This window comes from Chelonia mydas, chromosome 26 (genome assembly GCF_015237465.2).
Source record: "Chelonia mydas isolate rCheMyd1 chromosome 26, rCheMyd1.pri.v2, whole genome shotgun sequence".
Classification (NCBI taxonomy): Eukaryota; Metazoa; Chordata; order Testudines; family Cheloniidae; genus Chelonia; species Chelonia mydas.
Window position 1 is genome coordinate 5333360 of NC_057859.1, and position 106690 is coordinate 5440049.

The 106690-nt window shown below is 55.3% G+C and overlaps 4 protein-coding genes across 19 annotated transcripts; 2 read left to right on the forward strand and 2 right to left on the reverse strand.

The window, feature by feature from the left end:
• Window positions 1–1265: 1265 nt before the first annotated feature.
• On the forward strand, window positions 1266–26045 carry LOC102936229 (actin filament-associated protein 1-like 2). 4 transcript variants are annotated; one of them, XM_037886479.2, is made up of 17 exons: window positions 1266–1499; window positions 12040–12168; window positions 12868–12960; window positions 13821–13897; window positions 16217–16316; window positions 16811–17028; window positions 17638–17817; window positions 19161–19256; window positions 19895–19994; window positions 20350–20561; window positions 20966–21087; window positions 21563–21683; window positions 21850–21955; window positions 22371–22520; window positions 22741–22901; window positions 23471–23581; window positions 23716–26045. In XM_037886479.2, the coding sequence occupies exons 1-17, from the start codon at window positions 1361–1363 to the stop codon at window positions 23740–23742; spliced, it is 2142 nt and encodes a 713-aa protein (XP_037742407.1). In that variant the 5' UTR covers window positions 1266–1360; the 3' UTR covers window positions 23743–26045. The 4 variants fall into 4 exon arrangements, with proteins under 4 accessions (XP_037742407.1, XP_043392141.1, XP_043392142.1 ...); XM_043536206.1 differs by having other exon boundaries at window positions 1268–1499; window positions 21853–21955; XM_043536207.1 differs by lacking the exon at window positions 1266–1499 and adding an exon at window positions 4047–4287.
• A 3330-nt stretch (window positions 26046–29375) lies between these two features.
• On the forward strand, window positions 29376–48249 carry FHIP2B (FHF complex subunit HOOK interacting protein 2B). 10 transcript variants are annotated; one of them, XM_043536209.1, is made up of 18 exons: window positions 29377–29463; window positions 29498–29553; window positions 30582–30660; window positions 32856–33025; window positions 35335–35439; window positions 35976–36098; window positions 37122–37355; window positions 37557–37753; window positions 38413–38521; window positions 39715–39791; window positions 41190–41385; window positions 42155–42324; window positions 42407–42544; window positions 43434–43524; window positions 43867–44010; window positions 44709–44849; window positions 45107–45207; window positions 45557–48249. In XM_043536209.1, exons 2-18 carry the CDS (start codon window positions 29509–29511, stop codon window positions 45660–45662), a joined length of 2226 nt encoding a protein of 741 aa, XP_043392144.1. In that variant the 5' UTR covers window positions 29377–29463; window positions 29498–29508; the 3' UTR covers window positions 45663–48249. The 10 variants fall into 10 exon arrangements, with proteins under 10 accessions (XP_037742076.1, XP_043392144.1, XP_043392148.1 ...); XM_037886148.2 differs by having other exon boundaries at window positions 29376–29553; XM_043536210.1 differs by having other exon boundaries at window positions 29397–29553; window positions 43873–44010.
• Window positions 34225–57801, reverse strand: NUDT18 (nudix hydrolase 18). Of its 4 annotated transcripts, none has more exons than XR_006287509.1 (6): window positions 57683–57801; window positions 56055–56215; window positions 52880–53093; window positions 51506–52118; window positions 51009–51189; window positions 34225–35014 (listed from the first exon to the last, which is right to left on the reverse strand). XR_006287509.1 is itself a non-coding variant. In XM_037886152.2 (5 exons), the coding sequence occupies exons 2-4, from the start codon at window positions 56211–56213 to the stop codon at window positions 51511–51513; spliced, it is 981 nt and encodes a 326-aa protein (XP_037742080.1). In that variant the 5' UTR covers window positions 56214–56215; window positions 57683–57801; the 3' UTR covers window positions 50714–51189; window positions 51506–51510. The 4 variants fall into 4 exon arrangements, 2 of the variants coding, with proteins under 2 accessions (XP_037742080.1, XP_037742081.1); XR_005223415.2 differs by lacking the exon at window positions 57683–57801 and adding an exon at window positions 48426–48484 and having other exon boundaries at window positions 56055–56704; XM_037886152.2 differs by lacking the exon at window positions 34225–35014 and having other exon boundaries at window positions 50714–51189.
• A 780-nt stretch (window positions 57802–58581) lies between these two features.
• Window positions 58582–105893, reverse strand: HR (HR lysine demethylase and nuclear receptor corepressor). The gene is given in 21 exon segments (XM_043536461.1): window positions 58582–63835; window positions 64812–64940; window positions 65454–65630; window positions 65881–66020; window positions 66099–66218; window positions 66779–66909; window positions 69659–69734; window positions 70452–70634; window positions 70637–70673; window positions 71059–71274; window positions 71640–71800; window positions 72345–72426; window positions 72964–73085; window positions 73521–73616; window positions 74750–74899; window positions 76563–76792; window positions 79032–79227; window positions 81391–82474; window positions 85366–86397; window positions 104012–104188; window positions 105581–105893. Coding segments are annotated over 20 exon segments (4491 nt in total). The 5' UTR covers window positions 104078–104188; window positions 105581–105893; the 3' UTR covers window positions 58582–63772.
• Between the last annotated feature and the right edge of the window lie 797 nt (window positions 105894–106690).

The window sequence follows — 106690 nt, forward strand, 5'->3', positions numbered from 1 at the left end:
AAACTTTATTTAGCTCCATGAGCTAGGAATAAAAACCCAGGAGTCCCTGATTCCTAGTCTACTGCTCTAAGCATTAGGAAACATTCCCTCTTAGGCCGCTGACCCCCTAGGCTTGAGAGCCAGAACTGCAGTCCAAGCCATAACATCCACACTGCTATTTTTAGCATGCTAGCTCAAGCCCCATTAGTGCAAGTTTGTCTAACCCGGCTGGAAGGCTGGCTCCCAGCTGCAGTGCAGACACACCAGAAGTGTCCGGTTTTTAATAGGTTTCAGAGTAACAGCCGTGTTAGTCTGTATTCACAAAAAGAAAAGGAGTATTTGTGGCACCTTAGAGACTAACCAATTTATTTGAGCATAAACTTTCGTGAGCTACAGCTCACTTCATCGGATGCATACTGTGGAAAATACAGAAGATGTTTTTATACACACAAACACCCATTTTTTCATGCTTTGTGTGTATATAAAAAGATCTTCTACACTTTCCGTAGTATGCATCCGATGAAGTGAGCTGTAGCTCACGAAAGCTTATGCGCAAATAAATTGGTTAGTTTCTAAGGTGCCACAAGTACTCCTTTTCAGTTTTTAATACTGATCCCTTGCCATTTTCAGTGTTTCCCATCTGGATGCACTTCCCAGCCGTTAGCGAGTAAAGTCTCACAACTTGTTCCCCCTCCTCTCTCTCACACACATGCAGGGGACGTCTGCACTGCACAAAACCCATGGCAGACACCCTCAGAGCCCGGGGTCAACTGACTCAAGCTGGTGGGGCTTGCACAATGTGACTAGGGGGTTAAAAGTAGCCGGGCAGGTGGTCCTGCACAAGCTGTGAAACCCGGCAGGGAACCCTGTGAGTACCACCATTTCTGGGGCACAGGGCACAGGCCGGGGAAGTTGACTTGCCCAGGATCACAGAGCAAGTCAACGGCAGAGCCAGAAAAAGGACCCCGGACCCATTCCCACTGCCCCTACATTTTGACACCACTCCTTTTGGACTGGGTTTTCCCAGGCCCGGGCTAAACCCCGTCCGCATTCCACAGCCCTCTTCTGACTCGGGACGCCGCGTCCACACTGCAAAACAACAGGGCTGGCCCACGCGTCCCAGTGGGACCCTGGCTCAGAGACCCGCCCCGCCAAGCGCCTCCTAGGACCCGGGTCCCCAGGGCTTAGGTGCGTGGGCCGCCGCGGGGGGGGCTCGGACCCCAACCGGAGCCCGCGCCTGCAGCCGGCCGCCGCGCCCTGCAGGTGGCAGCGCTGCTCCGGGCAGTCTGCACAGGCGGCGGCGGCTGCTGGCGCCGGCGCCGGCCCTTCCTCCTGGAATCCCGGGCCCCGGGACGTGAGCTCAGCCCCCTCCCCTCCCGGCATGGGCTGCGCTGGGGCCGGGGCTCCGCCGCTCCTGTGCGCCCGGCTTCCCCCGGCTCCGGCGCGATGTGAGCGGCCAGCGTCGGAGCCTGCCCCAGCCGCCCCCCCCCCTGCAGCCAGCGCCATGGAGAGGCAGAAAGGTACCGCTCCCCTGGACAGCCCCCCGGGGGCTGGGGGCCCGGGGCTGACGGTGGAGGGGGGCGGGGGGCGGCGTGCAGGGCGCCAGTGGGTGCGATTTGAACTCAGCACCGCGCCCTGCGCTCGCTGGGCGCCCATCGGTGCCGGAGCGAGGGGTGCTGGGGGTGGGGGCTGCCACACCCCCCCCCACCCCGGCTTGAAGTGGTTCCCCTCCTATCCAGGGTTTGGTTCAGTGGCTGTCAGCACCCCTGGAGCTTGCCCCAGCCCCACGGCTGGCACGTGCCCGCTGCCGGGGTGGTTAGAGGGCGGGCGGCGGGTCCCTTCCCCATGCGCCGGGGTGCGCGTTGCCCGAAGGGGCCAGGCGTTGACAGCCATGGGGCCGTGCGAACGTGCCGCCGATGCCTTGCAGCGGGGGCTCATCGGGGAGCCCTCCTGGGCGGGTCTCTGCTCTGGGGTATTTGGTTGGGAAGCCGGGGCGCTCCAGGGGTGAGGGCTGTGACCCATGCCCGGAAGAGCCCTTCTCTCTGCTGCTGGGGAACACCGAGAGGGAATTCCAGGAACTGCCATGTCTTCTCTGCAGTCGTCCTCCCTTATCCCTTCGTGGTATGAGTCATCTCGCAGTTGGCCAGCACAGCTCAGAAATCTGGAGTCCAGGCCCTGAGCCGCTGAGATGGCTCAGGAAGCAGAGATCAAATTAGGAGAACCTGGGATTGGAGGGAAGCGATTTCCCTGGGAATGGGGGGATACAGAGGGCCTCAGGGTCTCACATGCAGGTGCCGAGCTCCCCACAGCAGCGCTGGGTGTCAGAGTGGGATGCTGGGGGTGAGATGAGATCCCTGCAGAAGTGGTCGTTTCCCCCTCCCTTGCCTCTGCTGCATAGGGGGTGATAGTGCAGGAGGAGACTTTATCCGGGGTGGGGGGGTGGGAGTCACATCCCGATCCCGGCGGATCTCCCTTTAAAGGACTGACAGAGGCCCCTGCTGCGGGTGGTTCTGTCTGCTTTGTGCACCCAGCTCTGAGCCTTGCATCTGAATTTCTGGCAGCTTTCCCAGTCCCTAAAGTGACCTGGGGAAAAGGTATCGAGATCAAGCACTAGCCGCTGAATGGCCTTAAAACATTGGCATCTCAGACACATCCCAGTCTTCCTTCACCTTTTCTCCACCACCCTGCTATTGCTGGGAATGCACTGCAAATGAGGGATCGCTGCATCCCGACATCTCTGGGCTGTCCAAGGGTTGCCTTGACTGTGCTGGCTCGGTCCCAAGAGGCTCTGATATACCCATGTGCCCATGATGGGATCTGGCTAAGAGAGAGCCCTGCATACGGAGCTGGGATGCTGAGATGTGTCGCATGCAGGGTGTTTGTGTGTTTCCTTGCAATAGTGCACACTTTTAGCAAGTGTTTAGCATGCTGATTTTACACTTGTTAAAGCCAGCCCCTTGGGGCTCACCTGGAAGCCAGCCCCAACCCTGTTGTTATTTGGCCGTGCAGTCGAGCAGATGGGGCATCAGACTGGGAGCCAGGACTCCAGGATTCTATCTCTGACTCCGCCAGTAATCTGCTGGATGATCTTGGGCAAGTCACTTCCTCTCTCTGTGCCTCTGTTTCCCCTCCCACCCATTGTCCATCGTAGATTGTGAGCTCTTTAGAGCGGGGCTGTCTCTTACTTATGTGCTTAGCAGGGTGGGGCCTTGATTTCACTTGAGGCCTCTGGGTGGTACTGTCAGGTAAATAATAATAGAGGTCTCAGTCAAGGATCAGGCCCCAGTGTGCTGGGTGCTGCACAAACATGCAATATAAAACCAGTGTCTGCTCTGGGGAATTCCCAGTCTGAGATGGTGACACACAGATGAACAGATCCGTGTGTGTGTGTGTGTGTGTGGTGGGGGGATGAGGACAAGATGACAGTAAAGCCTTTGCATAAATGAGTGGGCTTCGTTCCTTCTCCTGCTAGCATTGCAGGAAGACTCTGTCCCTCAGCCAACACCTGGCTGAATCCGGTGACTCTGGCTTTTGCACTACTTTAAAAAGGAGGAGCGTGGGGCTGGTCCCATGGGGACTCTGGGGCTGGGTGATGGAAGCCACAGGAGCACACTGGGGTCTATGGCCTGACCCCTTTCCCTGGGGTGCTCAGCACCCACCTCCCCTGAACACGGGCGCACGCCTTCAGGGCACATCACCTGGAGCGTCTGACTGGACAGCAGCCCAGCCCTCGCTGACAGCAGCAGGGGAACGAGGTGTCAGGAATGGGCTGGTGGAGGAGCTGGATTTTCCATGTGCCTTTCCCTGCACTGTCTAGACTTCCCCAGCTCCACAGCAGTTCCTGTTCTTTGGGCGGGGGTGGCCACTCCTGCGGTCCCAGTAAGGGGCCTACTAGACAAGGGATTGGGGCATGGGGACCTGGACAGGGCACGTTGCTGCAGGCGGCAGCTATCGTGGGAGGAGACGGGAATGGGGGCAGATGCGTTTACCTTCAACGGCTCTTTCTCGCCATGGAAACCGCGGCACCTGTTTTCAATCTCTGTAGCATTTACTTGGCCGGGATGTTTGTGGATGGCGCGTTGTCAGGGGCGAGTCGGAGACCCCTTGGATTGCAGCAGCCAGGCTTGCAGCGCCAGGGAACGACGCGCACAGCAGTGCAGGCACGCTGACACACAGGCGTGAGCACACGTCTGCAGGCACACACGCTTGGAGGCATGCAGACACAGCCACGTGCCTACGCGTGCAAACCCTGTCATTTAGACAGCCACCTGTGCACACGCAAGCCTGCATGCGCGTGTGACAAAGCAGGTGAGTTCCATACACATGGGTGCGCACACACCTTTGTGCACGCAGACCTGTGCGACAAAGCATGGGGTACACCTGCTCTCGTGCACACACAGACAAGTCCATCATACTAAACCCATGTGAAATGCACTGCACGCGTGCACAGAGCTCTCCCGTTGCTGACATTACAGAGCAGGAGCTCTGCTTCCCACAGGCCTGTGGGCGCTAAATGCTCTGACTCATCCCTTACACGTTGGGTGGCTTCCTCCCCCAGTCCCCTGTCATATGTTCCTGCAGTGCGTTGCCTGCTGGGTGCCCGGCGGCCGGTGAGCCCCTGAATGAGCTTGTGACAGACCATCATTGACATTGGGGGAGCTGGAGGGGAGAGAGTTCAAGGCAGGGCAGGTCCTGTCGGAGCTGGGCCTCTTGCTCAGTGCTGTGGGTGCCAGCGGGCGAGGTGTGGGGTTCTGGGGAGCTGGGGTTGTGGGGGACAAGGCACTAGCAGGCCCGAGGCGAGAGTTGAGGGGAGATGTGGCCCCAGGGCTGGGGTGTGGGGGAGGAGGAGCGGTGCTGGGAGTGGAAAGCTCGGCAAAGGGGATGTCATCACAGAGGAATTCAGACTCTGCTGGGGGTTGGGGGAGGAAAGAGGGAAGTGAGGAGAGGGGGAGAGAGGAGGTGGGGAGACCAGAGGGGAGCACGAGGGAGTGCACAGGGCCCCCTGCCTGGCCTGGCAGATCTGGGCTGGATTCCCTTCCCTTCCCGGGGGCTCCCTGGATCTGCGCTGGAGGAGCATGCTGGCTCTGCTTGTGCTGTGCACTGGGATGTTTCCCTCGTCTGAGTTCTGCCTCCTTGATTTCCAGAACCCCCCCGCCCCTTCCCAGCGCCCTGCTGCCCCTGGACAAGGTGCAGGGAATTAGTCATTATCCCCTTCCTCCCTACCACCCCCTTGCCTTGTTTCTAGGGAAGTCCAGATGTTTGGATCTCCTCCTGCTTTGCTAAACCCATCTCCCTCCCAGATGTTTTCTCTCCTCCAGGCAGTGACAGTTTGCACAAGCTCCCTGCCTGCCCTTGCGCCCATGTCCCAAGTCCCTCCCTCTCCTCTGAGCATCTCTCTCTTTGTCCCAGGGCCCTGCCCTGCTCTGCAGCACCCCCTGTGGCAGGTGCATGCATTGACCACTGATAGTGCAGGGGCCGAAGCATGGGCTCTTCAGCATGTCTGGGGAGGATCCAGGGGTCAGGCAGGCTGGGAGGAAGGCACGGGAGCAGCAGCTGGGAACGGGATGGATGTGGCCAAGCTCCTGTTAAACCCCAGACTGACCCAGGCTGCAGGATTGCTGAGCAGTGTCAGAGTGTTTCGCTCCTTTAAGCTGCAGATGGGGCCCAGGTAGGACCCTGGGGCTCTGGGAATGCGAGGGGGTGATGCCAAATGAGAGGATGATATACAAAGAGAAGTGAGCCCAAGCTGCATAGAGAGTGGGCCGGATGAGGGGAATCATGCATCACTCAGCGCCCCATGGGGGAGCCCAGCAGACCCTGCACTGGCTGACTGCCCACCTCTCTCTCTTCCTCTGTTCCATTTCCCACATCCGCCCACCCACCCTCCCTTGCCATGTCACCGCTGCTTCGCTCTCCTCTTCCCTTTCTCCCAGTCTCTGAGCCGCTCACTGGTCGTTCTCCTCCCACCCTGCCAGTGAGTTTGTGCAAAGGACAGGCAGGGAGCTGGAATCCCCACCTCTGCCTGCACAGGATTCCTTGCAGTGCTGAGAACCAGGTTCCCCTCAGCCAGGTGCTTGCTCCCCCTAAAACCGCCCTGATGCCTCTCCAAGGACCTGGTCCGTCTACCACTCTGCTGTATCCCCAGCCGTTTACAAGGCAGATCAACATTTGCTCTCTCTCCTGGATGCAGCCTGGAGGAGTCACACCGCATGCTTGGTCCGTATGGCGTGAGGTGCGGGAAGGATTTCACTTTCTTCTGAAACATCAGCTATTGGCCTCTGCAAGAGGTGGGTCGTGGGTCTAGATGGGCCCACTGGACTGATCTGCAGAGACCAGGGCTTGGTGGGCCTCTTGGTCTGACCCGGCACAGCAGAGAGCTGTGAGGACCAGGCTGGACCCACTGGTCTGATCAGGAGGAGCAGAGAGGTGGGGATACTGAGCTAGATGGGCCGGGCAGGGAGGTGAGACTATCAAGCTAGATGGAGGGGCTGGTTCAGCAGCGAGGAAGGATTCTAGCTCAGACGGATTTGTGGTCCAATCTGTGGATTAGGGAGCGGGTGGTGGGAAGGGGCAATGGGGGAGGGACAGATACACAGTTCTATGTTCTTGACTGGCGTGGCCAAATCTGAAACTGGAATCCCATGATGAAATATGACCTCGGCTTTTCTTGCCCCGGGGGAACATGGGACAGCAGGTCTGCAGCCTTCAGAACGACAGGGTGGGGGTGGGAAAAAAGCACAGTAAACCCTTCTGTTTTATGAGCCAGGACTGGGGAGGTGGGAGGGGAGCGGGGGCTGTCTTGCTTCTGCACACTTGGCAGCTCCGTATCAGTCTTTCCAACATCCTTGCAACACACGGAGTTTGGGCGCCTTTCCCAACCCTCTCCTCTGCTTGACCATCCTGTGAAGAAGCCAGGACATTTCCTCATGCCACTTATTGACCACACGACTTACCATGGGTCTGATGGTGCACACTGTGTTCACTGATCATGGCCCCTGTGTCAAACCACCGGGTTTGGAGTTCCCACTGGCTGGATTATGCATTACATCCTAACCAATATAGCTCCAGCTGCTAGCTGATGTGTGAGTGCATCAGGGCAGGGCTGGGCACATTCATGTTTGTTTAGCTGCCCCCATGGAAATGTTTGGGGGCAGTGGCAGCTCCCCACCCAACACTGCAACCCGATCTGCTGCTGGAGAACGTTAAAGCCGCTGAAACTGGAAAAGGGCAAAGGAAAGAGCAGGAGACATTGCCTAAGAGCAAGATCTCTGGGTACATCCACACTGTAGCCGGAGGTGTCCTTTTCCAGCTTGCGTACCCGGGCGTGTGCCAGCGTTGATTGAGCCCACGCACTAAAAGAAGCAGTGTAGCTGCAGTGGCAAGAGCTAGCCACCAAAGTCCAGTCCCATGTGAGATTGTAGGTAGCTATTAGGGCGTCTAGCCGATCCCACTGCCCGGGCTGCCGTGGCCACACGGCTGTTTGTAGTGCACTAGCTCACAGCTACTGCCCTGCATGTCTACCCAAGCTGGGAACCACACCTCCAGCTGCAATGCAGCCGCACCCTGCAAGGCTGTAGAATAGCCCCCAAGGGAAGTGGTGGGAGCCCCATTTGGACTGGCCAAAGACCGTCCCATGGGGAACAATCCTTCCCTGTTTCCTGCTGGGATGAACTGTGTGCCCCGGTAGAGTCCGTCCACTGTTGTGAAAGGAGGCGCTGAGTGTGTGTTGGCGCTGTCCCGCCAGGGTGGGTGGCCAGACTGGGGGCTAAGAGAGGTGAGTTATTCCCTAGCCAAGTAGGTGAGGAGGACGGAGGAGAGAGTGACGTGTCTGTGGATGGAAAGGTGCTGGTGTGCTAGAACAGAGGTGGAACGGGAGTGTCATCGGGAAACAACATGGGTCTGTCAATATGACTCGAAAAGCCGCCGACCTGACCGTCCCCAGCTGGAGGGTAAGGATGGTGCTTCATCCGTAGCCTTGTCCCAGGCAGCGGGGCAGGCCGCTTACATCGGATAGACTTGCAGCTGATGAGAACCTTCCCCCCACTGTGCCAGGCCAGGGCAAAGGAGGAATATGATGCAATCTCTCCTCTCACTAACCCTTGTGACTGGCTCCCGTGCGTGACCTCCCAGGACCGAGCCCATAGACCCATGAGGAACCTGTCCGTGTTCAAACGTGTAGAGGAGCAAGGGGCAAACAGAGGGACTGAGCATGTGCCCCAGGGTGGGTGAGCGCCCTGAGCATCCACCTGGGTTCCAGGCCTTCCCTCACAGCCCCTGCCAGCTGCACTCTGATCGGGAGAGGGGGATGCAGGCCCGTTGGGCTGGCAGTTCGGTGCTGCTGGGGGAAGGCTGGGCTGTGTGCTTTGCAGAGGGAGTGTGGTGGAGGTGCTGAGGGGTAGGAGTGAGATGTGTTTGAGCTGGGTGTGTGTGTGCTGGGAGGAGGGCTCGGTTGTGTGTTTTGGGAGATGCCCTGAGAGAACAGGTGTGTGTGCGTTTGGGAACTTGTGTGTGCAGAAAGAGGTACATTGGGCTGTGTGCCCGGGGGGGGGGCATGGTGTGTCTGGGGGCGCTGTGTACCTGGGGGTGCAATGTACCGGGGAGGGGTGCCCTGGGGGAGTGTTGTGGGGGTCCTGTGCTGTTTGCCTGCGACATATGTTTCCTCATTAATCAGATAAATGACTATCTGCGTAAGGACCTGGGGAAGACAGATGGAGCTGCCCCTGCATACTTACATACCAGGAACCTTGTGGGGCCCCTCTGCCTTACCCCCCAGGGTCCTGGCAGGGTCTCGTTGCCCCCCCCCCCCGGGGTGGGGTCCCACTCATGGTTGTGGGAATGCCAGCCAGGGGGTGGAAAATCTGGGGGAGTTGTTGACCGTGATGTGTTCAGAGACTCATCAGGGAAATGCCATGGGGAGCCATCTTAAACCCTGCCCCCGCTCCCGCTGGGCCTGGAGACACCAAGCTGGGGTTAGAACAGCTCTGCCTGCACTGCCCTCCCCACAGGCCCCACGATGCGGCAGTTCCCTACGGAGGGGAGGTGCCCAGAGAGCAGTGGGCACTGTCACCGCCATGGGGAGCAGGGCCCATGGGCTTTCTTGTGGCTTCTCACCTCCATGAGGGGGGTTCCAAGGAATCGAGTCAAAATGGGCTTGATCTCAGCCCTGTCCCACCCCCCCCGGGGGGGCAGGGAGGTTCCCGGGGGGTGTGTGGAGGATGCCCTCTTTGGGTAGGGTCAGGGTGGGAGGTTGAGGAGGCCTGGGGTGGGTCCTTTAGGGCAGGCTTGCCATGGCTGGGCAGAATGGGCTCGCCGGAGCATTCCCAACATTGCAACTGTTCCAGGCAGCAAATTGCAGCTTTGCGTTCGGGGGAACCAATGAGGGAACATCGGTGCTGGGGGGACGAGGAAAAGGCCGCCCGGGCCCTGGGCCAAGAATCAGTGGGTTTCATCAGCGGGGCCTGCAACATTTTATCACAGCTGGGAGCGGGGAGTGGAGCCGAGAAGGGAGACGCAAAACATTTCCAGATGCATGGCGGAGAGGGGGGAAGAGCAGCCTGGCAGGGCGGGTGAGGAGCAGCCTGGCAATGGGGAAGCAGAACGGGGGGAGTCTGTGTTGCCCCCTCTCTGTGGGGACGGGGGAGCTGCTAGGGGTAGGAAGGGAACATGGGGAAAGCTGGCAGCACCACCCAGGTCTCCACCCTGGGAGGAAATTTGGCTGGGCGAGAAGTGGAGCAGGGGCAGCGCGGTGGGAAAGGGCCAGCTCTGGGGATCTGCTGGCGATGTCAGGCCTCTGCAGCAGAGTTCAGGCGGTGGGCAAGCTGTGACCTGGGTGTCTCCTGCGTGTCTCCCCATGCTGTGCCCTGTGCTCTGTGTCATTCCTGGGAATGCTGATGGGGATGGTGGGGTTGTAAACTGACTGGGGAAGGGGGAAGAAGCCCCTCCTCCACCATATGTTCCTTGAGTGCAGGAATTTGCTACTGGGACATAGAGCAGACACAGCTGTTTGGGGCTAGAATCTGGAGGGCCCCTTCCACCATCCCACCATTTATGGCCCAGGTAATGCTTTGCATCTCTTAAATGGCTGTGGTGAGAGTGCCGAACCCCTGCTGGGGACCAGGCTCACCCAACTCGCTGTGCTTGTGACCCGAGCCGGGATTCGAACATGGCTTTGCCGAGGTGTAGGAATCCATTGAGCCATCACCGGGCGAGGGACAGATTCCAAGGCTTTGGGTCAAACCCATAGCTCCTTTCTGGGTTTGCCATCCCAGTGCCAGGCTGTCTGGAACAAGGGATTGCTTCTGGACACAGGGCAAAGCCAGGCAGGGATTAGCAAACCCAACGCAAGGGGTGGTTTGCATCTAGGTTCTGTGTGATTGGAACCCCCGAAGTTCTAGATTTTTCAGGAGTGCTGAGTGCCCACAAATTCTGCGCGTGTCAGTGGCAGCTGCAGGTGCTCAGTCCCTCTGCAAACCAGGCTGCTTCTTTCGGTGTCAATCTGTAGGCCCCCAAATGTGAATGTCTTGGGCTAAGCCTGTAGAGGGAGGAAGGAGGGTCTCTGGGGAGGAAAGATAGTCTGGAGGTCATGGGCCTGGGAGGCAGGACTCCTGGGTTCATTCTGTGCTCAGTGTGGGGAGTGTTGTCAAGTGGCTAGGACAGGGAGCATAGGCTCCATTCCCAGCTCTGTCACTTACTTGCTGTCCAGCAATGAGCGAGTCACTACCATGCTTTGTGCCTCAGTTCCCCCTCATAGCATGGGGGGCAATGATCCATTCAGAATCCCTCTTGTGGTGCCAGGTGCCTTGGAAAAGCCAATGTTCATTATCCCCAGAGGCTGACGGGGAGGGAGCCGGGGATGGGAAGTGAGTGCAGGCCTGTAACCCAGGACGCTGCTGGCTGGCCCCACAGCACTTAGCCCTGGCGCAGGACAGGCAGGCTCTCCCTGGGCTTTGCCTTTGTTCTGGGCTGATTGGGGGCTTTTATTCCTCTTTCCAAGCCATGCGAGGGGGCGGCGGGCAAATGCTCTGCATTGCACTGGGAACACACCAGCCTTCATCAGCTGTGCTGTTTGGTGCAACATTAACACCCCCTCCTTCCCCTTCTCCCCTCCCTCCCTTTCGGTGCGTGGGATGTCAGTGAAGGAACGGAGGCTTCTGAGCTCTTGTTGGTGGCAGGGCACAATTGCCCTGCTGTCTGACAGAGGGGGTCACGGGCGAGGGAGGGGTAAAGAGGCCTCATTCAGGCAGCAGCCCAGGAGACAATGCTGAGACATTCCCCAGCATCGCTAGCCCGGCGAGGGAGGACTGGGAAGTGGAATGAAAGGAGAGATGTCACTGGAGAACTTTCCAGCCGCCTCTGCATCGTTGACATGCCCTGGCCAGCCTTCCCCAAGGGGGCGCTCCGGTTCCATCCCGTGCGCTGCCACCACCCTCCCCAAGGCACTGGGGAGCCTATGGTTCAATCGCTCTCTGGCAGGAAACACCGAGTTAAACTCACCCTTCTGCCAGTCAAACCCCATATTCATCTCTCCTCTCAAAGAACCTGGAAGCCCAGTCCCCCAAACAAGCCTGCTCTTTTAGTGCGGACATAAAGGGCCTTCAGTCTCCCACTGCTGCTTATTCTCTCCTTGTCGCCCCCTTCGGTCACCCTCCCCCCTTCCCTAGCAGCTCTGGGTACCTCTTGTGTCCTCCTCTGAATGGCAGGATTGTGCTGCAAGCTGGGGTCAGGTGCAGGAGATGGGAGCAATGAGTCTGTTCGTCCCCAGATGGCCCGTGGGCGCAAGGAGCCAGTTCTGGGCCAGCCAGGATATAGAGAGCAGGGGACGGCAAAGGGATATTTTTTCTGCTCCTTGTTGAGGTTGAAAGACGCTTGCCCCAATCTTGGAAACTCTGGCCTTGGGCCTCGCCCACCGTGCGTTGATCTGTCCTGGACACCCAGTGCTCCATGCGCTTGGCTGGGTGGCTCTAAGACAGGGGGCTGCTCTATTGGGATCCCCCAGTGGGGGCGATTTGATGGAATGGTGTTCCCCTAGTAACTGCCCTGTTCCTTCTGTGTTGCCTGCAGATCTAGACAAGCTCCTTTTGGACCTAGAGTCCTTCCTGCTGATCCTGGACCGGGAGAACCTCAGCTACATTGCTCAGGCCAAGAAGAAATCCATCGCTGAGCTACTTTCCAGGTTCCAGAGCCCTCCATGTATGTATCCTGCTGCTGGGGCATAGGTATCCAGAGACAGGTGATGTTGTGCTAATAACCCATGGGGGCGGCTGTATCCTAATAACTCCACAAGAGGGAACCTTTCTGTAGCAGATCCGATTTGTTCTTGCAGCCCTGTCCATTCCCACAGGCTCTGCATGCTCCCTGGAAACTGGGCCAGCCAGTCAAATGACTTCTTTGGCGCTCAGCATAGTCCAGCTCTCTGGATCTTTGCTTATCTAGTTTGTCACTCTCTGTAACTTTGCTTACCAATGAGATTGTCCCCTTGGGCCTGCCCAGAGCTGGTTCAATTTAGCCCTTTTTCTTATGTATGCCTGACCCCGACCTTCTTCCAGCATCCCTGTTATTCCTATGGGTTTGCCCAGCAGGTTTACATGAGCCGCTGTTGGGGTGTCCGCAAACTGTTCGCTCCAGCTCCCGGACTGGAGCTGCTTTCGGCAAAGGAGAATGATGCATCGTGAACAAGCCATTGCTGGACTCAGTCTCCAGACCAACCCCCGTTCGAGTCCCTAGAATTTGAGGTTCATTCGGGATTGTCTGGGATCCCCCAGCACCTGCCCGCCCAGTCATCCGACCCCATCCGGAGCAGCAGCCTGATCTCAGAGCTTTTATCCCCCACTTGTTTGTGGTCTTAGTCCCGTCACCTCCTGTGATCCTGACCCACCTCTTTCCCCACAGCAGAGGACGCAGAGTACATGATCATGCGTTGCATCTCGCCCTCCTCTGGGAGCAGCGCCTTCCAAACGCCAGCTGACCTGAGCCCGCGCCAAGGTGAGCCGTGGAGTCGCACGAAGAGGGGGGTTTCCTAATCATATATGTCGGGCCAGCCCCTGCTCTCAGTGACACAGCTGTGGAGCCAGAGGGACTGCAGTGCAGGCATGAGCACCCTCTGCGTGAGATCAGAATCAGGCCGTGTGGCTCGAGGCCAGTAACGGGTTTTCTGCCAAATATGCAAAAGTGGCCAGTGATTTCAGTTGCCCTCGTTTGAGACACATGCAGGCACCCAAAGCTGGGCACCCAGAGGCACAGGGCATGTTTGAAACATCAGCCTATGGGATGGTGGCCGGGACTCCCCGGTTTGGCTTAGAAGGTGCTAACACTGTAGCCCGGTGGCTCAGCCGGCTGCAAAGTGCTGAAGCCAGCCTGCGGGGACGTCCACCCCCTCTGAGGGGAGTCTCAGTGCTACCCATTGCTATAGAGAGCCTGGAGCTCTGTGCTGCCCGACGGCAACTGCACTGAGCGTGGGCCCAAGCTGCCGTTGTGGGCACTCAGCTAGTGGCCAGGCCCGCTCAGCTGCCACGCTGCAGGATTTGGGTGCCCAGCTTAGGGGTCCACATTTGCAAACTGGGCTCTATTAGTGATGCAGACTGAACGATCTCAAGAGCTTTGGGGCCGGATCCAGCTTGCATCGGCTCCCACGAAGCTGGATCAGGCTTCTCTAGCTCCAGACACCGGGTCTGGCACTCTCTCGAGGATCTTCGGCCCACTCTTGGGCCTGGAAGGTTTGGAGCAGGGCTGAGCAGAGCAGCTGCAGCACACTCAGCATCCCGCGGCATCCGAGCGGGGGCTCCCGGCTGCAGCTGGCGCCAGTGGCTGGTTGAAATGATTTTAATCGTTACCTTTCTCGGCAGCAACCTCGTCTCCAGACCCGATGGGAAGGGGAGAGTGTGACTCACCCGCTGCCAATGGCCAGTGCTCCCCAGGCGGGGTAAGTCTGGATCACTCCAGGTCAGGAAGCAACGAGAGGGAGACAGAGATCTCTGTTACCCCTGAGGCCCAGAGTGGAGTCAGTGGGTGAGCGCTTTGCTAACTTCATGGGGCAGCGGCAGAGCCTGTCACACTGTGGATGCCTTGCTGTGCCCGCTCCTAGGCCAGCCCCAGGCATGGGAGCATCCCAGCCCCTGGCCGTTGCTGTGACAGGGCGTGGGAGAGGGAGACCCGACACAGTTTCCAGGCAACACTGCATGTCCCTGGGCTATGGCCCTGCTGCCTGCTCAGTGCAGAAAGAGGGAGCCGGGAGCGTGGGGAGGAATGTTCCCATGCAGCCTGCCAGCTCTGCATGTCCAGCAGGGCCTGGGATGCTTGCGTGTCTGGTGGGGAATCCAAACGGGCAGAAACAGGGGCTGTGGGGAGGCACATGTGACCCCCCCGTTTGCCCCTATGACCGCTGGCTGCAAGCAGGGGCGTGGTTTGTGATTGCACCCTCTTGATACAGATGAGAATGGCTGGATTCTGCTCCTGCTGCTCTTGGATTCCAGGCTGATGGTGTAGCCGAGCTCAGAATCCAGCCCAGAGTCTCTAGGGGCTGAATGTGGGGCAGTGGCTGGGGATTGGGGCGACTGGCTGAGTGTGGGGGAAATGGGCTGAGGGAGGGTAATTAGAGGCAGCATCAGGGCCGCGGGTCAGGGGCTGGGGTTGGAAAGGACTCAGGGGGCTGTGTCAGAGGGTAGGGGAAGGTCCCTGCATGAAGGAGGTGGGGCAGGGGTCTGTCTTTTTTTTCTCTCTTGCCCCTTTCCTCCCAGCTGCCCCTTGGGCCCCTTGCCATCCCTTGTGCAGCTCAGGATACAGGGGTCATAGTGAGGCCTCCGTACCCCACAGCCCCGGCCTGAGGCCTAGGGAAGGGCCTGCTTTGGCTCCCAGCCTGTGGCAGCGGGAGCTGGGCTTCCCGGCTGCTGGGCTGTCAGGCCCCTTCGCAAACAAGAGCAGATGGTTTGGCCATGAGATCACTGGGGAACCGGAAAGGAACAGGAGCGTCTGCAGCACAAACTGGGAGTTTCCAGAGAGAGATGTGCAGAGGGCTCCACTCCCACCCACTCAGGTGTCCAGTGCCTAAGGAACAGCCACACGCGGCACTGGCCATGGCAGGTCCTCATGGGCACAGTTTCTTGCATACGGGGATGTGTTGCAGTGCCTGCAGCATTGGGTCCGTTGTACGGCCGAGAGCAAGAGACACATGGGATGAAGTAGCAGAAGTGAGTGCGCTGTACTGCAGGGGAGGGACACATATTACATGAAGCGCAGCACTGTCTGTTGCATGCGCAAGAGAACGCGTTGCATTACATCCAACAGCAGGTGTTGCATTGCATGCCACAGAGCCAAAGTGTAATTCTTGTGGAGAATGGGACGTTGCACGGCATGCAGCAGGGGCGTCTTCCATCACATGCTGCACGGGACGCACTGCATTGCGTGAAGAGAGGCACATTTCATTTGATGCAGCAGGGGAAGCTGGCTGCTGTGTGCGGCCGAGGGTGCGTTGCGTGCAGCAGAGACTGGGTGCATTCCCATACAGTGCTGCGCCCTCCGTTGCAAGCAGCAGGACGTTGACTTGCTTGCGTGGTCAGGGGACTGGTTGACAAGCTGGCATTTCCCCGGGCTCTGAGCAGACATGCAGCTCCAGCGGAATTCTGCTGCTCTTCTGGATATGGATGGAAGCAGGCAAATATGGGCTCCAGATGAGGCAACAGGAGCCGTGGCAGGGGGGGAGAGGACGACCCCCCAGGATGCGATTGGCAGGAACAAGAGCGGTGTCCCGTGCCAGAGCGCGAGATGCCGCTGACAGATTTCAGAAGCAGTTAATTTGGTAGCTAAACAGCATGAAGGCAGCGGAGGCTGATTAACCATAGAGGCCACTTTAGGGGCAGTTAAGTTGTGAAGGAAGCAGAAATCCGAGCCACGGGCATCAAAGGCTCTTTCATCTCAGTCCTGTCCAGATGCAGGGCTCCGAGTCGGCAGACGTGCTGGCATGGAGCAGGGCGATTGAATGCTGGGGGGGGGGGGGAATCCGTGCTTGCTCCAAGCCCACATCAGCCTGGAACAGGGAGAGAGGGAGCTCCCAAGGTGGAGATTGAGCAACTGCCCAGGGAAGGGGGTATCTTGAGCCCGCCCTTCAGTATGCAAAGGGAGGGCACAGCTCCTGAAACCTCTCCTGAACCCCCAGGGGGCTGGCAGGCAGAGTCCCACTGACACCCCGTGCCCTGATACTGCCTCCCTTGGCTCTGTCAGGCTGAGTTCTCCCTGCTCTTTCTAGACAAACCCGTTGGGCGTCCTGCCCCACCTCCCTAGCCTGCCAGCTGAGGACTCCTACGAGGAGGCAGAGCCCATCAGCCCCGAGGGACATATGAGCCCAGGTAACCAGCCCCTTCCTCTCCGAAACCCGCGGGAGGTGGGAGCAGCTGGCAGGACATATCCTCTGCAGCGTGTGTACACCAGCTGCCCCTCACGCCTCTCGCACATGGCACACTTGTCGCACAAGGCCCATCAGCTGCACTGTATGCACTGGGGGGGCCTTCAAGTGGCCCCCCCTTCCAACAACTGTGCCATGCCTGCTGCACCTCTCTTGCACGGGGCACCCCTGCCGCACTTCGCATGCCTCTGGCCTCTTCCCTTTTGAGGCACCCTCCATGCTTGTGGCACGCAGTGCCGCCTCTTCCGTCTAGGCCACGTGGGCATTGACTGTGACGTTCCCCCAGCCCCGCTCGGCTCCCTGCCTGGCTCCCTGCAGCGTGGCGCGCGTCCCAGGTCAAGCCCTGAAGCCCCTGGCGCTGGTGGGGCAGCCCCTTGCCGACAGGCAGCTCCACTCTTGCCAGGCGCTTGCTCAGCGCCACCCTTCCACTCTGGGCAGCGGGCGGCGGGGACACGGACAGCAGCCACTACGAGTCATACGGCGAGGACGAGGACTGCGTGAAGGACCGCGCGCACTACATCCAGTGGCCGCCCGCCACTGGCACCGCCGAGACTCCCGCTCGCCCCGAGGCCCAGCTCTGTGGCTTCCTCTGGAGGAAACGCTGGCTCGGGCAGTGGGCCAAGCAGCTCTTCATCGTCCGGGAACATGCCCTGCTGGTGAGCGTTGGGTGGGTGGAGAGGGGCGGGAGCACTCGCAGGTGGAGATGGCTTCCCCGGGCACGGCCTTGCTCCTACTGTGGAGACCGCATGGGCTGGGGTGTGTGCAGGATAGTGTGGGGGGTGAGGGGGCTTGGCAACAGGCGCCCGACGGGCGAAGAGTGCAGGGATGTGGAGGTGGGACCAGGGAAGAGCTGCAGGGTAAAAGGGTAGGTGAACTGAAGTGCATTCGGTGCCCTGAACCTGCCAGCCCCCTAACCTGCACACCCTGCACCCTGACCCCCCAAACCCCAATCCTGAACCCCCATCCCCCCAACCCTGAACCCCTAAACCCACAGACCTGCAGACCCTAAACCCCCATCCTCCCACATCCCGAACCCCTAACCCCCATCCTGCCAAGCCTGGGCCCTAAACCCACAACCGTGCAGTCCCTGACCCCCCATCCCTAACCCTGAAGACCCCCACTCCTATATCCCGAACTCCAGCCCCACAACGGGGAGGGTCAGGGTTGCGAGTTCCAATTCCAAGCCCTGCTCTCCCCGGTCTCGGACCCTTGTGCTCCCCCCAGCCCCCTCGCTGAGCCATGCCCTTTGCCCTGTGCTGCCACAGTGCTACAAATGCGCCAAGGACCTGCAGCCAGTGCTGGAGCTGGACCTGCATGGCTGCCGCGTTGCCTACAAGGCCAAGCGCAGCAAGAAGATGCAGCACGTGCTGAAGATCACGGGGGCGGCGGCAGAGACGCTGGTGATGGGCTTCCAGAGCCGCCAGCAGGCTGAGGACTGGAGGAAGGTTTGGAGGTGTTACACCCTGGCAGAGCTGTGCATGGAGGGGGGCCATGGGAGTGGGGAGGGCGAAGAGTGGCCTCTGCCACCGCCTGGGAGCCCCTGTGGGGGACTGTGGGGCGGGGGAACAGCTCCTGTATGGGTGAGACTAAATGTTGGGTGAGTCTGCGCTGCCCACTCCCCTCTGCGAGCGGGGACGGGCACCGTCCCGTCAGGGCCCCGTGCTGCCCACTCCCCTCTGCGGGCGGGGACGGGCACCGTCCCGTCAGGGCCCCGTGCTGCCCACTCCCCTCTGCGGGCGGGGACGGGCACCATCCACTCAGGGCCCCGCGCTGCCCACTCCCCTCTGCGGGCGGGGACGGGCACCGTCCCGTCAGGGCCCCGGGCTGCCCACGCCCCTCTGCGGGCGGGGACGGGCACCGTCCCGTCAGGGCCCCGCGCTGCCCACGCCCCTCTGCGAGCGGGGACGGGCACCGTCCCGTCAGGGCCCCATGCTGCCCACTCCGCTCTGCGGGCGGGGACGGGCACCGTCCCGTCAGGGCCCCGCGCTGCCCACGCCCCTCTGCGGGTGGGGATGGGCACCGTCCACTCAGGGCCCCGGGCTGCCCACTCCCCTCTGCGGGCGGGGACGGGCACCATCCCGTCAGGGCCCCGGGCTGCCCACGCCCCTCTGCGGGCGGGGACGGGCACCGTCCCGTCAGGGCCCCGGGCTGCCCACTCCGTTCTGCGGGCGGGGACGGGCACCATCCCGTCAGAGCCCCGCGCTGCCCACTCCCCTCTGCGGGCGGGGACGGGCACCGTCCACTCAGGGCCCCGGGCTGCCCACGCCCCTCTGCGGGCGGGGACGGGCACCGTCCACTCAGGGCCCCGGGCTGCCCACTCCCCTCTGCGGGCGGGGACGGGCACCGTCCCGTCAGGGCCCCGGGCTGCCCACTCCCCTCTGCGGGCGGGGACGGGCACCGTCCCGTCAGGGCCCCGGGCTGCCCACTCCGTTCTGCGGGCGGGGACGGGCACCATCCCGTCAGCTGGGGCTTGGCAGATAAGTTATGGCCTGGCTCCCCCTGCAGGCCAAGCTGGGTGCTGACAATTGTTCCCGCAAACCTCTCAGAGCTGTGGGGCGAGCCAGTTCCCCTTCTTGCCAAGCCGCAGTACGTCCCCACACAAGGTTCCACAAGGAGTTTGCATGAGAGAGCGGTTTGCAAGCGCCGTGGGGGCTCTGACCCTCCCAGCAGCATATGCCCTGCCTTGGAAATGACTCTGCTCTCGAGGGGGCTGGGCTCCCACTGTGCCTGGGGGACCGGGACCCTCAGCTGCCCTGTCCATGGCTGTAACGCTGTCGCTTTCTTGTAGGTGATTGAGGAAGTGAGCAACTCTCCTCTCAGCAGGCCTTCTGCCCACAGCTCCCCCGCACTGCCCAGCTCAGAGCAGGGCGGGAACTCACGCCAGGTGAGTAGGTTCCTTAGCCATCTCTAGCCCCTGCTACCTGGGATCTTGGGTGCTCTCACACCCCTCTCCCTACCCAAGTTAGCATCGTTGTCCCTGTGTTCCGGCAGGGAAACTGAGGCACAGGGGAGTGACTTAACCAAGGTCACACGGTGAGTCAGTGGCAGAGAAGGGAATAGAACCCAGGAATCCTGACAGTCTCCAGTGCAATAACTGGGAGGCGAGACTAGAACAAGGAGCCCTGACTCCTAATCCCTGCTATCCCATCCTGTCCTGAGCAGCTCCTTCTACAACAGGCCCGGCTTGCTGCTACCCACAGGAATGTTGTGAACCCTGAGGAGGGACTCTGCCCTGGGACGTGCCCACAGCTTGTGGGGCATGCCCGAGGGCACAGCCTTACCCATGAAATTCGAGGGAGGGAGATGCCCTTGTGAGACCAGACAGCACAGGGTTGTTCCTTGTGGCATGTTGTGCCTTTTGAATGGTCCCATGTGATGGGGCTTTCTCCTCCCTTGGGAGCTGCCCCCCATCTCCTGGGTCTGCCCATGGGGAAATCTCTGATGTTCAGCCTGAAATTCCCTCTGCTTATCCACTCCCCCCGCCTCAGTGCTTATTGTCTGCGGCACCTGTGTCTCTCTTAGGTGAGAGGTTCCCAGTTTGGCTCTGATTCAGATGAGGAGAACTCCCTGGTCAGCCCTGCTGCAGCTGGCTGCATCCCAGCTGGAGAGCCAAGGAAAGGAGGTACGATATGGCCCAGCCTGACCACTCTGTGCAGCATCAGTTACCCCAGCCATCCTGTCTGTGGGACCCAGGGCTGGAACAGCCGGGGTGCTGGGTGCGTTGGCAGAGCGGTGGTGGTGGGGAGGTGACCCAGGCGTGGAAGAGCCAGGGTGCTGGGTGCATTGGCGGAGCAGTGGGGTAACCGCACGCAGAGCCTGTGCTCTCACCCCAGACTTCCCTGAACTCCTTTCCCACAGTCCCCGGAGGCATCAGCTGCAGTTTGTGCTGGGTGGGTGAGTGCCGAGCCCTCTCCCCAGTGGCGGAGCAGGCAGCGGGGGCGCGTCTCATAACGAGAGGCCTTGGGGGCACTCTGCAGGTTTCCTGGACGTGCTGCTGAAAAGCCAGTGGCAGAAGCTGTGGTGCAGGGTGGAGCAGGGCGCCCTGCGGATGTTCAGAGACCCCAGCTGTACTGAGAGCCCTGAGTACGCTGTGCCGCTGGCGGGCAGCAATGTGACCCCGGGGGCTGACGCCGGCCGACGCCATCGCATCCACATCAGCCAGCAAGGCAGAGAGGTCGCCGTCCTGCAGGTGCGTGGTGCATCTGTGCTAACCCGTATGGTGCTGGCGTGGCCTGCAGCCAAGCTGTAGCAGAGAGACCATTAGTCTGGTGGTAGGGGGGCAGCCCTCACTGGCAGCATCCCGCGGATGGTAGGAACAGGATCTGCCCTCCCTTCCTGGAGCTCCAGATGGTGCTGTGGTCACACAGACGTAGGAGCCGCACTCCGCGCCGATAGTGCTGTGCATGGAGAGACGCAGCAAGGAACCAGCCTGTTTCCCCCACCCTCTGCTCTGCTTGGTCGTGCCTGGTCCCTTTCCTGCCCTTCTGGCTGCCGAGCCAATGCCATTCCCCAGAGGAGGGCATCTCCCTGGCCCCTCCCTAATGGTTCTGGCCCAGAGCCGATGTCTGAGCCCTGTCCCCTTCTCTGGTGCAGACCCACTCGGACGAAGAGAGGGACGTCTGGCTGAAGATCCTGCAGGTGGAGAAGGGAGCGGAACCAGCCTCTGTGTATGAAACCTCAGTCCTTGGAGATGCCCCCAGCTCCGCGCCTGTGGGGTAAGGAGAACCTGGCCCCTCGTCCCGCAGCACCCCCGAGACACAGTGCCTCTTCAGAGCAGCTCCCCCTATTCTCTGTCTTTAAGTTGTCCCAGCTTTGTCCCTCCCTCAGCCTTCTTTCCATTCTCCTTCCCCCTCTGCTAAGGCAGGGGACCTGGCTGCCCATGGGTGCCTTTCCTGGGACAGAGCCCCAGGGCACAGGATCCTGGCGGCTTCTGCATCTGGCACTGCCATGGGGACCCAGTTTCAGAACTAGTGCACGACTGAAGCATGTGCTAGCCATGTTGGGGACAACCCGTGTTGTGTCTGGACCCCTGGTGTTACTGCTCAGACGCATAGGGCAGCCAGGCAGCACTCATCAGGCCCTGCTGCGTCTGGTTCAAAGCGCTCACGGGCCCCAGGTGCTAAGCATGGAAAATCGCCACCACTGATGGGTGCCCAGAGTCACAGGGCTTCCTCTCTGCTCTGCCTGCAGGGGCCTGCTGCTGCGGAGATTCCCGACCCCCAACACCTACATGGACGACCCCTTCGGGCAGCTCCCGCCGGCGACGCACTCCAGCCCAGTCTACTCCAACGTGGATATACTGCATCAGCTGGTAACCTCCACGTAGTCTGGCATCTGTAGGCATTTCTAGCAAGCGGGCCAGCCCCTTGACGGGCGGAGCTTGGCGAAACTCCATGGGCTGAGCTGCCCCCATGGGGATCTGGGCCGGCGCGTCTAGCCAGTTCGTCCACAGGCTCCTCACTGGCTTCTCTTTGCAGCAGCAGACCTTGGACAGAGCTGCCCAAGACCAGACGCAGAGACTCCCATGTGCCCTTCCCGACAGTGCCTTCAGCAACCCCCGGAGCAGAGCTCCGGAGGAGACAGGTGATTGAGGCTCCCTCTCCCAGACGGCAGGGACCTGGCTGTACCAGGGGGCAGACTCTATGTCCGACAGCAGCTGAGCGCGGCCCCATCGCGATAAGAGACACCGTCCCAGCACTAGTCAGCTCCCACGTCTGCCACAGCACGTGCTGAGAGGGTATCGCTGCCTCCCTGGAACAGGCTGGCTCCAGTGGGTCTCAGGGTGGCGCATGCGTAGAGGAGTGCCCCTCTGCTTCTCATTGCCTGCTACAGAACAGCTCCCCTGTCCTTGGCCCTGGGCATGTCCAGGATTCCCCTGGGCCCCAGGCACAGAGCGGCTCCGGCTGTAGGCTGGTTCAGCATGCCCGGAGGGGGAATCCCTTTCTGAGTGCTCACGGTCACGCAGCCATTGACCCCTTTCTCTCCCATGCTCTTCCAGCTGCTCCTCCAACCGGCCCGGGCAAGTCTCCGAATGAGCAGTGGGTAGAGGTGGCCCCGGAGCTGAGAAGCCGGGATTTTTTCCAGTCCCAGCGGATGCTGACGCAGCCTGAGAGGAAGGGTGCCCCAGACAGCTTGGATTTCTTAATTGGTATGATCGCTGCACAGCCTCAGGCAGGTTGCTGACCCCCTGCCCCTGTGCCAGGGGTTGGCAAGACTTACCCAGTGCAGGAGAGGGCTGGGAGTGTTGAGCCATGGGTGTCCTGCGACTCTCGGGGCATAGCTGTAACCCAGAGTGAGTCAGGGTGCTGGGATTGGGCCTTCAGCTTCCCGTGTGGGTTCACATGGCTCCACGATCTGCCTTCTTGCAGGTAAGAGGGCCTTCCCCAAGCTGGAGGAGAAGGTAGGGCAGCTGGAAAGAGCATGCCGGATGAAAACCAGGCTGAAGGCCGGCTCGGAGATGAACCTGCTAGCCATCGGCAAGTCTCTGAAGGGCCACATAGCCACCGCCACCAGCTCAGCAGGCTCCGAGGTAAGGAGGATGGAGCAGGATGGGTGAGAGCCAGACACTGGGCAGCCATGAGACACAACAGTTGGGGGCTAGAAACAATCAGGGGCTCTCCTAGGGCTTCCTGCCTTTCTCTTCTCCCATCCCTTTCCCAGCATCATCTCTTCTCCCTCTTTCCCTCTCCTCATTCTGCTGCTTCTCTCCTGTTCCTTGAGAAAGTCAGGTCTACCTTAGGTCCTTCTTTCTTGCCTTTAGACAAAGTGGGAAAGTGACTCCATATGGAGGGGAGCTGCTATGGCATGTGTGGGGCCCCTAGACGGGGGAGAGGTCTGACCACAGACTGAGCTGGAATGGCCCCAGAGCAGTGGTTCTCAACCTATTTACCATTGTGGGCCACATATGTGGGCCGCATCCAATATTACCTATATGGCCCTGAGGATGTCACATGGGCCGCAGCTCTGTGCTGATTGGGCCACAGATTGAGAACCACTGCCCTAGAGTCCCTGTTCACAGCTAACCCCCCGGACAGGTTGGAAAGAAGGGCAAAAGGGGGCTCCCACACCCACCCCTCTTCTCTCCACCCTTGTGTGCAGGGTTCCTTCCTAACACCTCTGCTGAAACGCACCACCTCCACCAAGAGCGCCCTGAGGCGAGCGCCTTCCGTGGTCATCATTGAAAAGGGGAAGGTTCTGCAAAAGAGAAAGGTACTGAGGAGCATCCCCTCTGCTAGGGAGCGTCGTGCTGGGGGTGGGGGAAAGGCCTGGCTCCCCTAGCACGCTCTTCCCAGCCCCCCTCAGGAAATGGGAATAATTGTCCTTTCTCCATCCATCTCTTTCAGGAATGGGAGATGAAGTCTGCCATGTAATTGGCCCCTTCTACCCGCTGAGCGTTCCCAAAGGCAGGAGACATTGCACTGTACATATACATATCAGACCATGCGTCTATATATGCACGCTGCATGTGGATCATGCAGAATAAACTCTGAATCTCTCCTTTTTTTTTACCGTAGTTATCAGTGTTACAATAACTCTTTTTTTTATTTTTTAAACTGACTGGATTTTTATAGGTTGTCTGCAGTGGCACTGAAATGGGGGAAAGGAGACCGGGCTGGGTGAGGGTGGGCTCGCCCCAGCGTTACTGGGTCGAGACTCGTCACAGCAGCATATCCATCTGGTACCATTTTCCAGGGAGCAATTCCGCAGTGGCTTGCGACCTTAGTCACCAGCACTCTCCTCCTTGCAGTTGATGTGACAGAGTGGAGCCAAGATGGCTTCTTTGTCTGCATTTACAGAACCTTCCTGCAGCTTCAAATTGCATAGGCTGGTGCTTCAGAAGACAGTTCTCTTGAATGGCTCCTGACACATGGGATGAAAGGATGAGAGCAAACGTGAACAACACCTTCAACGCTGGAGTCACCCATGCTGTTAGACCCTAAAGAAAGTGGAGATGCAAACAGAATACTCTGGGCTACCTAGCCAGGTTTCTTGAGTCCTTTGAAGTCTTTCATGGATCTCCTCCACTCCTCTTTCTAGCAAACACCTTTCTCCATAGAGATAACAGCCCTACTTTTGGTTTCCAGATAGACACAGACATTTTACCGTGCAGGGATGGAATGATGCAGCTCTTCGATAATATTACACGCATTGTGCAGCTGGGCATGTCTGAAATCAGAAGAAGAGTGTTTCTAACTGGGTACACTGGCCATACACCCAGGAGTCTAAAGGGGAGGAGGAGGCTGCCAGGAGGTATGCATGCTACCCTGAAGTGCCTCCTCTGGCCAGCTGTTCTTGGAAGCCCGCATGTTGGGACTGAAGGGGAACATGAGTGGGGACCGAGAGGTGTGGCAGCTGCTTTTAAAGTGGTCTGGGGTGATCACAGGTTTTACTAAGAGGAGAGACAATCATACAGCCATTTAGAGACAGGCAATTCACTTCTTTTTGAAACATCAGTGTCCATTGAGCTAACACCCTGTGGAACAACAGTAGGTGCCAACTGTGGTTTAGTGGATCGAGCACAGGGCAGGGAGTCAAGACGGCTGGGTTTTGTCCTCCGCTCTGCCACCCCACAAGATTGGGAAAGTCTCTTCCCCTCTGTGTCCCTCAGCTTCTCCCTCCGTCAAACAGGCCTAATGACACTGACCCACCTTCATAAAGCAGTCCGAGATCTGCTGCAGTCAGCCACAGAGCAAGGGCAAAGTCTGGTTAGTAACTCTCTCCCAAGCCTGAAATCTCAGATGCCGAGTGAATATTTAAGACTGAGGCCTGGACACAACTTTCATTACAGCAAGTGGCATGAGAGTAACTGCATTGAGAATAGTGGAAACACAGGAGCATTGATTGTATTTATCTTTATAGGGACTCAGTCAGCTTCAAGGTAATCTGTTGTGAATAAACGAGTGCCTTGTGTTACAAATAACACCTTAGGTGATGAAAAGAATTTTTCAAAATATAGAGAACATATCATTATTTATGTTCTTTGGCTAAGACTTGGACAACGGAAATCAATTTCACGTCACTTTCATTGTCTGGTTCTGATCCGCAATCAGAGTTGCCTTCCCCTGGGTCTGCCCAGAGCCATGTTGAAGTCAACAAGGCTGCAGCTGGCCCAGTGTGACAGCCACCCCAACACACCTGGGATGGAAACAGACACCTCCAGAGCTAAAAGCCTGAGTCACTCCTGCTGGGCTATAAGAGATTCCCATCCTCAGTGGAGCACAAAGAAGTGCCCAGTGGGTTTCACAAGGACTTGCTCATGCAGAATCAGTAACTTACAGGATCAGGTTATAAGAACCTGACTGTAATCTAAAGCAAAATAGACTTTGTTGATTTCCATTTGTTGATTTCCAACGTTTGGTCTGCAAACCCTGCAGGAGAACTGTTATTTGTTTAAAAGGAACTGTTTGCATTGGATTTTGTTTTGTAATTGTAGAAATATTTTTTCTGATGTTCTTGAGTTTTTTAAAAACATGCTTTTATCAAATGGAAACCGGGGGGACCAGGGGAGAGGAAATGTTAAATTGACAGCGTGCCTTTGTGTAACTTGTTAATTCAGAAAGATGTGAGGGTTAGATTGGGGAGGTGGGGTGTCTTTTTTGTTTGTTTTTTGCTGGGGTTTTGGGTTGTTTTTAACAAATTATCATGTCAAATAAATGTTTCAAACCCCACCTTTTATCTTGTAAAATGGACGATACTTGGAGGGGTTTCCTTTAGTCTGGTTTGTGCAGTGCTTTTGTGATAGGGAAATGTTGATTAGGAACATGGCTGAGGTTCAGTAGACATTTTGGTTCTGACCCAGGGTGAGATTAAAACCCAAGTGAGGTGAAAAAAGCTGGTGCATGAAATGGCTGGATCCCCAGTTCTCCTACCCCACCCCACCATCTCTTCAAGTTTAAAAATAAGACATCCACTGCTGGATGGAAATAAGGGGAAACCACATGGAAAACGAGAGAGCGCTTTACTTTAAAGGACGTTTTAGGGAAACACCACTTCCCATAGCATAGCAGTGGATTTTTCCCTCAAGGGCACAGTTCTGCTGCCCTCCAGCATACAATGCAATTGGCACAAGCAGCCACTGAATGTTTAAAAAACAGGAGGACTTGCGGCTCCTTAGAGACTAACAAATTTATTTGTTATTTATTATTACGAACGCTTATGCTCTAATAAAATTTATTAGTCTCTAAGGTGCCGCAAGTACTCCTGTTCTTTTTGCAGATACAGATTAACACGGCTGTTACTCTGAAACCTGAATATTTAAAATGGTATTTATCAGTTTTAATGCATTTTCAATACATCTGAAAATAAGGGGGTCACCCTATGTCCTCCTGACTCCATCCCCCAGCTCCCCCATACCCTCCTGCCCTGTGACTCCCTCACCCAGTTCGCCTATACTTGCCTAATCCCCAGCTCCCCCATACCCCAGGACCCCTCCCCCATAGCCCCCTGCTCCCCCATACCCTGCGACCCCTCCCCCAGCTCCCCCATAGTCCCTGCTCCCCCATACCTTCCTGATCCCCACCCCCAGCTCCCCCATACCCCCCTGGCCCTACCCCCAGATCCTCCATGCCCTCCTGACCCCTTCCCCAAGCTCCCCCATAGCCCCCTGCTCCCCCATACCCCGTGACCCCTCCCCCAGCTCCCCCATACCCTCCTGATTCCCACCCCCAGATCCTCCATGCCCTCCTGACCCCTTCCCAAGCTCCCCCATACCCCACTGACCCCTGCTCCCCCATACCCAGGACCCCTCCCCCAGCTCCCCCATACCCCCCTGACCCTACCCCCAGATCCTCCATGCCCTCCTGACCCCTTCCCCAAGCTCCCCCATAGCCCCCTGCTCCCCCATACCCCGCGACCCTACCCCCAGATGCCCCCCGACCCCTGCTCCCCCATACCCTCCTGATCCCCACCCCCAGATTCTCCGTACCCTCCTGATCCCCTCCCCCAGCTCCCTCATACCCCCCTGACCCTACCCCCAGATCCTCCATGCCCTCCTGACCCCTTCCCCAAGCTCCCCCATAGCTCCCTGCTCCCCCATACCCTGTGACCCTACCCCCAGATCCCCCCCCGACCGCTGCTCCCCCATACCCTCCTGATCCCCACCCCCAGATCCTCCATGCCCTCCTGATCCCCTCCCCCATACCCCCCTGGCCCTACCCCCAGATCCTCCATGCCCTCCTGACCCCTTCCCCAAGCTCCCCCATAGCTCCCTGCTCCCCCATACCCTGTGACCCTACCCCCAGATCCCCCCCCGACCCCTGCTCCCCCATACCCTCCTGATCCCCACCCCCAGATCCTCCATGCCCTCCTGATCCCCTCCCCCATACCCCCCTGGCCCTACCCCCAGATCCTCCATGCCCTCCTGACCCCTTCCCCAAGCTCCCCCATAGCCCCCTGCTCCCCCATACCCCGCGACCCTACCCCAGATCCCCCCCGACCCCTGCTCCCCCATACCCTCCTGATCCCCACCCCCAGATCCTCCGTACCCTCCTGATCCCCTCCCCCTGCTCCCCCATACCCCCCTGACCCTACCCCCAGATCCCCCCCCGACCCCTGCTCCCCCATACCCTCCTGATCCCCACCCCCAGATCCTCCGTGCCCTCCTGATCCCCTCCTCCAGCTCCCCCTGCTCCCCCAGGACCCCTCCCCCATAGCTCCCTGTTCCCCCATACCCCGTGACCCCTCCCCCAGCTCCCCCATAGTCCCTGCTCCCCCATACCTTCCTGATCCCCACCCCCAGCTCCCCCATACCCCCCTGGCCCTAGCCCCAGATCCTCCATGCCCTCCTGACCCCTTCCCCAAGCTCCCCCATAGCCCCCTGCTCCCCCATACCCCGCGACCCTACCCCCAGATGCCCCCCGACCCCTGCTCCCCCATACCCTCCTGATCCCCACCCCCAGATCCTCCGTACCCTCCTGATCCCCTCCCCCAGCTCCCTCATACCCCCCTGACCCTACCCCCAGATCCTCCATGCCCTCCTGACCCCTTCCTCAAGCTCCCCCATAGCTCCCTGCTCCCCCATACCCTGTGACCCTACCCCCAGATCCCCCCCCGACCCCTGCTCCCCCATACCCTCCTGATCCCCACCCCCAGATCCTCCATGCCCTCCTGATCCCCTCCCCCATACCCCCCTGGCCCTACCCCCAGATCCTCCATGCCCTCCTGACCCCTTCCCCAAGCTCCCCCATAGCCCCCTGCTCCCCCATACCCCACGACCCTACCCCAGATCCCCCCCGACCCCTGCTCCCCCATACCCTCCTGATCCCCACCCCCAGATCCTCCGTACCCTCCTGATCCCCTCCCCCTGCTCCCCCATACCCCCCTGACCCTACCCCCAGATCCCCCCCCGACCCCTGCTCCCCAATACCCTCCTGATCCCCACCCCCAGATCCTCCGTGCCCTCCTGATCCCCTCCCCCAGCTCCCCCTGCTCCCCCAGGACCCCTCCCCCATAGCTCCCTGCTCTCCCATACCCCGTGACCCCTCCCCCAGCTCCCCCATAGTCCCTGCTCCCCCATACCTTCCTGATCCCCACCCCCAGCTCCCCCATACCCCCCTGGCCCTACCCCCAGATCCTCCATGCCCTCCTGACCCCTTCTCCAAGCTCCCCCATAGCCCCCTGCTCCCCCATACCCCGTGACCCCTCCCCCAGCTCCCCCATACCCTCCTGATTCCCACCCCCAGCTCCCCCAGACCCCCCTGACCCTACCCCCAGATCCTCCATGCCCTCCTGGCCCCTTCCCAAGCTCCCCCATACCCCACTGACCCCTGCTCCCCCATACCCAGGACCCCTCCCCCAGCTCCCCCATAGTCCCTGCTCCCCCATACCTTCCTGATCCCCACCCCCAGCTCCCCCAGACCCCCCTGACCCTACCCCCAGATACTCCATGCCCTCCTGGCCCCTTCCCCAAGCTCCCCCATAGCCCCCAGCTCCCCCATACCCTCCTGACCCCTCCCCCAGCTCCGACCGTTTTGCGCCTGCCCCGCCCCCCGCGCCGCCCCGTCTCCCCGCTCGCAGGCCCGGGAGGCCTCTCGCCCCGCCCCGCCCCGCACAGGCCGCCGGGTCCGCGCTTCCGCCTGCTCGGGCCGGGTCCCCCCGTCGGTGGCCGGGATCCCCCGGCGGGCCGGGCCGGCGCCGCCATGTTCAGCCGCCTGGGCGCCTTCCTGCAGCGGGCGGTGGAGACGGTGGGGGCCGGGCCGGGCCGGGCGCGCTGCGGCTAGAGTGGGGGGGGCGCGGGGGTGGCGGGGAGTGGGGTTCGGTTGGGGTCAGGAGATGGGGGGCTCCCAGGCGGCTGGGGGGGCCGCCTTCTGGGGTCAGGGTTGGGGGGCCCCCGGGATTGACCCCCCCAGGTGTCAGGGTCAGAAGATGGGGGGGTTCCCAGGGGGTTGGGGGGGCTGCCTCCTGGGGTCAGGGTTGGGGGGCCCCGGGATTGACCCCCCCCCAGGTGTCAGGGTCAGAAGATGGGGGGGTTCCCAGGGGGTTGGGGGGGCCACCTCCTGAGGTCAGGGTTGGTGGGCACCCAGGACTGCCCCCCCCCCCCCCCAGGTGTCAGGGTCAGGAGATGGGGGGGTTCCCAGGGGGCTGGGGGGGGCCGCCTCCTGGGGTCAGGGTTGGGGGGTGCCCGGGATTGATCCCCCAGGTGTCGTTGAGGGTCAGGGGATGGGGGGAGCCTACAGAAATGGGGCTGGAGGGCAACTCCCGGGGCCAAGGTACTTGGGGGGGGCACCTAGGATGGATCCCCCCAGGTATCAATGGGGTCCTGAGATGGGGCAGCCAAGGGGACTCGGGGGTCAACCAAGAACCTAGAAATAGGATCTGAGTTGGGCCCCCAAGGGTGTCATTGGGTGTCAGGAGATGAGGCCACAGGGGACTAGGGCTGGGGGCATCCTACAGGGTACCCTGGTTGGGCCCCAAGGTGCTATTGGGTTCAGGAGATTGGTGCTCTGGGGAGGGGGAGAACTGGGGGCTTGGGGCAAGGATGTCCCAGGGGATATGGGGTTCAGGGTCGGGAGAGGGGCCCCATGGCACACTGCTTTGGGGTCTCCTCTCCTGACCCCCATGTCTTTTGGGACGCGGGTTCCCAGGGAGCAAGATGCTAAGAGGATGGGGGGAGGGTCTGAAGTGGGGAGATTCTCCTGTGACCCGGGCCCGTGGGTAGATATGAACAAAGGGCTCTCCCGATCTGCTAACGCCCGCACCCTCCTCTCTGCAGCAGGAGCCCAGCATTGACCTGCTGGAGGCATTCACCGAGCACTGGAAAGGGCTCACTCACTACTACCTAGAGACCACAGGTAGGTGGTGGGCGAGGCTGGGAGTCCGGGCTCCTGGGTTCTATTCCCAGCTCTGGGAAGGAGCGTTGCCTCACTTTTAGGGCGGGGAGTTTGCAAGTTAGGACTTGGGGGTTGTCTTCTCAGCTCTGCAAGTTGATGCACTGTGAGCGTTTGGAGAAATCCTTTAACTCTGTGGTGCCTCAGTTTCCCTCGCTGTAAAGGGGAGACAATGAGATATACATGGGCAAGGAGCTGGCGTTTGTTGGGGTTAATTCATTAACATGTACAAAATGCTTTGAGATCCTTGGCCCAAGAGTAGAGCAAAGTGTTAATGTCTCCATCATCCTCTTCCTGGGGTCAGTGCAGGACGTTCCAGTGAGTGATAATGAAAGGCCTGCTGAATAGCCCATAAAAACCCTATCAGGAGAAATGTTGCCTGCAACCTTAAAATGTCTACCCGCTGTTCTATATATGGCACACAGGTATTGCTTCTTCCCACCATGAGGGCTGGGAGGTCGCATCCCTGGCCATTTGTAGATATCTGATACTCTGGGCCAGAGCCTTATAATAATCAGTCTCTGTTGCTCAGAGATGCTCTCCCAACATTTTGAGAATGGTTGGACTGCTCCTGCACTAAATGCTGTGGCCAACGTTTCTTATACTTGATATTAAATTGGGTCTGATCTACACAGAGATTTTGTACGAGGTGTTTTTTGTAACTGATATTCTACACTGCTGCAGCCCTAACAGCGCATACAGGTACATTGGCATAAAGTGCTTATCCCAGTATAGCTTAGTCCATACTAGTGTAACTGCATCCACACTAGAGGGAGTTGTATTGCTGTACGCTTAAAGGCACAGTTATACTGGTACAGTTGTGGTGTGTTGAGAAGGCCTTAGGCCCCTAACTTTATTTAAATACCTAAATATGGATTTATGAGCTTAACCTTAGACTCCCAAGTCTGAGAAACGTTGACCTTTGTTCTTGGCTAGGCCACTGGTGTTTTTCTATTATAACATTGCTGCTTAGTGTCACTATAGTTAATTGTCCATCAAGGGCTCTATTCTAGGGATAATAATTTTTAAACCAGCGTCCTAGTTGCTTGGGGTGCTGCAGAGATCAATATCAAAGTGAAAATTACAGCTTGGAAGCCAAAGGGGAGGGGTTGGGAGGATATGTTTTAAAGTCACCTCTGCAAAATAGAATTTTCAGATTTTTTTTTTTTTTAAATACATAGGTCTGGGATGAAATTAATTGTTTTGGTTTTTTTGGTGTGTGTGTGGATTTATACCTATTAACATTTCCCCAAAGTTCAAACTTAGTTTACAAAAGATCTCCAATTGAGAGGCATGATGATTTTTTAAAAAATTGCTTTTGTTACCTTCCTCTGGGTTCTACCAGTCCCCGGAAAGAAAACACCCACTTGTTCTTCTGTTACAGGGAGGGGAAGGTTTTAAATTCACTATTTTGGAGTCTTCCACTGTGTCTTAGAATGTAGAGAAAATCTTTCTAAAAAGGGCACTCCTGTGTGGTGTGGAACAGTGCCCCGGGTCCTGATGCCTGCAGTAGGAATTATGAGTAAAGCATTAGCTTTACCGGATTTTTTTCTTAGTGATTATGTTTCATTTGGGTCTTGGTTAGTGTAAGGCCTGTGACTGTGCTGCCCCAGGCTCTGATCTCATCAGCTCTTTTGAGCTATGGCCCTAGTCCTGCAAACTGATCTGTTTGGGCATATCCCTGAGCTCACAACTTCACACTGACACAGTAACAAACCAGTTCCCCAGCACAGAGATGCTGGTTTATAGCTGAGACATAAAACTGAAGTCCTGGCCACTTGTGGATTTAACAATCCCATGATGCTTTTACAAGTGTAAGGGTGTTGGCTCCAGGGTCTTGACTAAATTGATTCGTAGGTAATTCCATTCTGACCAGCTTCTGTTGGATATGCTTGCTATTCACTTCCTGTCCCAAACTATTATAGCATTGCTGTGTTGTTTTAGCCATGTCGGTTTCAGGGTATGCTGTGCACTATTAAAAGAGCTGCCACATTCCATCTCAGAGTTACGGGGTGGGGGGGGGGTGTGTGTATGTGAAGATGCTTTGGGTTGGAAGGGCCTGTGTAAGTTTGATAGTCAAATGGAGCTAAAGGCTTAATGCCTGTTTTACCAAGCATGTAGCCTGTTTTGATTGGGATTTGTATATGCCTTCTCTTTAGATGAAAACACACCAGTCAAGGAGACCGATATCCCCTGGCGCCTGAAACAGATGCTGGACATCCTGGTGTATGAGGAGAAGCAGCACCCAGCCGGGGAGACAGGGCCTTGTTTGGAATACCTGCTGCAGCACAAAATCTTGGAGACCCTCAGCACTCTGGGGAAAGCAGAGGTGTGTACACCGTGTTCCTCCCCCGGTCAGCCATGCACAAGCCCAAGACAAAGACCACTCATTACCCTAGTGGTGGAACTGTGTTTTTAGTTGATTTCAGTGACTATAAAGTCTGACTTGTTCACAGCAAAGAAGTATAATTTTAAGGAACTGAGACCTGGATAAAATTTTTCAAAGCATATCTGTGATTTAGGAGTCTGAAGTCCCAGTGTCAGAAGCCACTTAGGCTAGACTAGGATTTGGAAGGTGTAAGCAGCCTGTTAGGCACGTGGCCTTGTCTGCACTACACAGTTAATATACGTTAGATAACGCCTTTCAAATTCTAGGCTAGACAGCACCTTAGGAGCCTAAATCCCATTGACTTTCAGCGAGACTAAGGCCAGGTCTTCACTAAAAAGTTAGGTTGACCTAGCAACGCTGCTCAGGGGTGTGAAAAATCCATACCCTTGAGTGATGTAGTTAACCCCCAGAGTGGACAGCACTAGGCTGATGGAAGAATTTTTCCATTGACCTAGCCACTGCTTTTTGGGGAGGTGAATTAACTACAGGGATGGGAGAATCACTCTCATTGCTGTAGTCAGTGTCCACACTGAAGTGTTACTGCGGCTAAGCTGCAGTGATTCTAGTGAAGATCTAACCTAAGGCTTGGTCTACATCTAAAACTTAAGTCAACCTTGCGACATCGCTCAGTGGTGTGAAAAATTCACAACCCTCAAAGACTTCGGTAAGACACCATTAGGCTGAAGAATTTTTCTGATCACCTAGCTACTGCCTCTTGAGGGGTTGGATTTACTTCTGTGCTTCTGGCATTGTAGCAAGTGTCTGCACTAAGCGTGACAGTGACATAGCTGCAGCACTCGTAGTGTAGACATACCCGTAGGCTCCCTAAGCACCTGAATCACTTTTGGAAATGGGACTTGGGCTCCTAAACCACTTAGGCACTTTTTGAAAATTTTCTCCGTATGCTACAACCTTTGCTGATGTGAGCAGTGTTTACTCAGGGGAGTAGTCTCGTGCTCCATGACTGAGGGTTGCAGGATCAATCCTTTGATTTGCAGGAAAGAAGTGTTTTTAAAAGGACTTTATCAGAGTAAATATCAAAAACTAAAAATTATAACCATACTAGCCTGTGTTACTCATAATAACTTGGCTTATTGTGCTATAAATGATCTTTTTTTTTTTTTTTTTTCCAAACACGAAAACAAGGAAACAGTAACTGGAAATATTAGTCTTTATTGTCAGGTTTCAGAGTAGCAGCCGTGTTAGTCTGTATTCGCAGAAAGAAAAGGAGGACTTGTGGCACCTTAGAGACTAACCAATTTATTTGAGCATAAGCTTTCGTGAGCTACAGCTTTGTTTATAAAAATCAGTTGCACTCAGTACTGTCTACTCTTTATCTCTACGATGATTCATTCTTGCTTGTTTTTTCCATTTCATCATGTTGTAGGACTGATGAATAAAAACAAACCTTTTGAAAATGAAAAAATAATCTAATTGATTTTTTTCACCATAGGGCAGCTGAGAAGCTTAATTTATTCAAGTGAAGTTCATTAAGCAATATAAATTAATTAATGTTTGTGAAACACTGTGAGAGCCTTAAAATGTACATTAGAAGGGCAAAGCATTATTTACTTCTGCTGTTAGGGTATTTTTATGTATTGTGCTGAGCTGGGATAGTGATTTAAGTCTGGTCATTTTCACTGCCGTTTCTAGTCTGTTTTTCAATGCTCAAATGGTTTTTACCAGTGCTGAAGGGAAATATTTACTTCCTAAACCAAACCAGTTTTTGCTTACATTTGGGTTGTGAAAACGTGTATTCACACTGCCTTTGGGAAAACCTATTTGTAAATAAAACCTAAGTGTTTGTCTTAACGTTATCCCAGAGCATTCCCTTTAATTTTCTCACAGTTCAGCTGGACTCCAGTTTGTTTCTCTCACACTTTCTTCATGGTTGCCTGAAGCAGGGACAGTGTAGCCGTACCAGATTATCTGATGATAGAAAAGAGATAAAATCAATAATAAACTAAATCTTGTTCTCCACGAGCTTCAAAACCCTCTGTTCTTGGAATTTCCCTGCCCATGTAAACTTGAATACCCTTGTGGCGTTTTAGTCTTCTGCATTAGCTGCAGTATATAGGGTGCGTATGGCTAGATGTTTGCAGCTCTTACCTCTGTCATGTTCCATACATTCGCTATCTATCTGTGGCATAAGGATTGGCTCAGACACTTTGTATCATGTTTCCTGTGGCACTGAAGGGGAATGTTACTTAACTGACAATTTACTTCTCTCTCTCTCTCCTTGCTCTCAGTATCCTCCAGGCATGAGGCAGCAGGTGTTCCTCTTCTTCAGCAGAGTCCTGGGACAGGTGCAGCATCCACTGTTGCACTATCTGAATGTGCACAGGCCTGTTCAGGTGAGCGCGGCTTCTGCTTTCTCTTTGGCTTGTCACAGCTGCTTTCTGAGCTGTCTTACTGCAGGCAATGTAAAGTGTGCTCCTTGCAGCGCTCGTCCTACCTTTCCTCACTTAGTGGTCTGATGGCCTACGTTTCTGATGAGCAATGATGTTAACATAGACCCCATGGAGGGCTCAGTTCCCCAGTGCATGCACCTGGTGCAATGTACACCAGTGCAGAGTGGGTATAAAATATGACCATTCTGATACCCAATTGATAGTGGTGTAAATCACTATACAGGGTTCAGGGCAATGATGAATACTTTGCTTTAATATTACTTTGCCACAATGTGGGCTATTGCCTGCTCTTTTGTATATCAGTGTCTGTATGACTGATATGGGGACATATTCCTGGGGAGTGTGCCCAACAGCCTCTAGTGAGGAGGGAAGAATGCCCATCCCCAATGCCAGCAAACCCCTTTCAGCACTGTTTAAGCTCAGTTCTACCCCCTCTTTTATTACTGTGAAGGCTGACCCCGCCCTGTGTCCTTCCACAGAAGCTCCTTCAGTTCGGCAGTGATGCGCTAGGCTCTGCTAGTGAGAAGGAAGAAGTACAGTTTGCTGCTGTTCTGTGTGCAAAGATCAAGCAGGATCCTGCTCTGCTCACGTACATTCTGGAGGTAAGGAGCCCTCATTGGCACCTGCATGCCATCTCTTCCTTACAGCAAGGTATTGGCCACTGCTGGAGGCAGGCTTCAGGGACCAATGGGCTGATCTGCTAGGGTATGATTGCACGATTGTCTGAATAATGGGATTTCCACAGGGTAGCAAGCAGACAAATCTCACCTCCATATATCACGGACATTGCCCCAGTGCTGCATGCCCAGTGATGATGCTGAGCTCCTCCACAGCTGAAATCTTGCTGGCTTCTTTAAAATTAGGAAAAATGTCTAATCCAGTGCTGGTGGTGACCTGGATTGTTTCCATTTGACAGCTGTTTGGGGGGCCCTGGGTGAAGCAAGTCAATCTCAGTCCAGTTCCCAGTGAGCTGATGTTCCTGCCACGAAAATAGCCATTGTGGTTGCCACTAATTGGCCCCTTGATTGGTAGTCTTAACAAAGAGACCAGGGGACATGGAGGCTTGGCACCCCTTTCCCTGGTGCAGGGGGCGGAGAAGGGGGATGCATCTCTCCCAGATGGCTTGATGGGATGTGTGAAGCTTGCTTTGTCACTGCTGTACCTGTTCTGTGACAAAAGGCTTCATTCTCCAGAATCATTGATCAGGCAGTTTAGAGCGGAGGACTAGGATCTGGGATTCCTGGACTCTCTCCTTAGCACCACCCCTGACCTGCTGTGTGACCTTAAACATATCTCTTCACCTCTCTGAGCTCCCCCATCTGTGGAGTGGGGATAATATTTACTTCCCTACAGCACATCGGGGAGTTGTGAAGATTAATGTTTGCAAAGGGTTTTGAGATCCTCCATTAAAACGTGTTGTGTTGTTTTATCATCTGCTTAGCTGAGCATTTCTAGGTGTTTTTGCAGTATATACATATCTAGGTATGTTCGGGTACATATTGCACCTATCTAGCTTTCTTAGTATTCGCTGTCTGTACCTGGGATCAGTCCCATTTGTGTCAATGCTGGAAGCACTATTGCAATGATGCTAACTGCTCTCTCTCTCCTGTTTCTTTATTCTCAAGGGCAAGAATCTTCTAACTGGGAGCCCACAGGGAGATGCCGGCAGCAGCCAGGAAGAGAGCTTGGCTACCAATGGGGCCGTGACTGCATCTCCTGAGCCAGACAGAGAGAGCTCTGTGGGTGATGCACCCTGCGCTAGCCTGGCAGGAAAACCAAAGAATTCTGTCTCCAGCTCCTCCCCTCTGAGAAAGGAAAACAATCTGATCACTTCCTTAATCAACCTGTGCAAGAGCCAGGTACCGACATGGGGCAGGGGACAGCAGAGGGGTGCCAGGCAGTGAGTAGGGAATGATCCTGCCTGTCAGTGGGATAGAGCAGGTTAGCGTCAACCTTGGTGTTCCATTCACCCGTGAGCTGGGGAGGGGAATAGACAGGGTTGGTGCTGTAGTAAGACCTCTCTCTCTCTCTCTCTCTCTCTCTCTCTCTCCCTCTCGCAGAAGAGCAGGGTTGCACTAAAAGCTCAGGAAAACCTGCTGCTTCTCATGAGTGTCGCTCAGCAGGCAGCTGCCACGTACCTGGTACAGAACAGCGCCCTGTGCTGTCTGGTGACTGATCACCTATGTGAGCTGTACAATGCCGTCCCTACTTCAGCCGATCCTGCAGATATCCTCTCCCTAGAGAGAGGCAGCTGGAGGTAGGACGTTGATGGGTCTGTAGGAAGATAATGAGAGCCTGGGGTAAATCCATTCCCAGCCTCACCACAAGGGAATGACCCTACCAGCTTTCACTCCTGGGCTTCTCCCTGGAAGTATTGGGCCCGGAGAAGACTAGTGAGATCTGTTCTGCAGGGGCTGCACCCAGGCTCCCCTGGACCTTGGCAGGATTGAGCACCTCGCAGGCATGGGTACATAGTGAGGCCTGCTAGGCTGTGGTATCATCTCCAAGGGGGACTATGGGATGGCTCAAGCTGGGTAAGTCCCTGGAGAATAGCGACAGTGTGGTGTCTGCCCTGGCTCAGGGGGTACAGTCTAGCAGAGGTCCTCCACTTCTTCCCTACAGGGACCCCCTTCCCACTTAGCAATATGGGAAGAGCAGGGTGGTCACCACCACCACCCCGGGTGAGTCATGATCCCAGATGAGAGCTGCTGGCCTTGTTGCTCTCTCGGGTGTTTTCCATCTCTGGTGTTCTATGCTGTATGGACCAAGTGAGGATGTTGAGAGAACCAGCAGCTTCCTTCACTGCTGTCACTCCAGAGAGGAGGCCTTCCTTCCCCCCAAACATACTGTAGCCCTTGGATGATGCTTTGGAGTTGATTCCTACAATGTCCTTCACCCCCTTTGATCTCTTTGCAGGTTGCAGAATAACTCTGCCGATGAGGCCTCCTTCCCAGGAAAGGGGAGCCTTGATGCTTTCTTTAGCTGGTTAGATTACTGTGATCACCTCATGAGAGAGGCCCACCCGGTAAGAAATAAGTGACTCCTCCCCATTGCTTATTGTCTTAGATGAGCATTCCCATCTCCTCTGCTCCAGAGGGTGCAAGTCTCTCTCTCTCGAGAGAGAGACAAATACACATTTACATATGTGGGAAGCCTGATATTTAAGGCTTCCTAACTGGAAGTCTTAGCCCAATCTTAGATACAGTTTTAGGCACCTCCAAAGAGCCACTGATTTACAAGAGTGGATTGGAAACTGGCTGAGTTACACTTGTCCCACCTACAGCTAAACATTTTGTGCCCTTTACCAGATGAGCTGCTGGCAGTGGAGTTAGACTGCTGCAGCGTAAGGCAGCCTCACTCATATCTCTGCTAGAACTCAGGCCAGGCCACCTGTTTTCTTCCTGTATTTGGTAGACAGCCTCATTAGGCCACTACTAATGGACTTATGAGCCATAGATGTGATGGTAGATGGGCCTTTGGGAACCAAACTGTGTCTTGTCTTGACTTATGGCTAAAATTCTCCTTGGAGAAGACAACCTATGGTGCCTTTTTGAGATCCACCAACTTCAGTGGCTCCTGGACTATTACATCCTGGCTTTGGGGCTTGGATTTTGGGTTTGCCACGTGTCCTTAAATGTTAGGACACCCTCAATTTCATCAGGCCTGTCTGAGAGTCCAGCTTGCCACACAGCTGAAGATCTCTGTGAAACTGCATCAGAGTATGATGATATTGCAATCCTTGTGTGATATTGTGAAAATCACCGTGATGCATCATTGCCACACATAGCTGCAAGATAACAACATGCACTTGCTAAGGTCACAACAGGATTATTTTGTCTACAGGGGGACATGTTAAAAAGTGGGAGCCTTCCTGCATGACCCCAGTCTAGTGGTTTGTGGTTGAACCCATTTAAGAAGACCCCAGCATGTTCTGTCTCCATCTTCTAGCTACCAGGAAATGCTTTCCTTTAATAGGAGTGCCTGGGTCACTTGGCTCCAGAGTCTCTGTTTGTGCAAGAACCACACAGCATGTGTCGGCCCTGGCCAAGGAGTGACGTGGCAGTCGCTCCCCATGTATGTCAGTGACCCCACCACGCTGAGAGAAACTTTAAGGAGCAGCAGAGTCTCTGCTCTTGTCATGCAGGAAGGAACTAGGGGAGTCGTGGGAATATCAGGCAACTGGTAGCTCGTTACTGACTCTTCATTTGTGACCATCAGGTAGTTGCAGATGCTGTAACAGAGGCCATTGGTGAAAAGCTCTTCCAGGGGATTCTGCAGCCACAGCTCTTGCAGATGTGAGTACATGTGTCACACAGGCTGAGGGGCCAACTGGCTGTTCACCAGCTTCCTGTGTAAACTGGGTTTGGGGGGATGTCCATGGTGTGAGGCTGAGCTGGTCTGGCACCCACACTAGGCATGAGAGGGAGGGAAGTGGGTTAGTCTTGTGGTGAAAGTAGGGATTGGGGAGTCTGGACCTCTGGGTTCGGTTTCTGGCTATGGCAGCAGCTGGTGTTAAACGAGTCACTGCTTTGGTGCCTCAGTTTCCCCATCTGTAGAATGGAGTTCATCCTGCATTCGGGCTTGTGAAGCTTAAATAATTCCCATTGGAAAAGTTCTTTGCGATCCTGGGATGGCAGGTGTGGTAGATCAGAGGGGTGCATAGCACTCCCGCGAGGAGGCAGCTCCCCAGCCACGTGCATCCCTTTCAAACTTTTGTGGAAGTTAGTCTGTCTTTTAAAAAAAAAAAAAAAAAATCCTCTTCCTACACTTTAGTGTAAAAGCCAAACGCCTGCCGGCATAATGGAACATTCCACTGGCGGGATTCTAACCTTGTCTGCAAACTGGGGAATTTGAGTCTGGGAAACAGAGGAAGTTCAATAGAGGGAAAGGCAGGAACATCTGAGTGTGCGGGCGTAAAATAAAATGGATTTAGGGAAGAATCAGATCTCCTCTGTCGCAGGAGTGTTTTTGGCACAGTTTTCTAATGCCTTTAGCTGTCATTTGAAGTGATGTGCCTTATTTTGTCCACGCTAAGAGAGGGAAGTGCTGAGGCCAGTTGTTGGTTCTAAGCCTTCTCCTGCAGCTCATAGAGCTGGTGCGCTGCTCAGGGCCCTCCACAGGCAGGAGCAGAGCTGGCCCCTGACAAGATGGAGTTTCACACTTGGCTCTGCATTTCCAGGCCTTCGGTATTATTTTGGACTCTTTTCTGTCCCTGCATAGTAAACTCCCACACTCATTACACCTGAACTGCCCAGTCTAGCCTCTGGCTTTGGTATTTCCTTGACCCACTTCATACTGCTGCAGTTGCCCATGCGTATTTCTAAAGAGAGACTTTCTCCTTGTGAGCTGGAGTAGGTGGCTTTCCAGATATCACTCTGCATTATTTTCACATTGCTCTTAGTGTCCCAGAGGCAGTGACATCTTAGGGTCTGAGCAAAGTGCGGAGTCCTGGGTTCTGTTCCCAGCTCTGTCATTTCCTGTCTCCCCGCCTCGGTCTCCCCATCCATCAATGGGGACAGTGCTACTGGCCCACCACGGGGCAGGGTATAGAGCTTTATTTGTAAAGTCCCTAGAGGTTCTTGGGTGGAGATGTTATCTTTAGAGCACACAGTTCACTGTGCTGCATGTGTGCTCCGAGCAGCTGCATGGAGATGAGCAGCAGTAATTACTTTCCCTCTGCCATTATTTGACAGGTCTGAACTTGGCATCCTCACCTCTACTGCAATGCTGACAGCCATGGTGAGGCAGATCAGTGCCCCTGCCCTGCTCCGGGAACTGGTGACATTCCTGCTGGGCACAGAGAGGCAGCCAGAAGCCATCACTGACTCTGCACAGCAGCACCTCCTACGCTCTCAGCTGATAGAGCACTGCAACCACCTGTCTGATGAGGTGAGGCTGTGTCTGCATGCAGAGCTGCCACCCGCAGCCTCCCATGGTTCTGCCCTCTCCCCTCCTTTTCCCTTTCCTGTGGGACCCCAGACTCGGCTCTCGTTAGCTAAACTCCCTCTTGGAATTTCAAGGGGGGACCATGTCCAGACCTAAGGCCCTGCTCCCTTGAGATCATTAGTGATGCTGTGGCACCTTGGTAGGAGTTGAGGTGTCCTGCCTTAGTTCCAGGCCAGGTTATTGTATTCGGTCTCCTTAAATTCCCCAGGCAGTTTGTCAGATACAGGATTTTTCACTCTCGGCCCTGAGCAGTCAGGCAGTGTTGCTGTGTGATGGCTTTGGGATATTAATAACTGATATTAATATCAGTATCTCTCATCTAGAAAGATCCCAAACCACTTCAAACACTCTGGATTTACTGCACCTGTGGAATGCAGCCACCTCTGGGGTGCAGCGCCCCTGCACATTGCATGCTGTACAACAGTAGAATGCTGGGGCAAACTCCTGCTCCTGTCAGCCATGCTATGAAATCTTTAATGTCCTCACCCAGCAGACAGGATCCCTTGTATTTAAGGTCTCCTCTGAAAGACCCTCCCCCAGCTAACTGCATGGGAACTCCATGTATCAACCCTGGAAGGGATTATGATCTGAGATGGCCCTGCAGGGAGTGCTGGGATAAAATGGTAGTGGTGGCTACGTTTTAGTGGTGAATGCTTTTCAGGGGAGTTTTAAAGACCGGTCCCACAACTGACCCCTGGTTCTGTCCCTGTAGATCAGCCTCACTACCCTGAGGCTGTTTGAGGAGCTGCTCCGGAAACCCGATGAGCACATTGTGTACAGCCTTGTGCTGAGAAACCTGGAGGAGCGGAGCTACATCCTGCGCAGCCAGCCAGGGCAGGAGGAGCGGAGCACCCATGAGCAGGACCATTGCGAGGACACGCTGTAAGTGGACAGAAGTGGGAAGCGCAGAACCTGGTGGGCACAAGCTGGGGCTGCAATATAATGCCTGTTCCTGGCCTTGCAGGGAGCTGGAGGAAGATCCCTATTTCACTGATGAATTTCCAGGTATAGGCTTCCGGACATGTAAAAAGCCAATGCCATCCTCCCCCAAGGGGCCTGTGAGGCCTAATGAGAAGACAGATGTGAATGAGATTGTTCTCAGGTAGGGCTGCGTGAGCTAAGAATCACGAATGATAGACCATGCACTGAATGTCCAGCACATATTTGCCTCTTTGCCTCCCCTCCACAGGCTAGCTCACGGCTTCGGTCCAGCCAGAAGGGTGGGGTGGCTTTGGGGAACCCAGATGCATGAAGGGCAAGGTAGAGAAGAACTCAGTGTAATTCCACAGCCGCTCTGGGAGCCCCTGCTCCAGCAAGGGCTCTGTGGACTGGTAGGCTCCCTGCTCCAGGGAACATGCCTGGGCTGGGCGGTCTGGTAGTTAATTTCAGGAACACCTTATTTTGCTGTTTGGAATGAAAGCAAGTTCAAAAATACCCAAACTTCAGAAAAACCCAACTCCCTGAGTTTTGGTCAGCTTGCATCCTGCCCTACCCAGAAGCCTTCCATAACAGGCTAGACTCTTTCCCATATTGGTAGCCATGACTGGCCCCATCCAACCCTCTGGCTCACATAAATAGGGCTATTACTTTGAACTGCAAAGGAAGACCCCACACATGCTCGTTGTTGGGCATCCCATCTACAGGCAGTGTTTTTCTGGTACATTGTTACCAGGAGACCAGCCCTAGAGCTTTCACTAGCCTAAAGCTAATGGGCATTGGCTATCCAGCCCCTCTAGAAAGCTCGGAACATCTTACCTAGCCTGCGGCTGGGTAGCTTCAGGACCAGCAGTAACACGGGGTATGCTGGTGCCTGCTGTAAGGCACAGGCTAAGTGCCTTATTGGGGAGACCACATTAGGAGCTGGGATATCAGTCCCAGTAGGCCGGGCACATTCTGCATCTGCTGCACTTGCCCCGCCCCAGGCCTGGGCAACATCAGCCTAGGAAGAGATTTGCGTTGAGTACCAGCTCCCGTTGGCTTCTCTCTTTCAGCTTCCTGGGCCTTGTTCCTGATGAAGCAAAGACCTCCTCCTACCTGGAGGAGGCAGGATATGATACCTATGTGCACGATGCCTTAAGGCTGGTAGGTCATTGATGGGGGCCCCATGCCCCCTAAATTCTCTGCTGCTCCCACCCCCCATCAGGACTATTCTACCTGCCACACACAGCACTCACTTTGCCCTCCTGTTTGTGCCAGACCTGGCTGAGATTGGGCATACCCACTGCTCAGACAGGGTGGCCAGTAGGGTTTCAAAGTCTCCTTTCCCTCTCAGCCTGGGATTCCCTGTCCCATTCCAAGTGGAGATATAATGCCTTTGATCTTTAACAGTGCCAGCTCTATTGCCAGAGCACCTGTCTGCCTCCCACACCCAGCCTAGTTTTAGAGTTAAGAGCACTTTGTCCTCCCTCATGCTGCTTGTGTCAGTTTCAGGAATGCTCCGCTAACATATCCTCATGGCACTGGCCTCAGGCACCAAAACCTCTGGAGCCCTGTGACCCACAAGCAGCATTTTATGAGGGCCACTTCCTGAAGGTGCTGTTTGACCGTATGACACGGATCCTGGATCAGGTAAGGTGAAAACTGCAGCCTTGTTTTGAGCCCAGGAAATCTTAGTCCTAGCCTGTCCTCGCTAGGAGCTGGAGTGCCAGCACTCTCTGCTGGAGGCAGGGCTTCCTCTGTGGGGTAACCAGTGAGCATCTAGCCATTCTGTAGGATACAAAGGTATCAGCTAGTGACCACAACACAGGACTGCGATCCTTGATCCTCCCCGCTTCGGCCAAGTCGATGGGGAAATATAACTATTGAATTGAAGCTGAGCCTCAGCAGTGTTCAGCTTTGTAGACCTTGGTTACTGTGACTTCTCTGACCCTGCCGGTGACCTGCAAAAGCAGATAGCTGCCCCCAGGAGCACCGGTCACCATCAAATTAGACTGTAAGCTCTTTGGAGTAGGCCCTGATTAGGGTTTGTGGGTGCTCCGCCTCACTGGAAGGTAGTTTCAGGCTCTTATTTTCCTATTTCTAAATGAATGAGAGGGACATGAGGTTGCAAGCTGGCAGCCTCCACCCCAAACCCTGCTTCACCTCCAGCATTTATAATAGTGTTAAATATATAAAAAAAAGGTTTTAATTTACAAGCGGGGGGGGGAGGAAGGTCACACTCAGAGGCTTGCTGTGGGAAAGGGGTCACCGATACAAAAGTTTGAGAACCACTGCCTCTGGGAAGGCCCTTCAAGGGAGCGATCTCATATTTTGTCTATGTTCTGCAGCCCTACGGACTGAACCTACAAATGACATCAGTGCTGTCCCGCCTGGCCCTCTTCCCGCACCCACACCTCCATGAATACCTCCTGGACCCCTACCTGAACCTCGCTCCTGGCTGCAGGACACTCTTCTCTGTACTCATCAGGGTAACTTCTCCCCATGCCAAGTCCTTGATGGGGCATAGGGGTTCATGTAGACGTTAGTGTGCAATGTGGGGGGAGGGAGATAACTGCAGAAATAAGCCCCTCACCCTTGCGTGAAGCTGCCAACACCTGTAGGCTGAGTGGGTCTAGAGTAGAGTCCTGGACTCAGGGAATAAGGATGTATGTATGGAGTGCTCTGAACCCAGAGCTGTGGGGGCACCTCTCCACCTGCAGGGAGCTAATTCTCACCTCCTCCCTAGGTGATTGGAGATCTGATGCAGAGAATCCAGCGGGTGTCTCAGTTCTCAGCCAAGCTGCTGCTGGTCCGGAGACAGTTAATGGGGCTGGTCCCTGAAGAGCAGTAAGTGCTTGTATTTGTCTTGGGGTACCATCAACTGGTGTATCTGTCTTAGCAGACATTAAGCCTCAGGGATATGATAGCCCTCTAATGCCAAGGAAACTCCCCTTATCTCAGCACAGGGCCCCACTCCAGTGTGATTGATGCATTTGGTTGGCAGGGAACTAAGTACGAGCAGTCTCAGGGTTTTTTGGTAACACTCCTGCCCTGTGCTTGTGCTAAGCTTTCTGGGGCACTGGCTCCCACCCTTCCCCTTCTGCATGGGGTGGTGGAACATTCTGCTCTCCAGGCAAGGGAGCTAGCTTCTCCCACCTGTGCAGAGCACTCAGCATTTGCTTTGGTTCCCTTGTAGGATGGATCACATGACCCTCTTCCAGGGAGTGGTGGTGCTGGAGGAGTTTTGTAAGGAACTGGCAGCTATTGCCTTTGTGAAGTTCCCCCCCGAGGGCCCTGCGTGAGCCTAGTCTCCTGCTCTCCTCACCTGCTTCCTGGAGAGAAGATCCAAGTGCAATGCCAGCAGGCACTGCTGGACTGGGGAGATTAGTGCTCTATGGCTCGGGGGAAGGTAGCACCACTCCCCATCCGCCTTAGCTGAGACCTTCCTGTATCACTGGCCTCCAGAGAACATCTGACTCCCCCCTACGCACAGCTTACCATTGACCAGCCCCTCTCCACAGAGCAGCAGGGAACCAGGACTCTGCAGCATCACAACAGAGGGCAACTCCTCCAGACAGCCTCAACATCTCACTCAGGTTTGATGCTCCTCTTTCTGGGGGAAAGGGACTCTGCTTCCTACCTTCCAAAACTAATGGTTTGCTCAAGTCATTGAGAGTTGAACACTGAGCATGTTCTTTCCACCAAAGCTGGCTGGGAAAGCATGACTAGGTGCATTGAGAGCCCTCCACCATTTCTATCTTCTGCCTCTTAGGATCAGAGTGATCAGCACCCACAATCCATGCTGCAAGATTTTTATAGCTCCTCTTCCAAGTGCCTAGGGCTAGCACGAGGGAAAGAGATCAGGGCAGTGTCTAAAGCCCTGTGGAATAGAGAGATCTACATAGGGCCCATTACAGTAGGAGTGCACTGCTCTGGTGTCCTGGCAGTGGGCCCAGAATAAACTTCTTGGTAACTGTAGGTGAAGGAAGGATCCAGCACATTGCAAAAGTGGGTGCTAAATCAAACCACCACCCCACTACAGAGGCCTACTGGCCTTGTTTCTGGAAGGGTGGAATCCATCCAGCCTCCTCCATGTAATGAACACAGGGACAGACAAGGGAGCCAACCCCAGCTTTCCTAGCAGGGTGGTTATAAGACTCTTCTTCAGGCCTTTAATCAAAGTGCAATGTCTCCAGCTGGTGCTGTGCTGGACCTGGAAGCCTGCAGTCAGACTCCAGCCATGCTCCCAGACCTTCCCTTTTCCCCTGCAGTCCAAAGGGGATGCTGGGTTTTTTTGGGGGTAAAAAGCATGTTCCCAACCCCAGCTGTAGGAGAGGGATAAAGAAGTGACTGGACCTACCTCCCAGACAGGTCCTGAGGCTTACTCCATTGGTTTTCACATGTTTGGGGATCCTGAGCAAAGCAAGGCAGGCACGATTAGTGTGACAGACGAGTCCCACTGGGCCCTATGCGCTGCTGTCAAACAAGCTTTCATTTAGTCTGATGCTCTTGCTCGACGGGGGCCCTGGGGCAAGGAGGAAAAGTTCATTCTGACTTTGAACTGGCTCCAGTTGATGCTTTCCATATGGTCTGACAAGAGCCACTGTGGGTCTGCCAGGCAGCCGAGACATGAAAGGTTGCTCCTTGTCCTCAGCAAACCTTTGGAGGCAGCGCTGCGTTCCCTCACGCTTACAGCGCCTCGGCTCTGGCTGATCAGAAAATGGGACAGCAGCCCTCAGGCAGGTGGAGCTCTGCCCTGTCTTCCTGGAGGCGGGAAGGCACTTTGCTTTAGTTCAGCAGGACTGAGAGTGAAGCAAGCTGCCCCGTTGTGAAAGGAAACTCAGAGCTACCTCTAGAGAGCAGGAGGCTTCCCTCACAGATCCTGGAGAACAGCCCCTTGAGAAGCCAGGAGGGCTGGAGCCCAGCATCAGCTGAGTTCTCACACTTCCCCGGTGTTTCCCCATAATGGGCCAGATTCTTACCTGATGTCAGGCTTCATAGACCTACACCAGCTGAGGATCTCGCCCACTGCTTTCCTGGGTAGCAAGGATGAATTTGTAAAGTGCTATGGGAATGAAGTTAGCAATAGTCTTTTTATACCAGCAATACGACCCCATTTAACAGGGCTGTGTCTCTATTGATAGATATTCACACACCCTGCAGAATCCCAGCATCTCCCTCTCTTCCCTTTGTGCACTTTGGAATGTAACAAACACTTCATCACAATGCAGCGAAAGGTCTCTGGTAACTAGAGCTGTCAGCCAACAAGAGTAGATACAAATTACTGTATTTGGGCAGTGCCTAGTACAATGGGGCCCCACTCTTGGTTGATCCCTAGGCACTACCATAATACATCTGATTAATAACATGTTGTTGGGGCAGCTTGTAAGCCTGGCAAATCTCACCCCAACTGGGTTCTTGACATTGGTATTAAGTGCAGGGTGGCTGCTTAGGGGCACTATTTAATGTTACTGAGGAAGACAGTTTCTTGCCTGATCGAGCTTAACAGAAAAAGCTGTTTGTCCTAGAAAATCATTGGCCTTCAAAGACATTAAGTGATGCAGTATAGCCAAATATGCTATAAGTATTATCTACAGAGGGACTTTTTGTCTTGTATTGCCTCTTATCAACCATGCACAAAGGTGTGTAGAGCTGGCTGCTTGGTAAATCTGGGTTTTGGTGTTATATTTATGGCAACTGCATGTGGTAAGTGGGTGCAATGAACTGGCAAATGTTACAGTACCACCTTTTCAGAACTATGCACTTTTAAACGTATGATGTGTAACACAACCAACCGTAAAATGTGTGCCGTTTGTCTGTACATATGTACCATGTACAAGTAACTTAACTCTTCCTGTGGCAATAAAGTGATGTCTTGATAAACTTGAATCATTGGGCTCCTTTTCCCTTTACAAACCTCTCCTAGCACAATTACAGAACATTCTTTTCCAGCTGCACCATATCTTTTTAACGAGCTAGCATCTCAATTAGAGGGATCTGGCTTCTATTCACAGCTCTGCCTCTGTCCTCCATTTCCCTCTCTGTAAAACAGTGCTAGTACTTACCCACCCGTGGAAGTGTATTACGGTCCTTACATTAAAATGCTTCCTGGCCTGTAGCAGGGCTGAAATACAAACACATGTAAGCACGGGGCAGACGCACTCTTTTGTGGTACATAGGGGGGATACTGCCACTACACATTTTGTTGTTGCTGACTGAACCCCAAAGCAGCCTTCCCGCTTTGGGTGAGACTAAGACTGGACAGGTTTAAACAACTGCTGTAAAAAAAAGGGGGGGGAATGTGAATCCCTGGCGCAAGGTTAGAGTGCAGAATCAGGTGGCAGTAGCACACGCAGACCCTATACTGTTTCCTGAGGATAGGTGGGGCTTGGCCTGATTTTAATGAGAGATACATGTATTAAAGAGCAGGGCAGATTCCAACCTGAAAGGGCCTATAGCTAAGATTTGCAGAGTGGACCAGTGACTTGGGGCACCCACACCCCTTGAAGGGCCAATCAGGCCCCTCTAATGTGGCTCAGACTGGACACCCACACATCGCTGGGTGCCTTGGCCTGCATACTTTACATGGCAGCCCATTTCCCTCTCAACTTGGGAATGGAGTCCAACTGGAGTTGCATCTGGAACACAGCACTGAGATTTTTGGAAACAGGGAACCTACCTTCATATTCAGACACCTACCTCTGTGACCTGGTTTTCAAGGGTGCTGACTGAGCCAGCAGCTCCCAGTCACAGTGATTTCCCTTTGAAAAGCAGCCATCCTACCCAGTTATCCATTCCAGAGTCCTCTGATGCTCATTCGCCTTCCCTAGCATTCTCACAACACGTTGTGTAGCTTTCAGGCTTAATATGAATATTGGCATCAGGCACAAAACTCTGGGTCAGTGAAGCCACTTGCTCAGAAATTTCACAGTAAACAACACTGGAAGGGACTCAAGAACAGCACCGGAGGAGGAGAAACGCATTCGCCTGCCCAGCAATGACCCTCTGGAGGAGAGCTGGGCGAAATCTTTCAAGCAGGACTTTTTTTTTGTTGGGGAAAAAAAAATAATGCAGGATTCAGTGAATGTGTTGATTTCACCCAATTGTTTCAGTTGAAAAAACTTTCAAAGTTTGGGGGAATTTTAAAATGTTTTAATTTGAAACAACTTTTCATTTTCAAAATTTCCATTAATAAAAATAAAAATGTTTCATCCATCCCCCCATTGGTTTTATTTCCACCTTTTCAATTTCATCAAAACAAAACTTAATTTTTGGTTCAACCTGAAACAGTTTGTCAGAGGTGGCAGTGAACTGAACCAATTGCTTTGCCCAGCTCTGGTTTACAACGGAAAAGGAGGAAGCATCCCCCTGCAATGGCAGAGAAACTCACGGCCTAGCAGCAGCACACGGATCACAGGCACTGGCTGGGGCATGCTCAGTCTCTCTCTAGCCCTCCCCTGTGGAACTGCTAAGGCAGCTGGAGAGCCCTGTGCTTTCTGCACCTGAATGGGAGTTTGGGGTGAGAAAGCTAACCACTCCTACGTTGCTAGGCAGAGTGCGGTTCTCAGTGCCTCAGCAGGGCTCAGGCAGTAAGTGGAACCAGGGCCGTGGCTTTCAAGGCATGTTTTGGAGACCAGCAGAACCTGCCATCCCCTGTGGCATGAGGGCTCAGGCAGTAAGTGGAACCAGGGCCGTGGCTTTCAAGGCATGTTTTGGAGACCAGCAGAACCTGCCATCCCCTGTGGCATGAGGGCTTCTCTCAAGATGGGCACATGCTTTACAAAGACATGTACATCACGGTTCTGAGCAAAACCTCAAGTTGACCATAGAGCTGCTGGCATATTTGCTCCTGCACAGGGCTGCTCGCGCCTCATTTCACATGAACTGAGGCAGTCCAACCCCCTTTCAGGCCATGCAGCAGAGGGAGGTCTCTGGTTCCCTATAAAAAATGAGAGCAGCTTGTCCAGCTGTGAAGCTAAAAGCTCTACAGAGTCCAGCAAACTTCAGGCTCCATCCAGGTCCTAGCAGATACACTCAGGACCAAGAGGTGGAACTCCTGAGTTTTATTCCCAGTTCTGCCACTGACCAGCTGTGAGAGTTTAAGCAAGTCACTTCCTTCTTTGTGCCTTAGTTTCCCCAACCTAACATGGGAATGCTATCAGCCTTCCCGGGGTATGAGGCTTGGCTGTACATAAAGTACTTTGCATGAGAGGGCACCTTGTTCTTAGCCCCATCCCCAGAGCAGGGAGCAAAAGAAACAGGAATGTACTGCTGCCTTCCAACCGAGCCCAGCGGGCCTGACTGACTCATTCTCCACAGCACATTTGCCATGTCTAATAAACTTTGCATTATGCTTCCAAACACAGCCCTGCTTTAATCCCAGCAAGGAACAACATTCAACACTACAGAGAAACGGCCCTTTTTATTTCCAAGCTCCAGCTGTAAACAAGCTGCCTTGGCCGGCTCTCTGCATCCCGCGTCGAGGACATGCGGTACCATGAAAGGGAAGAGCCCCGGACGCTGGAACTTCAGCTTTAGGAGCTGCAGTCTGCCCAAAGGTCACGTCAGGTCAAATCCCGAAAAGTCACCCCCCCATCGTGGTGCTGCGTGCCCCCCTCCGCTGGATGTAGTGAGGGGGTTCCACTCACCCTTCCATAACCATGCTGAGGAAATGGGTCTGTGGTTGGCAGCGGCTGGGTAGGACGTGCCCTGCGGTGAAGCCATGCATCATCCTCGGGATGGCTGCGTGGGGACAGCCAATGGCCGTAACGGGGTGAAGCGTGTCCCATGCCCAGGGAAAGGTCTCTGAATCCAAGCTTCAATGAGACCCTGTGGGAGAAGAGCGAGAGGGCAATATTTAAGCATCAGCTCACCGCGACACCCTCTCCATCCACGGTAATGGTGTAGCCCAACAGGCTTTAGCAAGGGCTCACCTGGAATTATTATAGGGTTCGCTACTGACACCTATCACCCTAGTACGTCAGCGAAAGAGGCCACCCAGCAGGTCCCAGTAAATGAACCCAGGACTGGGAGCAGGACTCCTGGGTTCTATTCTCAGCTTTGCCACCAATTTGCTTTGTGGACTTAAGCCAGCCAGTCCCAGTTCCCCCATCAGTGAAGAGGGGAGCAGACCAGCATTGCTTACCTGTGTCAGTAGCTGTGAATTGGGACAACAGCCGACGAGCTGAGCCTCTGGAGGATTCTGCTTCTCAAGTTGCTCTCCTCGATCTTCCACCACTGGAAGCTCTCACCCTGCAGCTCTGGTGGCGTCTCCTGGGTGCTCTGGTCACCCTGCGTAACAGTCAGCAGCACGTTGAAGCAAACGCCGTCAGATTTCCCTGCATTCTTGCCCAGGTGCTGCAGCCCCAGGACCCCGTGGGCCCGGACAGTCACTTGCGGTAGCAGGCAGCATTCCTTCAGCAGTCTGCAGGCTGCTGCCTGGATGCTGTTTTGGATTTTGCAGGGGGAGGTGGTGCGGGCACACACCGGCAGGTGTGGGGCCCCTACAGCACTCAGCAGCACCCACAAGTCACCGGCACCATTGGTGAACGTAGCCAGGAGCCTCTGGCAGATCAAGGCACAGGGCATCTCCTCCGGCAAGGTCATGGGGTGGGATGGGCTGTCTCGGTATCGCACAGCAAGGTCCATAAGGGGCAGGATATCCCGAGCTCGCAGAGGAAGGGCAGGAGATTCTCTATCCCACCACCTGGCTTGGAGGGATTCAGCATCTGCATCATGGGGTGCCTTCAAGGTCCCGCCTAGGCAGAAAACAGAGTGTGTCTGTGTAGCATTCAGAGCAGCCTGGGCAGCAGTGCCTGGGGCACGGAAGGGGTTGGCGGGGATGTTACATTTCTGCAGATCACTGGGTGCTAGAGGAGGGGGAGGGAGGAATCAAGCAGTTAAGAAGGCAGCTGGGGCTCTTTTCCAGGGAAGTAATGAGGATTTGGGGGTATAAAACATCCTTGGTTTTCCCTTCATCATCCCTACAATAGGCCGTAGCGCCATGGCCAGAGCTGGGAAACATGGGCACCTCCCGCTCCACAGCTACGATGGCTGGGGGTGCTCGTGAAAGGATGGAGTGGATGCAAGGACCCTGCCATGCAGGCTCCCACTACAGTTCTGGCAGTGCAGCCACATAAGCTGCAGCTCCCTCTGCTATTCCAGTCCTGGCTCCCCACACACAGCCCCCCAGCCAGTTCTAATCCCTCCTGCGCCAGAAGCAGTTTGGGCTCAGTGGGAAGTTATGGTGCAAGCCCAGCCTAAGATGCCGTAGGGGGGAGGGTGCAATAGGAAGAGAAGCTCCTCTGAGCGCCTTCCCTTTTCTTTCTGCTGAGAACTGGAGCCAGCAAGCTGGACACAGCCCCACACCAACACTCCTCCTTTGGCTAGCTCCAGGAGGCTCCTCTGCCTCTTGCCCCATGCCCAGGGCTGAGCTTGCTGCCTGCAGTGTCCCTCGCAATCCCCACACATTTTAGTCCCCAACCCCCACTGAGCGGGGGTAGGAGTAAGGGGGAAGCACCAGTTGGCCGAGCGAGGAAGACGTAGCGAATCCAGATGGAGCCTCTCTCTTCCACTGCCAGCAGGGTGAGAGGCTCACACTCCAGCCCCGTCTCCTCCTTCACCTCCCTCTTCATGGCCTCCAGGATGGTCTCGTTGGGCTCCATCCTCCCGGCAGGCAGGTACCACGTCCCATAGCACTCGTGCTTGGCCTCCTGCATCATCAGCACCTCATTCTAGGAGAGAGGGAAAAAAATCCCAGGTCACACAACATAGAGCCATCCCAATGGGCAGGGACCAGCCCCGTTCGGATCACCCAGCTGCATGGGGGGCTCAAAAAGCACAGGACCTTGTTCCCAGCTACAACAAAACTTAGGGCCTCCGCAAGACTCTTCCCTACAGGCCAATTCTCCAGTCCAGTTTTCATTGTCCCAGGAGGTGTGGGTTCCACCAGTTTCCATGGGAATCTAAGAGATGTCCTCCCTAACGTGAGATCAGTTAGGAACCACTGAGTTCCTCCACACCGTTCACTATTGTGTATTTCTAAGTTTAAAATGGCCCAGGCAATATGACTGCTACCCCTTCCTTTGGGAGAGTACTCCACAGCCAGAGAGATCCCACCTTCCAGCTTTTTCTGCTCTCAGTCTACCCTACATTGCCCAGCCCAGCCCTGCGGCTTTGGAAAAGGAAGATAAAGGAATGTTTTGGTTGGGTTTGTTTTTTTTTTTAAATGACAACAAAAACAGTTTTTAAAACACACAGAAACTTTCCCCTACAGAACATCTGCCATCAAACCCTTTGGATTCGCACATGACAACCACAATGGCTAGAAACCAAGTCCAAACCAGGTGCAACATCATTATGTGTTGTTTGCACAGCACCAATGGCATATGCACGTCAGGGCCTTAGAAACAGGACATTAGGTGTTGCCAGTAGAGCTATGCCAGCAAACCCCCCGAGCAGAGATGCAGATTATACTGGCAAAAAGGGGTTTTGCTGGTATACTTCATGCTTTTGCTGTCAGCAAAAGAAGCTCTCCTGACAAAAGTATCTTTTTTGCTAGTATAACTGCATTTACACAAGGCCTTTTGTCAGCAGAGACATGCTGCAAAAAAACCAGGGCGAAAAAAAATTGATTTAGAAAAATAAAACAAAGTTTTATTTAAATGAGATTTTAAATTAAATACATTTTTCTTTTTAATTATAAAATGACGTTAGCCTATGATAAAGGCCTACTCTTACTCTGCTCTACTAAAATTATTTACATTAAATTAAAAACGGTATTGGCTATTACAAGTTTGCTGCCATGGTTTAAAGTAAAGTCAAACCACTGAAACAGTGGAAGTCACTGACGAAGCACCTGCAACCAGAGTTTGCGGACGTGCTAACCCAGCTTTTGACAGCCTTTCACAGCTTAGCCTTTTATTAAGTAAATCATTGACTACAGCAGGTACAGAGAGAATATTTCATTTCAATTAATTCAGTTCAAACTTAAGAAACCAACCAGGAGTGGTAAAAGTATGAATGTTTGCACACACACACACCCCCCCCCCCCCAACAAATAAACACTAGGCATAAGGATGAGAGCGATAAGTTCTAAAGTTTTGAAGGACATGGACCAGAAAAAGTCATTTCAGTTTACTAACAACAGATACTTCCTTTGTTTCGTAAACCAGTTGGTTTGAAATACAAAACTTGTTTTGATAAACTTTTTTTTCCTGTTCCCATTCCCAACTCATTTGAGGGAGTTTTATTTAACTAACAAAAACAATTTTAAAATGGTTTTTTGTGCATTTTCACTTGAACTCCAATTTCCATCCAAATAGAGCTTGACACAAATCACAAGTAACAAAGTTAAATCCTCTAGGACAGTGTTTTTCAACCTTTTTGATGCCAGGGACCGGCTTGCTGCCTCCCTAAACTGTGTCAGGGAGATCTCAGGGACTGGCACCAGTTCATGGACCAGTTGTTGAGAAACACTTTTAGTACAGTAGAACCTCAGAGTTATGAACTGACAGGTCAGCTACACACTTATTTGGAACTTGATGTATGCAATCAGCAGCGAGACAGGAAAAAAAAAAAGCAAATACAGAACAGTACAATGTTAAAAGTAAATTACTAAAAAGAAAAATTTTAAAAAAGGATTTGACAAAGTAAGGAAACTCTGTGCTTGTTTCATTTAAATCAAGATGGTTAAAAGCAGCATTTTTCATTTTCATCGTAAAGTTTCATAGCTGTATTAAGTCAGTATTCAGCTGTAAACTTTTGAAAGAACAATCATAACGTTTTGTTCAGCGTTACAAACATTTCAGAGTTCTGAACAACCTCCATTCCCAAGGTGTTCATAACTCAGAGGTTCTACTGTATAAGAAATGCCACATCGTTCACCACTTTCTAAATAAAAAATGTAAAAATTAAGAATTTAAATAAAATGTATGTTAAGCGATAAAACTGTTTAAATATGGTATTCTCCTGGTTAGCAAAAAGAAACAAGTTTACTTAAAGATTTATTTAATTGCAAATCAGTGTTTTCATCACTACCAACCAATGAGAATCAACCTTTGTTAGGAAAGTAACTAAAACATACATAGGCAAAACCAGATTAAAACTTATCTGTTAAATTGAGGTTCCCTGCTGACTGATTTAAATCAATCCACCCTGGCAAAAAAACCAAACCAAAACAAAAAAAAACACCACACACCTCTAGCTGATGTTGCTATGCCGGCAAAAGTTTCTAGTGTAGACCTGCCTTGGTTGTTAAAGGAGATTTAACTGTGTTATTAGTAACACAGATAAGGAAGTTGGGTCTCATTCCACCTTCTGCTACTGACCCACTGTGATATTGGGCAAGTCATCTCTCGTCTGTGCATGACTCAGTTTCCCTAAAGGTAACATGGCGAGACTACCCTCCCCCACTTTGTAAAAGTGCTTTGAAAGAAAGCTGTTAAGAGGGTCATACTAGTGCTAATTAATTTTAAAACACAGGTCACAGTTTTCAAGAGTGGCCAGTCATTCTGGGGACCCAAACTACGAAAGCTTGAAGGAGCCTGATGTTCAGAGCGTAGCGTGAGTGCTCAGCGCTTTCTGGACTGTGGATGCTCACCCTGCAGTGTCTGGATGCCATGGTGATGGGCACCACAGGAAACCCCCCAGCCGTCACTCTGACTCCCCCAGCCAGTGCTCCAGGGACCCCTCACCTGGTCGTTAAGCAGGACAGCCAAGACGATGTAGCAGGCGGTCTTCCGCACTCTGACGGGGTGAGCGGGCACGGGGGCAGAGTCGTACCTCTCCTGCACCTCCCAACCCCTCCCGCTCAGCACGGCGTCCAGCTCCTCCGCCAGAGCGCCACAGGCCATGGCTGCAACACAGCAAACCCCACGACGGCTCAGTGGCACAAGGCGCAGCGACAGGAGGGCACCAGAGGGCTGTGGTGCCAGGGGAGCAGGGTGACCTGAGAGGCCCAGAAAGCGGGGCTGGGGGACCAGAGGGACACAGAGAGCGGGATGCGGGGGGGGGGGGGTGACATGGGGGCTCCAGAAGGGCAGGTCTCTCCCCACACCCAAATATTCAACTGCGCCTCCCCAGTCCCAGGGAAGGCGGGTTGTTGGGGGAAGGCGGCAGTGAGGCTGAAACGCAAACGCTTCAGCCCACGGGAGGTTTGCTCCCAAAATATCCCCAACCCTCTGCACTGACACCTCTCTTTGGGGTGCGCAAGAAAAAGGGGGCACCCCCGAGAGTGGGAGAGGGGTCAGAGTGTGGCATAGGGGAGGGGGGACACGCTGAGAACTGGGACCTGGGGGGCAGAGAGAGGGGCCCCCTGGGAGCTAAGGGGACTTGGGGGGAGGGCTGGGAGGCAGAGGGAGGGGCTCCCGGGGGCTGGGCGGGCTGGTGGGGGGGGGGGGAGGCGAGGCTGGAGTTGGGGGGCAGAGAGAGGAGTCCCTGGGGGTTGGGGAGCATGGAGCGGGGCTGGGACACAGAGGGAGGGGCCCCCAGGAGCTGGGTGGGCTGGAGCTGGGGGGGAGAGGGAGGGGACCCCCGGGGGCTGGAGCTGGGGGGGAGAGGGAGGGGACCCCCGGGGGCTGGGGGGCACGGAGGGGCCCCCAGGAGCTGGGTGAACTGGAGGGGCCCCCCGGGGGCAGGGCGGGGAAGGCTGGAGCTAGGGGGGGCAGAAGGAGGGGACCCCTGGGGGCTGGAGCTGGGGGGCAGAGGGAGGGGCCCCCGGAGGCTGGAACTAGGGGGGGCAGAGGGAGGGGCCCCCCGGGGGCTGGAGCTGGGGGGGCAGAGGGAGGGGCCCCCCGGGGGCTGGAACTAGGGGGGGCAGAGGGAGGGGCCCCCCGGGGGCTGGAACTAGGGGGGGCAGAGGGAGGGGCCCCCCGGGGGCTGGAACTAGGGGGGGCAGAGGGAGGGGCCCCCGGGGGCTGGGGGGCACGGAGGGGCCCCCCGGGGGCAGGGCGGGGAAGGCTGGAGCTAGGGGGGGCAGAAGGAGGGGACCCCCGGGGGCTGGAGCTGGGGGGCAGAGGGAGGGGCCCCCCGGGGGCTGGAGCTAGGGGGGGCAGAAGGAGGGGACCCCCGGGGGCTGGAGCTGGGGGGCAGAGGGAGGGGCCCCCCGGGGGCTGGAGCTAGGGGGGGCAGAAGGAGGGGACCCCCGGGGGCTGGAGCTGGGGGGCAGAGGGAGGGGCCCCCGGGGGCTGGGGGGCACGGAGGGGCCCCCCGGGGGCTGGGCGGGGAAGGCTGGAGCTAGGGGGGGGCCTGGGAGCTGAGGCGGGAGCTGGGGGGGAGGGGCCCCCGGAGGCTGGGGGCGGGGTCAAGACCCCCCCAAACTTACTCGTTTATCCCCGGCCGCTTCAGCTCCCTTCCCCTCCCACCCCGGAAGAGGCTGGCAGCTTTCCGCTCCCATTGGCCGGCCGAGACACCACGCTCACCTTCCATTGGGCGGGATCGCTGTCATTCAGGCTGCCCACGGCCGAGAGGCGGAGCTGCTCCTTAAAGGGGCCGCGTGCCCAAAAGGGTCGCAGTCTTCTGGGGCGGCCTCCAGAGGGACACGTGGCCACCCTGGCCCCCTGCCCTGGGGGCGCAGGGTCACCCCCGACACCCCAGTGACCCTGGGGCCCCCTCCATGGGGAGGGGTAACAGGGCAGTGCCAGCTGCTCCTGGGGCACGGGCGGAGGGATGGGGCAGTGCCCGCTGCTCCTGGGCATAGCTCCGCGGGCTGGGGATAGCCAGGTTACAGGGGGTAGCGTCAGCCTCAGGCAGGGCCTGCAGGAGCATCCATCGCTCCCCACTCAAATCCGAGAGCTTTTCCGCGCCTTTCTATGCCTGCCCTCCTTTTCCTGGAGCTCCCCAGCTGGGGTTCTGAGGGGGTGGGAGTGGGTCTGAAAACCCATGGGCTCCCCCTGGCCCACCACCACGTCCTCCTTGCTGCAGCCGTCACGCCAGGGACAGCATTGGCATCACTGCCCCCGGAAAGTGGGAGAACCAGGGCCTCGCAGCATCCCCCAAACCCTCATGCCTGCCATCTGACAACAGCCAGGACAGAGCTTCCTTGGTGTTAGCAGGTGAAGTCAGGGAGCTCAGAGGTACAGAAAGGGCACCAGCACCCTTTCCCGCATAAGCTGTACTCGTTAAATGACAGGTATGAGCACTGCCTAGCCCCCAACAAGCAGGTCAGCCTCCCCCGAGCTCCCCACTCTATCCCCCCATAAATCAACACACCCAATCATGTCTCGCCAACAGTTTATTGAGGATGACTCCTTTTAACACTGATTGTAGGAACTCTGGATGAAATGCACTCCGCCTCCCCTGCATCCAACCAGCCACGCAGCGCAGGGCTGCCCTCACCCCTATATATTCACACACTGTCTGACTTGGCCGGGGCACACCACTGCCTTACACCCAGAGCCCAGGGACACATGTGAGCGGGAATCCCGGTCCAAAGAGAAAAGCTGGAGTTAAGAATGAGGACGGTTTTGTTCTGGGTGGGAAACGGGGAGCAGGGGAGGGAGGGATACAAGGCAGGAAGACTGAGGTGAGTGAGAAGGAGAGATGAGGGGGAAGGAAAGACGTGGAGAGAAAGCGTGGGGAAGGGGAGAGGTATGCAGCCAGTGCTGAGTGCACCAGGGACAGCGATTAGGGGAGAGATGGGGTATGCAGGCCGTGCTGGGGATAGAACAGCAACTGTCTCTGTTTTCCAGAAGCACAGTGGCCTTGGAAAGTGTGTGAGCGCCCCCCCTCCCCCCCACACAAGGCAGTGTACTCATCTCAAGTGGCAGGGAGCAGGGGAAGAGAAGGAGACCAGTCTAGGAATTAGGACACCAGGGTCCTGTTCCCATCTCTTGTCAGTGACTTGCTGTGAGAACTAGAGGACAGCGGTACTCAGCTACCTTGTCGAGGGGCTGTGTGGCTGAGCCCATTGTCTGTGAACTCTTTGAGATCCTGGGACGAGAAGGGACACGCGAGGCATGTCTGATTCCCAGATTGGCGCTTGTTCTCATGAGACTGACAGCAGGGGAGGACAAGGCCTGCTTCGACTGTGAACTCCCTGGGGCAGGGACTGGCTTTTTGGTCTGTTTGTGCAGCACATAGGCCAGTCGGGTCCTGATCCATGAGGGGGGCTCCTGGGCATTTCGGTAATACAAACAAGAATGAGTGGGAACTGGCCTCAGCCCCACCAAACTCATTTCACTGACTAGCTGCAGGATGGGAAGGGCTACCATGCAGGGCTGGTTTTGAAGTATCCACCTAGTCGTGGAAGTTCCCTCTGCCACCATCAGTCTCTGAACCCTCCCCACCCTTCCTTCGGCTCCAATGCCTGGAGCCAGGGGCAGCGTTTCTGAGGCTTTTTGCTTGCCTCACTCACAGGGTCTTTGTCTCCTGGAAAAAGGGAAATCCCAGCTAGCGGGCGGGATCAAGCCCTGGCCTCCCAATCCAGAGTCGCAAGCGGCTGGAGATGCCTGTGGAAAGCAGGGGGGAAGCGCAAGGCCCAGCCAAGCATAGCAGCACTGGCCCACGCATGGCAGCGTTCACCGGGCCAGCAGCCAACAGGAGCATCTGGGCTAAACTTACCCAAGCGCCTCACTTGACAGTGTCTAATTCACAGCAGCCTGAAATGGCCGGCTCTTAATCTGATAGGATTGGCTGCTTTATCCCTCCCTGACCCTGGCTGAACCCGCCCTTGCAGGCTAAGCTCTCAGCTCTTCCACATCTGCAGGGCGGAGCAGGGGCCCGGGGAGGATGGAGTTTATTTTAGTTGGCGGGCTGCTGCACGGTTGCTGTCCAGAGGGTGCTGACGAGACTGGAGGATTCTAGCACTGGAAGGAGCCCCGGGTCTGGAGTGGTCTGGAGGAACTGTCCTAAAAAGGAAACAGGAGTGGGAGATGGGATTCCCCCTTCCTCCCTGAGCTCCCAAAGGGCGGTGAGTCATCCAGCCAGGCTAGGGCTGTGGCTTGCCAGAAGGGAAACAAGAACATTGACAGGGCAGCCAGGGAGGCTGTGTACAGGGCTGTCAACTGGGCCCGTTGGGAGCAACAAACATGGAAATCTGACACTTCCCCTTGCCAGCCCGTCCTGCCCCAGGATCTCAAAGTGCTTTAGGAACATCAGGGCGCTCAAGTCCCCTAGGAGGTCACTCAGCATTATTGACACGATCAGGTCAGGGAGAGATGGGAACAGGACTCAGATCTTTGGACTCCTACCCCTGCTCTGATCCTCATCCCTGACTCCCAGGCAGTCTCCCCAGCTCTAACCACTAGACACCACTCCCCTCTCACGGTTGGGAATAGAACCCAGGAGCCCTTACTGCCAAGCCCATTGCTGTATCCATATTACACCATCCTTCCCAGGATGGCCGCACTGAGAACCCCATCTATGAGATGGGCCCATTGCCATGGGAACTGGACCCTCAAAGGGCCTGGCGCTTTTGGGGAGAGAACTGGCACTCTTTAGAGCATTGCTACCGATACGTCAAGCACCAAATGCCATAATCCCAATGGACATCCCTTGGGAGATCATGACCAGTGTGGTGACATCATCAGGGCAAACCTTCTGTGTGACGACATCAAAACGAGCCCTGAGCCAAAGGGCACAGAATGAACCCTGGCATGACGTCATCAAAGGAAGCACAAATGCGAAGACACTGCACACCACGACATCATCAGAATAAGTTCCTGGTGTGAGGCCAGCAGAACAAGCCAAGGCCATGATGCCCCAAATACGGCCAGCCAGTGCAGTGTTACAACTCGGATGAGACTCTGTGATGACCTCATCACAAGCTGCAACAAAACACGATGCCCATCACCACCAGCATATCCAGGGATGTCACTATGCAGCGTCACCATGGGCACCCCACACGATGCCAACAGGTGGGAGGGCAGCAGAGCTAGCAAGGAAACGGGTCACTCACCTGCTGCGTATGAGAATGGCCCCTGGCTGCCCGTGCGGGGTCCCCCATTCACATGAACGGCACCACAGCCCTGCACCGAGAGCACAGTACCTCTCCGTGGCCCAGAACACCCTCATCCTGCTCAGGCCAGGCATGGCTGTGCCACTGGAATTCCCGGCAGGGAGTTACATGCAGCTTCCCCACCACTGGGTATTGGGGAGGGGGTTTCTAAGTCGGCCATTCCCTTCCCGCTCCTGCATCGGCAGAGCAGCCTCTGGCCTGCCACACACTTTGGAAAGGGTTAAGCAGCAGCCCGGGCCCTAAGGTTTAATTACAAAGGGAACTGCTAGACTTTTAATCCCTTGGCCTCCTCCCCACACACACTGCCAACTGGTGTAGCAGAGAACAGATGGGAACAGGCCCTCCGGCGATTCACAGGCACTGGGGGAGGAGAGAGGCTCCACTCCTTTGCACAAGCTGGGGCCGCCCTTGTGCTGCCTGAGACCATGGCAGAGGGAGAAACCGAGGCAGAGCCTGCGAGTGCAGAAGCAGCCTCCCACCCTTTCTGGTGCAGAAAGAGCAGAGAGCTGACGTGACCCCCCCCACCCAAGTAGGGTTGCCAACATGGTATTTCAAAAATAAGGGACTGTTTTCTTAGCACTCCCACCTCACCCCTCCTTCTGATATTATCATTATTAATAATAATCAGCAGTACTCACCTACACTTGCCAGGGGTATTTCTTGCTGCTCTTTGCAGCACTCAGCAACTCCCAATCTTGTTGCACAGAGATGAAAAAATATAGGATGTCCCCTGTAATAAGGGACCATTGGCAACCCTACGCCCAAGCCACAACCTCCTGTGTGCTCCAGGCCTCTCCGCATTGGTCCACAGGGCTCTAGGGAGAGCCCAGATGCTTGCTCCCCTTGGGAGGTGACCTCACAAGTGCATGTGCCACCTTCCTCCTGTCTTTGTTACTCCTGCTGGGAGGGACTGCCAGCCGGGCAGGATGGGCTGTTGCAATTACTGCATGATCTCGCCCCACTTAGCTCGCTCAGCCACCCTGCAGAGCAATGAGAGCATGGCCTGGAGAGATGCAGGCAGACAGGAGAGTGGAATAAACCAGAGGACCTGTTTGATGCACCGATTAAAATGGTGTCTGCTGCCAGGGAGAGGAGGGCAGCAAGGGCAAGAGAAAGGGGATTTGGGGAGCAGAAGACTGTCTGCCTTCCTCACCCCAGCTGGGTGGTGGGACCTGCCCTCCCACTCCATTCCCCAGTTAGGGAGACAGGTCATACCAGCCTGCTCCCAGGGACTGGGGAGAGAGAACAAGGGGGCATGGCTGGGAGAGTGGGGGTCTGGCCAATATTGTCACTAGACAAACGCCTCAGAAATGCCCCCCTCCCACACACACTAGTGCCACCCCCTAACCTGTCCACACACTCCTGTAGGGTTCAGGGAGACTCACTGGGTCGGGCCCCTCAATGATCCGGATTCTCAGTCCACAGGGAGCCAGCAGTGGCCACAGAGGAGAGATGGACACGGAGGTGGGGAAAGCGGGGAAGGCCGGGTGGAGATCTGGGTCTCAAACCAGTGCAATGGCATTGTTGGCTGATGGGTCTTGAGGTGGGAGGCTCCAGTGCCCTTGGTTAGCTCCCCCTGCCCCGAAGCCCCGCCCCAAGCCCCGAGACACCAGTGAAGGGGAGTGCATGACAATTAAATGGACATAGATTCTGCATGCGACGTCGGCCGTGTCTCCTCAAAGACTCGTCTCAGCCGTTTATTTCCATGGCTCACCCATCCCTAGGTCCAACGGCCCTCGCCTCCACCCTGAGAGGACCTGCTGGGACGGAGACCTGGCCAAGGTCCCTCCCGCAGACCGCGCCTCCCCCGGGAGCGAGCACCGTGGCGTGACACCGCCGAAGTAAGCACCAAGTGTGACGTCGCCAGGGCGAGCGGCGGGAGGACGCCACGGGAACGAGCACTGGGTGTGACGTCGTGTGGGCACGGCGCGGGCTCTGCGGGGTAGGCGGAGCTGGCACAGCCGGCAGCAGCATATAGGACAAGTGCTCAGTGCAGAACGGGAAACCCAAGGAGTCCCGTGTGTCGCTGGAAGCTTGAATCCCATGGGACTCACTGGCGCTTGGCTGGCTCCTGGCAGGGGCTGCATGGAACATGCTGGGTGTCGCATCACTTGGGTGGATGGTCTCTCAGGTGGTTCATCCCCTCCTACCTGTCCGCGTCACAGCTTCTGCCCTTCCTGGAGCAGGGGAGTGGCTGGGCCTGAGCGTGCTTTGGCCCCATTTTGTCCAGCAGCCATCTTCCTCGTCACAGGCCCTGCGCTCTGGTCACTTCAGCCTGACAACCCTGGCCTGTCACAGTCAGTGCCAAAGAGCCACTCCCCATCCAGATAGGCGGATGTGGGGCTCCCCAGGAATCCTGTGCTGCTGCCCCCTTCGTTTCAATTCTTCCTCCTGGACTCCTAGAGGCCCCGGTCTGAAGCCAGTCCTCCGTCTCCCTGCTGCATGCCTGCCAGTGCCTTAATTGTAGCCCTGCAGGGTCCCCACTGCGTCCCTCACAGCACCATAAACCAGGCTGTCCATCTGCAAGGGAAGGGAAAGAAGCAGGTTCAGACACTGGCTTACAAGGCCATGAAGGCATCAGTGTAACTCCTTGTACCCCTATAGAGCAGCTCAGCTGAAAGGACCCCAAGGCTCTTTGCATCAATGGGCCTGATTCTCCTCTCCCTCACATCCGTGTAAAGCAGGAGGAACTCCACTGAAAACAATGGAATAACACCAGAGCTGAGCCAGCCTAAGGAAGGCGAGATCAAGCCCTTTATACAGAGAAGCCACTTCGCCTCAAACCAAAATACAGCCAGCTCCAGGGTAGAACACAACCGCTGGTGGACATCAGCGCTGCACAACAGTTTAGGGCAGGAAGCAAAGTACAATCCTGTATTCACTTGAAACTGCAGGGGGATTTTAAGGAGGCAGAGCGTAGTTACCCACATTGAAATCTGGGCATGCAGGATGCCAGGATTAATACTGGTTTCAGAGTAACAGCCGTGTTAGTCTGTATTCGCAAAAAGAAAAGGAGGACTTGTGGCACCTTAGAGACTAACCAATTTATTTGAGCATAAGCTTTCGTGAGCTACAGCTCACTTCATCAGATGCATACTGTGGAAAGTGTAGAAGATCTTTTTATACACATAAAGCATGAAAAAATACCTCCTCCCACCCCACTCTACTGCTGGTAATAGCTTATCTAAAGTGATTAATACTTTGTCTCTTGCAAAAATTACTCAGGTTCTAATGGCCACCGATGGTAAGACCCTCTCTGCTTTTAGCACTCTGGGGGGCCCCCAGCACCCCTGGATTCAGGAGTGAATCCCCAACAGCCAGACTTTTGGGGAGATCTGCCATTCATGTGCTGATCTGGCAGGATTCTGCTTAGCTGATCAGATGGCAGTCCACAGAACTTTTCCTGACCCCATCCAGCTGAGCCAGGCACCCATTACTACAGCAAGAGCCCCCACAGGTGGGACGGTGGTTGTGGGGAGGGAGGCTAGCTCCTGACCTGTGCATGAAGTCTCTGTGCCGTGCCGGCAGGGTCTGTGGCCTGGGCCACGAGCCGTGCCGAGCGGGCGGCGTTCTCCGGCGAGAGGAATCTCTGCGTGACGCTGATAGTACTGCTGAGGCTCTGCACCTGCCGTGGGGGAAGGAGAGCGCGTGAGGGAGCCCAGGGGTGCCGGGGCAGCATCAGAAGGGTGGGAAGACACCATCCTGCCAGAGGAGAGAGTATCACCTTGGGACTGGGCATCCGGACATGGGGATACGCTGCCTGCGCCTGCTGACCAATGCACGGATAAAAAGCCCCCTAGGAGCTAGCGTGACCTAGTGGGTAGGGCACTGGGATTTAGGAGACCAGGGTTCGATTCCCAGCACTGTTGCTAGGTGACCTTGGGCAATCACTTCCCCTCTCCGTGCCTCAGTGTCCCCATCTGTAAAGTGGGGATAATGACATGGGCCCTCTTTGTAAAGTGCTTGGAGTGCTCCTGATGAGACGTGCTAGATAAGAGCTAGACATTATTATTAAGAAGGAGACTCTCAGCTCTGGTTAGGGTAAAAGGGGGTAGCAGTTAATAGGGGCACCCTACCCCTACCCAGGGGCAACTGTTATGGGGAGAAGGCTAAAGTGAATCAGAGCTGGGCTCCTGACCTGGTATGGAGCCCCTGTTGGCACCAGCACTGCATCCCCCATGAATTGGAGCAGGGTCCAGCCGCTCACGCCACACTCCTCCCGCAGTCTCCTCCGCAGAGACGCATCCAGGTAGCAGCTCCTGTGGCCGTTCAGATCCAGCTGGGTCGCCCTGTCCTCCCCTTGGGCTTTGCACACCTGCCAGGGGAAAGGGTGGAGCGGACATGAGATGAGTTTGGCAGGTCTCAGTCAACAGCTTGCATTGCAAAAATCTGCTGCCCTGCCCTGGGGTTCCTTTGTGGGAAGTCTCAGCAGAGAAGCCTAGGGCTGAGTGGGACACATGCAGACTAGACCCTGGGTGCAGTCCTAGGAGGAGAAGTACTGGAAGTAGATTTCTGGGCCCATCTAGAATGGACTCTGGGCACAGGCCCCTGCAAGAATCACTCACCTTCTGTAAGAACCCCTTGATGCAGTCAGCATCCTCTGCTCGGAAGACGTGCCACAGGGCTCCTGCCCAGTTCCTCATGTCCCAGAGCCGCTCCTTAAGGACGTCATCGACTCCATCCTCTTCCGCCCTCCGGAGAATCTCTGTGGCACAAAGGGACGGGTATTTGGGGGTGGTGGTTTGCCAGCAACCTGGAGCCCAATCAGTTCCTGGAGCCCTACCTTTCTGGACACTGTGCCCGTCCAGCGGGTACGCCCCAACGTACACCAAGACGCTGATGGAATCGGTCGCCTCCACTGTCAGGTTTTTGGTCCCAACGGTCCTGTCCTCGGGAGCCACACCTGGGAATCGGGAGCAAATGTCCCGTGAGAATTCAGCTCAGTTCATGCACTGGCCCAGCAGCTCCCTCATCTGAGCCAGGAAGAGGCTGCTTCCCAGCCTCTGCTGTTTCCCAAAAGAGGATACTGTGGTTTCCAGAGCTTTAATGAAGAGACAACAAGCCTGTGTGCATACAGCACCTAGACAATGGGGCCCTGATCTCACTCGGGGTCTCTAGACACTACCGTAACGTGTGTAATAAATGGGACTGATAACATGGTAACTCCCCACTAAGGAACCCAAGCAGACCTATTGACTCTGTTGGAGACCAGCAGAGAAACAGATCAGCCTCTTGTAAATACAGAGGCACCAAAGCGGGGCAGTGAGGATAAGGCACCAGACGGACAGTCAGGACTCCTGGGTTCTATCTTCCACGGAGTCCATGTGGCCTTGGCTAAGTCTCTGCCTCAGTTTCCCCACCTGTCAGTGGCAGATAATGAGGCTCGCCCTGCTTTGCGAAGCACTTTGAGACATACAGGCAGTACAAGAGCTAATTCAAATGCAAGTGGAGAGCAGGACGAACCATAGGCAGCACAGATCTGGGGACTCAGCCACTGCCTGCCTTGGCTACCCGGCAGGTAGGAGGCTAAGTTCAGCTTTCCATCATGCCCGCAGTACTCCAGCAGCGGCAAACTGGCATAGAGGTTTTCAGCCCTGTGGGAGAGAGGAGAAGACTCGTAACTCCCAAAACTAGAGCATGTCACTCTCTCCCCCCGCAGCTTGTTTTGCTGCGATTCTCCCAGCCGATGGGCCAGCCCTGGGAATTCAGTCTCTATCATACAGGAGCATGTTCTGAGGAACAGACAATGGGAAGGAATGACGGGTGCCGAAAAGGTGACTCCTTCCCCTGGCTTGCAGCCAGCCTGCAGGAAATCACACACCGCCATACTGAGTAGGTCTACACTGCGAAAAAGCTCTTAACTCAGGTTAGCCAGGGGTGTGCTCCCGACTTTTTTAAGTGCAGGTACTCTGCCCCTGCTGGTGTGCCCCTGCTCCGCCAGTATGACCCCACAGCATGTGTCTGTATAAAACGGCGTCCTCCATGCGGCATGACCTTGCCCGCATAGTGCGTACAAGGCCAAAAGTGCAGGGACACTGTTCCTGCAGGTTCCTGCCCCACAGCCTTACTGCGGTGACCTGGCTTGAGTTAAAATAGAGCAGGGAAAACACAGCAACTCAGCTCAGGTTAAAGCCTGTGGGAGCCTGGGGTTGAATGTGAGCTGCTAACCCGATTTGCAATGTCTTCCCTGCTATTTGAACCCACGTTGGCCAACCCAAGTCAAGAACACCCCTTTCTTTGAAGTGTGGACACACTGACTGGGTCTGGGTTTTAAAGAGCACTGGGAAACGTTACGGCCCACAATAACAGGCCAGATTTTCCTCTCCCAGTTAACCCATTGAAACTCCACTAACTGCAGTGGGATGCACCTGTATTACAGCAGTGTAACAGACAGAAGCACTGGGCTTGCGGGGTGCTAGGGAGGTTATTGACAAAAATCTGAAATACCCCTGGTTACTCAAAGGTGGCAGAGCCTGCCTGGGGATCTTTGCCCAGCCACGTGGCCTACCCAAATCAGCAAGGAGGTCACAGATGGCACCTACACACTGACTTTGCCCTTTCATTTATTAGGCGCTCCTTTCAGCTTTATCCCTTTGCAGTGCGTCAGTTGCTCACGGAAACAACCATGGCACTGGCATGGGCAGAACTTGGGAATGCCCCCAACCGTACTATGGAGCTTATGAAGCTGTGAAATCAAGGCATTTATGCCATAGTTCGAATGGCCGCATACACCTGGGGAGGGACTGGTCTGGAAGTCAGGGCTCCTGAGCTCCATTCCCAGCTTGGGAAGGGGAGTGGGGGCTAGTGGTCAGAGCAGGGGGGCTGGAAATTTTATTCCCCACTCTGCCATCAACTCTCCCTGTGAGCATTCTATGCCTCAGTTTCTCTGTCTGTAACATGGGGGGAAGGCAGCCTCAGAGGATGGTTACAAAGACTAGTCAATGTGTCTCTGTGGCTTTGAGGTCCTTGGATGGAAGGAGATATGTACGGTGAATGATCAGGGTTTGTTCACAGAAATGGCTTTTGTTTTGGCCTGTCCCTAATACAAACCAGTGATACGCTCAGACGTTGTAACGAGATGCTATCGGGCAGTCCCTGAAGGGTGAGAAGGCAGAGACGGACTCGGCCCGAGACTGATCTCTGGGGGCCTAGTCTCAGCCCGGAAGTGGGGTCAGGGCAGCACTTGGGATTTCCCTCCCCAAATCCTCTTGCCTTCCTAGAATTGGGAGCTTGATCCTCAGTCTAAAATGAGTGTGAACCCCACCCCCGAAGTCAGCAGGGCAGAGCTGTGTGCCGGTGTGACGGATGAGACACGGTGCAGGGCAATAAGGTGCAGGACTCTGAGAACAGGCTGAGCTGGAGTCTCCCTCCCACGTGGGGTGCTGCCCTACAGGACCCTGTTTTAGGGATCTGCAGTGGGGGCTGCCCTGCTGCATAAAAGCTAAGTCCAAAGAGCCCCTGTGTATTGTGCTGTGGTTTCCCTCCTTCGGGACCCCAGAGTGCACTCTTGTAGTGGTAGGGAAGGAGGCGAGGCCGTGGCATGGAGGCTGCGAGGAGACTATCGCTTACAGCCACAGAGCCAGCAGACCGAGAATACTCCCTGTGCCCCAGTGGAAAAGCAGCTTTGGGGAGGGTCCTGGCAGGGGCTGCCGCTGCCCCAGCAGCTTGCCAGCTCCTCGCCACCTCCTTCCAAAATAAAAACACATGGATGTGAAAAACAAGGCCTGTTTTTTCCGCTCCCCATCCCATGGCAGCGGCAGGCTTACAAGCTACTGGAAAGTGGCAAGCAGAGGGGGCCGCAACAGCTTGGCTCAGCCCTGCACTCACACAAGGGGCGGGTTCAGCCCTGGGAGCTAAAGCCACTCTAAGCTAAGTCTCCTTCCCCAGCTGGCTCTGGGGCTGCCCATGCAAGGAGGTAGCCCAGGGGATCTGGAGAAGCCAGGCCTGGGCGCTCACCTGGGGAGTAGAAGGTGCTACCCATGTAGTGGCTGCCGATCACGGCAGGTTCACTGAGAGATGCACTTCCACGGTGACCAACCGTGTGCAGTGGGCGCATGTACCTCCATGCTAATGGCTAGTGGCCTGCACACCGGCCTGGGGTCCAGTCCCAGCTCTGACACTGAGGTGAACCTGGAAGGGTCCTAACCCTACAAAGTGGGGAGGAGATGATGTGAGGGAGTGGATGTAGAGGCAAGGATGGGCGCAGGTGAGTGTGGAGACAGGATAAGGGTGTGGGCGACCCGCTCGGAGGGGGGGAGCCATGGGCAGGTGAGCCGGCACGGAGGGGGAGAGCCGGGGGCAGGCAAGTGGGTAGCTTTCTCTCTGCCCCCAGTATCCACATACCTGCACCTTGGCATGTCCCCAAAGCTGCTCTCCAGCTTGAGCAGGTTCCCTTCGCTGTTCTCTGTCTCCAGGCATTCTGTAGGGAAGGGAAGAGCAGAGTCTTACAGACAACTGGGTCTCCCGCTTATGCAGGCTGCGGGGAGCAGGGTGTCTCTCCTGGCAGAACCCCTGCGCACCCCAAGCCTGCCTTGCTCCCCCAGCTTTACTCCCGCTGTAACTCAAAGCATCAGACCTTCCTCGGCAGCAGGATGGTGCAAGTGTCAAGTGAATTTCCCCTCCACATGCAGCCAGAGCACAGAGGCTGGTGCCCACGCTCACTGTTAGAGAAGTGCGTGGTAGGTCCCTGCAGTTGCCCATGCTATCCCAAGCCTTATTTTTTGGCTGGGTCTGTCCTGTCCACACTATGGGGAAGGGATGATAAATAACCCTGGTTCCCTTGTGCCTTTTTAAACTCAGACTGACTTTATTGCAGCAGAAAGGAGACAGATCTCTCCCACACGCCCTGGAGACTGGTAGCTTCTGTACACACAGGACAGATGCTTCCTCTCCACACTGTCCTGCCAACAGGCCTCAGCCCAGCCCTGGAGGGACCCTTTCTAGGGGGTAGAGGAGGGAGGGGCCCAGCTAGTGCTGGGTTTGTGACGTGGGCGTCTGTCTACTAGGCACTGCACTGAGACCCAGCACCCTCCTTTCTAACAAGCCGCGGTACAACAGTCCCCGCCCCACCTGCAGGTGCCCAATGGAGCCAGCCCCGCCTCCATGCTAACCCTCCGGCAAGCTCTCAGCTGCTTACTGGCACTGGATGCAAAGCCGTCCCAGAAGTCCTTGCTGCTGATCCTCGTCCAGCCCGGCTGGCTTCGCAGGTTCACCGCCTGCACCTCCTGCCCCCGCTGCTCGCGGCAGAACGACTCGGGCTCCCACAGGTTTCTCTTCAGCGTCTTCTGCAGCCCTGAAACCAAGACAGGCTGCGGGGGGGCAGCACAGGGGAGGCGGAGGTTACCGGGCTGGAGCGTGCCTAGAGAGTGTGCAGGAGACGTCATCCCTGGGAGAAGGGCATGGGGGGCCAGAATGGAATGCTATAACCCTTGGGGGGAGTGCAGAGGGGCAGACAAGGCTGCTCCCAGCCCTTCAACAGGGGACCCTCAAACAGCAACCCCAGTGGGGCGGTAGAACAAGCCCCTTCCCCACGCAGCAGCCCTGGGAAAAGCCCTCCTCTCTGTGTGGTACTGAGCTGAGGGAACAGCCTGGACAGCCCCCGGGCCAGCACATCACTAAGGACTGTGGGACTCTGGTGTGGCACTGATGCAACAAAGCACACAGGTGACGGGGATGGGGTGGGACTGAGGAGACAGCCCAGAGAGACCCCTTGAGGCTATAGGTGCTGGTGTTACTGTCCCTACCTGGCCCTGCCTCCAGTGCTCCTGGAAGAGCTTGTAGTTGCAGGAGTGGTTTGGATCGTGAAGCCACAGGAGTCCCCCTGGGGCCAGGATGCAGTGGGAGACCTGCGGCTCAGGGGGGCTGGGGCTCCTCAGCTCACACTCTGAGTGCTTCTCCTGGATCTTCCTCTCCACCACCTGGGCGATGATGCTGTCCAGGATGTTGGTGATCCGGTTGTCCTGTGAGGGCAAAGGACCAAGACTGAAACCCCAGTGTCTCCACAGCATCCTTACCACCCTACCCCTTTCCCAGGCCCCTCTCCCCGGGGACGTGACTGATAATCCCTCCCATGGAGTAAGCACAGCCCCGTTGGAGCCAATCTCCCTATGAGATCCAGCCTCGGGTACCTGGGATCATTCACCCTGGAGACGGGCCTGGGGCACGTAGGTCGGATCTGGGATCAGATCAGAATCTGTATTGGGGGGCCTAAGTTGCGGAGCTCAGATCCAGGTCTTGGAAGTGGGAGGCCTGTGTCTGAGGGGAGGCCCCCAGCGGTAGAACCAGCAAAAGAACCCGCAGGGCCCCGGCAGCGGCCTGTACTCACGCTGGGCAAGGCCGGGGAGACGGGCGCGAACGCCATGCGGATGCCGTTCTGCCCCAGGCACAGCCTGACGGCCGTAGAGGTCAACAGCTCACAGAGGGTGGACGTCTGCACCGTACCCTTAGGGCCCGGCTCGCTCAGCGGGTGGACGGAGTCTGGGCTTTCTAGAGATGGGGGGGCGAAAGGGGAAGGGTTGGAGAGACGTCACCGATACCCTTCCCCCAGGGGACTCTGAGCTGGGTGTCCCACAAGGGCAGAACAGCAAGTCCACAGGTGCCCGCAGGAGACCCTGCTCCCCCAGGCACAGAGCAGGTACCATTAGGAGCTATGCAAGCGTCTCTCTTTCAGCTCTGTAGTCTGCCCTACAGCCCCTGGGCTACACATTGCACCTCAGTCCTGTCCTGCAGCTCCTCCCCTGCCCCGCCCTCATCCCCCACGCACAACTACCCAAGCCCTGGGTCTTTCCCAGCCCTGACCCAGGTTACACTGCTTTCCCATGTACACTGGGGACTCGCACCTCTCCCGTGGTGTCTTCTATTCCCACAGAGGTGGTACAGCACATGCACCCGGCCCTCCTCACCCATCCCCTCTGCCTCCCAGAGGCTGCAGAGGAGGAGGGCTGGTTTGCTCCCTGCTGCATCAGTGGCATGCACAGAGCGCGTCCAATTCTTCTGTGCACGCAGCAGAGACAGAATCGGCCAGACCTACCTTCCTTGACTTCCCTCGACCCATCTGTCTCTCCGTTGCAGGCAGGTCGTAGCAAAGGTGTCAGGTTCCCCATCTCCTCCTTCTGAAACATCCAAAGTGAGGGGTCCATGAGGGCGCCCCAGGTAGGACCATCTCCCAACCTTGCTCCCTCTAGACTCCCTCCCAGGAGGGCTCCATAACTATTCCTCCAGACATCAAACTGAGACTAAAGGCACTGAGACCCCAGGCCCCATGGAGCCCAGCAGGCTGGGGCCTGCTATCATGGGATACCCCATCTATTACAGACAAGAGCAGCCCCTGCCAGTGGGGTACATGGTTGGGAGTGAGATTCAGGCCCCCACCCATAGCAACCCCAGCACTGCTGCTCCCGCACGGTGCTTCTCTGTGCATGCCGGGGGCTTGGAGTTACTATGGATACACCTCTGTTGCTACCATTGCTTGCTCCCCATCACCCCTCTGAATGCCAAGCGGGGTGTCTCCTACTCAGACACACAGTTCCTTTTACATCCAGCCTCCCCCACCCCCCGTGTTCTCCCTGCCCCCTCCCATCCTGTCCCAATAGACCCCACTCTGGCTGCTTTCCCCCTACACCCATCCCGCCCCCGCCCCTGAATCATACCTGCCCGCCCCTCGTGTTGTCGGTGAGGCTCTTGCTCAGGATGCTCAGTCTGCAGGGGCAGTGCGACTCGATGTCAAACTTCACCTGCACTTCGTGCATCAGCTTCCAGAGCTCAGCCAGGACTAGGAGAAGGATGGAGGTGGGTTAGAGCAGGCGGCAGGTCTGAGAGGCGACAGCATTGCTTAGCAATAGTGTTTTGCACAGCTCTGTCCCAGCCAGTTCCTCACTCAAAGCACAGCAGGAGCTCAGCAGGGAGGGAGCGGGAGCCCTGACTGCAGACGAGAGCCCCGGCCTCTCCCAGCAGGAGGCGCTGCAGGGAGCGGGGTGGGAATGCTGGCTGTGGAGACATGCCCCGAGGGAAGCGCTGCAGGGAACAGCTAAAGGAGCACTGAATTAGATGCTTCCTTTTCGATTCCAGGTGCCAAGTAAGGATCGTTCCCCCCTAAGCATAAAGCACAGGAGTGGGGAGCCCTGCCGAGCCCATTTCCCATGATCTGTACACCAGCTTCTCCTGCTGTTCGCCCAACTGCCTGGGGAAGCGCCAGGGGGTAGCTCACCATGGGTGGGGATGAACTGCGCAGGAATCAGGGACAGAACGTCATGGCCCTGCCCTTGGACACACTTGGCTGACTGCACAGACTCCTCTGCCCGGGCTAGAGAGAGAGAGAGAGAATGTGGGCACCAGTTACTGCTGAGAGCTGACAAACTCACAGGGACCGGAGCCGCTACCTCCCCCGACCCCAAAAAACTCTTCAAACTGGGAATTTTGAGATGGCTCCAAACTCAGACACTGGATGCAGGGAGAGGCTGAAATCCAGTTGCAAATTGTACCGCTTGAGCCCTCTACCAACGTCAATAGAGTCGAAACAGCAGCACCAAGAATTCCGTCCACTCCCCCCCACCCCTCCCTTAGCCAAAGGACTTGTCTGGGCAGGGGTATTGGTGTAATTACACTCGTGCAAACCCCTAGCACAGACATTCTGCACCAGTGCAAAATGAGGCGTGCTCTCTCGTGCTACCCATCTGACACCGGTGCAGCCATGCACTGACTTAGCTACGCCCGTGCAAACAGGTCGCCATGCAGCATACACAGGGCCTGTGGACCTCAGTGCAGTCAGCAACCTGCAAGATGAAGCCCTCAGCTCTTCAATCCAGGGCTCACAGAGGAAGGACTCTGCTCTGCTGCACACGTCTAAATGCAAATAGGTGTCACTTGGCTGGCGCTCGTGGGAACCTATTCTCTGAATTAAATCCAAATGGGGAGGGCTGTTCCCCGCATCCTAAGGGTTGCTTTGAGTCTGGGCTCCAAAAGAACCCAGCATTTCAATTTGTCAGTCAGTCAAAGTGCCACATTTCACCTTCCACCAGTCCCACACCGGATCCAGCTTCCTGCAACAGCTCCACGATTTTCAGCCAAACTCTGGCTCGACCCGCTCGGAGTTTGGACCCTGCAGCAACACCCAGAACCATGCTAGTGTCATGGAGCAAACAGGCTTAAGCTGCAAGTTTGGCTCTGGATTCTGCACACCCCACGCTGGGGGGCTGCATGTTCAGATCTGGAGCTTTGGCTCAACGGAGGGGCTGTTTGAAAAATTCAGGTTAAAGGCCAGATACAAAACCCCCACCCCAGCAACCAGGACTGTTTGGATTGAGGGCGTCTCTGGTTCCATTGTAAGCTATCGTACAATGCTGTACGTGCTCTCAGCTGACCTCCCGGATGGTTATAACTGCCCCAGGCCTGCCCCCCAACGCTCTCCTGAAGTGCTTTGTGAACCTTGGGCACTACCTGGGCTGGCTCTCTCTCTCTTGGTCCGGTAGCACTCCGAGCACAGCTGGAACCCACAGCTGGAGCAGCTCCAGTGAGTGTTGAAGAGGCCGTGCCGGCAGGCATCGCAGGCCTGCTGGGCGTCTTTCCCTCGCCGCCAGGCGGTCACCCCTGGAAGCAAACAAATGCATTCAGCTGCTGGCCCCTCTGCTCCAGGACAAAGGCCCTTATCTCGCATGGGACTCAGGCACTATGTACTCCAAATATTTGAGGTGTAAAGTCTGGGGTGCCTCTGTTTCCTGCCAAAGGCCCTTCTGTTTGGATTGGAAAGCTGCTCTCATTCACCATCACCATCCTGCTGGGAACAAATTATGGGGGGGTCTCCTCCCTCCCCGGCTTTCCGGCTCCAACCATGTCACCGCTTCCCCTCCCCTTCATCACAAAGCTTCTGCCCGCATGGACGAGCGTAACCTGGAGACAGCTGCACTAGAGCTGGCCAGGGAATTCAGTCTAACCCCAAGCCTGAGCTACGCTCCCCCTCTTCCCACACAGCTCCCCGAAACTGCCCTACAGCATTCCTGGCTTTCCCCAGGCTGCCCTGGCATGGTACCGCACCCTCCCCTGGGGTGAGCAGGGAATCTGCTTTCCACATGGCATGATCACACACTGCTCTCCACGGATCCGCGGCACAGAGGCAGCACCTCGGCTTTACACCAGAGTGGAGTGGAGTCTCCGTGGTCGCTCAGTCCCGGGCCCCAAGGTTCCTCTCCACCTCCTGCAGAGTGGGTGCACGTGGATAGCTCAGGTGAGGCCTGCAACACTGCCGCCAAGCCAATGAAGGGGAAAACAACCTCAAGCCTATGGGCCAGATTCTGCTCTCGCTGACAGTGGTGTAAATGCAGAGACACCCCCAGTGACTCCCAACTTGCATTGGAGCCACTGCGATCAGAACTGGATCGGATGCGCTGGAGACAGTCAGCAGAGGGGACGGGGCAGCGCAGCACTTCACCGTGGCTCACTTCGGCAGGCACAAACCCAGCTTTCCAACCGAGGAACCTGAGCCACGCCGGCGGTGAGCGACTGTGGCCCAAGACCCAGGACAGAGAAACCCCCTTGTCAGCACAACCCTTTGGGAAATGGACTGAGCCGAGAAACGTCCCGCTCCATCAGACTCACGGGGCCCCACTGGGCACTTGCATTACAACTTACGGAGTCACGGGGCCTGTCTTCCCGGCTATCAGGAGGTGCAGTCGCAGCCTGTGTGCTACACCAGAGCTGGCTTTGATCTAGCGCGCACCACGCTGGCTTGAGGAACGATAGCAGTGAAGTTTTGGCTGCACAGGTGGCTCTGCAGGCTAGTGCAGTGAGCCCAGGACCCCGGGTGCATACTCCGGGTGCCACCACCCATGCTGCTGCGGTGTCTCTGCTCATTTTCAAACGAGCTAGATTAAAGCCGGCCGAGGCACGCCTACACATGCTGTAATCACCCCTCCCAGCTGCAGTGCAGACGCACAGGCACCTGCGACCTACCTCGCCCTTCTCTGGCCCCCAGCTTTGCACCAGTGAGAGTTCACCATTCACACAGAGCCTCTCCTGACTCCCACTGGGGCCAGTTACAGAAGGATCAATCCCAGCGGGTGCAAAATGCAACAAGAATCACTATTCCCAGCTCACATTTCACGCCCTCTTTGCCCAGGGGGTAAGCGGTGACCCCAGGCACCGGGCAGGGGAGCGCCTAGCTTCTGTGGAATTCAAACCCAGGGTGTCACACGCTGCAGTAAGTGAGCATCTCCGTGCCCCAAAGTGGTCCCCAGCACCGTTGTTTCCGACCTACTTTCGTTTTCCCCTTGAGCCCACAGCCAGGCCTCTCTGTCTCTCCTGATGGCCTCACAGAACTGGTCCCCCAGGACGGAGAGGAGATACTTGGCGAGGCTGAGGCTGATGCTGATGTCCTGGGCCCTTCTCTCCCTGCTGGAGATCCTCAGGCATAAACTCTCGCCCTCGGCTTCGTCCAGCGTGGAAAATCCATCCACGCTCAGCTCTCCACTGTCAGAGAACGTGAGCCTAAAAGCAGCACAGAGAGGATTCAGTGATGGTCACAGCAAGGAGAAAACTACCAAGTGAGAGAGAGTCCAGGGGCTGCCAGGCCGGCTACCTGTGGCCAGCAGGCAGGGAGCAGGGCTTTAGCGTTCCAGGGCCAGGTTTCCTGAAGGGATAAAACTCCAGAGCCCATAATCTCAACCCAGATTCCCAGATTAGAAAGCCAGAAGGGACCACTGTGATCATCTAGTCTGAGCTGCAGAACACAGGCCCGAGAACTTCCCTGAATTAACTCCTCATTGAACCAGAGCAGATCTATTAGGAAAACATCCAGCAGTCTTGATTCTAAAATTGCCGGCGATGGAGAATCCACCACAGCTCTCGGTAACTTGTTCCAATGGTTAATTACCCTCGCTATTAAAAATGTGAGCCTTATCTCTCGTCTAAATTTGTCTCACTTCAATTCCCAGGCATAGGCACCAGTTATACCGTTATCTGCGGGACTGAAGGGCCCTCTCTTATCAAATATTTGTTCCCCAGGCAAGTACTTATAAACTATGATCAAGTCTTCCCTTAACCATCTCTTTGCTAAACTAAACTGATGGGGCTCCTGGCGTCTATCACAAGAACGCGTTTTCCAATCCTTTCATTCAGGGGTGCCACAGAAACCTAAGCACAACCTTGTGTGGGCCAAACAGATTCTACACATTTTGATAAGATTTGAAGTCACCTGTATTGATTTATATTTTAAGTTTAGCTTGTTTTGTAGGTATTTAGATAGAAACAACCTATGTCCAGTATTGTCTATTGACACACTTATGTAAACTAAACTGTTGTAAACATGATGACAAAACGCTAATTACTCGGCCGTTAGTATATTGTGTTGAAGCAGGCCACGGGCCTTATGCAATGTTCTGGTGGGCCATGTACGGCCCATGGGTCGTAGGTTAGGCACTCCTGCTAATTGTTCCCGTGGCTCTTTTCTGAAGCCCCTCCAATTTATCAGCATTCTTCTTGACTGGTGGGCACCAGAACAGGACACAGTATTCCAGCAGCAGTCACGAGAATATCAGAGAGAGAGAGAAAATAACCTCCTTACACCTCCCCTTACATTTTCCCGGTGATACGTCCAAGGACTGCATCAGTGCTTTTGACCACAGGGTCGTACTGAGAGCTCACATTCAGCTGTTATCCACCATGACCCCCCCAGCTTTTTCAGAGTCCCCGCTTCCCCCAAACAGTCCCCCAACAGAACTGGCATCTGGTTACAGCATTGGGGTGAACACACTGACTCTAACAAACAGCACCATCAGATCTTTAATACACCCACTGGCAAAGGACCCTCTGATAGCTCTCTTCAGACAGAACAGCAGCTCCTACTGTATCGACCACACCCCTCCTGGTTTTGGCCGGAGGGCTCCCATCCAAATACTGATTAAGCTCAGCCCCATTAGGTTGTGAGATCTCCTGTGGTGGCAGGTGCATAAAGCTATACAGAAGGGAAGGTTGTTGCCATCTGTAAGATACAAGGGCGTACTGCCCCCCTTTCCCTGCCTTCTGCGGTGGTTTGATGGTGTCTGTGATTGCAGCCAGCTCTAGCTGTCTGCACATGCCGTGTGTCCAGCACAATTTTTTACTACTTGTCATTGCATTTTATGTCAGTTTCTCAAAAGCAGAGCCAGGCCAGCCTGTAGGGACAGGAGGTGATGGACAGGAACACAGCAGCATGGAATGGAAGTGTAGAGGAGTTGGGATGGGATGGGATGGGCATATTATTTGTGTTACCATGGTACTTAGAGGCCCAGGCCTGGCCTGGGACCTCATGGTGCGAGCTGCTGTGCAAACACAGAACAAAAAGATGTCCCTGTCCCAAAGACTTTGCAATCCAAAGGCAGGATGGTTCCCTACATCAGATCTCCCGGGGCCTTCCACATTCTCGTTTTAAATGTCCAAGCAATGTGACTCCCACCCTGTCCCTGGGGAGCAGACTCCACTGCCCAGCTGATCTCACTGTTCGGAAGCTCTTCCTGATATCCCAACCCAATGTCTCCTTTTTTAATTTAATACTCACTTCTACCCTCTGCTTCCTGGGGGCTGCAGGAATGAGCAAACGCCCCGTGTGGGAGGGCCATTGCCAATAGCAGCCCATGCTTCCCCAAATCACAGCACAGGCTCCCCCGAGACTCGTTATCTTGCAGGCCCCAAGGGTGCCACTTCTCAGTGCCACAGGAGGACTGAAGAGGACAGCTGCACGTGTGCTCACCTCCGGAAATGCAGGAGCCTACAGAAGGTCTCCACGGGTTCTTCCTCCTCCTCCGGGGGCACGGCGCCCATGCCATCCTTGGAGGCACAAGCACAACACCTCTCAATGCAGTTAGGGAGGGCCATACATGGAACGCTCTGTAGGTATCGCTTCTCCTTCTGCTCTCCGGCGTCCTCTCCGTTGCAACTCAGGAGCCCTGGGGAAACAACATGGGGTTGAGCACCAGCTACGAAGACACCGGCCAAGATTCCTTGCGAAGGTCCTCGCACACCTCGGCTGGGGGTATGCACCAGAAAGACAGCCTAGCAGACTAGTGCAGTGTCGCCACGTGAACGTATGGAACCCGAGAAGGTGGCAAAATGTCTGATCACATCTGAGTGATTCCCCGCAACACCCGAGCCTAATTCCGCCCTATCTCCTACCATACTCTCTCCACCTAAGGTCCCCTCCTTCCCTGCCACTGAGGAGAGTGGGTAAATCAGGAAAGACAACAAGGCAAACTGAACAGGCCAAATCCATCCTTGGGGAAACTCCACTGGCCTCACAAGAGATGAGCTTGGCCCAGGGGGGCTGAGATCCCCTGGAGGTGTCAGAGAGACACAGACAGAGGAGTGGCTGCACAGAGGGTGGCAGGTGGGGTGGAGAGGTAGGTCACACAAGGTGATGGATGAATCCAGGGGACCAAACAAGATCCTGTGGCCTCTGACGCTCGCTAGCTCCCTCCCCCTGGCTTCTGCAGCTCTGTCCTCTTCCATATCCTTGAGGCATCTCACTGGCTCCCATACACTGAGCGTCAGATTCAAAGTGGTCCTCTTTCCTGGCCCTGCTTCATTCATATCTGCTGCCATCTCTGACTTGGTCTCCTTTCACATTCGCTTCCCTGCTCTCTCTGCCTTCACCAATGAGCCAACCTTAATGCCCCTTCTCTGTCCTCTTGCGAAGGCATCTTCACCCCTTCTTTTATGCTGCCTCTTAAGCAGGGTTCTCATTTGACTGCGAGTCTTGCAATATTTGGTTCCCCCTGCCCCCAGCTCCAGAAGTCAAGTGATTACAGGAAAATCTCAGCTTGCATTTAAAACAAAAATACACAGTAACTTTCTAGCCCTTGTGGTGGGGGAGAAAAGCTTGAGAACATGACCTTAAAGGCTCCGGAACCAGAAAGCACCCCAAAATAATTATCTGTAAATCATCTCATGATTTTGGGGGACTCTATTCATGATTGCTGAATGCTTGAAGTTGGCGACATGCCAGGAGTTGCACTTGGAATGCTGCCCACAACCCCCCCACCACCAGTCCCCTGGCCATATTCAAGTCCCTCCAAGAACCATTAGGCTGTGTCTGTCCCTTACTGGGTAACCACACAATTACTCTTATTTTATATCTGCATTGCCAGTCACGATCGGCGCCCCCATGTGCTGGGTGCTGCACGAACGCCCAGGAAAACACAGCCCCCCCATCCCAAAGAACTTGTGATTATTGTCCCCGTCACCCTCCCTCACAACCTAGCGTTTTAATGGCATGCTCGTAAAGCACCATGTTAATTTGCCTCGTATGCTCTACGGCACAGGGACCGCAACTGAAGGCGTTTGGAATGCCGTCCCCCATGGAGAGAGGGAGGAGAGGAGAGGGCCAAGGAGGGAGCCATGGGACTCTGGCAGCAGGAAACACTAGAGAAAAGTTCCCCGGTCCTGCTCTCTCCCAGCCCAGCTGTTTTCTAAAGCATTTGAGCTGCTGTGGAAGGGAGGAGACCTGGGGAGACATTTTAGCCCCCACCACCAGGCACAATGAACAAGGATTTAGGGACCAAGTCCCATCTCCTTCTCTCCTGGCTCCCTCCATAACTGAAGAGCAAAGTCAAAGCTATTCCAAATCATGGGCTTCGCTCTTGTCTGTCTTTCTGTGCCTGAGCGCACGTGCGTGTGTATTTACATGCACGAACACGTATTTTTCATGCATGTGTATCTTGCTGGGGTGTGGCGTTGCATTCTTGCGTACCTGTGTGTGTGTGAGCGTGTGCGTGTTTGCACGTCTGCATTCCTGCGCGTGTTTCTCAGTGACCGAAGAATGAATTATATCCTTCATCCATCCGCCTACACTGTCACCGTCGAATCTGAGTGTCTCCGGCCCAATGAAAGTTACCCCTGAATGTGACTAGCCTGTGCCAATGCTCGGTGCTGGAGTCATGCTCTGCCCCGCGGATCAGGTCAGCTAGCAAAGGCTGTTCAAGCTGCCACTCTGCAGGAGTGTCTTATGCAATGATGGGGCAGCTGCAGAGCAAGAATTAGCCCCACGCCACCACAACTCTGGCCTAGCATCCCCCTGTTTCTCTGCTCGGCTACACAGGTTCCACGTTTCTTACCTCCCTCTCCTGCATCTGCTTTCCTTCCCATGGATGGGAGCACGGCCCTCTGCTCCGGGGCCTCACAATCCTTCCTCGTGGGATCTAGCGCCTCGTTCGCCGCTGCCTTTGAGCTCCGCTTTGCCGAATAGCTACCCCTCCTGCCACAGGGGCTCCAAAGATCCTCCCCAGAGACGTGGCTGTAGGGCCGCTTAGCTGTCCGTTTGCCAGGTCCATCTGCTTCTTCGGCACTCTCCTGGCCTTCCCTCTTTAAAGCTTTGAACCTCAGAGGCAAACCCTCTTTGATCTGGTCAGGAGCCCCTTTGTCCCCGAGGCAGCTAGCAGGGCATCTGAACTGTGCCGAGTGCCTGGTCAGCCAGGTCTTCTTCAGCTTGGTGTGGTGATTGCTAGGAGGGCAGGGCAGCAGGGAGGAAACCTTGCCCCGTTGAATGCCATGGCCTCCCAAGGCTCCATCTCCTTCTCGGCACGGCCCGGGCTTCTCATTTATGGTGCCAAAGGAGTTGGCAGCGTCACAGCCCGCCCCCTGGCACCTCTTGCAGCATCTCGGGGGGCAGTCCCAAGGGGAGCATTTGCAGGGGAGAGCATGAGCTGGAAGCACCTCTATCCCAGGTGGGAGCTCTACTTTGGAAAGGGCAGGGGGCTGGAATCTGTCCGCGCGCGGAGATCCAGAGGATTCCTGCAGCACCGCAGGGGAGCCAGGCTTCAGGCTTTGGTACACGAGGCTTTCGTCTTTGGACTCGGAGGGCCTGGCCGGTGCTTTGCTGAGAGGATAATCCAGAACCAGGGGCCGGCTGGACCACAAACTCTCTGCCACCTTGTGCTTTAGGTAGAACAGCGGCTGACCCATTTGGCCATGGTTGTTTGGAAGGGTTTGGTCACTGGGAGGGGCCAGTGCCATGCACCCCCTCTGCTCAGCTCCCTTCTGCGTGGGCTCCACGTAGGTCAACTCCAGCTCGCTCTCTCCATCTCGCTTCACCTTCCCCACCTCGTACTGGCCGAGCAGCCGAGGCTGCGCCTGGTCGGGCACAGGGGCCAGGTCCTCTCCTGTGTGGGGAAAGCCAGGATCCTTCTTCTGGTAAAACTCCTAGAGGGGAAAAAGCAAAGTGCTGAGTGGAGTCAGTGGGGCGGGGGAGATTTTAGGGGGAGAAGAGTGAGAGGAGCAAGTGTGTTTGGGGGAACAAGGGCAGGCCCGGCGGGCACACCTGCCATACTAACTGCAGAGGACACAGGGACTTATGCTTAGAGCACTGGGCTGGGAATCAGGATATGCGGCTGTGCCCCGGACTCCGTGTGACCCTGGGCAAGTCTCACGAGTCAGGCTTTGCAGATGCACTTTGCTCCCACAATTTATTTTAGGTTCTTAAATGGGAGCGGCTGGGTCTGAGCTCTTTAGGAAATCTGGCCCCTTGTCTCTCTGTGCCTCAGTTTCCCCACTGGTAAAATGGGGATAATACTCCTTCCTTTCTCCCCCCCTGTGTGTGTCTGGCCTGTTTGGATTATAAATTCTCTAGGGCAGGCACCGTCTCTTACCACGTGTCTGTACAGCACCCAGCACAACTGGTCCCCGGTTTTGGCTGGGGCCTCCAGGCGCTACTGGAATACCAATAAATAATACAAAACCCTGCTCAGGTTAAACCCTCACTGACTGAGGAAAGAATGAGTCAAGGCTTCAAGCTTTACCTGGCACATAAGCAGAGCTTATCATTTCCCCAGTGCTTCGCCATCCTTAAATGACTAATCTTCGCAGCCCCCCGGCGAGGCAGGTCAATGACATCATTATCCCAGTTTTACAGACGGAGGCATTAAGCCGGGACTCACCCAAGGCAGCAGAGGGGAGTCCAAACCCAGGAGCTGCCATTCTCGGATGGCGTCCGTGTCCTGTCCCAGTGCCAGACAGCCTCTCGCAATGGCCATAGCAGCACTGCAGGGGACCCTCAAGCACCCGGCCTCTACCCCCGTTAGCACGACGCAGAAAAGCACCATGAATTCACCCTCAGTCTGCGTCAAGCCAGAAGGCTGAAGGGATGTGGCCTGCCACTGCTACAAACTGTCCCGTCTCTCACTCCTGATCTACCGACAACATCCCTTCTAAGCGATCGCCCCTTGGGCTCCCCGCAGTCAGACAGGGGGCACTGGAGACCAGGCTCACTCACTTCCTCAAAACGCTCGCATCTTGTCTGGGGACATCTCTAGCACTCCGGCGTCGGAGGGTCTGTCTCCACTGCACACTAAGCCCAGGCTCTGACTCAAGCCCCACTTCCATCCACACGTAGATGAGTCTGACTTAGGGCAGCAAGGACTCAGGACCAGGGTTCTAGGACCCTGCTGGGGAGCAGGTCAGAGTCCTGCTGGGACTGGGGTCCAAGGCCTGTCATTTTGCAGAGTGGCTGCAGCTCAAGCCGCAGACCCAAGTCAGAAGGTCTGCATAAGTGCAGTATGGATGCGTTAGCGTGGCTGTGAGACCTGGCTCCAGCAATGGAAGTCAAGGTTTACAATGCAGCGTGGGCGCCCATGCAAACGCCAAGTCCACAAACCTGGGTCCCACAGACAAGGCTTTGTGTGCAGTGCAGAGGGGTCAGCGGCAGCATCGAGACAAGTGTTCTGGGACAGTGGCTTCCAGCCTTTTCAAGCACCTGCACCCAGCTAAGGGCCCAACCCCCCATACTGGAGAGGGGGGCCGAGAGCACCAGCCGGAAAAGCCAGAAGCACTAGCACTGGGGGGTGGTGGGGCATCACTGGTCTGCAGCCTCCAGCAACAGCATTTCCCGACACAAGACACTGCTGGAAATTTAGCAAGGCCCAGCAGCCCATGAGCCTGAATCACTCCCTCTAACAAGCACCCCTACCAACTGCCAGTTCAAGGCCTGGCCTCGTCACCCAGGGCAAGCACAACTTGGGGGAGATCCAGTGACACCAGGCAGATATTTCCCTGGATACCCTGCAAACCAACAGCTGCTTTCATATTTAAAAGTGATGGGCTGGCTGCTACTCTTGGGGAGACCTCACAGGCGTTTAACCCTCTCTAGTCTTGTTTCTTGCTCAGTGCAACATGCTGCTTGGCTGATCCTGGGTGCTAGAGTGGCTGGTTGAATTAAGACCCTGGCTGTTCCCTATGCAGCTCCCCAGGGAGAGAGTCCAGAGCTGGTTGGGCTAGCACAGAGGAGACTATTCCCGATGGAGAACCCTGGTTCTGGGTCCTAGTTAATGGGTTATGTTGTCCACTTGATCCCAGACATGTATCCCTGGTTGTCTCCTACCTAACGGTGCCAGCAAGGACCTTCCTGATTCATCCTCTGAATACAAAAGCATCCAGGGTTCAGTTGCCATTGAGGTCTAACGCCCGCTCACAGGTCTGCCTCTTCCTCTGCCATGTCACCTGGCTCCGCACACCCCTTTCTGCATGTGCTTTTGCATGAATGGTTGGGCTCATTTCTAGCAAGAGATCAGTCCAACGGCAGGTCAGGGAGCCGGTCTGCAATTCAGTCCTGAGCCCGGACATCCTCGCTGGGACCTTGTCCACTGCTAACCTCCAGCCCCAGGACATGAGATGTCTCCAATACCCCTCCCAAAGAGCATGCAATAGATTGTGAAACTAAGGGTGCTTAGTAGGATAGAATCGAGGTTAAGGAACTGGACTGGGATTTAAAGGGCCTGACTCTGCCACAGACTCTCTGAGTGACCTTGGGTGAGTCATAATCGCTCTGCACCTCAGTTTCCCCATCTGTGAAATGGGAATAACCATACTTTCCCTGCCTGTCTTGTCTAGTTAGACTGGAAGGTCTCTGGGGCAGGGACTGTCTCTTGTTGCCAGATGTTCAAAGGAGAGCTCAGTGCTCAACAGCATTGTTCTCAGTGGTGCTGCTGGCCACTAGTGTATGTTTGTACAGCATCTAGCACACTCCTCTCAGCTGGGGCCGCCCTCCCGGTGCCACTGTAACACGAAGAGCAATAGCTGTATAGACTCCAAGCACTTACCTTGTTTCCTGAGCTGGAGCAGGTTTCAAAAGCTGACGGGGTCTTTGTTCTTGGATGGGGTCCCAGGTACACCGGCTGGCTCCATGAGCGCGGGTAAGGTGCCCGATGCCAATCGGGGTCAGGGTACTGGGCCTCTCCCAAGGCAGAGGGGCAGTCCTGGAGCTGGTGAGCCAGGGCTAGGCTGGCCAAGCTATTGCCATAGGCAGACTCAGCTGGAGTGCTGGCTGGTACGATGGAGGAAGCCAAGAAGGGGTTCCTCTCTGCCAGCTTGGCCTCAAGAAGGAAGGGGCAGTGAGTGCTCAGGTGGTGGAAGGAAGTGGGGTCGCCCGCGGTGTCCCCAGAGGGACTGGCGGAGTGGAGGGAGTCTTGCTCAGACAGCCGGTAAGGTTTGTTAGTGGCAGCCGGGCTTTGGTTTTCCAGCCCAGGTAACGGCAGGGGGTAGTTGTGGTAAGCATGGCTGTACAGGGCCAGCTGGCTGGCCAGCATGGCCTCTGTCCACATAGGGCCAGGCCTGTCTTTATTCTGCTCCGCCCAGCTGATATTTACCTCCCCGTTCTCGGGCTTGGAGTGAAGCTGGAAGTCGGGTGTCTCCTTCGATTGCATCCTCCTGGGGGGCTGGTGCCTGGCCTCCATGCGCTTGGAGAAATCTGCTTCAACGGCAGGATGGTACGGAGAGTCCAGTGCTGTCTCCAGCCCCCCGAGGGTCTCTCGGCCCCATCTCAGACACGGAGAGAACTCCTTCGCCCTCTCGGCGTGCTTCCACAAAGAGGCCTTCTCCCCGGGGCACAGCGCTGAGTCGGGCCCAGGCACGCAGCTCAGGTCCACCCCGTCCCGACAGCTCTTAGAAGGGATCCCCAGCGCCACACTTCTGCTCCTGCGTGCGGCCCCGACCATGCTCTCTAGCATCTGGGTTTCTTGGGCTCCTCCCTGAGGTCTCCTCCATCTTGGCGCAGCCTCCCCGTTCTTGGCGTCACTCTCCATGGTTTGTTCCCTGTCATGTGGTGCTGACTGTCCTCCCAGGTGCACTGTATCCTGTTGGCAAACAAAACTCAGCATGAGGACAGCAGGGAGTGGTGCTGGGCTGGGCTTGGGACTCGGCATACAGTAGACACTGAAGGTTTCCACAGCTACTAATGACCTAGAAGAGGATGTTTTGGTTTGGGATGGGGGCTGGCTTATATTCTAGATCGACTCAGGATCTGCACCACGGGCTTCATGCTCATTTCTTCCTCCTTCCACCCCTTTGACAATGGTTCTGTGGCTATAACTCCCTCTCTCCGCAGCTTTCTAGCAGGGATGGGTCTGATCCCGACTCCTGGATCCAACACCCTCAAAGCTTGGTGAAGGTCAGATCCAGAACCAAACCGTGCAGCTCTGGCCCATGTCTGATTTCTAGTGGCTCCTCTGCTCAACCTCCCAATTTCCAGTCTGACCTGCCCCCTCCCAGGGACCCCTCATCTCCATGGGGGGATGGGGAGGAGGGTCCGTCTGTCCTCTTCCCTGACCTGCATAGGGAATGCATTTGAATCGCTGTGCTACGCCAGGGTGAAATGTTTTGTAACCTCCCCATGCTGAAACTGAAGCTCCCTTGACAGCAGATTGTATAACACGCTGGGCAGCTCTCCATGGAGACACACACACACACACACGGCCCCACCCTACCACCCCAGGGCATGTGTACACACCACCCTCTGCAGCACAAACACAGTCCGCGCAGCAGCCATATGGCATCAGGGAGTGTCCTCTGCACAGAGCACATGGCGTCCCATGCACTGCCCACACCCCGAGAAGCAAGCCGTGCAGTCCCCTATGGAGCTCATGACCTCAGGGACCATGCACCACCTCACCCATTCCAGACAGCAAGTTCTTTACCTCCGCCCTTTGAGAACAGCGGGATGTGGCCTGAGCCTGTAGGACAGGAAGCGGACCTGAGAGCATCTCTGCTGGTGTCCATGTGAACGGAGCATCATCCCCATCACTGATGGGTTCCCCATAGGAAGCAGGACGGGGAACCATGAGCCACACGGGCAGGAACAAATAGCATGTGCTTGTTCCCCACTCCAGATCTCAGTGCACTTTACTTACACATGCAGCTAAACTAGAGCAACATTCAGAGATCGGGAAACTGAGGCAGAGAGCGGCAGTAGCTTGCACACCACAAATCAGTAGCAAAGTTGGGAGCAGAACCCAGGACTCCTGAGTCACAGGCCCCGGCTCCAATCAGCTCACACTCTCCTCCCTGAGCTGGGAACTGAACCCAGGAATCCCAGCCCTCGCTGCCCTGCTCCAACCATGACACCACACCCCCTTGCCCGAGTTGGAGAGAGACGCCAGCAGTCCTGACTCAAAGCACCCTGCTCCCACTACTAGACCCAGCTCCCTCCCTGAGCTGGGAATAAAGCCCATTTCTCCTGACTCACAGTTTCAAGTTCTAACCACAAGACCATGATGCCACCTCTGGGTTTCAGCCCAGCAGCTAGGGAGGCAAGTGGGAGGACAAGGAAGGTTAGAGAGGACACAGATGTCTCCCCACGACCCTCTTTAGCCCTTCCACCGGCCCTAGCACCAGGGCGAGTGGGGGGAAGAGGAGGCATTGTGTCGAGTTGCAGAGAGCCATGTAATCATCGCAGCGTGATCCGCTCATACCGCGTTGCAATACTAATCTAGCATTTAGAGAGCACGCAGTAGCCATTATCTAATTAATCCTCCCTACATGCCTCCTAGAGAAGACAATATGCCAACAAACCTCTGCACTTCAATAGCATCTAAAAAGGCTTTACAAACATTCGTGTACTGCACCCCTCTAAGGTCAGGATCATTACCTGGGGAATGGGAAAACTGAGGCACAGGGTGATGTGATTTGGTAGAGCTGGGAACAGAATCCATAAATCCTGACTCGTAGCCCCCCTGCTCTAACCACTAGACAACATACTCTCTCAAAGGTGTGAACAGAACCCAGGAGTCCTGGCTCCCAACCCCCTGCTCTTGCTGACCAGCTGATGCTATGCCTCTTACAACGCTTTCAGCCCGTTGTTGCACCTATTAAGTGGTGATGCTCCATGCAAGATCGTGGCTGGGGCATGGGCAGAGAAAGAAGGACCAACCGAGCCCAAAAGACCCCCCTGCTGGGCTCCCAGAGCTCAGCCCCACAGCATGAACTGCCAGAGAGCACGACATGCATGAATAACCCGAGTCCTGAGAGCATGAGGCGTCAGTCAGATGCCAGGAGCCATGGGAGTGGACGGAGGAAAGGAGCTGGAGAAAGCATTTTGCGGAAGCAGGAAGTTCTACACACGATTCCTCCTGGCCCCCATTATCCCAGGCCAGCTCTCTGCGCACAGAGATACCACTGGCTCACTTCTGTAGCATCTCTAGTCCCAAAGGACCCTACTGGCACCGAGCAGCTCCGCAGCGGCTGGATCCACCCCCACTGGCAGGGAGAGAGGCAGATTCCAACTCCCTGTGCCAGCGAGTCCGCGTGCCCCACCCACGTATTCACCCCCGGGCGAAGGCTGCTGGTGTTTCCCAGAGGTGGGTGGTTATACTAGGGAAGAGCAGATTCAGAGTGTGCTGTGAGAGCCAGAGGGGCCCTGTCGCTAGAAACTCCCCAGGAGATGTACTTCGTTGCGGGGCCCTGCCGCACACTCCTTCCCTCTCCAGAGCGACCTGTTCTGGGACTGCACCGGTTGCCAGCGGCACCCTCTGGCAGAGGAGGGGCTGCAGCACCTGGACGTGCCATGACCCCACGCCCCCCAAAGCTGCCTCACTCCCCCGGCCCAGTGCAGCTACTGGTGAAGCTTCAGAAACCAGGTGATAGAAGCCAGCGAAACAGAGGGGCGAATGTAACTCTATGTCTGCAACAGCTAGTGAAATGCAGCCACCTCTAGGGTGCATGGCAGCTGCTGTCTAACCGCTCACAGGGGCAGATGGGCAGAAGATTGGCAATTTCCCAAGCTGGGGAACCAAGTGAGAGAGGCTGCACGGCAATACGCAGAGGTCCGTCCGTGCCTTTCTCTTTGCTAACATTCAGTCTGGGCCATTCTGCCCTGCTGAGATTCCTGCCATGCCCTGGGATCACAAGGAGATCAAAGTTCTGTCCCAGTTGCTGTTGTCACACGGGGGGGCCCCACCTCTGCCAGGGGAGGAATGTACTGTACGTCTCTGACCAGCTTACGCAGCTGGCGCCCAGCCGGCTTGGCACAGACCTGCAGTCTGTGCCCAACCGTCTGTGCACGGTGCCAGAGCCTGGGAGGCAGTCACACTGGCATAAGCGTCAGCCAGCCCCATTCAGCAAGGGCAGCCCTTAGCATTGCCTCCTATTCTTGCCCTCCACAGAGCCCCCTTATCCAATGGAGTTAAAAGGAGGTGGCGATGGTGGGGGGAGGGGAAACTCACATGAGCCTGTGGGGGCTCTTCTGGGGGAACGAGGCAGGACAAAGCTGGGTTGGATCCCCTGTGCCATGGGTGGAATGGGTTTGGGGGAGAATGGGTTAGCAGAAGCCCTGTGGCTGCCTAGACAGGAGCATACTGCAGCAACCCCAGGGTCTCAGCAGAAGCCAGAGTAGGACACAGCTGTTGTGGGGGCATGCAGAGCTGCCTGGAGCCTGTGAGTAGACCCCTGGCCTTCTCTTGCTTGCCCCACCCAGCATTGTCCCCGCCTGGCTCTTGGTTCAAAACGCCATGAGCATCGAAATCCATTTCACCGCCCAGCTGTCCATCCTATCCTGCTTGCTGGGCTCTCCCTCAGCCCCCGGTTCCATTACCATGGGGCTGAGGGTGTCTCTCCTTTCCCATTGCTTGCCCAGTGCACTGTGTTTACATTGGCTGTAATCCTGGAGGCTGACCCCGCTGTTTATTGGCAGGACAGGTCTACACCGGGCAGGTGCCGAGCAACCTTCCCCTACACCTCTAGGGGCAAAAGTGGAGTTTGGTCACCATGGCCCAGTCCAGCTTTGACTCTCGCCCTGCTCAAACTGTCCAATGTTGCCAGCTGCAGGGGTGGCTTTGTATTGGGGGCACTTCTCCCCTGGGAAATTCAACCAGTTTATTACATCGAAATGCCCAGAGACCTGAGACAGACTGCTGGGAGAGCAGACAGACCACCAGAGAGGCTGCAGATGGTAACAGCTTTCCTCTGGGCTGCATCAGAACCATCAGCCTAAAAGCCAAAGGCTCTTTAGCCCACCCCGAATCCCCCAGCCCACACAGTCCCACCTTCATTTAAGTCACAAGCTATTGCTATTAACACCTCGAGTAATCACCTGTGATGGTGCTGGGCTGATTCATTTAGGGAGCTCCATGTATGACCCTTATTCAGTTTCCACTTCCATCATATCCCAGCTGGTGGAATGCGGCACTCCGTAACAATAGGCTGCAGTTTTGAAGGATCAGGGAGCAGGGCTTGGAACTCAGTGGCTCCACAATATGGACCTAAGCCAAGGAGAGGGTCTTCAAGAGGCAAAACAGATTGAGAGACTCTAGATCCATTGACTAAAGGGATCTGGCTCTGGGATTTGAAGCAGGCAGAAAGCAACCCGAAGGGCTCCTTGGATGTTCTTCTCTGAATTCTGGAGCTGGATTTCTTGATCCATTGGTTTGTGAGTCTCAGTAGTGTTCCTTCCAAAAGTCCTTTGATTAAGTCTCTCTCCAAGTGTGCTCTGGGATGGTGAGCTATGGCGAAAGAACTGTTACAGGGAAAGCTATGGGAAGGGAGAGAAGAAAGAGAGAGGGGACTCCCTCACGCCTGAGGGCCATCCAGCCTCAGATATCTTCTGGCAGAGACAGGAGAAGAGGAATTTGGGGAGCTCTGCTCCCCAGACTCCAGTCACCCGCAGAGAAGGGAGACTGCAGCCTCCGAGGGCTCCGTACCAGAAGAGAACTCCTCCAATTACTCATCCGAAATAATGAGGGGACGCATGAGCAAATTACTCCGAGCTCCTCCCTGCCTCTATGGGCTCCTGCCAAGGTAGCATCTGCGTCGTGCTTGTCTGGCCTCTTTGCCAACGTGGGGCAGGTATGCCCAGTTACTCACTCTCCTCTGCTCCAAGAAAGCTCTTTTTGTTCCCAGCACCAGCCTCCCAGCTCAGTGTCAAGGTGTAGGCTCCTGATGAGAGAGTTAGGTTGGGCCAGATCTCAACCTTCCGGATGCCACACCCTGCCATGGGCAAAGCGGAACCAAAGAGCCTAGCAATCAGAAATGCCGAGCTCGGCAGCCCCAGAACTGGGGGAAAGGGCAGCGTATGGCCAAGGAGCGACAGGGCCCCGAATGGAAGAGGGAAGGACTGGAATGCAGGGGTCACTGCGGGCTAGAATGTGGGGGGCACTGGCAGAATGGGGTGGGGAGGCCAGGACTAGAATGACAGGGAGTGTTGAAGGGTAGGATTGAAGATCACCGGCAGAATGGGATGGGCAAATAAAAATGGGAACCATGGGATGGGGAAACTTTCACAGCACTTGTAAGACCCTCACTTTCATCAGCACAAAAATTCTTCCCTTTCAATGTTCATGCCCCCCTCTCCCTCAGTACATAGGAAACAGACAGGAGACTGGATTGTCTAATCACAAGGGGATATATTTCTAAAACTCCCTTCCCTAGAAATCTGTCGGTGGGGATGGGTTAGAACATGAGTTCATTACCCCGCCCCCAGCTAATTCTCTGCCAGCTGAATTCAAATGCCCCAGAATCTGTCCATTTCTCTCGCTCTTTTCCCACAGCGACTTTTTGGAGCTGCCCCAGGTTCAAATTCCCAAGCACATTCATGCTGATTTGCTCCCGGATTCCCCAAATGGTTTGCAATCCATTGTCCCTTTCAAGATCTTTGGTTACTTTGCATGACCAAGAGACAGGCCCAAACCACAACGTTCATACAATCATGGGGCTGGAAGGGGCTCCAGAGATGATCTCGCCCAGCCCCCCTTTGTGGAGACAGGACCAAGTAAACCTACCCCATCCCTGACAAATGTGTAACAACCTGTTCTTAGAAACCTCCAGCGCTGGATCTCAGCAGCACCCCTTCCCCCTCATTCCTCCCTGCACAGTTTAGGGTGAGGGGGAATCCAGAATTTGGAGCTGTCCTATTATAAAGATAAAGGAAATTTACAAACTGCAGACCTGGGTTTGGGTTTGGGGCGCGGGGAAGGGGATATGGTGTGGGATTCAAGAGGAGCTCATTATCCCATAATGAATTTTCCCCAATGGAAACACCAGCAAATGGGGTGTGCCCACACATGCTGTGGTATGCACCCCAATTCCAAAATCCCGCCCCCCCCCCCATCTCCAGAAAGCTGGGCAAAACCTGGGATGATTTAACCCACTGTCCTGAAGAACTAGGGTGAAGTTAAACAGGACCTGGAAATGAACCCCCATGCTACATTTCATTTTGCAACCTCAAAACCCAACCAGTAGGGTTTTGCAAACCCCCACACCTCCCCTTGGTTTTGCCTGATCTTTACCTGTATCCCACCAAACCAAGATCCTACCCCTTGCTCCCATCTCCTCCATGCAGTTCCTTTCCTTCAAAAGACACACGCACATGCGTGCACGCACACACACACACACACGCACGCACACATGCCTTCTAGTTGGGTAGAGTGCCTCTTTCTTACAAGAAATGAGCTGGAGTTTGCAAAAACTTAGCATCTCACCAAACAATTGGGATGGAAAGAAAGCTTGCGATTTTAAAGGAGATTCTGGCAGCTCGGGATTTTTAATCAAGAGCATGAGGCAGTTATGAAGAGTGTCTTAGGAAGCATTATCTCCCCCAGCGCCAAGGAAAGTGCGGTGAGGACTGACGGACGCGTGGGAGTAAAGAAGAGGAAACATTGTAGCCAGGCTAACGCATGAAATGTTTTCTTGGACCTTTTTGCCCAAAGGGTTCATTCACACACACAAAAAGTACACCCCTATATGCACCGTGCATCCACGCACACTCAAATGGACATACCTATATAAATACACAGCAAGATCCGGTCTTTTCATGATGTCTTTGTACAATGCCTAGCACAGTCCTGTAGGTGCTACCATGGCACAAACAATAAATAATAACATATGCATACCTGAAAAAAGAAAAGGAGTACTTGTGGCACCTTAGAGACTAAAAAATTTATTTGAGCATAAGCTTTCGTGAGCTACAGCTCACTTCATCGGATGCATTCAGTGGAAAATACAGTGGGGAGATTTATATACACAGAGAACATGAAACAATGGGTGTTAACATACACACTGTAAGGAGAGTGATCACTTAAGGTGAGCTAATACCAGCAGGAGAGCGGGTGGGGGGGGGGGGAGAGGGAGAGAGAGAGATAATCAAGGTGGGCCATTTCCAGCAGTTGACAAGAACGTCTGAGGAACAGTGGGGGCTGGGGTTGGGGGAGAAATAAACCTGCACACTCAGAGACGTGTATATATACAAACATGCATGCACACTCACCCAGGCATACATATATACAAATGCACACGTCCACTCACACAGAAAGAGATGGACGGAGGCAGAGAGACATGCACATAACATATACAAGCCCCATATTTCATAAACACATATTTTCTGACTCTCTCGCAGACACACAGTTTATACGCATGAGCACTGACATACACCTGAACTTTGACAAATATTCACACAGGCACCATGAACACATGCTCATATTTGTGGCTAATGCTAATAAGTAATAACGATAAATATCTTGTGTTCCCTCTAGGCCCTTTCTCCCCACAGGAAGCCATAGCCCAGTGGTTCTCATACTTTTATACTGGTGACCCCTTTCACATAGCAAGCCTCTGAGTGCAACCCCCCTTATAAATTAAAAACACTTTTTTATATATTTAACACCATTATAAATGCCGGAGGCAAAGCGGGGTTTGGGGTGGAGGCTGACATCTTGCGACCCCCCATGTAATATCCTCAAGACCCCCTGAGCGGTCCCGACCCTCAGTTTGAGACACCCTGCCATCGCCCTTTGCTACTCTATACAGAGGACGCCAGGGAAATGCAGCAACTTCTGGGCTGGAGGGCAGCAGCCACAGCATCTTCTCTAACAGCTGGGAATCTGGGACACCGGCTCAAAGCCCAACGCTTAAGGGAAATACCGTGGGGACTTGAATATCCAGGCAGAGCCAACAAGGCCGCAGTTGTCCGATCCACACACATGAAAGTGCCCGGTGCTCAGTGTATTTGCAGGGAAATGAAGCCAGACTTGCGGGGAGAGTTACTGTTAGGCTTATGTAGAGTGTGGGGGTTTCCTTACCCCCCGCCACGTTATATAAACTCGACAGCCAAGCAGTTACATGTGCCACCCATCCACTTGCCCCACTCAGCTCCCCTCTACCTCCTCTATGCGCAGTCACCTCTGGAGGTAATTGCAGCAGTGGGTGCTCATCTTGAGGTGCAGGGGAGGCCTTTGGTGGGTGGCACTCTGGGGGTGGGGGTGGGAGGGTGAGGGGAGGACATGGCTGTGGCCACAGGCAGCCTCCTTAAAGCTCAGCAGCTGCTGTGTGGTCTGGCCTTGTGTGTGAGGAGCAGCATGATTACTAACCCTTCCTGAATCTAGCCGGGCTGGGCTAGGTGCCAGAGCACTGACAAGGCTCTGTGGGGAAGGAGTGGGGAAAGGTGGGTTCTGGACCTAGCACGGGACCACGGAGCATCTAAACCTGGTCTATGTGAAAGAGGGAGAGAGCAAGAGGGGAACTAACTCCAGTTCCCATAGCAACCACCAGTGCCAGAGCCACCCCCTTAGCAACCTCCTCAGAATGGACACACGTTCCCTAGCAACGCACCCAAAGGACATAGGGGTCCACTAGCGATGCCCCAAATGAACATGCACCCCATAGCGACATACCCAACAGGGGGACACAGACGCACGCACATCTCCTACCAGCATGCCCAACGGGGGGGTACAGGCCCTCTAGCAATGCGTGCATAAACCATGCCCCCTACAGAGGAGAACACACATCCCCTAGCTACAGCCTCAACACTTCAGTATATCCTTGGGAAAGAGGAGACAGGGGAGAGAGAAAAAAGACATCACGGTAGGAAATAACCTTCGCAGCTCTTCACGGGTCCATGCATGTGTGTGCACGTCCGTCAGATACCAGGGCAACGACTGGGATCTTTATACATACGTCAGACTGGATTTCCCCTCTCCCTTGGCTGCAAGCTATCCATTGAGACTAAATTCTCGGGGACAGAGACCCGTCTTCTTTCGTGGCCGCAAAGCATCCTAGCGCCTCACGAGCACTGAGTACGTAAATAAATAATATGAGAGAGCACGTGCATGTCCCCAGCATTTGCATGCGGGCCTATGGCAGAGTGCTGTGTACCCATATGATGGAAGCGTATGTACCAAACCATGCAAGTCTTCGTCTGTGGGTCACCTTCTGTGTCCATGTCAGGCTATACGTCCTTGTGCATCCATCTATGCACGTAGGCACCTGTTTGTGTGTGCGTGTCTGTGTTGGTGCCAGTGCGGGTGCCAGCATGGGCATGCCCTGGCATGCACGCGTGGGTGGGTGTTTGCTGGCTGGGTAGCGTGCATGCCCGGGGGGTATGTCGGAGACTGCTTGAAGTCGGGAACTCAACAAGTCCAATAAAAAGCCAGAGACAGCCAGCGCCTGCATTTGGACTTGGGCCCACAGCAGCCTGGCTGCCCTACCTCCCAGCATGCTGAGCTGCCCCAGAACCTCCCTGGAGAAGGGTTAAACAAATACAGTGACTCAATCCCAACAGAAGAGGAAGGATTAAAAAAACAAAAAAAAGCAAATCACCAACCCCATGCCAAGAAAACAAAGACAAGACTCTGGCGGTCATGGCCCCTCTGCCAAGACCTTTCATGACTGAGCAAAGCGTTGGAGCCAGATAATATTTGATTCCTTCCCCACCAACTTTCCTGCCACCTCACTCTCTCCCCCAAGCCTGCACTCACCAGATCATCAACAGCCCCCCACCAACCCACGCACTCGGAGGTGCTGGAGAGAACATTGCTCCTGGTCTCTGACCACTCAACGGTGCAGGGGAGGCGCGACCAGACTCTCAGGCACTTGGGCGTGCATTTGGTGAAGACGAGCCACAGCTCACCAACTACCTGCAGGCAGGGCTGCCCTTTCAACCCCATGGTGTGGCCCTTGTTGAGCCGCTCCAAGAGTAATTCTTCTGCAGAGATGGAGCCACAGCAAAAGGGAGGGCCGGAGACCAGGGAGAGGATCAGGCATTGGCTTGAGGCATCAATGCTTCCTTCTTTGGCATGCAAGATGGTGGGGGGGGAGAGGGAGAGAAGAGGCTCTCTCTCCCTCAGCTCTCCCCAGGACAGCTGCAGCCTGTTGGCAGTCACATAACTCCAGGAAGTTTTGTTCTCCCAGAAAGGTGGCGTGAGGGCCAGGTTGGTACAGGGCTCAGAACAGCCAGGGCCAATTCCCAGGACTCTGCTGGGTCTGCAGCTGTGACAAAACCTGGAGCGGAGGGGAAATTAGATCTTGATAGCCGTAAAATGATTACCCTGGTGAAGCCAGAAGAGCACCAGGAGCCTAGTTAATAAATTGAGTTGATTATGATACTGCCTAAAAACCAGCCAAGAATGGGGCCCCACTGTGCCAGGCACTGCGCAAACACAGACAAGCAGACAGTCCCTGCCCCGAAGAGTTTACAAACCAATGGACAGGACAGGTACCGGGTAGGGGAAGGAGAAGAACACACATGCAGAGTGAACAATGTGATGGCAGCAAATGGCCATGATTTTGGGGGCCTGTGGGAGGGAGTTAGGAGGAGATCAGTTAAATGGGAAGGGAAGGCGGGAGAGGGGAGGGGAGAAGGGGAGCAGATGTGGAGTGAGGCTGAAATGGACAGGGTTGGTGCAAACAGCCCGTATGCACACAAAGCAGAAGGAGTCCAGCTGAAACTGCAGCAAGTTCTCTGAATGTCCAGAGGTCCCAGCTTGGGCTGTTTCTGCTCTATTCCTAGCAGCTGGAGCCTTTGGCTGGCTCCTCTCTGCAGTTTGCTCCCCAAGGCCACATGGCTGGGGTGGAAGGGGCCCCCTTGAGTCCCAGATTCCCCACTCGCTTGCTGGGCACTGGGGTCTGTCTTGGCATAATGGGGCCAAGAGCCTGGGGTAAGCAGAGAAAAGCCAACCGGCTACTCTGAGCCAATCAGTGGCAACTCCTTCTGAACAACAGATCGTCCAGCCTCGGCTCTGTCCCTCCCACCTCCTGCACACAGTGGTATCCAGCAAACCTGCATTGGGCCCGAATGGGACCTTCCACTGGCCCAGAGACTCCTCCACCCCCAAGCTGGAAGAGCCGATTCAGAGCGACTCTGGATCTGACCAGGAACTAGAGAGCTGGGCCCTGCCTGGGTGGGGCTTTGTTGTGAATAGCCTTGCCCTAGGCCTGAGTTCTGCCAGGCCACTGGCGGTTACTGAATATCAGGGAGCCAGTGGGAAGCTTTTGCCCTTATCGGTTGGACAGCTTCTAAGAGGCAGAGCTGGGTCAAATCCCTCCCTGGGGTAAGCAGGCCCAGCCCCTGCAGCAGTCACGGGGGTGCTGTGCTTCTTACTCCAGGGCTGAGTTGGGCCAATACAAAAGAGAGTAGCGAGCGAGTGCAGTGAGCAGGTCAGAGGGAACCCGACTGGCCGCTCCCCAGCGACGGCTAGTTTAGCTGCTCTGGGACCGGGTCAGAACAGAGAGACGGCAGCTGCCCAGGTGTGGGTTCTGCCTAGTTTGGTGCCGTGTTTTTTTAAAAAAAGGTGAGCCGAAGAGCTTTAATACCAAACGGTAGCTCCCGAATTAGAAACCTCGGTGATCTCCTCTGCTTAACCCCCTCGGCACCAAAGCCTGGGTGCCCTGTGCAGAGTCGAGGCTCGCACGCTGCACAACAATGGTGTGGGATGAGCTGGAAACACAGGCTGGCATTGCCCAGCAGAAAACGCCCTCCTGGCATGGATGAGGGACTCCAGGGCAGCTAACCCGCTCGGGCTCAGAGGGAGCTCTGCAACTGACAGGCTGCAGTTTGGGGAGCGGACAGTAGGGAGGGAGGAGGGACGAGGTGTCAGGGAGGGAAAGGGAAGATCCAGCCCTAACCCCAGCACCCATCTATGTCAGGAGAGGCCCTGAAGTTTCTAATGCAAAAGGCTTGTTCCTTATTACAACGTGCTCATTAGAGATGGCTGGGAAGGATGAAGTGGCCACTGAGCCTGGCTCGACCTGAACCGACCCACCACATCCCCGCTCCCAAAAGCATTGGTGGAGCAGCATCACCCCTTTTCCCTCTCCCTCCTCCAAGATGGATTCACTCCCCTCGCATCCCAAACTTGGCTCTGCAGAGGAGAGGTGCACGCGTGTCCCCCTACAGCGCAACCCAGGCCAGCTCCTTGGGGCCAGACCTAACGAACAATATCTCAGCAGCTGATTCAGTCTCTCCCTGCCTCTCTCTTTCCTCACCATGCAAAACGGCAACAAGATTCCCCCCCCCCCCCCCCGAGCATGTCCAGATCGCTTAGCACAGCAGCCCCTTGTCTGGGACACTCTCGCTCACAGCTTTTTTATTTTCTCCCTCTATACGATTCCCCCACCCCTTTCCCTTCCTTTTCCTTAATATCTCTGAGCACCCAAGCCCTGTAAGTGGATCCCTGCCGGAAAGCCAAACACACACACACACACAAAAATTGAAAATCAGCCCAGCATGGACCTACCTGAGGCTATGAAGATGAAGTGGGGTGGGGAGAGGAAGGGTAGGGGGAAGAGGAAAAGAGACCTTCCTTCCCCTTCTCCCTCTGAGCACCAGCTGAGACGGACAAGAAAGCTATTGCTAATCTGCGCCCGGTGCTTGAAAACGTCAAACCTTCAGGAGTCTGAAAGCTGCAGCAGAGCGGAGGGCATGGGAGGACATCCACTCCCACACGAGTAGCTTTCTGGGAATTAGGGACACAGCCCAACTGCTCTGGCAGCTTCACTCCCCTTCAGTTCTGGCTGACGGTACGGCTTGCTCGTCCCGGACAGCTGCTGAATGGGAGTCACACACGCGAACTCCCACTGCCAGGGCTGGGGGGCGGGGGGAATGTGGGGCGGTGGGAGGAGGTTGGCTCGGGGGCAAATGGGGAAGGCTGATATCTAGCATTGAAGCAGCGCGTTGCAAGCCTTATCGCATTAGTCTTCCCAGCAAGGATCCCCCTTTTACCGATGGGGAAATTGGCATGGGCAGATGAAGGGACACGCCAAAGCCACACAGCGAATCTGTGGCAGAAGTAGGAATAGAACCCAGGGGTCCTGACTCCCCCAGCTCTCCTACCCTAAGCAAGAGGCTTCACTCCCTTGCAGAACTGAGAAGATAACCCAGGCGTCCTGATACCCAGGGCCACTATGCTAACCAAAAGTCACACTGCCTCTCACAGCTCAGAATAGAAACCAGCAGTCCTGAGCCCAGTGCCCTCCCCGCCACAACCGCGGCTCTAACCAATAGTTCATGCTCCCCTCCAAGAGCCAAGAAGGGGCTCCCGGTCCCCTGTTCATGCCTCATGACCATACTACCTCTCTATAGGGAGATGGCTTTTTTTTTTTAAAACACTCCCCCGCCCCCCGCGCCCTTTCCGTATAAGCCAAGCCTGGCCAAGAGCACCACAAGTTTCAAGAGACTGATCAGCACAAGAAATGAGGGACATAGGGTGCATGGGTCTGAGAAGAGAGGGGCGTTTTGGGGGTGTAGTGAGTGTCATTTTTTTTTCCATAGTACTACTAACTCACAAGAACCCTGCTAGAATCAGGTGTTCAGTAGCCTCTTAAAGGAATGAGCCTGGTTAAAGGCATGGCGCCTCTTAAAGGGATGAGCCTGGTTAAAGGCATGGCGCCTCTTAAAGGGATGAGCCTGGTTAAAGGCATGGCGCCTCTTAAAGGGATGAGCCCAATCAGAGACCTTGCATCTCTGAAAGGGATGAGCCTGGGGAAAAGCAGAGGACCCCTTCAAATAAGACAAAAGGTAGAGAGGCCTACAGGATGAGCAGACAGCCTCACTGCAGGAGGCACAGGTGCCAGCAGATTCTGCCTTTAACACCCTCTGCTGCCTCAGCGACAGCATCCCTCCACCGTCAGTTTCTTGTTACACCCCGGGTTCCCAAAAGCAGGCGCTGAGCATTGGCTGGTGTCCCAAACACTCGGGGACGGGGCAGACTCGCATCCCTCGCGTTCCAGACTTGGCTCTGCAAAGAAGACGGGCCTGCGCGCGTCCCCCTGCATCGCAACCCAAACCAGCTCCTTGTGGCTGGATCTAAGGAACGACCCCTCAGCAGCAGATTATCTCATGATTAAATCTGGTTTGAGCATTGGCCTGCTAAATCTAGGGTTGTGAGTTCAATCCTTGAGGGGGCCATTTACGGATCTGGGGCAAAAATTGGGGATTGGTCCTGCTTCAAGCAGCGGGTTGGACTAGATGACCTCCTGAGGTCCCTTCCAACCCTAACCTTCTATGATTCTATGATTCTTCCTGCCTCTCTCTTTCCTCACCATGTAAAATGGCAAGGAATCTCCCCACCCCCATCCCGAGCTTTATTACCCCATCTGCCCCTCTGCAGTGCGCACGTCACCATGGTATCTGGGTGATATTCCAAAGCACAGGCCCCCTTCATGTGCAGCCACAGGGACTGCAACCCCAAGCTGCGTTTGGGGGCGTCCTATAGGGCAGGGCAAGTGCCTACTGCAGGACATATGCTAAGGCAGCCAGGGCTCTCCCAGGACACACAGCTGACCTCCTTATGGCCTTCAGCCTGGATCCCCTATCCCTTTCCTTTCCCTGGTTCCCTACCACCAGGCAGACCCCACTCCCCCATAGTCTGAGTCACCCTATCAGGTGTCTCTGGGAGAGTCTCCGGGCACATCCTATTCTTCAGGGGTTTCTTAAAGTAAGTCACGGTGGCGTGAAACTGAGCCATATAACCCCAACCCTGTGGAGGAGAGCATCAGCCGTGAGTCCTGCCAGAGAGGAAAGGGGGCTCCAAGAACGGGGGAGGGGGGAATATGACTTGCAGCATCTCATCAGCATCATGATGCACCCAGGATGCTCTGAAAGGTCCCATGCAGGTGAGATTCTGGGGTGCCCTTCAACCGAGCCCCAGGACAGTGAGGCGGGGAAGGGGGTGGCACAAAAAGGCCCTATCCTGCTTCTCCAGCAGCCCTTGAATTTTGTGCTCCCCCTGTGCACGTGTACATCCCCTGCCCAGTGGGGACTCCTGGTTATGGAGATAAGTGGCATTAACTGGGTTCAAATACCTTGATGCAATTAAAAGCTCCCCCTGGAGTCTGAGGGCTTAGAAAGCCAGTCCAGGCCACAGATATAGCTTTACCGACCACAAGCTCTGTTCTGTTTCCCTCACTGGAGGTTGCCAGCCCACTGGGAAATCAATGGCAGCTATCCAATGGCTGCCGTCTGCCTTGCCCTTAATCTCTGCTCCCACTAGTGTGGGAGTGAAGCTCTCTGCTTTGGGGATTCGCCCCATAAACCCTGATCTGAGCTCTGAAGGGCACTGGGGCCAGTCACCCAACAAAAGGGTGGGTTCTCACTGGGTTTGAATGCAGAAGAGGTTCCCAGAACCAGGCAGCAGGGCACCTTTTCATCTCTAATGGGGTTGATCACAGCGAGTAGGGCTGGTCTGGAGTTTCCCATCGGGACGTTTTCCCACTGGGAAATGCGGATTTGTGGAAAGTGAAACATTGCACAGAGAAGGGCATCAATTTCAACAACATTTCATACAGAGGAAAATGCAACAGAGCATTCCCATGGAAGTTGACCGGGGTCGTACGGTTTTTTGTTTCTATTTTTGAAGGAAGTTCAATAGCCAAATATAACAGCAAATTTTTTAAAAGTCAGCATTGGAATGAAACATTTTGATTCACCCAAAACAAAAGGGGGAGGGCAGATTTTGGTTTTGCAGGACATTTTGAAATTTTCGTTCCATTTCAGAATGAAAAAAAAAAATGGAAAAAGTCGGTTCCCACCCTGCTGTGAGCACCAGGTTACAGGTTCAAATCCAGCCCAGGGCAAAATGTGATTTTGGCAGCCCCTCTGTGTAATGAGTTGCTGGGTCTCAATTCACGTCCCCTAGGATGGGACGCCCCTGGGGCGTGACATCCAGCAAGGCAAGCTTCTCTCATGTGCCAAACCCTGCCCTAAGGGACTCCCATTGGGGTGCAGGGGAGAGACCCCACACCATGGCTTATTCGTTCCTTGGCCACTTTGCTCAGACAGTCAGCAAGGGGACCAATTAGCGCCTGTTTGTAGCAGAGGGATGGCTGGGAGGTAGATCAGAAATGCTTCTAGCACAGGCGAGTTCTGAGCTCGTACTAATTGCCTGCCTGTTGCATGTGTTCAGACTCTAGCTTGTCACTCCCCCCTCCCCACCCTTTGGCATCAGCTGAAACCAATTATCAGCTGTTTTATATCCAGGTTCCAATACAGGCGAATGGCAACAGCACAGTCTCATGCCAACATGCCACTGGTCTTTCCACTTGATGCTTTGTACAGAGCATGAGGCCAGCTTCCAGCAATAGAGAGAGAAATTCAGAGCACAGGAGGCAGCCTTGCTGGGCTGAGCCAGTGGGGCTAAAGGGACAGATAAGAACTCAGCGCTGTCCCTCCGGAGGGGTGGAATCTCAAACAAGAACTCAAAAGGAGAGAAAGCAGAAGGAGCTGGGGTCAGACACCCCTGGGCTGAAATACCCCACCATGGAGGCCTGCGGATCCATCCACAGACCCCTGTAACCCACTGCAAAGGGTTAATAGAAACCGAGGGGGAAGGATCCCAGGACCCCTGATCTGACACACCTGGACTGTTTGAAAGCATCAGGAGGTATCTACAAGCAGAAGCATTTCCCAGCTACTGCCTGTTTGGCTGATTTCTGTAATGATTTTCTGCAGGTGTCTGGTTTTTGACCTATTTCATGTAATTGTTTAATCAGCTTGGTTTTGCTGTGTACAGTTTTGAGTTGGGCACACTGACAATAAGCGAATGAACTGTCTCGGAGACATGTTTGCAAGGGTGACCCAGGAATCTCAGCAGTTAGATACTATGTACAGTAAGGAGCGCTACAGAAAAACCTCAAATAGAAAGACAAACTGACAGAGGGAGGAGTACCTATGGCAAAAGAGTGTGTAGGGTGATTAGACAGACACAGGCAAAGGGGTCAGAAATCATTTCTCCCCAGGGATTCATTATAACCCTGTGCTAACTGCATGGAACCCCTCCTGCTGCTGTTTCATATCCAGGTGCCCTAGTCTCTGCTGTACCTAGTTCTCCAGGGGGGGAGAGGGTTAAACGCCAATAAGCCAAGCAGAACTCCAAGGTACCCATCTCCCTCTGCATTTATTTCCCATAGCAGCAGGACACAGCTCGGCTGCATCCTTGGATTCAAGAAGTTCCCCCAGAGCATGGGGGTGCTCAGGGCTAGCTGTTGGTTGGGGTTCATCTCTAGTGTTCCAGGGGCTCTCTTTCCTCTAGCAGCCAATTAACACAAGTTCTGGATTTCTTCCAGCGTTTTCTCCACCCAGAGGCTGAAGCAGCCTGACCAGACCAGACCTGGAGGCCCCCCATAGGCGATAGAAAAACCCCTGTCAGAAACAGAAAACACTCCCAGGCCCCATGTCTAGCCCCGATCAGAATGACAAACAGTGCCGAAACTCACGTCCAAAGGGGAACAGCCAGTGCTTTCACTGCGGCTTCCTGCGCTCGCTCCGAGCCTCTCTGCCATAGGAGCATGTCGAGGGAGATGGGTGCTGCCGGGGAGCCATGGGTCCCACCTGCCCTCAGCCAGTCACCCCTCCTCACTTGTCTCCGTGACACCCAGTCTAGATGTCGTCACCTAGAGAGCATTAGGAAGAAGGGCAAATGAGCAGCCTGCACCCAGGTGTGCTGGTAAGTAGTGGCTAGAGCAGGGGCCTGAGAGTCTGGACTCCTGAGTTCCATTCCTGGCCATAGGAGAAGTGTGTTCTACTGCACAGATCCTCAGCCAGGAGGGTCATGACTCTGGAGGGGGAGGGATGGTAAACCAGGTGTCAGCGGGTTGTGACCTCCATGATTACCCCTGCCCTACTGCTAAATGGAAGTGAGGTCCTGTATGGCAAAGGTTGAGAACCACGACTTCAATGGTTAGAGCGGCGGTACTGCTGGTCAGACACCTGGTTTCTATTCCCAGCCCTGCTACTGGAGAGGTGTCTAGTGGTTAGATCACACGGCCTGGGTTCTATTTCCAGATCTACCACTCAGGCACTAGGACAAGTTACTTCCCCTGTCAGTGCCTCAGTTTCTCCTTTTTGTCACACAAGGAAAGCCATGTCGACCTACTGCGAGGCGATTTTGGCGGCTTAACATTTGCAAAGTGTTTAGACATCTGCAGTGGAGAGAGTGCTGTAGAAATTCAAAGGATTCAATATTATTATGAATTAATGCTGCCAGCAGACACAGATCCCGCCCCACTTCTATACCAGGTGAGCTTTTTATAAAGACAGACTTTTTTTTTTTAAACTAAACCCTTCAGTTTGCTCCAATCCCAGTCTGTCTGGGACTCAGCAAGATCCATGTACCCTTCAGAACACAGAGAGCTGGCTAACCCCATCCATCTCCTGTAACTCTGCAGCTCACGAACCTAAGGGGAATCCCATTACAACCCCTGAAGGCTATTGCTTTTAGTACTTGTAAGTCCTGATGCTGCTGTGGCTGGCACCTTCCTGAGGACATGTTTTTGGTTAAAAAACAGTGGTGTTTGGGGATGTGGGTCCCCAGAGAGGGGAGAAAAGGGGCTAGGAAATAGAAAAGGAACGTAGGTTCCCCTTACAAATGTGGGATACAGACTCCTTTAACAACCCCCACATCCTCCAACATCCCCTTGCCACCTCTGTCACTCCACCTTTCAAACCACATCCTTTTCCCAGGTCTAAAATCCCCCCCCTTAAACTACCCTACCTCTCACACCTCGTCTCTGATGAACCCCAGCCAGCCTCCTCTCTGCTCCCTCAGCCTAATCATCCCTCACACCCTAGGTAAGCAACTGGTGGGCTCTGGGCCACGTCCTTCTGAGAAACCAGCAGCTGGCATGCACCTGGCCTGGGAGCTTGGACTTGTTAGTGGGCCAAAAGTAAGTTTTTGGGGGAGTGGGAGTTGTGGCTCTCTTACCCTTCTTCCCCACCCCCTACACCCCCAGTTGGTCCAGCCAGAGCAGAGGGAGCAGTGAAAGGAGCTAAGTTCTTGCACCTACCTGAATAGAAGGTATTCCCAGATCCTGGAGAGGGGACTTCTATCCTCTGCCACCTGGACCACTCGGGGCTTGGGCAGTCTCAGAGCAGCTGGGGATTGAGTTTCTCATTGTGCCTCCTTGCCCTCCTTGTTGGTAGCATAGCCTGGGAGCCAGCTGAAGGCTCTGCGAGCTGCCAACAAAGAGGCTGCATTTAAACAACAGACATAATTATGCTTTTGATACCGTCTGCTAAAAATACAGCTCTGTGCAGTGCTGCAAGCCATGTGTGTGTGGGCTCACATGGCCCCTGAATGGCAGCAGCTGACTCAGGCAAGGGGAAGGGGGGCCTGTGGAGAAAGGAGGAGGGAGAGGCAGACGGAGGTGAGGGAGGGAAAGGGAGAGACAGCGAGGCATGGTTGGACACACACAGAGTGAGGGAATCCAAGCCAGGCTTCAGTGCCAGTGTCAGATGGGGACAGGGCTCCCTCCGGCTCGGGCTTGTGGAGTCTGTCCCTGTCTCAGGTGGTGGTGGGGCTCCCTCAGGCTGGATCAGGGCCAGTCACAGAGGGGGAAGGGGCTCTCTCGGTATATGGGCTGGGGCCAAGCAGTGCCCCATCCATCTGGGCTGGTGAGAGAAGAATCACAGAAAGGAGTTTGGCTTTCATCCCTCACCCTGCTCTGCCCTTTTGGGCATCACAGGAGACATAGACCTTCCTGCAAATGCCCCCAGCAGGGTGCAGAGATCTGGGGTGGCTGCTGAGGACCAGCGTGCTCCTAGGCTGCGTGGGGAGAGGGAGGGGCAAGGTGCCGGAGCTGCCAGCCCCAGAAGGACCGGGGAGAGCTGTGCAGTCAGCAGGAAACCAGCCTCCATAATTCCCCTTCCCAACCTGAGTGAGTTCTCAGCTGCTCTCTCTCTCTCAAATCCTGCTCTGGGCATCCAGAAAGAGAGAGGGAGGAGATGGACTGGGGGTGGGGGGGTCACTTATGGAGGGTCCTAGGAGGCAGAGTGGAGGAGAAGGGGAACAGTCGGGGATCAGAAAGAGGAGAATGGGTAAAAGTTGGTGGGGGGCGGGAGATGGACTATTGGGAATTTCCAAGTATACAGCTGTTTGCAGTTCCCTGGGGAACAAG

Bases quoted from the DNA above. Each gene is read 5' to 3' on its own strand.
- FHIP2B (XM_037886148.2), top strand. From the start codon at position 29,509: ATGTTCAGCCGCCTGGGCGCCTTCCTGCAGCGGGCGGTGGAGACG. The intron at 37,754-38,412 runs GTAGGACGTTGA...ATCTCTTTGCAG, and splicing joins CTAGAGAGAGGCAGCTGGAG to GTTGCAGAATAACTCTGCCG. The intron at 44,011-44,708 runs GTAAGGTGAAAA...TATGTTCTGCAG, and splicing joins TGACACGGATCCTGGATCAG to CCCTACGGACTGAACCTACA.
- NUDT18 (XM_037886152.2), bottom strand. From the start codon at position 56,213: ATGGCCTGTGGCGCTCTGGCGGAGGAGCTGGACGCCGTGCTGAGCGGG. The intron at 53,094-56,054 runs GTGAGGGGTCCC...CCTCTCTCCTAG, and splicing joins CTGTCCTGCTTAACGACCAG to AATGAGGTGCTGATGATGCA. The intron at 52,119-52,879 runs GTGCTTCCCCCT...TTTTCTGCCTAG, and splicing joins CTTCCTCGCTCGGCCAACTG to GCGGGACCTTGAAGGCACCC.
- LOC102936229 (XM_037886479.2), top strand. From the start codon at position 1,361: ATGGGCTGCGCTGGGGCCGGGGCTCCGCCGCTCCTGTGCGCCCGGCTT. The intron at 1,500-12,039 runs GTACCGCTCCCC...TGTTGCCTGCAG, and splicing joins CGCCATGGAGAGGCAGAAAG to ATCTAGACAAGCTCCTTTTG. The intron at 12,169-12,867 runs GTATGTATCCTG...CTTTCCCCACAG, and splicing joins CAGGTTCCAGAGCCCTCCAT to CAGAGGACGCAGAGTACATG.